The 121896-nt window shown below is 35.8% G+C and overlaps 3 protein-coding genes and 2 long non-coding RNA genes across 13 annotated transcripts; 1 reads left to right on the forward strand and 4 right to left on the reverse strand.

Annotated features, from left to right (window-relative positions):
* Positions 1-5923: 5923 nt before the first annotated feature.
* On the reverse strand, positions 5924-28978 carry LOC121415339 (protein FAM219A-like). Its single transcript, XM_041608517.1, has 3 exons — positions 28843-28978; positions 22781-22889; positions 5924-6906 (listed from the first exon to the last, which is right to left on the reverse strand). Exons 1-3 carry the CDS (start codon positions 28897-28899, stop codon positions 6722-6724), a joined length of 351 nt encoding a protein of 116 aa, XP_041464451.1. The 5' UTR covers positions 28900-28978; the 3' UTR covers positions 5924-6721.
* An 8981-nt stretch (positions 28979-37959) lies between these two features.
* LOC121415340 (phosphatidylinositol 3-kinase catalytic subunit type 3-like) lies at positions 37960-77214 on the forward strand. Its single transcript, XM_041608518.1, has 19 exons — positions 37960-38128; positions 59557-59745; positions 60359-60416; positions 60993-61078; positions 61629-61839; positions 62399-62494; positions 63119-63190; positions 63539-63643; positions 64073-64351; positions 65673-65815; positions 67278-67386; positions 69063-69236; positions 69872-69988; positions 71404-71667; positions 72677-72811; positions 73318-73646; positions 74119-74209; positions 75739-75864; positions 76292-77214. The coding sequence occupies exons 1-19, from the start codon at positions 38058-38060 to the stop codon at positions 76304-76306; spliced, it is 2670 nt and encodes an 889-aa protein (XP_041464452.1). The 5' UTR covers positions 37960-38057; the 3' UTR covers positions 76307-77214.
* Positions 77215-79183: 1969 nt separating this feature from the next.
* On the reverse strand, positions 79184-81542 carry LOC121415341. Its single transcript, XR_005969991.1, has 2 exons — positions 80336-81542; positions 79184-80258 (listed from the first exon to the last, which is right to left on the reverse strand). It is a non-coding gene; the product is annotated as an uncharacterized LOC121415341 (long non-coding RNA).
* A 69-nt stretch (positions 81543-81611) lies between these two features.
* Positions 81612-114470, reverse strand: LOC121415342 (kinesin-like protein KIF24). Of its 9 annotated transcripts, none has more exons than XR_005969992.1 (16): positions 114330-114470; positions 103076-103311; positions 101898-102588; positions 101608-101705; positions 100797-101018; positions 99691-99778; positions 94751-94872; positions 94184-94289; positions 93569-93750; positions 90962-93241; positions 90224-90250; positions 89485-89526; positions 86291-86390; positions 84965-85029; positions 84557-84852; positions 81612-83699 (listed from the first exon to the last, which is right to left on the reverse strand). XR_005969992.1 is itself a non-coding variant. In XM_041608520.1 (15 exons), exons 2-15 carry the CDS (start codon positions 103246-103248, stop codon positions 83793-83795), a joined length of 4287 nt encoding a protein of 1428 aa, XP_041464454.1. In that variant the 5' UTR covers positions 103249-103311; positions 114330-114470; the 3' UTR covers positions 81612-83792. The 9 variants fall into 9 exon arrangements, 1 of the variants encoding a protein (XP_041464454.1); XR_005969993.1 differs by lacking the exon at positions 114330-114470 and adding an exon at positions 108705-109464; XR_005969999.1 differs by lacking the exon at positions 103076-103311.
* Positions 114471-116136: 1666 nt separating this feature from the next.
* LOC121414766 lies at positions 116137-120929 on the reverse strand. The gene is made up of 2 exons (XR_005969908.1): positions 120898-120929; positions 116137-117432 (listed from the first exon to the last, which is right to left on the reverse strand). It is a non-coding gene; the product is annotated as an uncharacterized LOC121414766 (long non-coding RNA).
* Positions 120930-121896: the final 967 nt, after the last annotated feature.

The following is a 121896-nucleotide window of genomic DNA, read 5'->3' on the forward strand; positions in this document are numbered from 1 at the left end:
GTCGTGCTTTTGCCTAGCAAGAATCACTTTTATGATATAAATTTATAATATGAAAGAATTTTTTAAATCAAAAGATTTTTTTTAAACATCCTTATTTCATGGAGTTATACATCATTGATTTAACCAACAGTTGGTAAGGTAGATTGTGTTTGTCAAAATTGTTTAGCCGACCTGACCTTTTTCTAAATTAATAACAAAATAATAATAATAATATGCATTTATATAGCACAAAAACTATTTCTATATATTCTATTGCGCTGCAAGAGCTCCATAGGTGCTGTACATACTACTGGAATAGATTGGTTTTTAATTTTAACTTGTAAATTTGTTGAATTCCTAATGTCGAGGGGAAGTTTGATATTTTTCCGAGAGTAATTGATTTGGATGGCACTATGACATCAAAGAAGTAAATAAAACCTATTTCAATGGACAATGGTAAATTACAAACCACATAACCACCCCCTCTGTAAATATATGAAATGCTAGCATTACTCACTCTGTAGTTCAATGATACTGGACGGCGGACATACAAATAAACACTACATCATGACTTGAATGGTAGGCACAAGTTCATCTAAATGCCAGGTCTCTGTGGATATTTATATTTGCCATTTAAACATAAGTTACCATGGTAACACAGAATTGATGAGGCATGAGCATGACAATTGTTGACTGACCACAGCAAGAACACGGCCAGACCATGCAGGGTGCTACATAACTTTTTAGATGAACTTGCCCTGTTGACCTTTCTTTCTCTCTTTTGACATGAACTGATGTACCTTGTTCTTGCATTTTTTTATACAAAGTGATTTTATCTTGTACAAAGTGATTTTATCTTGTACAAAGTGATTTTATCTTGCCCGCCATGACCAAATTTAGGGTCGGTATATTCATATCGACCCTGATTTTGGCAATTCTACTGTGAGAATTTTGCTTGCCAATTTCGGGCAAGTAGTTTTGGTTTTTACTTCAAAACTCTTGCCCGAACTATAATTTTTACTTGCCCCGGGCAATCGGGCAAGTGCTTATGTAGCACCCTGCCATGTATATAAAGTTACACGCCATGATTTAGCATCATGGTATAAACACTGCAATATTCAGAGATTATTCATGAACAATAACATGCAATTCTGATGGAGTATAATTACAGTGCTAATTAATTTTCTAATTGTCCCTTTATAATAAAAAACATAGGCCTAAATAATTAACCATGGGCAATCAATATCAATGCAAAGAGATGGCACAGAGAGCTCAAGTTCATTCAAACAGAATCAAATTTCAATTAAAAAAAGGGATAAAAGTTGATAAAAGTATTGAAGCTTTGAAGGATATCCCAAATCTAATTTGACAGCTAATAAACAAAAATTCCTGATTATAACCTCTACACAATGCATCATTGGGTATGGGTCCTTTTTCCATAAATCCATGTTATGCACAATATATAAGTTCACCCTCAGCCAATCAAACTGAATGATTTCCAGTAGCTTTAAACTTTTATTTCAAATTTTTTATTGTCTCAAGTATTGTGAAACAGGGCCCTAGTCTGACAATGTACATGTATGAATCCATCTAATAAGGAGTTATAACCAGTCAGAGTCCTGGAAGTCACATTCTCAAATATACCCCCCCCCCCCCCCCCCCGAAGATACCGAAAGAGAATGATGCACATTGGAGAGTGCAGTATAAGCATCAGATATCAAATGAGTGTTTATCCTTGATGCAAATATTTACTCATGTTGATCCCATCAACTGAAAGGCATCTCCCAAGGCAACGATAGACAGAGAAAACCCAAGTACTTTGCTCTATACTAATACTTGATAATTAATAAAAAAATCTATACTCTTGAGTATTCCATTGTCATCTAAAAATGACTTCTAGGAGACAAAGAGTAAACATTATACAACTCCCAAGAATGTTCTGGAATCTGATTGGTCCAAATCGGATCACATGATATTCAGTGAATTGCACTATTGCATCCAAAATGCACTATCATGCACTATCCTGCAATCTGACGTCATACCAAATGTACGATACTGCACTCTGACGTCAGAGTGCAGGATAGTGCGAGGTCTGGAATGATCTAGAATTATCTAGAATTTAGATCAAATATAGCATTCGGGGCAACTCAGTAACATGGGGGAAGGGGTTGTATAAAACAAACAATGCAATCAATGCACGCATTCTTGTGTATAGAGGACCTGAATAATGAACTCTGTGCTCGACTCGCAATATAGTTTATACAGCACTCGGTCCTGCGACGTCGGTGCGATAAATGTATATCCATTGGCTCTTCTCGCACATTGTTCATTATTCGGCCCTGCATGCACGCACTTACGTGCATTATTTGTATAATGGTAAAGTGAGGATATATCTGCATGTACCGACATGCAAATATACATGTATCACATCAATGATGTGAGCAAGCAATTTCATTCACAGCATTATGGTTTATCCCAGAGGAAGATTTAACATTATTATAAGAGCAAAACTAAAGGGGGTTTTATAATTCAATCCTATAGAATCCCCTGTCATACATGCAATGACAGGAATAAATACCATAATCATTCATTTAATGATGATAATACCATTTCATTTTTATACAGTACCTGGCCTACATGTAATCGTAATGAACTCTATAATTGCCTTGCAGAGATACTGCTGAAAACACAAAATTCCAAAGAGGAAATGCATGATTTGGTAGACACATGTTTGATTTAAAAGCATTTTCACTTTGTGTACTAAAAAAAGCAATAATAATAAATGACACATGCATGGAGAGACTTTACTATACAAATAATGCACATAAGCCCGTACATGCAGGGCCCAAAAATGAATAATGTGCGAAAAGAGCAAACGGATATACCGCACCGAGGTCTGCAGGACCAAGTGCGGTATATCCATATGGCGAGTCGAGCAGAGTTCATTATTTACAAGTCCTCTATGCACAAGAATTCTTGCATTGTTTGTTTTATACAACCCCCTCCTCTCCCATGTTACTGAGTTGTCCTGATTGTTATTATTTGATCTAAATTCTAGATAATTCTAGATCATTCCTGACCTTGAACTATCCTGCACTCTGACGTCAGAGTGCAGGATAGTACTTTTGGTATGACGTCAGAGTGCAGGATAGTGCATTTCAGATGCAACAGTGCAATTTGCTGAATGTCATGTGATCCTATTAGGACCAATTAGATTACAGAACATTCTTGGGAGTTGTATATTAAAAATAGGGATATTGAATAGGTATTCTTAGATTCACAGGGTCCCTCATGATTTTCATGGATGTCACTTCTGATGGTGGAAAGTGTAAACTGCGCACCTCCAGTACAAAAGTCCATCCCCAGATTCCAAATTAGAAAAATATGCTATACACTTTTCTTTATCGACTATCGCATCATTTCATTTTATACATTTTGCATTCCAAAATGAAATCAATATCATGATGTTTGATCTATGAATTTCTAGAAATAAAAGGAAATACTGTGAACTATACCGATGTTTGAGAACTCCACTTCATTTTTTTTTACTTCTTTTTTTTTACCTCCAGACATCAAATCAGTATGTGAGGAATGAGAGGAAGAGCATTTTTTTGTATGGTGTCTTGGAGCATGATTTTTCCTACGCAGCTTTCAGGTGAGGGTTTGAATGATGAGGCTTTACACGTCTCCAATGCTGTCAGAGGCATTCTCTGGTGGATCGTGTCACGTTGCTCAATCGATAATATGCCTTTATAATTGGTCACCTAGAAATATGATCAAGGAGCTCCCACACGCTTCTCATTCATTCGACCCTGTTCTATGGTGGTATGGAAGGGGAGTGGTTATTGAGAAATCTTTGATGGGGTGGTCAGCAGTTCAAGATGTGACTAATCACTGATTATAAAGGGGTCAAGTAACCTTTCATAGGAACCGATGAAATGATAAATTTCAAAGAGCAATAACATGTAGGCACTTTTAAGTTTCTTTTTTTCTTGAAAGATTTTCACGAAAAAAAGAGAAAACTCAATGAAACAGAGATCAAATCTCATTGCCATTCTGAATCACTGATGTTAACAATTTATTTTGAACATTCTAAAGTTATTAAGACAAAAATCAAATGAAATATGAAAATTGCAAATATTGTTCATAATTGATTTAATAATTAATATTTTATCAATGTAAATGTAGCTGAAGCAGGTATATAATTTAATTGTAGTATCAATGCAATGTAGTTATGAAAAACTGAATGAGCAAGCTATTCATCTTCCATGTAAGAAGGACATCCCAGAGTATCAAATTTGCAATAAAAATAAACACAAATACAATATCACATAACAGGTGAAAAGGGCAAAATAATTATGGTACATATGGATACAAAAGTATCCATATGTACCTTGATTTGAAATGGACATGGGCTTGGCATCTAGATGTACATGTATAAGGGCACAGAATGAAAAATATGTACCAAGTGATTGGAAAAGAGCCGAGAGCCACATACATTGATAGAAGGGTGATATCATACAAGACTGACCAAAAACAGTCAGAGACCTGGGGTTTTCTACAACAAAAACAAAACAAAAGTGTGACAAAAAAATCACACATATGACTTCTCTCTCAGTTGAGTTTCAGTTCCATATAATACAAAATGCATGACTCCAACAGTCAAATTAGACTCAGTGGAAGAATGAAAGTCATACCTAATACCTCGGTCATGCACATTTGCTCTACAGCGGCTGTATGGCGAGTTGGAAACACTTGTTTAAACTTTTTTTCGTACCAGCTTCATATAGGTGGTTTGAATTAAAATTAATAAAATGGCTGTTTTCAACTCACTGTATGGCCGCCGTATGACCGAGGTATAACTCTTTATGAAACAACACCCATCAAATACAAGTATCATCAAGAAAGCAACACATATTGGATCCATCCTTGGATGAATGGAGCTTAGTGAGGCTGATTGAGACATTGGGTGCATACACGATCCAAGTAGAAAATCAGCATCATAATGCGCATATTGACAAATACCCATCCATTCATTTCTATTTATAAGCCTGTTCACGGTTGTAAAAAAAGGGTTATTTGAGATAAACCATGAAGGTGGCTTTCAAATTCACTGACATAGGCATTTGTGATTTGATGACTATTCATGTATTCCTTTCAAAATATTAATTTTATCACATCTAAGCTGAAGAGTAATAGAGCCTTCACAATCACTGGTATTTGACAGTAGCCTAAACAATAGTCAAATGTGCCAAAGTCAGACAATAAAACAGATATTTTCAAACTTTATCCCCCAGCTTTATCCCTGATGTACTATTCTAGTCATCTGGTCTATACAATGCCTTTTGTTCTTAGATCTTAGAATTTGAATACTCAACTTGTAAAGCTTACGCAACATCTACATTTGAAAATGATAGTGCTTATCCTAATGAAAAATCACAAAGGTCATTTGAGAAAAGTTGATCATGAGCTAACCGTGAACTGGCTTATTCTCTTCATATGCTCTTTTTGATAAAATACTTATATTCCACCCACATTGCAGTAAATATCTTTCATTTAATCTATTCATCCATTCATAGCAAAAGATCAAATTATGAATTCAAATGCATTCAATTGATAGTCCATCAATTCTAGATCTGGAACTGCCACTCTCTCACCCACCACTCACCCACTAACTTGTTCGCTCCATCACTCACCCACTCATATACCCATTCATTCAATCAATCAATCCATCTACAAGACAATCTAGTCTTTAGACCCCAAGCACCTTAAGGCCTGGTCACACCGCCCAAGCGTTGTTGGAGCGGTCGTGGAGCGGTAGGGAGAGAGGGTCGAATTTCCCTCACAAAATTGGGAAAAAAATAAAAACAATCGAAATTGAAAATGGTGAACGGTAGCGAGGATTTTTTTTCTCCGCTCCACAACCGCTCCGACAACGCTCGGGCGGTGTGACCACGCCTTTAAAGAAGGCACCAAGTGATCTATTAAGCTATCACAGTGGCTCACAGAACCACCTTGTGCCCTAACTACAGCTGGTACATAAAAGGAATGAGATGAAACTCGGTCAAAATATGCATGGTATTATGCTAAAAAATCAAGAAGATAACTGAACTAGAAGTACATGTTGGTGTGACTCGATGGATTGCTCTAATTTTCCTTTAGAGTACAGATTGTCTCTGAAACATCTGGGTTCCTAAAACCTTATTGAGTCTAGTTATCACCTCATTGTGTACTGTGGCCTTTGTGATTAGGTGACAGAACTAGACTTATTCAGGTTAAAAAACACATCAAAAACTTTCAAGACATCTGCTATTAAAATGGCAATGAAATTATACATGTTTACCACACTGCATGTGACGACAATACCTCATTTTAAACATTACTCAGGATGCGATTGTGATGCCAAAAGCTTCAAAGCTTCTCTGAGCTACCATGATCATCAACTTCTCACATGTATATGTTTGGAGCTGGCAGAACTGTCTGGGTGGTCAGAGCATTGTTCACTGAAGAAAACTCTGGCCCGGTTCCACAATGGTATGTGATCAATGACAAAGTCCAAACAATGATTTTTCATTGGTTACTGCTCACTCTTGTGAACGAAGTGTGCATGTCTATCAATCGTCTTGTTTGGCTTTTTCAATTTGTGTGATTGATCTCATCGTTTGAGTGTAACAGTACGCACATCAAGACTTCAACAGGTTTGAAGACACCATAGTTCGATGAAACCAAATGGAAATGTGACTTACCTTTCGCTATCTATGGAGACTAAGGGTTGTTCACTTGGTTCTCTATCTAAGGCTGAAGCTTTCCATGGTACTGCCAATCTTTCTCTTGTTACTAGTATTGAACGCCTCGGCTGAGATTCCACCGGCGATGGTGAGTTGAGCGGTCTGTGGTGTGGGTTCCGAACAGCTTCTCGCTGTTTTTCTGTCAAATTTTCATAGTGAAAATAAAAAGATTTATAGTAAAAATTTGCAGCATTTTGCATCATTTCATATTACAATGATATACACTGTAAAAGGCACTGCCAAATAATTGTGTAAATTTAAAATTGATTTGTTTTGTGAGTGAAACAAAATATACTATGAACATACAAATTAAGAGTACTGTGTGTTTGTATCTTTATATTAAAGCAAGAAAATATCCTTTGAATGGTTCACAACAGTATGGCATATTTTATATAGAAGAAATATACATTTTTTAGTTCTTGAAACAAGTGGACAAAAACAAAATTAACAAAAAGTCCTATGGAACTTCACTGCTTTGAAAAAACATCAAGAAAGATTTGAGAAGAAAAGAGGCAGTGAGGGTGACAGGTGTACAATAAACAGGAGAGTAGGCCTACTGAATGTAATATGATATTGTGTAATACTGATCTTAATGTGTTCATATCTCTCTTAGATAAACATGACTGTGTACTACAATTTCAACCTCACAATGCTGGTTGCTACAATTACAGGCAGTTAATAATTATCTTCTGTGTTTGGGGATCTCTGCTTATCCACTCACTCATAAAGAGAGTAAATTAAGCAGTGTGAGTTCAGAATAAATTTAGGGTGAAAATAAGAACTTGCTGTCTCATCTTAAGAGTTTCGTTACCTGCAGGTGATCACCAAAGTCACTCCAAACTGAGTGAAAAACACTTTCACTCAAAATTCACTCTGCATTTGCAACAACAAAAAGTGACTATTTCCACTCCTCAAACCTTCACATCTCAGATCTTCCACAATATTACGGGGAAACCATCAAAGCCTGTGTTTTGAATAACTAAGAAATATACATTGTACTGTATATATGCTTGTATAAAAGAAATATGAGAAGTGATTAAAAAGATGCAAAATGACAGGTGTTGTGATTTGCGGTAACCTCTAGGACCAGCAAACCCTCATTGTCACTATTCAGAGAGTGATCAAAAGGCAAAAGCTGTCCAAAGATTGAAGTATTGCAGATTCATTATAAAATACTATACAATTCTACATGACATTCATAATCAAAAGGAAAAGGTGTTACCTTTAAAACTGAACCATACATGTAATTCTAAAAGTGCTATAATTTGATAATGAAATAAAAGAGAATATTCTGTTTCTTTCCACATCTTGAGTATTTCCTGCCAAACTGTTGACTCTTTGAACTTGCTTGCCGTCCTTAAAGAAATAACCTCTATCTACACCACCCACATAATACATCAACTAGTCAAAACACAACACAACATAAACACCTATCCATTCCATGTGTATCTTGAAGACATGTCTGTATAAAGAAAGAGGAAGTGAAATTCATGGCCTTGGGTGGATATTAGGGTAGGATTAAACCTTGATTGCTTGGCAACAAGAATAAAGGAGCAAGATCTCACTGGAAATATAGAAATGAAACTATATTTCTTAGCAAGCTATATCAAGTATCAAGCTGATTTTTAAAATCAATTTGATGCACAATTTGCTCATGAATGCTGCATCTTGTTTAAAACCATTGGTTTACTACTACTAGATAATGTTTTGATAATTTTTTCACATTACAAGTAAAATGTCACTTGTAAAGCATTTATTAACCACATTCCATAAATACTCAATCTTACTTCTCTGTGTTACTTCTATGGATGGGTTCTTTCATACCCATGTTATCACAAAAATACCTGGAAATTATTTTTAAAAAAACTATTCAGAATACAAAATACCCGATTATTTTGTGCATTCACAGCAACAGGAACCAGACTGAAGTTCCTGCGAGCCAGCTGAAACACTCTAATTTCTTTCCTTTTTTTGCCTCACATCATAAGTTCTTACATTTTGAGGTTTCACCTAAAAACAAAATCCATCCACCTTACCCTTGTGTAAGTCCCTACATGGTTAAAATACCCATGATTTTACACAAAAAAAAGAGATTTTGCAGAAAGCAATAACAGAATCATTCTGTAAATTCATAAAACAGGAATTTTTCTGCAATTTAACAGAACAGGTCTGTTTAAAAAGGGGAAAAGGGTGTTTTATTCAAGGAAATTTGTAAGATTTCGTACACCACATATCAATTTCCTGTAAGATTATGCAATCTGGTAAGATTACAGGTGTTCTCGAGACTCTGCTGCAGGAACTTCATTTGAAAACATCTAATGCTGCATTTTATAGCTCCTTTTCCTGACAAAACTGGTCAGAGGAATACAGTACCATGCTGGTTGATCACTTTACTGTGTTAATGGGCAGTTAGACTGGTCACTGTCTGCTTAATGATCTTTAGAGTTTCATTTACATTTCAGAAGACATAATTTCCACATAAAAATACAGCTACGTGTGGTAGTTACTGTGGCAATTTGTGTTTCTACACAGAGAATAATGAATGAGCATTTGTTCATACTGAACTTTCAGGAAAAAAATTGTCCCTCATGTTTACATCTACATTCCATTATCACAAATCATCTGCTTTAATACTTCCATAATAATTTTATTTTGAGGTATAGATCTTTTTTTCCAAATTTAGATTACCAATCCTACTTTTCTTGAAATGGGAGATAAGTGCCTAAGTTATTGCCCCAAATGTTAATAGTGCATGCCATTTTCAAAGAAAATCCTATAGAAAACAGATTATTTGCTTGTCATAATGTAAGAAAGTTATTGTGTCCTAACGATTCCATACGTTGTCTGTTATTTGACAATCATGTCTCTCTTGTGTGTGTCATTCGGGGGAGTAAAAACTTTTTTTTCCATTTTTTTTCTTGTCAGGGATATCATTTTTAAAAAAGTTATTTTCTTACCCCTAGGTTCTTGCCCCAAACCTATTTATGAAATCCTTGACTGGCCCCTGTCACTAATGCCACACAGACAATACCTTCGTTTCATAATTGAATTCATCTTTTCTGGGGACAGCTGGAACGGGATGAGAGGGGTTAAAGACCAATCGATGAAAGAGCAAATAATGCTCGGGGCAAGAAGATAGAATCCGGTAGATAAGATTTACTATTCATGAGACTCGCTCTCAAGGGATAGATTTGCACACACTTCTACTTTAGATATGAATCTATTATGAACGAACACAAGTGGCAAGGGTCACTTAGGTCGCCTGGTGATTATGCTAATGGGGGCCTTTTGCTCATCTCATTAAACTTTTCGGTCATTTTCTGATGGCCCGTTTCCAGCCACGTACGTCATTTTCTGGAGAACACTTGACCAAGTTGATGATGTGAGATGCTATATGTAATCTCTAATCTCTACCCCGGGTCTTTATCTAAAAACAGCATGAAGACAGAAAACAATGTTGAATCCATTTCGAATTTGTAGGACTGCTGCAAAATCATTACACAATTTCCATGTGAATTCTGCACAAATGACCGCATAACTCTGGACTAACAACTTCCTGCTTCCACTGAATCACTCCTTCTCTTTCTATACAAGTTTTTCAGAAGATTGTAGAGGCGTTGACACATAAGATCTCAAGGTAACGAGAGAATGGTATAATCATCAATCTTCAGATTTCACTATCATACTTGTGGATTATGCCACACAGAATCATCAAAAATTTCTTCACCCGTCTTCTTTAATTTCCATACATCACATCCTTTTGATATTTCTATTCCAATGCACAAGCCCCTTTTTCCTACCCACTCAATCTTTGCCTTGTGAATCTATATTCGTCACCCACCAAATCTACCATTCTGCCATATCTTCCACAATAATCCTGTCTTGGCACCTTTTCTAACAAACCCTTACCCACTCACAGTTCCTTCAAAGAAATGCAGATTTCTTTGATATACCATGAATGGCTCTGATCCTGTTGATATTTCATCGGCTTCAACATCAGACAAGATAAATTTCGACACGAACCAGCCATGAGTGAGGCTCGTTGTAATCCCATCATCATCATCACGCCATGCAAAATTGATGCCTTCATTTTCAGCTCATGGCTTTGGCAGCATTATACACATGACAATGCAAGCCATTAAGTAAAGAGGTTTATGCCTCATGATGTATTGCTATGGAGCCAGGTACAGCATTGTGGTTTATAAGACCAAGACTAAATACTTCAACCAGTCATCTTCATTGTAAATTCAGCGAAGACTATAAAGGGTGATATCTCTTTTAAGTGAGAAGGGTATTTTCTCATATAACATACCACAAGACATTATTGCCTTTTACTCCCTAGTCAATATTACATGACAGGTGTTTAATATGAAAATTAATAACAATATTCAATATTTAATATTATTTTCATCATAAATAATAAGTATAATAATGAAAAAAAAAATTGTGATTCTATGCTGAGCAGCGGTGTTACAAGTGCATGTGCACATTTTTTTTTCAAATGCTCAGAATGACCTGAAATGTACTTAAGTTTAGTCATTGAGTAATTTTCAGAATTTAATTTCTTTATGCATGCCTATGAATGCAACATGACTTTGATAACATTACATGATCTGGGGCCCGTAACACAAAACTTAGCAATGATTGTAGACCATTTTTCTACGATTGATTCGATTGACTACACTGTACTATCAATCATGAAGATCAAGCATACGATCGATCTCTAACCTTTGTATTACGTAACCCAGATGACCCTTGAACTTAAGTTTATATATCAAATGCATTTAATGATTTGTTATATTGATGTGATCAACGATGTAATTATACAAAATGGTGCCTGGATTTATATTTATATTGATGAAACCACCCCCTCCCCCAATTTCAAAATCAGCAATATTTTATTCATGGATTTTTCCTTTAAAGAAACACACCCTTACACTCCAGCTTGCTAATGAGTTAGCAGTCAGTATGCAATATTGAAAGCCTCATTTTCATGATTACTGCTGCGTTCTTATTAAACAGGCATTGGAACCCATTAGGGGATGGCTTTTGTGGAAGAACAGTTCTTGAGATACCTAATGACTTCATGCCTTCCTTCTATATATGGAGTCTCATGCAAACTTGATTAGGTGATTGGAATATTAAGAACCATATTTTGAAAGTTTCTGTACAATGCATCTATATTCCACCTTGTATATGGCTTGTATGGACTCGAAGGCCCATTTCAATCCAGTCGTCTATGATTAGCCTGCAACCCGAATTGGGCAAATCATGTTGGCCAGTTATGGGCCTTTATAAATTATAGTACAAAGAATATCACACCAAAGATATACTAGTTGTACAATGTACAAGTAGGCCTACAATTTAATATGTGATTCTTGGATAAACCTATGTATATTAGTAGTAGTAAACGAAAAAACTGATTGCTGTCTAAATTTCTTGAAAAGATTCATGTGGGACATATTCCACTCAAATCTTAAATGAAATTTTTTATTCAATGAAGAGATTTTTCTCCCTTATCAAATCAAATTTGAAATTTAAAAAAATAGCACAATTGAATTCACAATTCATTGCAAAATTTGCATGTGCTTAGTACTGCTTACAACACTTCCTTATACAAATATCATGTATGTCATGTTATGTATCTTATTTCTGTTTTGTGTCACCAAAAGAAACTTGAAATTTTGAGAATGCAATATCACTGTTCATTTTCTAACAATTTTAAAGGTCAAGTCCACCTCAGAAAAATGTTGATTTGAATCAATAGAGAAAAATCAGACAAGCACAATGCTGAAGATTTCATCAAAATCGGATGTAAAATAAGAAAGTTATGACATTTCAAAGTTTCGCTTATTTTTAACAAAATAGTTATATGAACGAGCCAGTTACATCCAAATGAGAGAGTTGATGATGTCACTCACTCACTATTTCTTTTGTTTTTTATTGTTTGAATTATACAATATTTCAGTTTTTACGAATTTGACAATTAGGACCTCCTTGCCTGAAGCACAAAATGTTAAAATAATGGAATTCCACATGTTCAGGGAGGAATGAAACTTCATTTCACATGACAATCACAAGAAAATCAAAATATTTCATATTTCAAACAATAAAAAACAAAAGAAATAGTGAGTGGATGACATCATCGACTCTCTCGTTTGGATGTAGCTGGCTCGTTCATATAACTGTTTTTGTGAAATGAAGTGAAATTTTGAAATGTCATAACTTTATTTTACATCCAATTTTGATGAAATTTTCAGTGTTATGCTTGTTGAATTTTTCTCTTTCTATTCAAATCAAGTTTTTGTTGGGGTGGACTTGTCCTTTAACTAAATTTTTCTTGCTTTGGTATTTCTTCCTTCATCAAAATCAACTAGCTGTTTGGGTCGGACTTGGCCTTTAAATACATACTCCAAAGAAAGCATAAAAAGAGAAGGGTAGAGGCAATGGGTTAACAAAGTGCAGAAAGGAACTAGGAGACAAGGCAAGAGCGACAGAGAGATTAGAAAGAACAGTCCTTATCTTCTAGGTTACTGCTACAGCCCACGGCCGAAAACCCTTTTTTCTTCTGAGCCAAGCCAAGCCGCAGTACACGCAGACACCTACATCTCTTTTGCTTGAGAGAAAGTTCAATCAAACCCTGGGTGTGATTAGCAGCACAAAGTAAATTCATTATCTCCAGCAATCTGCACGATTGAGAGTGGATTGTTGCACCTCAGTTCACCCGGAAGGGTTTTATTTCATCAAATATCATTCAGGGGGCAAGTAATAATTCTCTCATTTGAACACAATCAGCCTTCGAAAAAAAGAAGGGAAAGAAAATCAGGGGGGTGTTTCACAAAGATTTAAGTATGACTTAAGTCGCACTTAAATACCGACGCGTACAAGATATGCAACGCGCGCTCTTGTTGATAGATACGCATTAGTGCGCGTCCTCTTGAGACGATCTGACCAATGCGGTCAAGCCTTTCATACCGTACGCAACCCGGTATTTAAGTGCGACTCTAAGTCATACTTAAATCTTTGTGAAACACCCCCCTGGAATGCATTTGATGATCTGGCGAGTAGTTTAACTGGCTTTTTTATTCTTGGGCATTGAATGAAGTAGGGGGGATGGCTATCTTTTTATTCATCATCCATGGGTGAAATAGAAAAATAAGCAATATTTTCAAACTTCGTATTTTTTATATACTTTTTTTCAAAATTGCAATATTTCAAAATTCATTGGAAATTACACATTTTTCTTTAATATTATGATATCAGCATGAATAGCTTTGTTAAGACTGAGATCAGTAGTCAATAATATGAAATATTTAGAAAAAACTCAATTGCTTTACGTAATGACATAGTTATCATAATTTGCAAAATCAAATATCCAAAAGCCTTTTTTACCAATTAGATCAAGTTCATGTTTACAAAGCCAATACACTCCTTATTTACAGAGCAAGTACATGAATTTGACCTTTTCAAACAACGTAAGTCCTTGGGAAAATTGATAAATAATTGAATATATATATTTAAAGAAAGCCCTCGATAATGTTTAATGAGATTATAAATGCAATAACCTTGATAATACAAAACTGATCCTTTTGGTCCTAAGAGTCTTTGCTAAAAAATTGCGGCTTCCGAGTTATTACATGTTGCCTCAGTGTAATGTAGCATGATGTATACCCAAGGAAATGATAATCATACTGGCTTACTGTTTGAACAAGCCCATAGACTGTTTGCAAATAGACTCTATTAGGGGAGGGGTAAACACACTTTCATTCAACCCTTCTATAAACTTTGAAATTGGTATTTTCAATATTTCTTATGCAAATAGATTTTTTTCTACATATGTGCAGGTAAGATTCATTCTTTCATTCAGAGATTAAAAAAAATGATATCTCATTTGCAGTGAATGATAATATACAAGTATAATGAAATGATCTTCAAATAAAATGGAAGATTTTCAATTTATTCAGAATACAATTAAGCCCATTTATAATTTTAAATACATTGATTTTGTTCTTTTACAAACTAACCTCATACCAAAAATTTATGGTAACTCACCTGCTATATAATTTTTTCTATTTTCATTATTCGGTATTGAAACTAATTTTGCTAATTTTGGCTAAACTAATATTTAGCCAAGCAAGATAAAACAAAATTAGGTGGGATGTCACAGCTAAGATACACACCTAAACTTTGCTTTAGGGTAATATTTAAATTCACTTGCTCACCCAAAGAACAACAACATGAATTAATGGATGTCCTCTCTGTGCGCTTATTTCCCCCCCCCCTCTCTCTCTCTCCCTCTTTTTCAATTCTTTCATTGTTTCCCTTTCTGTCCAGCCTCTTACTCTTAATTGTACAGCAGTAATTGAATACAGGGGAAAGTGAGCTAACGCATGCCTTCAAGACCCTTTTGGTCAGCCCGATACTTGCTAGCAAGCGTGGGAGGAATGACGTCATCGTGACACAACCACTCAGATGTTCTCATTGTTGATGTCTGAGAGCTGTTTGTTTCCATACCAAATATAACATATCCAAATAATATATTCATTTTTTCACCTCTCAGAGGATTTGCAGCTCAATTAAACCCACACAAAGTACATGCATCAGGAAAAATAGATGAGTACAGGTGAATGTGTAATCTTTCACTATAGGTTTTTTACAGAAAGTTAAAACAATGTGCTCTTTATCCTTGACAAGGAACTGTGTACCATTATAGCCCAAGGAAGCAAAACTGTAAAATAATTTGAAGTTAAAACCATTATTTTAAAAATCCACCCTGAAGTTCAAGGACAATTATCCCTGGCCACATATGGAACTTTAAATGAGGTTCATGGGTAGTAAATAAGGTTCAGCTTAAGTTCAATGGCTACTTTATATTTAGAATGTGATTGAGATGAGATCACGGATGAGTGAACATAATGAGATTATGATCACTTTCCGAGATAGAGGCATGAAAGTCAAATGAACTGAACTTGGAATTAGCATTGATTCATAAAAGAAAAACATACCTATATAAATTGTGATATTTTTTTTTCTTTACTACATGTAGTTAAATTTGCATAGCAATGGTTGTGATGATCCAGGGACCAAGATTCAAAACCAAGGTCAAGTCTCAAACTGGTAACTATGGCAAGACATAATTCCTCACTATGCATCTGGGGAACATTTCATCTGACAAGTACTGTTTTATCCGTCAGTTACCATAGCATCGATGCCTCTCAGCCAATCAGAATCAAGGAAAGATTGTCAGATCTGACAATTTGTTGGACAAAAATGTTGATGAAACGCTCCCCTGTTTTACCCCATAGTTACCATTGTAACAGTGCCTCTAAGCCAATCAAAAACAAGGAAAGTTGTCAGGTCTGACAACTTGTCTGGCAACAAATGTTGATCAAATGCTACCAAGATGTAGAGCCATCAGTTCTCTGGTATTACTTGAGCTACAGTCACAGCAATGAAACCCATTCCAAACTGACGGGTGGTATATTCCTATCACAATAGTGTAATTAGCTTTTGCTGATCAGAAATTGGTTGATTGTTGGTGTGACTAAAGCATTTAAAAATGAAAATCCATAATTTATTGTTCGAAATAGACATGAAATGAAATACTCCGAAAATTTGCTTTGCCCAAGTGATCGTGGGCCCGGCAGCCGCTGTGCAGCGCCAGATCGACGAGGCTCTATCCCTTTAATCGTTGAACGCCAAACAGGATAGCAGCAACTCCTAGCTTTTAACGTCTTTTGGTCTGACGCGGCTGGGGTTTGAACCCTGACCTCCCGGTTGTTAGATGGACGCTCTACCAACTGAGCCAACACACTGCAAGGTAGTCTCTCTTACCCCTTTCATAAACCTATCCTCCAATTAGCCGCCTGAGAGTAATGCGGATAATTCAACAAAATTGCGTTCATAAACTCTGAAAATAATCCACACTATTTTTACGAGCGCCCGTCCTGAAAAAGGAGGATAATCGTCATGGCAACCTCACACACCCCCACCGATGCGGTTGCGTTGGAAAAGGGTGACCTTGTGACCGCTCCATGGCAATTATCCGCAATACTTTCGAAATGCGTTCATAAGGTCAAAATCTGGTCCCGATGCTGCTATTATGCGGATAATAGCAGCATCAAAATAATGCGGATAACTCTGGTCCTCCTCCGATTTTACGACCAAATTATGCTGCTATTAGCCACATAATTGGGTTTATGAAAGGGGTATAAGTCATCTCCTTTTAATAGTGAGATGGCCTTTGCACTCACCATAATCCTTTTCCTCACATTATCAGTGGAATACCTTGCAGGAATTCCATATTTTTCCAAGCAATATTAACTGTCCCATGTATGCCTGTTTGTGTTACTTATCCTCAGAACTGTTGGTTTTCAGCTAATATTTCTTGATATTACAAAGATGAGTTGATTTCAATGTACCAGATCTAGATCTATGATAATATGGTGGTAATTAACCTTGATTTTAAAAGCTTTCTCATGAAATTAATTTTTTGCTGCGATTACTTACCTTTAACATTATGACTAAAATTTCAGAAATATGGTGAGAAAATTTGGCACAAGAGCAAACATTAATTAATCACAGGATGTGATGGTAGATCCTTCAAACAGAGTGTGTGTGATCTATAAGGCTATCCATGTACGATGCGATACACTTGTGACACAACCTCATATCTCAATAATTTTGTTTTTGTACAACATGTGCATGCACATTAATATACCAAGCAAAGCTTGCACTTAATTAATCTAGACGCTCTGAAAGAAAGATTTGAGCAAAACATAATGAATTGGTTTTTATGCTGCATCTTTTACACCTCTCACATGTTGTAGTCATTTCCCCGGGAGGGGCGGCACTTACACTGACGAGTGGATACCATGCGCGACCCAAAAAACACGTAAAACAGATGTCTTTTTCAGGATAGGGCATGTACGTAACGTGATAAGGTTGTCAAAAACACTAAAATAATGAAAAAGGAAAGGAATAATGAAAAAAGGAAAGCTACGTGTCTAGGGTCAAATTTGCTGGAATGATAAAACAAAATTAAAATGTATGTGTTTAGAGTCCGATTTGCACGAGGTGTGGAAGGTGGGCCGTACTAAACCAAATGGTGTGCAAAGGTAAAACCAACGGCCGACGGACCTGTGACATGACAATAAAATATCGCTGTACTTGTTTAGGGGTTCATTTCAGGGAATTCTTGCCAAGAGTATCATTTTGTTTCCAATCCTTGTTAAGGGTAGATTTTCACACGCCAATACTTTTTAAGAGGTGCATTTTCAGAATGTGGAAAATACGTGTTTAGGGTGCTTTTTGAGAGCCCATGGTCGCGCATGGTATCCATTCGTCAATGGAAGTGCCCCCCCCCCCCCGGGTCATTTTACAGGTTTTACTGCATCTAGCATCTATGGCCTAATGTTGAAAATACATTTTGTATTTTCTCATTCACACATCATGGCTTTAGGGAACAGGTCGAAAATATATAATGAACTCCCACTTTATCTTCGCAGACCCGACACACTCACTTTATTTAAAACTGGCCTTGATAAATGGATAGAAACCTTTGATCTGTAAACGTTTGATTGACAGGGGGGGGGGGAATTAAGGTTTAAAGTATCCTTAAGTACATGTTTAGGAATGGTTAGGATATATATATATATTTTTTTTTTTTTTTTTTTTTTGTAATTGTGTCTAATAATTATTTTGTTTACCACTCGCTTTTTTGTATTTTTTGTTTTTAATTAATAATATTTTAAATACGTGTTATCATTAATCTATTATCTTTTTTCATGTTACCTTGACTGGACCTCTAGGAAGAACAGAGCCATTATATCAATGGCTCTGAATAGAGTGATCCATCCGTATATTTTTATGTGCATGTTTATATATTTATATTTAATATCATATCTTGTGCAATGTATTTTATTGTGATTTTTATACGGTAAATAAAACCAAACCAAACCAAGGTCAACATACCAATTGTGCAATTTTTTATTCAACTTTCTGACCAATCAATCATCCCAATAAAAGTGAATTGAAACTAACATATAAAGCACCTATGACTGTTCAGCCCATGTTTTTAAACTTTGATTCAATACTCAACTATCACTATGTACGTATGGGTCTGTAAAAGGAGACTAACTGTGACAATGTACCCTTTTGCAATGATGAATCTGCTGCCCAATCTAGCTAAGCTTCCCAGTGTTTCCATGCCAACCGTATCACATTCAAAATTATCTATACATGAGACGGATAATATGCAATTATTGCGATATAGACCAGACAAAGTTGTGTGAAATAAAATTCAATTTGAATGAGATGCTGATTAGCTTCAAACAATAATTATTCTGATTTCTGTATGTGTCATGATAATTATCAAAATTCGGTGAGTCAAGCACATACTGTACACGTATGATCCCTTTGTAACTTATCTTTTTTATACTCTTTTTCTATCCCTTAAAGTCCTACAAGTATTTTTTTCTCTCTTATTCTCTCTCCTAGAGCTGTTCTCCTCTCCAGTACCTCCATCCTTCTCTCTCTCCCTCTCTTTGCTAATTTTCCCTAAAATGTTCAGGGGTAGATAAATAGCAAAGTGTAATTAGAATCGCATTAGTGCCCCAGACACAATGAATTGGCTTGGACATGCTGTACACACATATATCCTTTCCTACCACATGCATGCAAAGCACATCTAATCCTATTAATTTACAAACATGCTAATAAAGCAACAGGTACTGTATGCGTTGTCATTCCTCAGTGTGTAGTGATTAACAAGAATAATAAAAAAGAAATTGGATTCTTTAGTAGAAGCGTGGAATGCAAAAAAGAAAGATATTAAATACCATGAAATTCATTTATTTATTATTTATTGTAGAGGACCTAATATGAAATAAGATGACACTGACCCTCCACATCCATAAAAATCGACTGATAATGTGTATATTGAAATAATAAATGATAATTATATAGAAAAAAATCTAGAGTTTGGGTGTAAAACAAATATCAGATAGAGAAAGTAAATATCAAATTCAGGAGTAATCAAAGAGATTCTTAACTTAAATCTACATTTCAAGAACATGTACAGTATAAAGAATTAATTAATCTGCTCTAAAACACCAATCCAATATCACGTTTTGTACTAGTGTATAATCATTTCATTTCATTTATTTATTTATTTAAATACCACAGAGATTAAAAAAAAACATACGATCAGCTAACAAGCTGATTTTCAGCATGTCGGTATATAAATAAACAAACGAGTACACCACCAGTCAGCCCTCTGCAACCCACCACTGCACTATAAAAGCAGAGAACAACAGATCTAGTGGACCAAATTTATTGTTCCCCGCTTCCACAGCGCAGAAGTGAGCCAAAGACGGCGACTGGTAGTGTATTTACAAATCAAAGTATCATACAAATCAACAAACAATAAACATGAATAATATTTACAAAGTATGAGAATATTAAAAAAATCATGAATGACTATATTTCATGCATGGCATGCTGCAACGTACATTCCACATTTATTGACAAGAAACTGTCCAACCAAACATATGCGTTACACTGTACTTTGACTTTATCATCAGCGACCTGGCCATGAGCAGCATGCACCCATAAACAGGTGGCAATGAAGATTGAGTGTACTTCGTGATTTAATTATAAAAAAAACTGGATTGAAATCAAGTAGTATTCCTTGGAGCTAACAGTAATGGGAATTCATTAATTCAGCAGTAAGTCAAGAAATGAAATATGACTGGCGCTATGTAATTTGAGCCAGGTAGCCTTGACAGAGAAAAGTCTTGAAACTGCTACTGGAAATTGAATTGAATCTGGTACCAACAGCCCTTGAAACAAGAATTTAAAGTCCACTAGTTGTTTTGTCATCAGTATCTTCCTCTCTTCTACTCTCTCACTCCCTGTCTACCTCTTCTTTCCCCTCCTCCTCTTTTTCTTTCCTTCTTCCTTAATCTTTCTCCTTTTCCTCCTCCTTTTCTTCTATTCCTGATTCTCCATCTTTTCTCAAATTATGCACTTTTCTCAAATTCTCAAGATTTTCTTCATACTCTTTCCCTATCCAGCTATATAATTCTACTATTAGACATATTTCCATGTTTGGTCACTATCTATCTAACATGTACATGTACTATTACAGATATTTTTTACCAATATAAACTTCTTCTTGACCAGATCCACGACCCCCCTCCCCCCCGTTAAATAAATAAATCATTCGACATACATGTACATGCACTATGTAATACTAGTAGTGCTGTACAGGGAAATTGCCAAGTATATCCGACAATTCTTCAATTTTAACATGATCAAAGTAAAAGATTACTCCCCAAATCTGAGAATATGTAGTTGAAGGCTATATGATGCATATATTAAAGCTTAGATGATAAAATGAATATTAATTTAGAATTACTTGGTGCACTTTTGCAAGAAATAATATTCAAAATTTTGGATTTTGATATGTTACTCTGTTCATTCTTACAAACAGTTCTGAAATACATATTTTTTCTCGTTTAATTGTCATAGCTTTTCTTCATGCGCTGATTTGATAAGAGAGAAACAAATGATCTGTGTTTAATTTTATAAGCAATCATTACAAAAAATGTCCCTCTTTAGGTGAGCCTGAGGATATAAAAAAAATAGCTTGCACTTCGCGATCACATTAGCCAATGAAATATGTATTCTTTTCGTGAATTCCTACAAATAGTCCTTAAAATTTTCCCCTTTCAGGTAAAGTATATATCAAAAATTTCAGCTCACCCTTCGTACTTGCATTAAAAGCTTAGTTAGAATCGCATCGTGGGATTACTTCTCCCTAAAATGTCCCGATTTCATGTCTAAACATCAATCATTTTTAACTCGAGCCACAAGCTCGCATTGTTTATGCATTATGTTAATGGTTACAAAAAGTGCTTATAATATCAAGTCTTAAGATCTCAATAATGCTTTGTGCTCACATTCAATGTTTAGTTAGATACGCATCATGTTTGTGATTAAAAAAAAAATCAGAATATTCCATAATGTCTTAATATTCGCACTTGTATTGACGTTGTTTTATTTCGACTGGTTGTGTTTTTACTATAAAGTGTAGTACGTATAATACACTTTGAAAGGGGCGCGATTTTAGCACTTGCCCCCGGCGCCATTTGTCATCGATACACCACTGCAAATATAGCACTCATGCCTTATTTTTGATACTCTCCATTCATTGCAAAAAACCTTTGAGCCCGTCAAAACACATGCCACTATATGTCTATAATAAAATAATAGACTGGAGCATTTTAGTCTGGTGATGTGATCAGGTTTTCCGACTCTAGCCTTGGAAACAGTCTTCGCTTCTAAATCCAAGCCAAGGCATAGTTTCCTTCAGCAAGAAATTGATCCACATTGTGCTGCACTCAACCCAGGTGAGATGACTGGGTATCCAACAGAGAAATTCCTTAAATGCACCATGCACCTCAAACAGCAGCTAGAGCTAAAGCTGGGTAACATCTAATGCACCACTGAATATGAAACTACACGATCGGCACTTTATAAATGATTTTTTTTTGTGCTGCACTCAACTCAAGTGAAATGACTGGGTACCCGACAGAGAAATTCCTTAAATGCACCATGCACCTCAAACAGCAGCTAGAGCTAATGCTAGGGTAACATCTAATGCGCCACTGAATAGGAAACTAGAAAATCAGCACTTTATAAATGATTTTTTTGTATGTTTTGTAAATCACCTCTTTACTGATAAATCATGTATCATATTAAAACAAAGGCAATAACTCCAGGATATTGGTTCTTAATGAACAAGATACAGGGTTACATACAGTTTAGATGTGAACGTTAGAGTGTAACAAATAGATGCATGTAACCAAAATATTTAAATAACAAAAATAATGATAGTTGGTATGCACATTTTGAAAAGAAAATTGAGTAATATACTAATAATTCATTGCATAATGAATAAGTTAAACATTTATTTCAATATCAATATTTTCATTGTTAATGTTACTCACCAAGTTTAACTTGCAATGAAGATGGCTTCCTAAGGTTTTTAATGGAATGTCTACTAGAGGGTGAGCTGGTTATATCCACATGGGTTGTCATCCTTTCTGTCTCCAGCATCTAAAACAAACAAGAGATTTGAAATGATTTTACTGACTCCTCATGCCATGTCATGGATAACGGTTTCTTTACTACTTGATACAAGAGATACACTACCGTACTTAAATATCTATGAAAAATTAAATTTGCAACACTTCCCTCCATGTATGTCACTACATATACTTAAATTATTTAATTGTATTGATCTGATCCACTCATTTTAAGTATTGATACTACTGTACATTTTACACACTGTATTCTACTTTTCTTAATGCATAATGAAATTATTTCAACAAGACTGATCTCACATCCTGAATTACAAAAAGACTTCTTGTCAATAATAATTGATGACCTACAGTTTAATATGAAAGTGACTGGTTTAGTATAACCAGTGCATGAAAGTAGAGCTTCACTGCATTCTGTTTATACTACGCATATTTTATGTTGATCACTATAATCACAAGGTACATGTACATGCAGGTTCCAAATTAGTAAACACAATTAGAGAATTTCATAGCAATCCTTAGCAGTTCAGCTGGATGCAAAATCATGTAACACTTTCAGTAAATAACTAAAGTGTACATGCACTAGGGCTGATATCGATAACCTCTTTATCGCTAATCTTGTCGATAATTGCGTGTTTTTTGGGGGGTGGGGGCATGACAGTGATTATTCGCGAATGCAAAAAAGTGAAAAAACGGATGGAATTCATGGAAGTGGCCTTTTGAAAGTGGCTTTTCAAATGGAAAATGTATTTTTCCTCAAAAATGCACAGAACAGCAACAGAAATTACTCCAAAATCTCAACAAAATACAAATATTTACTGGCCAAAAAACAAGATCTCCTATAATCATGACAATCAAAACATCGAACTGCATTCGACTCCATTTTTAGCAAAGTACCAACACAGGAGGCAGAACATGGCCATGTGTTGCTGCCCTCTATGTTCGAAGATGTACATCACAATATCAAAATGGCGGATAGGCGAAAGACATTAACTGCTCAGAACGATGTCCAAAAGCCCCAAAATAATCGATAAAACTTCATCCAAACCTAAAATAATGCTAATTATGTGAAAGGTGAAGATAGATTTATGCTACATATCGTCGCACGCACCACGAACCGTCCTCTCTGCGCACTTCGACGCGAAAGTTAGTTTGGCAGAATACGCATTTAAAGAAAAGCTTTTTTTAAAACCAGCAATAAGTGCACCTACAAGGAGAGCAAATTATTTACCTGCATCCTCGTTCAATAGTTCAGGTTCCAAAGTTTCATCCCATATCTTTATATTTTCTTGAAGTTAATTATCTACGCCACAGTGGGCATCGTAACAAAGAGGACGGTTCGTGGAATAGATACAGTGCGCGATATGCACTGTATCTATTCCACGACCCGTCCTCTCTGCATCAAAGTGCACAGAGAGGACAGTTCGTGGTGCGTGCGACGATATGTTCAAGGATGTTATGTAATCATTTACATCCGATGAATGAGGTTTTTAAAGCATTCTTGGTACAGTGGCAGATACATGTTCGAATTCTGACCAACGCGAGTATTGTGTCATTGCTATACAATGCATAAAAAATGCCTAGGCCCTATTGATTATGTTGTTTTGTTGACAGATAAGTGATGTGATAGATAAGTCTAAGAACTACCGGTAAGTCAAAAAAATTTATACAAGTTTATACAGCCACGCCCTTTGAAGAACAAATTTACCAATCAAAATCTCTTAACAGTTACAATATCCCACCTGTTTGATCTGTACTGAATTATTCTTAAAGTCAAAACTGATAATATAAAAAAATAAACTGATAGTTGTAAAGGAGTTAGTTCGAACATTTTTGACAAAAATGGCTGTTAATTTAAAGTCCAAATCGATTTTATTCAAGAAACAAACATATATCTAAGGGCTACAAATGTACCCATAAAATTCTTTGACTCTATGATAGTTACTGAAAAATCCACCTTGAACAAGACCATCTCAAGTGTTCCAACTTACCCCATATACGTGGTAAGTTGGAACATATGGGGTAAGTAAAGTTGGAAAATGGTATGGGGTAAGTTGGAACACTGCATGGTCAATTAAAGAATTATATTAAAACTAGTACACGGTTTTAGCTTATTTGCTTATTTTTCTTTTTTTGAACTTTGAAAAATATTAAAGGTGAGTATTCTTATTTGTTGAACTTAATGATTTCTATTACACTTGATATACAGCCACTCACGGAAGCCCACAGTGTAGTAGAATTCTGCATATTATTTTGTGTGCATTTGATTTTACAAGCAATTAAGTGTATCAGCAAATTCCATGTACTTCTGCACTAAATTTACATATTGATCGAATGTATTTTTTTAACAGCAACTCAGTAACAAAATGGATATGGAAGCTGACACTGTATATGAAATATAAATAGTGGCTTTCATGAAAAATATATGATGCCAAAATCTTAGGTAGGGGCAAGGTTGGGGATGATTACAGCCTAGGAACACACACCTTTAACTGTACTTTGAACTATTCATCTATACCATACAATAACAGAACTGAAGAATGAAAAGGTAAATTATGCAAAGAACTATTAAATGAACATCGTTGTCAAACATGAGATACAAAGTGTGGTACCATACCCAATAAAATGCACCTAGCATGTAGAACAAAAATACCTTGGGTAATTATTTTGGCAACTTATCACTAAATATATTGCAGTTACATGTAAGATTTTAAACCAACACATTTGCTATTCCAAATATCCCCTTCAATTTTGTTCCAACTAACCCCAGAGGCCAGTGTGACATTTACAAGCTTACAGCACAAAAAAGTACTTCTCCATGGCATATCAAGGCATATCAATAATCTTATTTTGTAGCTTGGTACGAGTGTCTATCATACTCCCGATCTGGCCAACTTGATCTATAAACTTCTCTGAAATACTAAAACATTTCTGAAAGAAAAAATATTACTCAGCAGGTGAAAAAACAAACATTCCTTTCTAACTGCACCAGGCTTGTTGCACATGTGTTGTCTGTAAGCCTGAGTCATATCGATTATTTTGAAAACCGGTGTTCGACAGCTCTAATTCGATCGAACATCGATGCATCGAATATTGAAGGCGGGGAAAATTTAGTCTTGTTTTTGCGTCGATGCGATGCGCTTTGCATATTGCACTACGCACTGACGATATGCGCTGGCGTTGGCCGGGTGAGCGTTGCACAAGCAGATGACAGAGCAAAGTTCGTTTGTATTTTCCATGATCACAAAACACACAAAAAAGGCCGGGGACCAAAGCAGAATTCTTCCCAAAATATCTTCAACAATGATATTTGCAGATGACAACATATAAGTTTAAAATGAAACAATAATAAAGACATGAATCACGCAGAGTCGATCCGAATGATTTTCGGTCGACTAGCATTCGCAGTCCATTCACCAGCCCCGTCCGCAGCTCCGTACATTCACTCTCCCGAAACGACAGGCGTGCTTGACGTCAGCGCCAGCAAACAATTGCAATCAACGGAGAGCGCTGTAACTTGCCTGAGATTGTGTAGTTGGATCCAAAATGAGCTCCAAATAAATTTATTGGAATAAATACGTAATTTTCTCTGGATGGTCATTTGAATTGCTATTCAATGCTGATATAACGATTGTGAGGAAAGATTGTGGAGTATGAGTTATGACGATGTTCGAGAATTAATCCTGATAATGACAATCCAGTTTTTAGACGCAATTAAGCATGCGATCAAAATAAATACGAATGTTTCGAATCGAGCCCTAAATTCATCTAAATTATTACGATTTAACAAGATTTTATGGTCATACTAAGAATATTGACGATGTCAGCAAAGTATGTTATGTTCATATGGAAGAAATAATACTGGGATTATTTCTATTGTTATTCCATCTCTGGACGTCTCCTCCAAGCTCCGAGAAAATAAGCACAATGCGCATGCGTGTTTGATGACGTATGACATATTTTCCCATTCATGAAATCAGAGCCCAAAGTTGGGCACAAACTAGCTTCAAATTGATGGGAAAAAATATCAAACGCAATTTTCTCTGTTTTGTCATGTAAAATGTTATTATATGGTGATATTACGAACTTGAACAGAGTTTTTGCATGTAGACAATGTTCGAGAATCAATCCTGACGTGATGATTATATTTTTTAGACAAGTGCACTTGCTCGACTCAAGAAGTCAAGTCGATCGTCATGAGATGTCCGCCATTGAAAATTGAAACGAAATACAAACGTTTCACATCAAGCTCTAAATTCATATTAATGATTATCATATGCAAATTATTGTTAAATATTATGATGAAATAATGTTCTATGGTCATGATTTTAATATTGTTCATGAAAGCAAGATTTATTTTACGTTGATCGCGTCAATTTCCGGCCATTTTCTGGTTTGATTAAAGAACAGTACTGTGCATGCACGATCGATGGCCACGACTTCCATTCATGAATTCATCGTGCATAAATTATCTCGGCACGAGCAGACGAGTAAGACTCGAACTACGATTAAGTTAACTATGATCGAAATGAACTTCAAATCAATGGTGAATAGCATCATAATTACTTATTCGGTTTCATTTTGGGGGCAATAGAAATCAAGTAAGTAGTAGTAAAGTTGGACATTACTGATATTTTGATGATTGATTGTGTAAACCAAACGAATCGGCCGGCCGACGTATTTTTTTTTTTTTTCGATGCACCGATTTTGCAAAATCTGCACCGTGTTCGATGACATCGATCGAACACCGATTTTAAAATCGATTCGACTCAGGCTTAGTTGTCTGTAATATGGTGGATGGCTGTTGCTAGTGGCAATAATCGAGGGCAGAATCGCATACATTTATTTATAGGTATTAAAGAAAATCATAATTCAACTTACCCCGCGTTCCAACTAACCCCAACCTCCCCTATTTTGTAATTTAAAGAGAAAGAGTTTCAAGATGTGTATTCATAAATCATATTGGACAGTTTTTTGTGTTAACAATTTGTACTGTTTCCACTGATCCCCCTCCTACTCACTTTTCTTCAATCTTATGAAATTTAAAAGAATATAATATCATTTACGCCCACAACAAGGTATGTTATAAGGTATTATCATAATAGTGACAATTGTAATATTCATAATTCTATTTTCATCAACTTTCAGGTTTTGTAATGATCATTACCCTTTGATTGTCTTGTACTTGTAGGTTTGAACAAGAATTACTCTCAATTTTTTTTTAATGGTGAGGACATAAACCTTCAAGACAATTCTTTGATGTCTCAAAATATACACCTATGGAGAACCAGGAAAGTATGTCTTCAATGGTTTAAAGTACAATGTGAGTGAACATTTGAAAGAGATCTCTTGATGTGAGAAAATATATTTCTATTAACCTATCAAAAAATCAACTTCTCCAAACTCTTTCACTAAATTTCTTCAAGTTCAGGTTTAAAAGGAACTAAAAGCCATGATTTATTCATCTTGTTTCAAGTTCCCTTTAATCATAATTAATTATTACTTATCAGTTTGATTTTGTGTATTATTAAGAATGCACTATCTTTAGTATAATACACTAGTTGTGCTCGTTTCCACAGCCCACAGGTGCCACACCCTCCTTTTTTTTCTAGGTAAAAAAAATATTAAAAAATAAACACCTTATTTTTGCAACTGGACGTACATGATCAAGAAAAAAAAATACTTCTTGCAATTCATAATGGTTCATACTCATAGATAAGTAAACAATTGAGAGAACTGGCATTAAGACACTGCAACACACAAAATGCAATCCGGCGGCAGTAAATAAAACGAACAGCGATATCCGTGCCCCGGCATACATCACTTGAAATGGTATTCCAAAAACAATACACACAAATCTAGCAATGGGTCCAAGCTGGAAAATAAATGAAAATTACCATATGATTCCAAAGTGAAAGAATAATCGCGTGAATAAAAGCTAATGATCCCGTTCAAGAGAAACACCTTACCCGTGTGTGTTCGTTGACTGATGTTGCATACCCACTGTCTGTTTCGTCATCTTCCATGCTTGCTCCGTGGTGAGGGACAATTTTTTTCCAGTCCAAGATAAATTAGATGGAGATCACCATGAATTGGGAAATTGTCTGCATCAGCTGCTGGCGATTTGGTCATGCGCCATCTCGCGGTAAATGGCTATATAACTTTTCCGTTGTTTTATTTTCCACTTCAATTTCGATTTCATTTTTCAATTACATAGTGAGTATATAATCACATTTGAATTATACACAAAAATTGATAACATTAAATATTACATTAGACAATTATCATTTTGAAATAAAAAATAATTGAAACATCAGGAAATTAATTATTTTGATCGAGTTTGGAGTAGGACCATATTGCTTTGTTATTATTTTGTCCGATGTTGGAAATGATCATTCTTTATTTCCTGCAAGGGATTTTTTAAAGGCATGATAAGAGATAAGATAATGGGTTTGCACGGGCGAAAATCCAGGGAGTGGGGCGCCTGTCCCCCCCCCCCACTTTTTGGAGGGGTGGGGATGGCATGTACAATCATCCCCCTCCCACTTTTCAAGACGGCTTTTAATTGTTTTTTTTTTTTTCAATGAAAGGTTAATACTACTGCTAAGGGTGATTCATCTTTAAATGCAGTCAAAGTGCTTAAATTGGCCTATTTTTTTTCATTCTAAGTACGAAAATTTTTCCTACACATCACTTAAAAGAGGTTTTCGACACCATTCTTTCTCTCACCTACTGAAAATTTGCTCGTTCCCTATGCTCAATCGCCGCATTTAAATACACTCTGTAAAAAAGCGATTTTGGTCAACGTCTTCCAACTAGGGGCCTACTGATAATTTGCTTGCTCGCTTCGCTCGCATTTGGATATTAACTGCAGTTCAGAACCTTTATCACTACAATATAGCTATTGGAAAAACATTGTGAGAGGCCTTTAACTGAAAGATGAAAGTATCATGCACATGGTTATATACCCCCGTATACATAGCCCTTGGTGTGGGGGTGTCACCAAAGTTTTGAATTTTCAGGTGAATATCACCCCCCCCCCCCACTGCTTGGACTGGATTCATGCCAGTGTGGCCTTGACAATCTCGAGGGAGAGTTTGTTTGGCTTTATCATGTTTACTGGTTTTTAAGTGGAATAATAAACACAACGCATAGTGCACTCTTACATCCAAAATTATTTTCTTCTTCTCTAGATCGGTAAATCAATTAGCATTGTTTAAAATTGAATTATAAGACAATTCGTTTAAGTAGTTACACATTTCACATTTTATAAAATAATATATGAAGGCTAACATAATGACACGGGTTTCCGGTTTTCAGGTGTTACCAATTGCCTTTTCTCGTATAAGTGCCAATTTTTAACAAAAATGTCCCCCTCTGATCTCGGGGAGGGGGGGGTGACCTAATAGAGACATTAGGCATTCATGAAGAGCAGACATTCTCACCAATTCACTAATGCGAACGTTGACTGGAAATGTTTTATATTCAGACCTTAAAAGGGGTAGTCATGAAAAAGAAGCATATGTCACTTTATAAAATATAATCAAAGCTCGAAGTGCGAGGAAATATAATGGGTGTACTTGTAAACGAAATGCTTCAGTAGTACCAATTCACTTGAGAGGATTATTTATCTCATTAAACACACAATGTGCGAGCAACCTGAGTGATGAACAAAATTTAATATAGGCCCTAAGGAAAATATGTTTCATTTAACTGGAAAAAAAGTCATTTCGGGATAATGAAACAGGTATGGAATTCAACAATTCAAGTGATGAAAATAATAAGCTGCAAGGGGAGATCGAAGAGAAGCCGCAAAGAAGAGAAAAGAAGCCGAAGAGAAGCCGCAAAGAAGAGAAGAGAAGAGGAGAGAAGTGAAGAGAAGAGAAGGAATAAAAAAGAAAGGTGATATTATTTTACGACTGTATTATGTTGCATGGCCACCATTTTGCCTAAACGCAATAAAATTTGAAACACTTCTGACTTGTGTGCGACTGCATACTTATATTCAGACTTTCTTTGACTTATCATGACCCCTTAGGTAGATGGGAATTAATTTAATATTACATCATACAATAACTGTAAAGTACTAGCATTATAATGTCATGAAACCTATAAAAACCTTAAATGATATTTTAAGTGTTTTTTTGTCGATGTATCCATTTTTAATTATGTTGGTGTAAAAATTTAATGCCCGGCAGAATGAAATTCGCCGACTGAGAAGTAATCGTTCATATGCTAGCAGCTTCTGCATACATCGTGAAGATTTTTTTTTTTACTAAAATGCCATTTTCTCTAAAAAAATAAAAATATTGTACCTTTAGTGTATCCAAATATTTGTGTATTTTATAAGGATTTTATACTCACATAAGATATGGGACAACCGCTCGTTTACGACGTCACAAATCTAAAACTTCAATTTACAATAACTTTTCTCAATTTTAATGAAGTTTTCTGAAACCTTCACCAATATTTATTATTAATATAATTTTTTATCATTATTTATTAATTTTTATTTATAATAAACATAATTATGTATTGCTTGTCTGGGTCACGGTGAACAGCATAATATTGTCCTCCAATTTCTAAACGGTAGCATTATTTTTAATTTACAAAATTTAGAAAAACTTACCAAATATCCTCTACAGTTAGGGGCAGGGGCGTCGATCCATTTTTCAGATTGGGGGGGCAAAATCATTAATGTTCCAAAGGCGCTCGATCGTACAAAACACCCACCCACACACCACACACACACACACACACACACACATATATATATATATATATATATATATATATATATATATATGTGTGTATACATATATATGACTCATGAGTCCCAGACACGTATCTCACGAACAAATTAATGCGAGCGCGAAGCGCGAGCTGATTTTTTTTTTTAGTACACTGACAGGAAAAGCGTGCCTGTTTAGGACTGTTTGTAGTAACTCATGAGGAGGATACATATCTCACTACACAGATAGCACGAGTGCCGAGAGTGAGAGAGTGAAATTTCCTTATATTCTGACCTGAAAACTTGATATTCTGAGCATTTTTGGTACCAATGATAAGATTTGTATCTAAAAGAACAATAGATGCGAAGCGCGAGCTGAAAATTTTGATATTTCGATCTGAAAAAATGACAGTTTAGTGGACGTTTTTGATGAAGAACAAGATATATATCCAAGAAAAGATGATTGCAAATCGAAGCAGGAGTTCTTTTGAGGCTTAGAACTGAAAGTGGGACATTTACATTCACCTATTTAATCATGAAAAGTATGGGTTTTTGCTACAGAAATGATGCGAGCGCGAAGCGCGAGCTGAAAATTTGTATAATCCAATCTGAAAAGCGGACATTTTGAGCATGATTTTAAATAAAGAACGAGTTGTGTATCACCATCTTGCTTGCTGAACATTACAATCTTGTTTTTTTTAATGCATATCCGGAATTATTGGGGGGGGGGCAAAATAATATGTTTGCCCCCAAATATTTTCATTGGTGGGGCGATCGCCCCCCCCCCCTGCCCCCCCCCCCCCAGGATCGACGCCTCTGGTTAGAGGGTGAATGAGATTATACATCCTTACAGTGTTGGAATTAATTGTCCGGAAACGATATCTTTCATTTTCAAAAACTGGTTTTTATTACAAATCATGATTTTCTCTCATATTTTGTTCCAGACACTGGCAAATCACACAGAGATACGATCTTACGTATACGTAAGCTCCCGAAGGGAGCTAGAGAGGTAACTCTTTTCGCGCGTTTTTATTTCCCATAGGTTTTGTACACAGCCAATATGGCTGCCGGCGGACAATTTGAAGGGTGATTTTGGAGGGTCAATGTTTTATTCATAAAATGACGTCAAATTACGCAAAATGCACTTCTATGATTGGCTAAGACGCTAATGTTTTATTCATATATTATGAATTAAACACGTTTTTTCCTTCCCACAATTCCCAACGAGATCTGTGCGAAGTGTTGTTCTTTCGGACTCTGCGAATTTCCAGTTTCTACAACGAAATAGCTCGACTAATCATCTGTTTATAGAATTGATGTTCGAAATCGTGATTTCTGAGTGAACTTCATTGGAGCAGAAAATCTTGGAGGGAACATCAATATTAATTTAATGACATTCCATAAGAATAAAACTAATTAAAAGTAAGTTAAGATCATTTTCATATTTTGATCTCACTTGCAATGGTGATGTGTTTGCCGGGGTTCGGGGCCCATCCCGTATTTCTTTACTACGTAAACCTCCATTTCCATACACTCCCATTTCTTTTGCCTGACTTCCAAATAAATCATCTGTCAGTTAGTTTCTCAAAAAAATAGGCCTAACTTACCATTTGTCGTAGACCTTCATCGGAATATGCTTCATGTAGGCAAAAAGTAAAACCTGTATTTCAGTTTTCAATTATCAGGGGTAGATGTGGACTTGTTTCCGACCTCCTGTTTTAGTAACGACAAACTGTCGATTTTGGTCAGAGCGAGATCCGGCCTTGATATCGCCGGCGCTAGCCGGCTAGCAAGATTGTCGATGTAGTCATGGGGTATGAAAATAGCGGGGACGGACTAGGCCCAAACTTCAAGCTTGAAAGTTGAAGTTTAGGCCTAGTCCGTCCACGCTATTTCATCTTCATATGAATCCCGATATGAATAAGTATAATTCTCAGCAGCTTCTTTTATTCAGAAACTTTTTACTTCAGAGTAATCATGAATGAAATCCAATTGATTTAGTGTTAGGATTTGAATGAAATGACTTAGACGTAAATCAAGTTTCTATTTGAACAGGATGCCCTGGGCCTGGCCTGGGGTGGTATTCTGAAAACGTTTTTAGTACATAGTTATTACTTCATTCAAATGTGATGTGATTCTTCAGTTATATACAGGACCAGCATAGACCAGGTCCTGATTCAGCTATACAGCTGAAGCAATATGTGGTTAGAATCATTTTACTTTAATAAACAGTCGGGTACCTGGTATGCGTATGCCTCTGTGAAACTTCATGATAGAGAGAGAATGAAGTTTTTGGACCAGATAATTTAGTTTGGAATATTCATACTTCAATGATATGGGCAGCTGGATTTTTTTTAAAATATTGTTTAAGAAGAGTAGTTTTATTTATCTCTAATACTCTCAAACTAAAAAAAAATGTTTATTGCAGATCCAATAGGACCAAGATCTTAGCAGTTCACACCCGGTCAGAGGGACAAAATTGAGAACCATGCAGATCAGCAAGTGTGAGTTACACTCTAATGAGGAACAGGACATCTGAATTGGAAAATTGCAAGGTATGCTTGTTGTTTTAATAATAATACAGCCTGTATCTAAGCTCATCCCCCCCCAAAAAAAAAACAAATAGTCTAAATAAATAAATATTCCCTCTTTTGGGGGGGGGGGTATGGCCAATTGAGCTGAATAAAGATGAGATGTCATGTAAAATTAAAGCTCCATTGATAGTTAATATTTGCTTGAATTCAGATTCACCAGTATTTCCATTTTCACCGACCATACCTTATGTCTATGTGCATGTACATGTACATAAAAAACCATGATATTAACAGTTATCATCTGATAAATATTTGAAATAATTTGCACTCTTTATTATCAAAACATACTGTAAATAGTTTTATTGATATATCAATTTATTTGGATGTAGAACAAAAGTTTAAATCTTAATAAAACTGGACTACATGTAGATGAGTAAGAATAATTTACATCAGCAGCTCATTTTGTTCTTTCTCTATTTTTTACAATGCAGGTTTCCCACTGCCCAAGCTGTTTAAGTACCGGTATCACAACAAGTACCAAGATGGAAGAAGTATGTAGGCCAAGTTAATAAGTAGTTACTTCAAATTAATTTGAATAGATATATCAACAAAGCATTGAATGTTCTTTAAACTGCATATCTGTAGAAAAGAGTGTAGTACAAGTTCAGGTTCATCAGCGGGCAATGACATTAAAGTATACAAAATTTCACACAAAATACAAGTAAGAAATATTTTTTTCCAATGGGCAAATGTATTACCTTTTATTAATATTTAATACTTCTACTAATTCTTAGAAATTTTTGTGAAATTAAATATAATTTCCAGTTTAAAGGCCTATTGTATACAAGACAAAAATTTATATTTTGAAATAAAAATCATGCGTAGATAAATGTTAATAAAGGTGATCAGAGGATTAAGAAATAATTTTAGTATCATTCCTGGACCTCCATTATAAACAAGTTATTACTATTATAATCTCGTCACTATGACAATTACCATGGTAACAGGACTGAACAAGAAATCAAGGTCTTTATGGTAGCTGCAATGGGCTTGGACAAAGTTACCATAATTGCAAGTCTTCATAGAATGGCTGAATAATTATGTAGGAATATTAAATTGCATTTATTGTTATCTTACTTTTTAAAAAGTTTTGACATGGATAACCTCAGCAAAAATATATAAATAGACTATATTTTTAAAAATAGATTGAATTCTAGCCACAGTGACAGTAGACAATATCAAATTTTGTGAATGATTCACTAATGTATTGACTGGGAAAGGCACTCTTTAGGGAGATTCTGGAATTATCCCCCCCCCCCCTTTTTTTTATGTGGAGTGCTCTCACATTAGTAGAATATTTCTTGTCAGCAAATTTGGAAGGAATTTACCTCCTTTTATTGAGTGACAAACTTTTGTGGAAAAATAAACAGAATATCACAGATTTTATGCTCTTTATGAAATCCTGGATGCATCCCTCATATTAACTATTAGGCTCATCGACATTTTTTTAATGAAATTTTAATAAACATTGTATATTTTGACTGAAGTGTAGAAAAATGTACTCAATCCTTTATTTTTTAAATCTAAGTTAATGCTTGTAGACTCTAATTATTATTGTTATGTTATTTTCAATGTTTTAGAAAATGGATTTCTTAATAAACATGTTAATTTTGAATTAAATTATCTGATCTTGGTCATTTTCATTTATTAATCACCAATTTGTGATATATTGCTTCCAAAATTTTTTATGCACAAATGGCACAAGATGTTGCACTTTGTACTAAAATGTGATGATACTACTGTGACATGAGAGCAAACAGCAGTTAAAATATTCTTCAAGAGAAATAAGGATGAGAGTGGGAAAGTAATAAAATGAGAGGAGAATGTTTTGCCTTTATGCATATATTTGTGTGTGTCATTTTCTGAGAGAGAGAGAGAGAAGAGGCAGGAAATTGGGGTGGGGCAGTTAGAGAAAGTTGTTTGTTTTGGAAGAAGCAATCATAAGACCTTACTGTTCATGATGGGTATACGGGGAGGGGAATTATTTCTACAAAATATGGAATCTGTATATAAAATGTATTTTTCTTTCCATACCAAAATTTACCAGATTAATTTCCAGTTGAAAATAAAAAATAAATATCCTATAGCCTACGATCGGCTTGCTCTCTTGCCTAGATAATTTTGAGAATCCCCCTAAAATATTGTACCTAGGTCATGGTTATTGATATATGATGGTGACATAGAAGTCGCCATTTAAAATTAAGTGCTCCCGACTGCTATTCATAATAGGACCTATATTGGAGACTGTGCAATAATTATATAAAATAATTTGATTTGTTCTTATTTTTGTTCAAATAATGAAATAAAGGTTCGTTTAGTTTTCTGCAATTAAAAATGAACAGAAAAGATAAAAATATAAATGAAGAATTTAGTTGCAAAAGGTGTTAGGTCCATTCTCATTCTCACTTATACTGCATTACTCTTATGAGAAACTAATTTGTTATGATGTACTACCCTATCATGTGAACATAAAATTGGGTATAAAAGGAATCTACCTGTCTTCAATTTTTTTCTATATATTCTTTAAAAAAATATCATTGTGGACCACTGGACCTAACCCCTTTTGCAACTAAACTGAAATGAATCCAATCAATTTTGATTAAAAAGGTGATTTTTCTTTCTCATGTGAATTTCAAATTTTTGTTGTTTTCATTAGAACGACTAAAAATATAGAGGTTTTGAGACAGAAAACAATAAAAATTTATGAACTATGGACCTAACCACTTTTGACAAATGAGCTCTTCAGAATAGTTTGTTTGCAAAAGGAGTTAGGTCCACTCTCCCATATTGCGATATTTTTATGCGAAACTAAATTGCAATATTGCAATATTCTTATGCAAAATTAAATTTTCATGATGCCCTACTATGCGAACATAAAATTGGCTATGAAAGAAATCTACCTGTCTTCATATTTTGTAAAATATTCATTTCCAAAAAAAAAATGTGTGGACCTAACCCCTTTTGAAAAAAAAGTAATTTTTCTTGTCCATTCTGGATCACTTTTTAGTGGGAATTTCAACTTTTCTTTGGTATCATCTTATAGAGCTACTAAAAATGTATACATTGAGACAAAAAAAATCAAATTTGATGAAAAATGGACCTAACCCCATTTGCAAGTGAGCTCTTCAAATAAGGGCTTCAGAAACATAAAGAGATCAACCGAGGAACACTTACACGATTTAAGGAAAAAAATTATTATGGCACCATTTTTTTTTTTTGGGGGGGGAACCTCTTCTGTAATATAAATAGTGAATGTAATTAATAGAATGAAAATTGTAAGAAAAGAGGGCAAGTCAAGCTCAATTAAAATCCCTCCCATAAAGTTTCCAGTTATTGCCTTAGAAAAAATCCAGGCAACTTGCAGCTGAAATAATGCAGTAATAATCGTGACAGGCAAGAACAAATAGATCAATAAAAATACGATTACTTATGAAGAATGAATGAGTGGCCGTGGCATGATGTATTTTATTTAGACACGTACACCATTAACGGGTCGCGCATTATGCTAATTAAAGACCAAATGCTAATTTACATATTTTTACGCTATGCGCGAAGGACGTTCCATAACCACGCCTCCATTTCGCTGGTGTACCAAAACAGTGGCGGCGTCCATATGCTTGTAAATGTAATATGGGAGCAGTGTGCACTTTTGACCCTCCAAAATTTTCTTCAATTCTGACCGGATGCAGAAGCGGAGTTTCCACCCCCTGGGCAAATCCAAGGTATAGCGCCATCTTAAGTCTGGTGCAATACAGTTATTTTGGGTTCGTCGACGTCCTAGGCCTATGAATTCCCTTCTCGATGCTGCCACAGATCGAGTGATGTTTTGAGCTGGGATTCCCATACATCTGGTCCAAAAATGGCTGAAAGCGAGGATAAGTTCTATTATGTGTACAGCTGCGATTTAAGTGCAAATGTTCAGATTAAAATGTAAGTATTATTGTCAAACTTAGGCAAACACACCGTGACATACGTCGACAGGCGCAGGCTGGGGCCTTGGGCCTGACCGCTGAGCTACTCCCAGCTAGCCCGGGGCCCTCGGCCTGGGAGCGGCGCGGCGCGCGCTGGAGTGGAAAGAAATTGCGGTAACGGTACCGTACTGAAACTAACTTGTACTCGTCTTTCCGTTAATCATGCCCACAATCAATATATTGATTATTATGGCATTGAACGTCAAGATTGACTTGACAACTTGTTCTTTAGGTTAGATTTGAATGAAGTTGAATGTTGGGCACTAACTGACTAAGTAGTCATAGAGGCGCTGGTCAGAAAATTGGGATCGTCCCAGTTTACAGGGACTGTCTCAGTTTATAAGGATTTCTTCACACAAGAAATCTAGGAATGTTCATTCACCTGTCAAGTGCCGACACCAATCAAGTGTGCTAGTCAATGTAAACATATCAGGTTTCATAACAAGATTATTGGAAGACGGTAAGTCATGAAAAATAGACGGTGAACTGGGGGGAATTGAGGTCACTGAATCTATTTTTAGCACTCTCAATTTCCGTAATTGCTGTCTTTGTCCCGTAGGGGAAGTGAAAAAAAAACGTCCCCATAAACAAGGACAGTCTCAATTTATCAAGACATGATTTGTCTTGGTTTATGAGGATATCCTTGTTTTCTGGGACAATCCCAATTTTTGGACCAGCGCCTCTACTGGTAATGTAGCACTATACCGGTACCTCGGGCCACTCGATCATTCGGTTCCGGGACAGCCCGACCACCGGACAGCCCGACCCTGGACAGCCCGACCCGCTGCCCTGGACAACTCGAAAAAAAATTTCATGAAATAAGATTTCAAACTTTACTTCAAAAGTATTTTCCCGCATAATCCATGTTTCTTCAATACATTCTCGACAGAAAAATTGACATTTCAGTGCATTTTGAGCTATTTTGAAAGAAAATAAAGCGAGTTCCCTTGCAACGAGAAAAATCCGATACCGCTGGCGAGCTGTGTTCGTGCAACCTGCAAGGTCTGCAAATTGAGTTGATTTTTCCGTCACTTGAGATATTTTAATGGTGAGTGTGTGCTATTTTGTATTTTCATATATCATTTTCACATTTCCTCTACTTATTTAAAGTTATCGCATTTCACAAAACTGATACTTAATGCAAACTTTTTGAGATAGTTCACCTGGAAAGGACACCGATACGGTGCTTCGCCTCGCCGGCCGGCCAGCTAGGCGAGCGGCTGTGCTGTGATGGTGACTGTGACTGAGTGAGGCAGTCGGCTCAACTAGCTATGCGAGGTCAACTTACTTATTTTAGTTAATTTTCCGTCTCTTGATATATTTCCCATTTTCCAGTGGCGAGAGTGTGCTATTTTTGTATTTTCATGCTTCTTTCACTTATTAAAAGGTTTTTTCAATGTCACTACTAGTAACTAAAAAGGAAATAGATTTGAAAATGTCTCAGTAGCTGGCATATTTAACTAGTTATGAAGTTTACAATTTTTGTAGGAAAGTGTCATTGTTTATTTTTGTTCTTAAATTACTATCACAATTTTTTATTGTTTTCTAAGGTTTGAAGAGCAGTGGGGGGGGGTTTAACAACTGACAATAGATTGGGTATTTATAATTATCAAAATTGAATAGTTTATTGAAAAATGAAATGTATTCTACCGAAATTGAAAAACTTAACTTTTTATCAAAGTCTAAAAATTTGTTTTTCGTTATCGATTACTGTGCCAGCTTTTTTTAATGCAACTTCCATTGGTAACAACGGGTCTTCTGGATGATACAAGCACTTGGGCTGTACCAGGGATGAGGAGAAGAGGTTTCATACTCGAAAAGCGATGGCCATTCCATTTCTTTCACGAGCAGTAATATTACCGAGTTCCAATGACTTGGGCATCAGAGCGGCAGTCCCCTGATCGATGAGGTAAATACAGCTTTATAGATACAGTAAATCAATTTTTGTGCACTTCATGCAGGCATATCAAAGTGAAATTTATTTTTTGGGGGTATTTTGAAATTCTTTAAAAGAAAGAAAGGACAATTGAATTAAATAATGAATTTACTTTTTTTCTTTATACATTGTTTGAATGGAACAAAAATTTTACTTATAGGTTTCGTATAAAGTTGTAACATTTCAAATTAATTTTTGGGTATGTATGTGGATCCTTTATGTTATGTAAATCTTCCAGAAGATACCAGGTATGGTTCTAGTGTGTTTAGCAAATTAACTTAACTTTGATTATATTTGCTTCTAAATTGTTCAAGACAAGGTGAAGATTGAAAATGGTCGAATTTGTTTTATTATCAAGAGGTGCAGACTGCAGATCTTCAAATATTTGAAATTACAATAATTTTGTCAATAATTCATTTCATACCGTACTTAGCTTGTTTTTATTTATAAAACAAAATTTTAAGGGAGTGCTGAAAGGACAAGTCCACTCCAACAAAAAGTTGATTTGAATAAAAAGAGAGAAATCCAACAAGCATAACACTGAAAATTTCATCAAAGTCGGATGTAAAATTAGAAAGTTTTGACATTTTAAAGTTTCGCTTAATTTCACAAAACAGTTATCTGCAAATCCTGGCTGGTATGCAAATGAGGAGACTATGACGTTATCCACTCACTATTTTTTTGTATTTTACTATATGAAATATTCTAATTTTCTCCTCATTGTCGAGTGATACAACGATTACTTCCTCCCTGAACATGTGGAATTATCATTGTTTAATGCTAATATGGTTCAGTCAAGTTGGTCCTTATTGTCAAATCAAATCTATTTAAAAAGTGAAATATTTATTATTAAAAAAAAAGAAATAGTGAGTGATGGGCATCATCGACTTACCTATTTGTGCATATCACTGTTTTGTGAAAAATAAACGAAAATTTAAAATTTCATAACTTTCTTATTTTACATCCGATTTTGATGAAAGTTTTAACACTATGCTAGTTTGATTTTTCTCTATGTATTCAAGTTAGCATTTTCCTGGGGTGGACTTAACCTTGAAAGAGCCCTCTACGTAAGTTAGGGTTAAGTTAGTTGTCATGGTAATCAAATATATATGCAATAAATTTTGAAATGTATATTCTTAAACCAAAAGGGGCAAGTAATACATGTTAATTTGTATGGTTACTATTGTAGTTTTAAGATTGTCTATATTGTTACATTCGCACCCAAAGCAGAGGATTCTCAATCGGAGTTACAAATCAACAAATATAGTATGGGCACACATGAATATGTGAATATGTACAAATAGTATACAAATATAGCAGGCTTTAAGTAAGTATAGCAGGAATTATTTGTCTGAAGTTGGACTGGCAATTGCTTTTTATACTAAGAGGCAAAAGTATGACTTGGCACACATGAATTTGTGAATATGTAAAAAGTAAACAAATATACCAGGAATGGTGCACTATTTGATTTTCTTTATGTATGTTTTTTTCAACAGCATAACAAGACCATGTTTTTGTTATGCTAGGCTGCTATACTGTTTGTAAAATATAACAGAAAATTATGTGTTACTTCATAATTTTAGTTGTGATCAAGTTTATCACATTGTTACATAGAAAATAAAGAGTCTACCCCCAAAAAAGTATTGTGAATATTGGGTTCTATTACTCTCATGTATTTTTTTCTCCTGAACATTTCACTATTAAGTGCTGTGGTGATCAAGACAGTGGACATTTTGGGAGAGATGAAGTTGAAATTGGAGGGATGGAGACGGTGATGTGAAAAGGATGGTAATGAAAAGTGGTTTGGAGATGAGAAGAAGGATGGAGATGATGAGAGGAGGGATGGAGATGAGAGGGATAGAGATGATGAGAGGAGGCATGGAGATGAAAGGAAGGATTGAGATGAGAGGAATATAGATGATGAGAGGAGGGATTGAAATTATGAGGGAAACGATGGAGGGGATGACGATGAGAGAGAGAGAGATGAAGCTGAGAGGAGCAGAGATGAGGAGGGGATGTAGAGGAGGAATGGAACATCATCACCAGTTCACCACCAACATCATCTCTATCATCGCCACCATCACGATCGTCACAATCATTGCCATCACCACCACCATCATCATCATCGCCATCATTATCATCACCACCATTATCTTAATTATCGTCATCATCACCACAATCGTTATCGCTATATCGCCATCATTATCATCACTTATCATCATCACCATAATCACTATCGCTATCATCATCGCCATCATGATCTTAATCACCATCATCATATTATCATTCAACATCATCACCAACATCTCCGCCATCAATATCACAATCATTGCCATCACCACCATCATCATCACACCAACATCATCATCATCACCACCAACATCATTCTCATCCATCATAATCATCGCCATCACCACTATCATCATCGCCATCATTATTATCACCATAATCTTCATCATCACATCACCATCATCGCCATGCACCATCACCACCATCATCACATCATCATTATTGTCATCGTATCACCAGTATAATCACCATCATAATCAGCATCATCATGATCACCAATATCATCATCACCACCATCGTCACCGTCATCACCAATGTTCATCATCATCAGCATAAACATCATTATCATCATGATCACCATCGCCACCAACATCCTTTTCATCATCTCAGGAATATTATTGAGAACCTCTTGGAAATGATGCAATCCATTGACTCGATCTCATCAGTGCATGAAGTAGCTGGGTTTATTTAGCTTTGGGTGCACTGGGGGCCTTGAACTTTTGTAGGGGGCACCAAGATAAATATGTTGTGGGGATAGTCCTGCAGAAAAAGGTTTAAGAAAATCATAATTTCATTCTCAAAAACACGATTAGCTTATCTCAAAAGGCCTAAAGTAGGACCGTCACTCTTTTCCCCTCTTCTCCTTTCTCTCGCTTTTTCTGTCTTATATCCTTTTCCCTTCTTTTTCCTTTCTCCCCCATTCCACTGTTTCATTCGCTCTGTCTTTCCACTTTTTCTCTTCTTCTTTCCCTCCTTTTTTCTCTTCTTCAGGCGCGTTTTTTTTTTTGGGGGGGGGGTGATTAAAGCCCTCCCCCCCAAAAAAAAATCGCTCAAGCCCTACCAAGATTTTTCGACCACAAAGAAAAATAATCGCTATATATATGGGCCATATTATGTATTAATGTACTATTCCATTCATGTCATCAAGTGCTCTAAAATCAATTAAGTTTTTACTATTCAAATTCTTCAAAGATTTTCTCCCCGGTCACCACATTCCCTCATAACATTTTTAAAGGTGTCATTGATATTAAAACCTTATCCCCTTTCATGTTCTATCCATGTAGGAGTGCAAAATTGATGTTTGAAATAAGGGGGGGGGGAGGGATTGATGTTTGAACTAGGGGGTGCCAAATGATTACCATGAAATTGACTGATTAGGCCGATGATGATTTATTAAATAATTTATTAAAAAATGAATGTTTGATCAAGCATATTGCACATTGATTGAGTTGATTTATTGATAAATTTTTGACAAAAGGATTGATAGGTAAAAGTTTATGCCCCAATTTTCGGAACTTATCATTAAATTCCGAAAATTCTGCTCTGGAATTCATACGTACATGTAATAGCAATCAGTCTCTCAACAGAAGGGGAGGGCGGGTGAGAGGGAGGTTGGGGGGGGGGCTAAATTTTCTGTTGAACCTTATTCCATCAACCTACTTTTCCCACTTAATTTCCATCTCACCCCCTATTCTCCCGACTCCTATGAACACATTGCTGAGATCCACATAATAAAGTTAAAATGCTGCCCCCAAAAATACAATGTGTGTTGAACTTCACTCGTGCATTAAAATAAATTCAATTTAATAATTCATGAAATTTGCTTTAACAATCAAAACTGGCCATGGTTGATCATTAATTTATCACAACACCCTTAACTTTGCAGGTTCTAACGGATTTGCCTTTCAAAAACTGACTTAAATTGGAAGGCTATTTCCTGCCCAGCCTAATTTTCATACCCTTTGTTTAAATGGGAAGTGCTCGCTCAACACATTTTGGTGTCATTTGAAAGTTGGCTTTATTGAATTCCATATATAATGTAGGTCCCCCCCCAAAAAAAAAAGTGATATATTTTTAATTCGGCAGCCATGTCAAAAGTTGATATTTTGGGGGGGATCTATATGGTAGATAAAACTAGTATTGTACCCAGGTCAGTCAGGGTCGTATCTAAGGGGCACATTCAGGGGGCGCAAATAAAGAAATGAAAAAAAAGGAAAAATAATGCAAAGGAATAAAAGTGCAGAAAAGGGATACCACTGAACTGAAGGAAATTAATACCCCGTCTTTTGTTATTCCCATGGTAATGCCGTTTCCAACACATTTAGAAAATGAATCTTGCATGTCTTTATCCAAGGATGAATATTCGTGCCACTTTTTGATTAAAGGGGTGGTCCAGGCTGAAAGTATTTATAGCTTAATAAATAGAGTAGAATTCACTGAGCAAAATACCGTCAATTTCATCAAAATCGGACAACAGATAGCAAAGTAATTGAATTTTAAAGTTTAGTAATATTTTGTAAAAATAGTCGTCATGAATAGGTGGGCTGATTATGTCACATCTCCATTTGTTCTTTTGTATTTTATTGTATGAAATTAGGTTTATTCAAATTTTTCCCTCCAAGAACTAGAAAAACTGGATTGACAACTGATTTAGTACATTAGATATTTATTGCTGCAACTTATTTCATGATAAGGGAGACATATTATTCTCACAAGTATGAAATAATGGAAAAAACATGATTTTATGTAATAATGTAAGAAAACAGAAAGTGGAGATGTGACATCATCGGCTCATGACGACTGTTTTCACAAAATATTGCTAAACGTTAAACTTCAATAACTTTATTGTTATCCAATTTTGATGAAATTTTCAGCGTTTTGCTCAGTGAATTCTACTCTGTGTATTAAGATATAAATATTTTCAGCCTGGACCACCCCTTTAAAGATAATCATACCAACTCTCTACAAGAATTCCAACAAACAGCTTTAGCTTGAAATATTCCTTTTGTCAAACGCAAATATGACTTCTTTAGCTGCGAGTTTGAATCTTGATTTTTTACTTTTCATCAATTCTCATTAATAGTTATGACATACATTATTATCTGGTTCCATTTTCAAAGCGTTTTCAACACGCGCTGATTTGATAACGGAGATATAAATCCTATTCATTGATTATTACTAACAATGATTGAAATGTCATTTTTGGGTGAGAATATGTAAAGTCCATCTTAGGCAGGGTAAGAGATGAATGTGACATTAGTACTAGTATCTGTGTATAAAATCACAGATGAAATAATCATGATGATGATCAAGATGTTGTGGTAATGAGGATAATGATGTGATGAAGATAATTATGGACTGGTGATTGTGACGAGATGGGAGGTGGTGATGATAGTGATGGTAATGATGTCGATGATGGTGGTGGTGATGATGTTAGTGATGACGATGATGGTAATGAAGCTAGTGGTGTTGATGATGATGATTATGACGATAGTAGATGGTGTTGGTAATGAACAGTGGAATACAGGTGGTGGGGGATCATGATCTTGGGGCAAGAGCACCCCCACCCTCAAAAAAAGAAGATAAAATACCCAACAAAAAAAAGAATGAAAGAGAAACGAAAAGAGAGAAGAGTTTTAGTATGATGTCATAATCTATCAAAAAATGAGTTTGTCTAATAAGAATGTCAAAAATTTTACCCGTTCACAATTAAAAAAAAATAACTTTGGCATGATGGGCCATATCTTACCCCTCAAAATCTTTCACTCATTACGCCAATAATGATGAAGTTTGTGGTGATGATGTCATAATGACGATGATGGTAATGATATTGATGATGAAGTTGGTGGAGGCAATGTTTGTGATGATGATCACCCCCCCCCTGCCCTTTCATCTTTATTCCCCCATTATCAACACGCCTCCTGACATCTCCGTCCACATTATCTCCATTCCCGTCTTCTCCAACCATTTTCGCATCTCCATCCCTATTTCATTTCAATCTCTCCTCTCATCTCCACCCCTTACTCCTGTCAACCCTTCCACGTCATTTCCATTCACCTCATCATCTCTACTCCTCTCATCATCTCCACCACTCCTCACCTTCTCCATCCTCATCTCTAAACCTTATCTCAATCCCTCCCTGCATCATCTCCATCCATCCTTGCATCATCCCCATCCCTCCTCTCATCTCCATCCACTCATCATCCACACCCATCTCAACTCCATCACTCCTCATCATGGCCATCCCACCTTTCACCATCTCCATCCTCCCCCCCCATCTTCATCCAATCATCTCCATCTGATTACCATGTGACACAACATTTGCTCCTGTGACAATTGCCCCAGGCTTAATTTTGTCTAAAGCCCCTTTCACAATTGGTTGCGCAACTACTTACGACCCTTCACCGTTGCAATTCTGTGCAAAATATATTGTGACCAAGTGATCGCAAACAATCGCACGAGCAATTGTGAAAGCCCCTTAAGATAGAGGTTCAGGGTTGCAATATGGTTTTAAGTTTAGATTTAGACCTTACTGGTTGAAGCTTCATAAGATTATGGTGTGGAATTTGCCAGAGCAAATGTCATGGAACCCGTCACCACAGCTCTCAATAAAAGGTAAATATTCAGCGAGAAAAGGGATACACAATAGTGCAAGAACCAAATATTCAAACTACTTCTTTGGAGTTAAGTGGGTTTTATTAAGTTACATTAAGGTAAACTTGATCAGATCTAAAATAACAAGTATTACATATTGAACTTCAGTGTATATAAAACATATTATATCCCACATAAAATAAATACTGGTTCAAAATTTCAAATAGGATTACATTACCAAAATTATGATAATACTATTATGATAATAAATATGACACAATTCCAACTGGGAACAATATCCTCTGCTTTTGGTTTTTATGTAAAGCTAACTGCAATAAGGACAATCTTAAAATTACATTAGTGGAAATATAAATTAACATTTATCCAACAATTGCACTTTCATGACTATACAACCTGTTATACATTACTATATTTGGTTTCCATGGCAATTACATGATCCCTAACTTAGCTGGAGGGATTTTCAACCCTTCCTCATCTTTTATTTGGTCTCAAAGAGCTGGAAAGTTAGAAATAAAATAAAGGAATTTAAACTATTTGAAGCTCTGCACCTCTTTTGCTACTGAAACAAATCAAACCATTTCAACCTTCAGTTTAGAAGCAAATACATTTTTTAATAATATTAAAGTTAAATTAATTGCAACTAATTCAATCTTAAAAAGGGAAACTTCACTCTGAAAAAAAGTTTGTCATAAAAATAGCAGAAAATAATAAAAAATATTGGTTAATGTATGAGGAAAAGATTAAAATCGTTATTCGAATATTAGGTTTCGGATTTGTGGGTCCATAAACGAGCAGCTGCCCCATATGTTATGTAATATAAAATGTATGAATTTAATTTCTTCAATGGTTCCTTATGACTTACTTTCATGTTTGGTGTGAAATGTTTTGTTTTTTGATATACAATAGGTAGAATAAAACCATTTTCAATTTTCTGAGAAAATGACAATTTCTCGATTTTTACCTTTTATTTATATGTAGAAATGCTGCTCGCATATGACACCACAAATCAAATAATTTAAATTCTATTACTTTTCAATTCTTTGATGGATTTTCCTCAACCTTTGGCAATATTTTTTTATTATTTTTTCTGCTGTTTTTACAATAAACTTTTTGTCAGGGTGAACTTCCCTTTCAAGCTCACTTGAACGATACTTGGTATCATCTAGAAGATGTGTATGACATAAATGTTCCACATGAATTAAGCGTAACCTCTACATACCCAAAATTAATTTAGAATGTTACAACTAATAACCTAAAAATGTAGTGGTTACTCACATTTTTAAGAAGAAGCAATTTTGATTTTTTATGAATACAATGTATGTAAGAAAAAATAAGTTAAATTTTTGTTCAATTCAAACAATGTATAAAAGAAAAAAAAATTATTGTTTAATTCAATTGTTCTTTCTTTAAAAGAATTTGAAAATACCCCCCAAAACCCCCAGAAATTTAACTTTGACATGCCTGCATGAAGTGCACAAAAATTGATTTATTGTATCTAAGAAGCTGTATTTACCTCATCCATCAAGGGACTGCCGCTCTGATGCCTAAGTCATTGGAACTTGGTATTATTTCTGCTCATTAAGGAAATGGAAAGGCCATCGCTTGTTGAGTCTGAAACCTCTTCTCCTCATCCCTGGTGTAGGTAAAGGCGCTGTCACACCTTGGCGTTTTAGACAGCGTATGCCCGACGTATCAAAATTTCTCTAAAACGTCGGCATACGCTGAACTTTGTTGGGTTTTTTTTCAACTCTGGGCGTATACTTAGCGTATTCATAACGAGTTGGACGTACACATAACGTATTAGTAACTTATATCGAACGCTTCGTTAACTTATAAGTAACGTATTCCAACGAATGCTTAGCGTATTGCTGGCGTACACAACTTATGCCCTACGATAGCCTAACTTAAGGCGCTGTCACACCTTGGCGTTTTAAACAGCGTATGCCCGACGTATGAGGAATTTGGCGAATACGCTGGCGTACGTCGAATACGTTACGGGTAAGTTTTGCATACGTTAAGAGTACGCTAAAACACGCTGGTATACGTCGTCATACGGCGAGGTCGTCGAAAAATTTTGTGCAAGCACAAAATTTTTCGACGTATGCCAGCGTATGGCTCATACGTCCCGCATACGCGGGCCATAAGTTGTAGGCAAGTTACGCGATCGTTGATACACGTTGACACACGTTACTCGTAAGTTACTCATAAGTCGATGTACGTCGAGATAATATCCAGCGTACCCCAAAACTTACTTCTAACCTATGAGTAACGTGCTTTGAACGTTTGTGTAACTTAACTCCAACGTATATTGACGTATGAAGACGTGCTCCGGATGACCACAAAACTTACTGAACGTGTTTATAACTTACAGGTACCGTATAATGGCGTATTGACAACGTTTATAGGAATTGGTATACAAAGGTGGGGTTCACAGGAGTTTTCTTTGGCATGGCGGTGGTGTTGATACGGTGATGTATCGTGCGGTTATGATTTGAATAGTCGAGGGCAGCCTTTTTATAGGCTATGACACGTGTTCGTCAGCGATACGCTGCCTCGCGCTATGCGTAAGTTAGGCTATCGTGGGGCATAAGTTGTGTACGCCAGCAATACGCTAAGCATTCGTTGGAATACGTTACTTATAAGTTAACGAAGCGTTCGATATAAGTTACTAATACGTTATGTATACGTCCAACTCGTTATGAATACGCTAAGTATACGCCCAGAGTTAAAAAAAAATCAAAGTTCAGCGTATGCTGACGTTTTAGAGAAATTTTGATACGTCGGGCATACGCTGTCTAAAACGCCAAGGTGTGACACCACCTTTACGCATAGCGCGCGGCAGCTGACGAACACGTGTCGTAGCCTAAAAAAATGCTGCCGCTCGACTAACGCTTGTCAACGTGTATCAACGATCGCGTAACTTGCCTACAACTTATGACCAGCGTATGCGGGACGTATGAGCCATACGCTGGCATACGTCGAAAAATTTTGTGCTTGCACAAAACTTTTCGACGACCTCGCCGCATGACGACGCATACCAGCGTGTTTTAGCGTACTCTCAACGTATGCAAAACTTACCCGTAACGTATTCGACGTACGCCAGCGTATTCGCCAAATTCCTCATACGTCGGGCATACGCTGTCTAAAACGCCAAGGTGTGACAGCGCCTTTAGGTACCAACCCAAGTGCTTGTATCCTCCAGAAGACCCGTTGTTTCCAATGGAAGTTGCATTAAAAAAAGCTGGGACAGTAACCGACAGGTAAAACATGAGAGACAAGTTTTTCGCTAACGAAAAGCAAGTTTTTAGATTTTGATAAAAAAGGTAAGTTTTTCATTTTCGGCAGAATACATTTCATTTTTCAATAAACTATTCAAGTTTGATAACTATACTTACCCGATCTATTGTCAGTTGTGCACCCCACCCTGCTCTTCTAAACTTAGAAAACAATAAAACAAATTGTAATAGTTAGGCCTATTTCAGAACAAAAATAAAGACATTTTCAGAGGCCGGCTACTGAGACATAATTTCAAATCTATTTTATTTCCTTTTGTTAGTGACATAAAAAAAACTTTTTAATAAGTGAAAGAAGCATGAAAATACAAAAGTAGCACACTCTCGCCACTGGAAAATGGGAAATATGTCAAGAGACGGAAAATTAACTAAAATAAGTAAGTTGACCTTGCATATAGCTAGTTGAGCTGACTGCCTCACTCAGTCACAATCACAGCGCAGCCGGTCGCCCAGCTGGCAGGCGAGGCGAAGCACCGCATCGGTGTCCTTTCCAGGTGAACTATCTAAAAAAAGATTGCATTAAGTATCAGTTTTGTGCAATGCAATAACTTTAAATAAGTACAGTGCGTCCCAAAAAAAACTATACACTTTTGAAATGGCTGCCAAATAAAAAACGTAGCACTTTGGGGGAAAAGACTTATAGATATGGAAAGCCAATAAAGTCAACTTTTAAATGACACCAAAAAGTTGGAAAACTATTAATGCTTGAGCGAGCACTGCCCACTGAAACAAAGGGTATGAAAATTAGGGTGGGCTGGAATTAGCCTTCCAATTTCTTTCAGATTTTTTCTTTGGTACTTGCAAAGTTGAAGGTTATTTGGTGAATTAACGATCAGATGTGATCAGTTTGTTGTTTGTGAAAATTTCATACGTTATTAAATTGAAATTTAATGCATGAGTGATCATGAATTGCAATTTTTAGTGCAGCTTTATCATGTGGATCATGTGGATCTCAACAATATGTTCATGACAGTCAGGAGAAGAGGGGGTAATATGACTTAGGTAGGTGAAGTAAGTTGATGGGCTAAAGGTCAACAGAACATTTAGCAACCCCTCCCTCCATCTCTACCCCCTCCCCCCACTTCTCTCCTCCTGAGAGACTAAGCTTGGCTAGGCTGGGCACGAATTAGCCATACAGTTTTTTGAGAGGTTAGTCCTTTGGAACTTACAAAGCTAAGGGTGTTCTGCTATTCATGAGTGAGATAAGTTTTGGTTTTTAACAATAGGCAAATTTCATGAATTACTAAATTGAAATGTACTGCATGAGAGAACAGGAATTGTAATTTAGTGTAGCATATTCATCTTGTGGACATCAGAAGTGTGTTCATGAGAGTCAGAGTAATGTGATAGTACATGTACCTGTTACAAGCAAGAGGGCGAGGTATGCTAAGACTTGGTTAAAAGGGCATTCCTCTTCTTGTTGTCCTTTTACAAATTAAAAGTCATAGGTACCCTCCCCTCTTCATCTCCATTTTCCAGCCCCCCCCCCCTCTCTCCCTCTCTCTGTCTCATCTCCTGGATTGTAGCCTTTTCAAAACTTAACTGCCAAGTGACCGGTGGCTGATGGTCAGTTTGAATGATTACCAAAAAATTTAATGATTATGATGATTAATGAAATAATTCATTGGAAAAAATGAATGTTTTATTGATCACATTGCACATTGAATGAGTTGATTTACTGATAAATTGTTGATTGAATGATTGATAGGAAAAGTTGATGCCCTAATTCAGAATTAATCATTAAACCAACATTCTGCTCTGGACTTCACGCGTACATGAGAATAGCCATCAGTCTCTCAACAGGAGGGAAGGGTGGGAAAGAGGGCGGGGGGGGGGGCAGGGGCTGAATGTTCTGTTGACCCTTATTTCATCAACCTACTTCTCCCACTTAAGCCCTATCTCACGATTCTCACCCCCTATTCTCCCGACTGGCCGACTCACATGAACACATTGCTGAGATCCCCATGATAAAGTTGAAATGCTGCCCCAAAAGAGATCCAAATGATAAAGTTAAAATGCTGCTCCAAAAGTGTAATTGTGTTCACTCATGCATAAAGGTTCAATTTAATAACTTACAAAATTTGCTTAAGCTATCAAAACTGATCAAGGTTGATCATTAATTTATCACAACACCCTTAACTTTGCAAGTTCAAAATGATTTGCCTCTCAACAAGTGAAATAAATTGGAAGGCTAATTCCAGCCCACCCTAATTTTCATACCCTTTGTTTCAGTGGGCAGTGCTCGCTCAAGCATTAATAGTTTTCCAACTTTTTGGTGTCATTTGAAAGTTGACTTCATTGGCTTTCCATATATGTGAGTCTTTTTCCCCAAAATGCTAGATTTTTTATTTGGCAGCCATTTCAAAAGTGTATAGTTTTTTTTGGGACGCGCTGTAGAGGAAATGTGAATATGATATATGAAAATACAAAATAGCACACACTCACCATTAAAATATCTCAAGTGACGGAAAAATCAACTCAATTTGCAGACCTTGCCAAGGTGCACGAACACAGCTCGCCGGCGGTATCGGATTTTTCTCGTTGCAAGGGAACTCGCTTTATTTTCTTTCAAAATAGCTCAAAATGCACTGAAATGTCAATTTTTCTGTCGAGAATGTATTGAAGAAACATGGATTATGCGGGAAAATACTTTTGAAGTAAAGTTTGAAATTTTATTTCATGAAATTTTGAAGAAGAATTCAAGTGGTCGAGTTGTCCGATTCAGAGCCAACCCTGGACAACTCGACCGGGACGAGTTGTCCAGGGCAGCGGGTCGGGCTGTCCAGGGTCGGGCTGTCCAGTGGTCGGGCTGTCCGGACCCCGATCATTCAACTTGTTCTCAGTTATATCTCCATGTGTGGCAAAATAAGGCCAGGGTGGCAATGTTTGGCATATTTTTCTCATTTTCTTTGGGACAAATGGGCATTATCGTGATCCAAGTCCCCGGTGACTCGGATCCACAGACAATTTTTCACAACGTAAAACATGTCCTACCTGTTTCTACCAACCTCCATCGTAGGTGTGTGGTGTGACTTGTCTCTTTTCAGTCTCCACCAAAGATTGTAGAGCGCCGCGTACGCGAGCTCTACAATCTTTGGTCTATCTTCACTTTATTGGCGTTATGAATCAGATCGAATTGCATCTATATACTTCTTTTCAATCTCTATTGCTTTAGTTAGTAAATAAGTACTTTTCATATAAATAAATCATGATTATATTCATCTTTTTATGTTTCCCACACTATGAAATTTGCTTTATTTCGTTTACATTTTTACTAAATGAATCGGCCCCTATATCCCTCGAACAGTCTCAATTGCTTTATTTCGTTGATTCCTAATTTACTAAATAAATCAGGATTGAATCATCTTTTCAATCTCCATTGCTTTATTTCGTAAATTAGTACTTTTCATATACATAAATCAAGATTATATTCATCTTCTTATGTTTCCCACACTATGAAATTTGCTTTATTTCGTTTACATTTTTACTAAATAAATCGGCCCCGAGTATGTCTCTTCTGCAGACATTGCTTTATTTCGTTTATCCCTAATTTACTAAATAAATCAAAATTGCATCTACTTCTTTTCAGTATATATAGGCTTTATTTCGTCGTACTTTTTAATTATGCTATGAATAAATCTCATGATATGGTTGTCAAGATTATGCTTTATTTCGTCTATCACGTTTTTACTAAATAAATCAAAACGCATATCTCTCTCTTAACTGTCTCCATTGCTTTATTTCGTAAGGTACGTAAAAAAAATGTCGGTCTATAATTACTCCTCGTGATTCAAGTCCCCCTTCATCCGAATTAAACCACTGTGTTACTTGTTTCCTATTTTCGATGATGAATTATTAAGATCAATAGAATTGAATTAAAACAGTATACTACTCCTCGTGATCCAAGTCCCCTCTCCTAAAAATACAAAACGGCAATTAACCCGTTGATATTCATCTACCCCTCATTTCCCTCCTCTTCAAAACCACTCTGCCACTTTTAGACAGTTTCCTAGAGATGATTAATAAATATTTTTGATAATAAGAATCATTAAAATCAATGAAAATCACATTAAAGACACTATTTAACTGTCTAAAGAAGTTTGAATTAAAACAGTATACTACTCCTCGTGATCCAAGTCCCCTCTCCTCAAAATACAAAACGGCAATTAACCCATTGATATTCATCTACCCCTCATTTCCCTCCTCTTCAAAACCACTCTGCCACTTTTAGACAGTTTCCTAGAGATGATTAATAAATATTTTCGATAATAAGAATCATTAAAATCAATGAAAATCACATTAAAGACACTATTTAACTGTCTAAAAAGTTTGAATTAAAACAGTATACTACTCCTCGTGATCCAAGTCCCCTCTCCTCAAAATACAAAACGGCAATTAACCCGTTGATATTCATCTACCCCTCATTTCCCTCTTCAAAACCACTCTGCCACTTTTAGACAGTTTCCTAGAGATGATTAATAAATATTTTTGATAAGAATCATTAAAATCAATGAAAATCACATTAAAGACACTATTTAACTGTCTAAAAAGTTTGAATTAAAACAGTATATACTACTCGTGATCCAAGTCCCCTCTCCTAAAAATACAAAACGGCAATTAACCCGTTGATATTCATCTACCCCTCATTTCCCTCCTCTTCAAAACCACTCTGCCACTTTTAGACAGTTTCCTAGAGATGATTAATAAATATTTTCGATAATAAGAATCATTAAAATCAATGAAAATCACATTGCAGAGTGGTTTTGAAGAGGGAAATGAGGGGTAGATGAATATCAACGGGTTAATTGCCGTTTTGTATTTTTAGGAGAGGGGACTTGGATCACAAGTAGTATATACTGTTTTAATTCAAACTTTTTAGACAGTTAAATAGTGTCTTTAATGTGATTTTCATTGATTTTAATGATTCTTATCAAAAATATTTATTAATCATCTCTAGGAAACTGTCTAAAAGTGGCAGAGTGGTTTTGAAGAGGGAAATGAGGGGTAGATGAATATCAACGGGTTAATTGCCGTTTTGTATTTTGAGGAGAGGGGACTTGGATCACGAGGAGTAGTATACTGTTTTAATTCAAACTTTTTAGACAGTTAAATAGTGTCTTTAATGTGATTTTCATTGATTTTAATGATTCTTATTATCGAAAATATTTATTAATCATGTCTAGGAAACTGTCTAAAAGTGGCAGAGTGGTTTTGAAGAGGAGGGAAATGAGGGGTAGATGAATATCAATGGGTTAATTGCCGTTTTGTATTTTGAGGAGAGGGGACTTGGATCACGAGGAGTAGTATACTGTTTTAATTCAAACTTCTTTAGACAGTTAAATAGTGTCTTTAATGTGATTTTCATTGATTTTAATGATTCTTATTATCAAAAATATTTATTAATCATCTCTAGGAAACTGTCTAAAAGTGGCAGAGTGGTTTTGAAGAGGAGGGAAATGAGGGGTAGATGAATATCAACGGGTTAATTGCCGTTTTGTATTTTTAGGAGAGGGGACTTGGATAACGAGGAGTACTATTACTCGTGATCCAAGTCCCCTCTCCTAAAAATACAAAACGGCAATTAACCCGTTGATATTCATCTACCCCTCATTTCCCTCTTCAAAACCACTCTGCCACTTTTAGACAGTTTAATAGACATGATTAATGAATATTTTCGATAATAAGAATCATTAAAATCAATGAAAATCACATTAAAAACACTATTTAACTGTCTAAATACTCCTCGTGATCCAAGTCCCCTTCCCGTGTTAAGTTCGTCCAATTTCCCATAGGAGGGGACTTGGATAACGAGGAGTACTATTACTCGTGATCCAAGTCCCCTCTCCTAAAAATACAAAACGGCAATTAACCCGTTGATATTCATCTACCCCTCATTTCCCTCCTCTTCAAAACCACTCTGCCACTTTTAGACAGTTTAATAGACATGATTAATGAATATTTTCGATAATAAGAATCATTAAAATCAATGAAAATCACATTAAAAACACTATTTAACTGTCTAAATACTCCTCGTGATCCAAGTCCCCTTCCCGTGTTAAGTTCGTCCAATTTCCAATAGGAGGGGACTTGGATAACGAGGAGTACTATTACTCGTGATCCAAGTCCCCTCTCCTAAAAATACAAAACGGCAATTAACCCGTTGATATTCATCTACCCCTCATTTCCCTCCTCTTCAAAACCACTCTGCCACTTTTAGACAGTTTAATAGACATGATTAATGAATATTTTCGATTATGAAAATCATTAAAATCAATGAAAATCACATTAAAAACACTATTTAACTGTCTAAATACTCCTCGTGATCCAAGTCCCCTTCCCGTGTTAAGTTCGTCCAATTTCCCATAGGAGGGGACTTGGATAACGAGGAGTAGTATTACTCGTGATCCAAGTCCCCTATCCTAAAAATACAAAACGGCAATTAACCCGTTGATATTCATCTACCCCTCATTTCCCTCCTCTTCAAAACCACTCTGCCACTTTTAGACAATTTAATAGACATGATTAATGAATATTTTCGATAATACGAATCATTAAAATCAATGAAAATCACATTAAAAACACTATTTAACTGTCTAAATACTCCTCGTGATCGGAGTCCCCTTCCCGTGTTGAGTTCGTCTAATTTCCCATAGGAGGGGACTTGGATAACGACTAATAATACTCCTCGTTATCCAAGTCCCCTCCTATGGGAGATTGGACGAACTTGACACGGGAAGGGGACTCGGATCACGAGGAGTATTTAGACAGTTAAATAGTGTTTTTGTGTGATTAATTTTGTCTTATTGTTTTGATCATTGCTTCATCAACTAGGAAGAATATACTGCGCCACAGGAGAGAAAAGAAAAAGACTATTTTTGTCGTTTGAAAAAGTGTCCGAGTCAGCTGTTTTTGTGTCAATGAGAAAACGTGTGGTGGAAGGAAGTCCCCGCTCAGTGAGAAGCTTCGCACAGTTTCGCATCGCGAACAATGAATTTCTTTTGAAAATCTTCCAACCGTGGATTCTATTGAAAGATTGCTGATATTTGAGGTGTATCTCAAGTTTGTCCCCAGTGACTTGGATGACGATAAGGCCGACAAATGCTTGATTTTTTTTTTACACTAACAGTTTCCATTACACCTATATTTCATACAACTTGGCTCTTATTTAAATTTGATTCTTTAAATCATTTTTTTCTTAATTGAAAATAGAGATAAAAAAAATTAGAATTTTCTTGCCATATTATTACTTTACACCAACAGAGGGCATACACAAAAATATGCAACAAATTCTAGTTTTTGAGCGCTCTGGTGAATACAAAAATTATTCCAAAGTTACTAATGAAAAATAAATTGCAACTGTCAGACTGTATGGAAATTAGTCATTTTAGTCACAAAAGTGATATTGGATGTTGTTTGAAGGTTTGCATGGTGGCATGTACAATTGCTGATGTGGTTTATGGTACACCATGTGGAGTGTTATAGAAACAGTGGATAGAAGAAGTGGATAGGCGAGAAAGTGGAGATTTGAGAGTAGAGTATTCTTTCTTGAAAATAGTCCTGAAAAGGACTGTAAACCAGAAGGAATGTTGAGTGAGAACAGCTTGAGTAGTGGAGCTGATGAGGAGATGCTGGCTTGAGTCGGCGAGTAGAGATGATGAGTAGTAGAGAGACTCGACGTTTCGGACAGGTTGACTGTCCGTCTTCAGGACACATCCACATGGTGTACTGTAAACCACATCAGCAAAAGTGATATTTTAATGATTTTTTAAAGTGTGTGTGTGCTCTATACAACATTGGCATACCATAGTCCTACCTGTAGATTCCCGACAGGTAGGGTGGTAGCAGTGAAAAAGTGCCTCGGGCGAAGTTTGTTCATGCAAGCAGGCTCCACTCCACTTCACTACCGTTACACTATGCTCCACCTACCCGAACTTCAGGATGGTGAACTCGATCAGATATTCCGAGTCGCAAATGTGGGATGGAAATCATGTTTATTGTAAAAATTAAAGATAAAAATATAACGAGATAGATGAATGACTTAATATCTTCACTCTGTGTCCATCCTCCGGTTACCCTCAAAATTGGTGATTTTGGGCCAGTATCAAGTTCCTCACACGTATTGCATGCATGCGATCGGCGCAACCAATCGCATGCGATGTTTTGAAATTGGCTGTGAGTATGCATAGTTCAATAGAAAATTTAAGGATAGGGATTTTAGGACGGGTTTTCAGCACTCATTCAATGAACAAGTTTATGATATAACCTTGTTCTCAGATACATCTCCATGTGTGGCAAAATAAGGGTGGCAATTTTTGGCTTTTTTCTGTTTTCCTATGGGACAAATGCTTGATTTTCTTACACTGTCAGATTCCATTACAGCTATTCATCTTTTAACTTGGCTCTTATTTAAATTTAATTCTTCAAATTATTTTTCTTAATTAAAAAAAGAGTTTGAAAAATGAAAATTTTCTTGCCATATTACTTTCCACCAATAGAGGGCATACACAATAATATGCCCAAAATTCAAGCTTTGGGAGGCTTTGGTAAATACAAAAATTATTCCCAAGTTACTAATGAAAAATAGATTGCAACTGTATGAAAATTAGTAATTTTAGTCACAAAAGGAATATTTTAATGATTTTTCAAAGTGTGTGGTATGTACAGCATTGGCATACCATACTCCTACCTGTAGATTCCCCACAGGCAAGTTGGCTGCATAAAACAAGTGGTTTTCAGCTTGTTTTCATTTTCAGAAAGTGCTGCATGTGCCTGGGTGTATATGATAAATACAGGAGTTTCCCCACCAGTTCCATTAGAAACTACCAAATCCATATTAAGGGGTGTTTTTTTTTCATCAAGTAAAAAACCTATTTAGGGGGAATTTCAAATGTTACATGAAGATGTAGCCTCGGCTGGAGATATTCGGAGTAAAGATCATTTTGCTATTCATAAGCTAACATTTTAAGTGTCTGTCACATTCACAGTTCACACACAGAGACCATGTTTACCTGCCAAATGCAGTTTGCCTGATGCCTGATGGCTCCATAAATTGTGCTACATTGTAAAATGAAAAAAAAGATGTATTTGATACCTTTTTGTTATGATTTGACACAAATTAGGGCAAAACTGAATACCCTCCTGTACAAATAATGATAGCAGGAGAAAACTCACCAGCAGTTTTGTTGACATCATGATCATTTTGTGCAGATAATAGACTTTTAGGTGGTTGTTGTTGGTCATTGCATGTCGTCACAAAAAAATTATTAGTCTATTTTTTTAGATATTTTTTTCCTGTAAAATTTGGTGAAATGTTCTGTGTGTTTGCTCCATATAAGATAAAGAACCACGGTAAAAAAAATGGAGAGACTCTGACTTCATAACCTCCAGCGTTGAAAACTTGATGCAAGAACATATGATTTTAATATTCTGACAATAATTGGTATTGTCCTCTCTGTGTACATGATTGTAATACAGTGGAACACTAGAGGGAAAGAGAGAGAGGCCAAGTTACAGGGATTTACTGGCAGATCCTCAGTTGAGATTCTCTGGTCTCTATGAAGAAAAGTGTGCTGACCTTTATGTGACCTGTCGAGTCTTTGCCGATGGGAAACCTTTGACCTTGCCCAGAAGAACATCATACAGGGCATTTACTACCAGATGGAAGTAAGTATCGGGGTAATATTGGGTTTTTATTAGTGTTGTTTTTACACAGTTTGTTGTGTCTTTTTATACTTTGAAAATAATGAAAGTCTGTTTGTGATTGTTTACAAAAGTGAATAAAAAATATCATTTTTTGAGAGATGAATGAGTGCTTACCATTATCGATTTGCATCTCTTACATACATGTATGCACATACTGTACATGTATACTTACATCTGGGGTAATGAAAAAGCCAAATATTATCAAAGGAAGAGAGTCTTTATGATTATGACTATTCATTAGACTACTATAGATGCATCATTTTTTTTCCTGTAGTTCATAATTCTGTAATTTTATGACAATCAGGGCTCTGGAACACAAAAGTTAGCGGTTAATCGTACGCTTGATTCTCATGATTGATTATACATTGTGATCAATGGAATCAGGGTTCCGTAACACAAAAGTTAGCAGTTTATCGTACGCTTGATTCTCAAGATCGATTATACATTGTGGTCAGTGGAATAAATCGTAATGATATTCTTCTACGATGATTGCTAAACTTTGTGTTAACAGGCCCCTGCTCTTCTTTCTATGATAGTGATGGATTGAAATATTTTCTTTGTTGTTGATTTATAGCTGGAATGAATGGCTGATCCTTCCACTAAAGTTCAGTGACCTCCCAAGAAATGCCCAGGTATGAATTCATTGTGACTATCAATTTAAAAAGTATTACCATTGCTATGTTATTTATTGTAAGAACCATTATCAGACTTTGAGTGTGCTATTTCTTTTTTTTAATATATGAATGTAACCCATTGACACAATAAATTTTGATTATTGATTCTTCGTATAATAACATTTATTGTCCTTGAAAATACTGCACAGAGAGGGTTTTCTATTATGGACAGTCAATTATAGATCATTGCTGAATGTAATTATGAAATTGTAATAGTTTTGAATTTTAGATCTGATTTTGTTGAAACTTTCAGTGTTATGCTTGTTTGAATTTTCTCTACTTATTTAAGTCAGCTTGATGTTTAGTTGGACTTGTCTCTTCAGTAGTTAGAGAATCCAATAAATAGTATTTTATTAAGATTTCAGCACGTTATCTCAAAGGAAAGATAATCGCATTGAATATTCTAGTGTTATGTGAACCATGATCTTTTAATCTTCTGAACATTAACTTTTTTTAGATCTATGAATGATTCTTGAAAAAAATTAGTACTTTAGATATTGAAACTTTCTTAGACAAATATTCACTTCTATATAGGCTGCTTTCACCATCTGGGATGTGTATGGACCAGATGATGCACGGCCGGTAGGAGGGACCACTGTCAGTCTCTTTGGCAAACATGGGTAAGTCCAAGAAACAGAGCTTGAATCTGTGATGGTTTTCTTGAAAGTGAAACCTGTTTGAATAATACTAGTAGATGGTTCTGAGTAACAGTAAAATATTGCCCTCAAATGATCACACAAAAATCTTTGAGATGAAATTGTATTTAGGGTATGATTCAGTTTCAGGGCAATTGCAATTGGGTTTGATTTGGATGGCCATGTATTAAAAAAAAGGGAGGGATATGTTCATCATAAATGGTGGCCATAATACAAGTGGATTATTGTATTTCCAGGGGGAGGGGGGGGGTGTAGTAAAGGGATTAGAAACACTGAAGTTGGAGAGGTTGTTATCTTGTATTAATTTTTCTTCTTCAAAAGGCAATGTCACATTTATTTATAGCGTAAAGGAAAGGGTGGTTAAGTTGTATTAATTGTCCTTCTTTTAAAGGCAATGTCACATGTACCTATAGCATAAAGGAAAACTGTTATCTCCTGTTGATGTGATATTGTTATGATCAGTATGTGTTGGGACGTGACAATCAAATAATATTTCTTGAATGTTTTGTGGCAGCACATTCCGCAATGGCATGCAGGACCTGAAGGTATGGCCGGGGGTCGAGGGCGATGGTCGGGGTCAAAGCAAGACACCCGGTAAGCTGGCCGATAGCAATGACACCATGGCACGGCTGGCCAAACTGACCAAGAAACATCGTAAAGGTCACATGCTGAAGGTGGATTGGTTGGATAGACTGACCTTCAGGGAGATTGAAATGATCAATGAAGTGAGTACATAAGGATCGGGTTTCACCTGAAGTGATTTGGCAGTGGTTTTCAATTTTAAAAGCCACTGAAAATCCTTGCATCTGATTGGCTTAGAGCATTTTTGTTGGTGAAAAAAATCACTGACATGTTGCTTGTGAAAGATATGCATTGTTTGGAGATTCCAGCAGTTTAATTTGTAAATTTCATCATGAAATACTGAATTTTTGATAAAAGGATGGTTATACATATCAAATAAAAAGCAGTTGTGATTCTTTTTAAATTATGTCATCACTTTTATTGAAAGATGACAAGAATTGAGCTTCATTTCTCTCGCAAATTAAGTATATATTGAAATTTCATGCAGGAATTTGGGAGATTATCTTGAAAATAGATAAAGATGAATAAAATGTAAAGACTGATAAAATAATATCAGTTAGCATTAATTGAAGACAGAAATTTTTACAGTCTGAACTCACAATGAAAGATTAATAATTTTCAAGGGATTGAAATGTAGCAGATAATATAATTTACAAGGAATATTATTTGAATGATTTTTTTTCTTCATTTGTTATTGTATAGAAAGAGAAGAGAGACTCAAACTTCATGTATCTAATGGTGGAATTTCCTAGGATTCATTACAATGATATTGAGTTTGCTGTTGTGTATTATGAGAAGGTAAGATACCGTACCAAGGTATATTGTGATAATTAAAAGCTAGATATACAGTGTGTCCCAGAAAAGATGGAACCGGGAATTATTTATGATTTATGATAACAAATACAATAGACAAGTAACATATCATTGTAAAGCTTAGAATCTTTTCTTTTACATGGAATAACTTAGAAGATTTCTCATTAATATGTGAGTGAGTACAAACAATTTGAAGGAAGGATATCAAAAAGTCACTTGTTGGGGTATCTGAATTTCAAAAGAAAAATCATGTGTCTAAAAGTGTTTAATATCTGCTCTTTAATTTGATACCTGAAGCTCAGAAATTGTCTTTTTTGTAGGATGCATTGTAGTTTATCAGTGATTCAGTTGTATAGCTAATATAAAGGTATTTTGTTTAAAGCAGCCTGATTATGTGGTTGATTTGTAATTCAAATGCAAAAAAGGGACCCCAATATGTCCAGTTAGTGAAATTTTCTTATTTTTGTATATTATAGCCATATTAAACATAATGCAGGTTTTGTTTTGTGAATATAGCATAAGAAAGAGCAGCTAATATGAATGAGTCTATAGAATTAATTATGTAGCAGATGTTTATCTCAGCTTGAATCTTATTTTTCCTTTCACTAGGACGCAGAGGAGACGATATGCACTAGAAACTATGCAGAGATAGTCTCTGTTCCAGATCCTGAGATGTTAATGGTGAGTCACGCACATGGGGTATAGTAGGGATTCCTCCCTTGGTGGTAATATAAATAGAAAGATTTGTATTAATATTCATATCCAGATTTATATCTAGATAAAATCATTGGCAATAATTACATTATAAATGGTCTCCTGTTGCTTTGAATAATGGCTTTGATCAATTATTTCTGATTAGATCGAGTTGTGTTCAGATATCATTGTCTTTTTCAGGGAAGCATTAATGATAATTTGATTTTGAAATTTGCTTACTAAGGTTATAATAATCAGTATCTTTACCCCATTACTCTAATATTAAAATCGTCTATAAATTAGGTTTGATTTTATTTTGTGTTTATTTGTTCCCAGGAAAACCTTGTTGAGAGTAAGCACCATACCTTGGCTAGAAGTGAAAGGAGTGGATTATCAGACAGAGATCTCAAACCAAATGCTTCCACCAGAGACCAGCTCAATGTGAGAAATCTGTTCTACATTTAGATATTTTTTCTTGTTACAATGAATTGCATCAATCATTACATTTTTTATTAAATTTGTACTGTTTGCTGATGATTTGAATATTTCATTCTTATTTTTCTTAGTCAGACTTTAGCCAACCTATGTAGTGTACTCATCAGTGGATCAAGATTTTTTTAAGGGGCTAATAGATTTCAAGAGGGGGGGGGTGGAGGTTTGCCAACTGACCAGTATGCACCCCACCCCATTCCCTAATGTTCTACTGCACTTAGAAATGATAAGAAATTTGTCTTCATGCCTATTTTATACTCAATAATCATCAAATGAAAAATGCTTACGTATTATGCAATGTATAACATGAAACCATGACCCTACATGCTTTGTTGATTTTTTTTAAGGTTACTTTCATCTTCATTCGTTTTCCTGCAGAACATAGTCGGCTATGGTCCCACCAAGCCGTTAACCTACGAGGAGCAGGATGTGGTGTGGAGGTTCAGATACTATCTCAACAGCCAGGGGAACGCCCTTACCAAGTTCCTTCGCTGTGTCAAGTGGGACGTTCCCCATGAGGAGAAGCAAGCCTTGGAGTTGCTTCAGAGCTGGGCTCCTATCGATGTTGCCGACGCGCTGGAGCTTCTCTCGCCTCAATTCAGACATAGAGCTGTCAGGAGATTTGCAGTGTCAAGGCTAAGACAGGCAAATGATGAGGTATCTACTATTTATGATGTGAAGTTAACTTTCAATATTCTGCGCTACTTTGACTGAAAGAAGCAAGTAACATAAGTGTATTTCCCTTGAAAAAAGGATAATCGCTGTTACTGTAATGACATAAAATATAATTTCCTAACACAGGAAACAACAAGTAGGACCACACTATAAATCAATGGGCATTTTCACTAACTTCTCTGGTTTTCATTTGCTCATTGCTCTGTAATTATTCATTTTACTGAAAAATTGCTTAGTAAATATCATTTATTCAGAGTTTTCAAAAGTCTGTATAAGATTTGTTTAATTTTGTAAACATTGTATTTTTTGTTTTTACCAATTACCAGAGTTTATCTTTAACCCATGCATTCTGAGCTAGGACATTTCAAATTCTTTGGTAATTCAGGTAAAGGATTGCAAATGGATAACCGACAATTTATTTATTTATTTATTGTTTTATGTGTGTTCACATCATCCACAATCTCATATATGAAAATACAGTGATACATGATTATTACATAAAGACAATATTAAGTAAAGAAAATATTACATAATCTCTCATTAACAGAGCACACAAAGGTCTTGCAACATAAGCTTGAAGCTTGAGTCATTACAAAACCATTATTTTACACTAACCAAAAAAAAAAAAAAAAAACTGATGAAAGGGTATATATGCATACAGGTACATGTATAATATTTACATAGAAGTATACAGAGAAGATGAAACAAGAATAGAAAGGAGGGTACCCCAATTTATATAAGAATATATGTATAATTTGTCAAGCAAATACAACAACATGAACTATCTTTGAAGAAAACATTATATGCCTACATTTTCATCATAGTTTCGAGATGAGCATGCTCTTAACTGCCTTCTTAAAGGAATATGTGATGCAGTGGAGAGAGAAAAAAACCTATGCCTGAATACCAACCAACAGCCCAAGTGGCAGCTGTCTTTGTTGATGTTATCTCTTCATGTTATTAGAGTCTTATGCTTTGAGACTTGGATATTTTGTAATGTGCGTAAAAACGGATAATTTTGAAATATTCAAGAATATGAATTAAACCTTGCTCTCTGCCTCCTCATGTGTGAAACACTAAAAAATACATGTGAGTGTTACTAATAATATGCATATTAAATGTATATCAAATATTCAGTAATGATCTACGCAGTGATCTTTTACATGGCATATAGGTCAAACCCTCTCCAGGGAAAGATAGTCCTGTGATTTTTTAATTCATTTTTCCTTGGTAGAGTTGACATTATCAGTATTCTCCTTGAATGATTGCATGTAACAAACATGTCTACCAATCCGTCTTGCAGGAGTTGATGTTGTACCTCCTTCAGCTGGTCCAGGCCTTACGTTACGAAGACTTTGATGAGATCAAAGCTGGACTAGAAGCTGCATCAGCTAGACCAAGAACCGAGTCTCATGTGTCCCAGGAATATCACGTGGATAGGGACAGGTATTTCTATTCTTTATCTGTGATGCAGCACCACAAAAGAATATGTGCATATACATGGAGTTACTATTGTTGTAGTTTTGTTGGATCTTATTGCTCTTTCAACCAGACTTAAATGAGACGAATCGAAGCAGGATGTACAGTTCATATATACATTTATTAATTAAAGATGATTACTTGATGATAATGACAAATACATGAGTAAGTCTGATGGAGACTATTCTCTGAAGATAAAGATAATATAAATGCTGCAAACTTAAGAAGTATACTTTTCTGTAGCTCTAAACTCCAATCTCTATTCTCTATTCTGTAACCAATCTGCAATCTTTATTCTGCAATCTCAAACAAAATCTCAGTTCTTAATCTAGACTCCCATAGCCTTCATGTAAGGACCAATCTGTTCATTTGTGCAACACCTACTTAACTTGTTGTATGCAAGCAAATGGGAGGCTGAATGTCAAAAATTTGTACAGGTGCACATGTACAGTCCAAAATGTACTATTACACGGTCTTCACGTCATAGCATACAAATAGCGAATAGGCATGAGTGCAATGGTGCGAGATTTTGCATGAGATGAAAGAAGATGCTCTATTCAATGAGGCGTTAGCTGAGTTGAAATAGAGTGTCTCTTTCAATGAATGCGAAATCTCGCACCATTGCACGAATAAGAATATTCGCTATTTGTGTGCCTTGGAGTTTAGCAAAAATATGAAAAAACACAGAGTTTTTCCCTGCAGTAATCTATGAAAAGGGAGCACAAATATTGAAAGCGAAAAGCAAAATCTCATAAGTGCACATGACCTCAGGCAGCATTGCGCTTTTAGCCAGAAGGCTTTACGCGTATTTCACCTTAATTTTTTACTGATAATTGTGCAATAATCGAATCGTATTGTGATGTCAACTCCTAAAGCCGTGCAATGTACATATTGGATGGTACGTCGTGTGTGCAATGGTACAAATGTTCGACATTCAGCCACCCAATTTGCTCGCTTACAACAAGCTATAAAGTAAGGTTGTACATTACAATTCAATTTATTGCACTCAGTAAATAATGAATGAAGGTGCAATGCGCATTGGGCTTACTGGCTAAACGTGCACTGCTGCTGCAGATCAGATGCATCCTTTAGGGATCTTGCTTTTTGTTTTCAATAATTTTTTCCCATTTTCATAGATAAACACAGGAAAAAAATACATTATTCATATTTTGGCTAACTTCCAAGGCATGGTAAATAGAAAATATTCTTATTCATGCATTCGCATGACATTTCGCATTTGGTGAAAAAAGAGATACTCTATTCAATTCGACTACCCCTTGTTGAATAGAGCATCTTTTTTTTTACCTCATGCGAAATCTTGTACCATCACACTCATACTCCTTCGACTTTTTGCATAACAGCCATCAGGTTGAAAATAGCCAACAGGTTAAAACATTTTAATTTTATATTTCTACAATATACCTTTTAGGAGTTCAAGTCACAACACTATTCCCCATCCCCTCGCTGAGACACCAGAGTCACCAACCCCTCCTGCCACACCCAGGGATCAGGAACAAGGGAAGAAAGACATTGAAGAGGTAACCTCTTCTCTTTATCGGTTTAAAGTACAATGTAAAAGATATCTCTTTGATAATCTGGGTTAAATCTAGTATAGAAAATGTTCTATACAACTAAGAGTTATCACGTAGCAGGCCAGCCTAGTCGTGTGTGAGCGTGTGTGTTTGTGTGTGAGGGTTTGTATGTGTTGCATTTTTGTTTTGCTTATCTCTTTTGTCTGTACATATCTGTATTTTATTCGTATTATGTGCAGTATGTTCCTTCCCTGTTTACATCTCATTTATTGTAGGGCCCCACTCACAAGCTCTGCTTTTTAGGGGTCCTCGAAAACCTCTCATATATGTTATTTATCCTTTTGTATTATCTGTTCGATGATTTGTACTCATACATGTATGTCTGGTTATTGAATAAATTAAACTTGATTTTGAACCTCAAGTATATCAAGTTTATACTCTCACTCACTAATGCTCATATGGCTTGAACTTGATCTGTATCCACTTTGTCTTCTTTCCATGTGGTCTCATTCCAGATGGCCTAATCCCTAAAGTGTTTTCAATTGCCATTCAGCTCATTTACCGTTTTGGCTCATTTCCAGTTTTAGGCTCTACCCATTTTGTCTAATGTCCACCTGCTCAACACTACTTACTCTCTATGATCGCTGATGTGGTTTACCGTACACCATGTGGAGTATTATAGAAAAGAAGAAAAAGAGAAAAAGAAATGGATAGGCGAGAAAGTGGAAATTTGATAGTAGAGTAATCTTTCTTGAAAGTAGTCCTGAAAAGGACTTTAAACCAGAAGAGATTGATGAGTTGAAAACAGCTTGAGTAATAGGATGGATGAGGAAGTGCTGGCTTGAGTCGGCGAGTAGAGATGATGAGCAGAAGCAGTAGAGAGACTCTACGTTTCGGGCAGGTTGACTATTTTCAAGAAAGATTACTCTCAAATTTCCACTTTCTCGCCAATTCATTTCTTTTTCTTTTCTATAACACTCCACATAGTTTACCGTAAACCACATCATTGTACATGCCATCATGCAAACCTTCAAACAACATCTTACTCTCTATGATTACGTGAACTGCTTTTTAACTAGGTTTTCATTGACGAAGTGTGAAATAATAAGCAGAAAAAGTGAAGATTAGACCATATGGGCATTAGAATGAATAAATTTTGAATTTCGGACTGGAATTCTCTGTTGAAAATAGAGGTGATATTGAAAGTGGAAACACTTTTGACTAACCATTGTATTTCAAGATATTTATAGCAGGTAATGATTTTGTCTTTCTAAATTCCAGTGATAAATAGACACCTTTCACTTTCTGTTTGCTTTGATATACATCATTTGCTGGGCCCCGTCTTACAAAGAGTTACGATTGATCCAATCAATCGCAACTATGGACGGCCAGCAACGTCAACATCTATTATGCATGTTTGTTCAAAATATTTTCTATCTATGATGTATATTCATGTATTCATTTTTTTCTTGAAAATTCACTGCGCTTCTCTTTGCATACAAAGGACGTTGTGCAAATTTTTCGTAGAAAAAATTATGACACTGATGGATTTCCATAGAGTTACGATTGATCGAATCAATCGTAACTCTTTGTAAGACAGGGCCCTGGTATCTATATAAACATGTTGCCACTCTTCAAGAAACATTCATCGCAATAAATATCGTGTTATTCTCCCATTACAGTGTAATCTAGCCACATTCCTGATAGAGAGAGCATGCTGTAACTACACCTTAGCTAACTATCTCTACTGGTATCTACTGGTAGAGAGTGATGAACAAGATACAATCTCCAAGGATACGCGTATCATCGACATGTACAAGACTGTTCTTAAATGCTTTAGTCAATCTCTCAGCAAGGTGAGTTTTCACAAAAAATAATTTTCAGATAATGAAGGCTGTAAATGGATAATTGAAAATAGCTTAAATGTATAAAAGAAATCCATGAAATTTATGAAAAATTCTATGAGATCTAAAAATTTGTAAAAAAACCCCATCTCACTAGAAAGAATAAAAATCAGTAAAGGTATTTCATACCTAGATTACAAAATCTTCCCACATCATTATACTAAAAGAATACAAATAAGTTTTTGGCATAATGAAAATTGATTTGATAAATGTAGTGAAAATCTTTGACATTGATGAAATGATTGGTGTTATTCAAGATCTATGTTCAGTGCTTGTAATCGAATACTTTCCTTAAGGAAGAAAAATAAACTAATTGATATATGTATGGAAGACCAAGATTTCAAACAGGTCAGTGGTGCATTCATGAGTAATTTTGTGAGTCATATATCTTCCTTTGTATCTATCTAATGACATACATTGACTCTTTCTTATGTTTTTTTTTCTACCAGTATTTGGGTAATTCAGTATTTGTGAAAGAAAAATGGATAAAGAGGGACAAAATTATGTTTTAGTAGATTTTAAGTCGAATACATGTGATAATTATTGCTTATTTTCCTCCTTTATTATTTTTTTTCTTTGCTGATTAGGGAGGAAAGGATTGTGTTCACTATCGGTCACTACTGGTCAGACAGCACACATTGACCAATCATATCCTTAATATCATGAGATTAGTAGCTAAAGAGAATGGGAACAGAAAGAAAAAGGTATGTATATTTTCACTTCTTACCATTTTGTAAGCACGTATGATTCTAGGGGCTTCATTAATATTTGCGCAAAACCTTGAATAATAATAATAAATAGCGGCATATTTACCCAGGGTAGCCACTTCAGTTCCGAAAACTGTTCTCCCAGCGGGCCCTGCTATTATCACCCCGGCTTTAGCACGGCTACCTTGATCGGGCGCTCGAGCATTCGAGGATTTTCTTCCTACCGGGTACCCATTCACCTCACCTGGGTCGAGTGCAGCACAATGTGGATAAGTTTCTTGCTGAAGGAAATTACACCATGGCTGGGATTCGAACCCACGACCCTCTGTTTCAAAGTCCGAAGACTAATCCACTGGGCCACAACGCTCCAATATGTGTAGAATATGTATTCAAATAGAAACATATTTATGTATGTATTGCATACAAACCCATACAAATAAATCGTATTTTGGAGCATTTGTTATGACTTTTTAGGTTAAAAAGTGGGAAAATTTTAGCAATACAATTTTTAACATTGGAGGATAAAAAAAAATCACATTTATGTATGTACTATTGTTAGGTATTGGGATGACAAGTCTTTCTACCTCATGTTGTTTTTAAGATGACTCTCTTCATTTTTGATACATGATGATATATCAAATCTTGGTAATCTAGCTACAATTAGAACCCACCATGTGATGACATCACAGTCCTGTTTCACGAAGACTTGTTATAATAGCAAATGCAGAATTCTATAAGTAGTTTACTTTCAGCCAATCAAAGTGAATGATTTCAGTAGCTATAATCCGTTACTGGAATTTTTGAAAATCAGTTTTTATCAATTCAAGTTTTATTAAATAGGCGCCAGATAAGACCAATATAGCTCACGTCAGAGGGAAGACTATCCCTTTGAATACAGCATCAGGGGCCATCTTACAAATAGTTACGATTGATCCAATCAATTGTATCTCTATGGAAATCCATCAGTGTCATAATTTTTTCAAAAGGAAATTTGCATAATATCCCTTGAAAACAAAGAAGAACACATTAAATTGTCAAGAAATCAATGAATTTATGAACATGCGTCATATCTAGAAAGCGATTTGAATAAACATGCATTTTATATGTTGACTTTGCTGGCTTTCTAAAGTAACTCTTTGTAAGACGGGCCCCAGCTCAGTCATGTATTTTCATTCTCGTGGTCATTTATTTCATTTGGCTACAAAAATGTTTTGTCACTAATACATGAAAAGTCTTGTCAGAAGTTTAATAGTACTTAGCAGAGCCTCTCTCCCAATCAAAATCGAAAGTTGTTAGTTCTGAAAACTTGTCAGACAACAAATGTTTAATGAAACACTTCCCAAATGTCGGATGGGGAGTTGGAGTAAGTATCCTAACTAAAGTTTTTTCTATGACGTGCGTCTTTATTCTAGATCGAGAGGTTACAGGCATTACTCGGTGACAATGAGCAGTCGGTCAACTTCACAAACTTTGACCCTCTACCCCTGCCCCTTCACCCGGAAGTCAAGGTTGTGGGTGTGGTCGCGGAGAAGGCGTCCATGTTTAAAAGCTCCCTCATGCCCATCAAGCTCACATTCAAGACGACCGATCACGATGAGTATGTAGCTATATGTAAGAATGGAGATGATTTAAGACAGGACCAACTCATTCTTCAGATCATCACACTTATGGATCAGGTGAAAAAAAACAACAAAAAACAAGGCAGAGTTTCACTAAGGCCCGTATTCTGAAGTCGGGTTTAAAGTTGTGGTTTAAATATGGGAAGTCAAAAGTATCAACATTTTTATTAAGTTGTATGTTTCTTATGTTTACTGTGCTCTTTCCTGATTCATCGATGGCGAAGACAATCACCTATTTATACTTCTTAGACAATTATGAATGATTTGAGAGCCAGATGAGCTGAAATATGATATCTCTACTGTTAGTGATTTATGTAAAAAATGGCTATCCATACTTAAACCGCAACTTTAAACCTGAGTTTAAGTTAAACCCGACTTCAGAATACGGGCCTAAGAGTTTAAGTGTGATTCAAAGTCATGCTTGGTATTGATGTGCTCATGTAATGCACAATCTTATTTAATAATACGCAGTAGTACGCGTCCTCTTGTCACGATCTGACCAATTCGGTCATGCCTTTTATACCGCACACAAGTCAGCGTTTAAGTCATATGTAAATCTTTGTGAAACACCCCCTCGGAATTCTAAATCAGTTGACTCCAACATCAAAACCTCTTTGTTGATTCTTAGATAGCTAGTTTAGTTTGAAAATGATGGCGTGTGAGAAGATGCCATAGTTTGTTTAGTTTGGCGAATTAAAGATATTTGATTGGCTATGGCATGATTAAATATGACATAATTACATTTTAATGTGGGGTAAACTTCAATGATCATAGATCTCATTGTGAGAGTATATTTAATATATAGCTTACCTTTTGGTATCTTGAGAACCTTCTGGAATATAAGTTCTTTGCGACAGTTCGGATAGTCAGTTCCCAGGATCAGTTCAGACAAGGCCAAATATAAATGTGCTATGTATTTCATGATTGGTGGGGTCAGTGGCATCAAATTTTTTTTGTCTGCCATCAAGAACCTCTGTGTGTGATCATTCTTATTATTCAGAATTTTCTTGTAATATGACTTTGTATCAGTGCACTTTACTGATGATAAGACATTTTTCCTCTGCAGTTGTTGCGACAAGAGAACCTAGATCTGAAGCTGACTCCATACAGAGTACTGGCTACAAGCAGCAAGAATGGCTTTGCTCAATTCATTGATTCATCAGCAGTAGCTGATGTACTTTCGCAAGAAGGAAACATTCAGGTAACTTTCGGAATTCCATGCAAGTTATTCCTGGGACCTAATATTGGGGGATTTATCTTGAGTCAAGGCCGTGTAAGAGCTGCCAGTAATTGCCTGATTCGGTGCTTTTTGAAGGGAATTAATCAGGGGTTGAGAATGAGTACTTTGGATAATTTCTCAGATGCAATGTTGAAATAAATTTTAAATGATGCTCCCATCAAATTCATAATGAAAGAGGGTTTTCCCATGAATATGAGGATAAATGTCCTGCCATCCTCTTTTTTAATAAATGAAAGTGCTGATTCTTATATCCCTAGAAGCAACCTCAAGGCTCAATTCAGTGAACTATTATTAATCTGATTGTATAGAATTATTATGGAATCATGAAGATAGAGATTCAATTTGATTGACAGAATTATAAACAGAACATGGAGAAACTACATTAAATGATAGAAGTGTTCCATTAAATTGCTTGCCATCTTAGCGCAAAACATTATGACTGAAATAATAACTATTTGATTCTGCAGAACTTCTTCAGAAAGCACGCACCAAGCGAGGGAGCCCCGTACGGCATCAGCCCTGATGTGATGGATACCTACGTGAAGAGCTGCGCCGGCTACTGCGTCATTACCTACCTACTGGGGGTCGGAGATCGTCACCTGGACAACCTCCTCCTGACCAAGTGTGGCAAGCTCTTCCATGTGGACTTTGGGTACATCTTGGGGCGGGACCCCAAGCCCCTCCCACCGCCCATGAAGATGAGTAAAGAGATGGTGGAGGGGATGGGAGGGGCGCAAGGGGAGCAGTACCAAGACTTCCGGAAGATCTGTTATACATCATTCCTTCATCTCAGAAGGTGAGTGTCGATTATAATTTATTATTATTTAGATGTACTGTTTTAGAGGTGCAGGTATTTTTTGACGTCTTGTGAGGTTGTTTCAAGGAGACAAAATATTGATATTGATTTTTAACGTGCATGCCTATGCAAACCGTCCAATATTTTCAAAATGAATATTTTGCCCCGCCCACAAGATAATCATTGGTTAATAAATGATTTATGTTTATGATGTCAATGTGGATTTTACTTTCAATTGAATTATGAATATTTTATTGGTGTGGTTATGTAAATAACGTACTACATAGGCTTATGAATGTTATTTTGGGCCATCCAAACAAGCCTGATGAGCTTTCATTTGGTCCACCACTATTTTAAAATGTATTTGTATATTGCTTTGTATATATTTTAATTTTGTGGAATTAAATGAAATGAAATAAGATATTGATGTTTTGGAAAATGATGATTGAGTATTGATATTCTATTTTCTCAGACATTCCAATCTAATCTTGAACCTGTTTTCCCTGATGGTTGATGCCAGTGTGCCTGACATAGCGTTAGAACCAGACAAGACAGTTAAAAAGGTCAGTCTAATCAAACTGATCATCCATTGATTGGATTGAAAATTGGACATTGTAGAAGCTAACAGAAATTATTTTCCATTTTTTTTGGCACACTTTTGAATTTTGCATTCTTCTAAGAAGCTGTTAGTTTTCTACTTGTAATTACCCGATGTGAAACAATTATTGTACTCATGATATTACAATTTCTTACTAAGAATATGTGATTGTTGGTCAGACCAAATGTTTTATGCTGTAGAAGTTGAATTTGCTTGATTTTGAAATGGGTATTTGAGAGAAGTTCACTTTTAGGATTTGGTAATTTCCTGGCAATTCAGAATCGCATTAATGTGATGTATAGAATTTATAAGATTGTCATTTACATAATTCTCTGTATTCTTCTTTTGATTTTTGCGAAGCAAAGTGAGACTATAGGCGCCGCTTTTCCGACGGCGGCGGCGACGTCAACATCAAATCTTAACCTGAGGTTAAGTTTTTGAAATGATGTCATAACTTAGAAAATATATGGACCTAGTTAATAAAACTTGGCCATAAGGTTAATCAAGTATTACTGAACATCCTATTAGAGTTTCATGTCACATGACCAAGGTCAAAGGTCATTTAGGGTCAATGAACTTAGACCATGTTGGAGGATTCAACATCGAAATCTTAACCTGAGGTTAAGTTTTTGAAATGTCATCATAACTTAGAGAAAATATATGGACCTAGTTCATGAAACTTGGACATAAGGTAAATCAAGTATCACTGAACATCCTGCATGAGTTTCACGTCACATGACCAAGGTCAAAGGTCATTTAGGGTCAATGAACTTTGGCCGAATTGGGGATATCTGTTGAATTCCCATCTTAACTTTGAAAGTTTATGGATCTGATTCATGAAACTTGGACATAATAGTAATCAAGCATCACTGAAAATTTTGTGCAAGTTTCAGGTCTCATGATTAAGGTCAAAGGTCATTTAGGGTCAATGAACTTTGGTTGAATCGGGGGTATCTGTTGAATTACCATCATAACTTTGAAAGTTTATTGGTCTAGTTCATTAAACTTGGACATTAGAGTAATCAAGTATCACTGAACATCCTGTGCGCGTTTCAGGTCACATGACCAAGGTCAAAGGTCAATGAACTTTGGCCGAATTGGGTGTATCTGTTGAATTACCATCATAACTTTAAAAGTTTATGGATCTGATTCATGAAACTTGTACATAAGAGTAATCAAGTATCACTGAACATCCTGTTCGAGTTTCAGGTCACATGATCAAGGTCAAAGGTCATGTAAGGTCAATGAACTTTGGCCATGTTGGGGTTTTTTGTTGAATAACCATCATATCTCTGTAATTTTATTGGTCTAGTTCATAAAAAGTGGACATAAGAGTAACCATGTATCACTGAACATCTTGTGCGAGTTAGAGTAGTATTCAAAGTCAGCACTGCTGCTATATTGAACCGCGTGATGCAGGTGAGACGGCCAGAGGCATTCCACTTGTTTTTGTATAATAGCCTCTAAATGAATAATTGTGTTTGTTGATTATAGCTCCAGGATAAGTTTCGTCTAGACCTTACTGATGAAGAAGCAGTTCATTACATGCAGACTTTGATCGATGAGAGCGTGGGGGCAGTCTTTGCAGCTGTTGTTGAACAAATTCACAAATTTGCCCAGGTAAGGATAATCCCAATTACATTAGTTGCATTATTTGGCGTGTAGGATGAAACAGTAAAATTCTACATGTAGTTCATCAGGACAGGATTTCATGAAAGACTTGCCAGATGTTTTATCCGTACAATTACCATAAGAAGTATGTTACTCAGTCAATCAGAATCAAAGAAAGTTATCAGATTTGTCGGATAAAAATGCTAATGAAATGCTCACCCAGGTGTTGTAACACCCTTAATTAGATGCGATTGAAATCAAATATGGAGTTTCCTGATCTCAATATTCACATTAACCAAATAAAGCAATTATAAAGGGGAATCTGGTGGTTTACATCATAGATGTGCTTGTGCAGGGAGATATTGCATATACTCATTCTTTATTTTATCCTTTCTCTCCCACCCTATACATCTTCTCTCATTGTCCTACCATGTAGTACTGGAGAAAATGAACAACTCTGAACGGTGATGAACAACCAAAGAAGGAATCAAGATGAACCCTAGGTCTCTATCAGTATACATCATTGCTAACAGTGGTGCCTATTCAAACCATGCCTGATTCGCAATATTGTCACATCTCAAAGAGGCTCCTTAAAACAAGTCTCATGAAGTGCCGTACATAGGGGAGAAATATAAGGAAGGTTTTGGAGCGGGAATTTACTGGATGAATTTGCTGCTACAAGTTGATGACTTCAAGGGAAGCACTATCATTCCATATTTGTTCTGTGTTTATACTTCTCGTGCCATAGAAATGGCAGCTCTGTAGTGATCATGTGGATTATGTGGGAACAATGAGCGACTGTGGCATGATAACGAAAGAAGGCCTCTAAGTGTGATTGTCAATGTCAATTTCCTGGAAAATTCATCAAAATCCTCTAATTCTGGATTATACATATATTTGTCCTGACTTGGATCCACAGCACCAAGCTTTAACTATTGATCATAGTTGAATTGTATGCTTGATAGCGCAGTAGGCCCGAGTCATTACATTTATTTTCAATTTTTTTTGGTAATAAATAGGCATTTCGGGTTGACTGGTGGTGGTTTAACAACCCCAAAATTGCTGAAATTTCATTTCATTCTAATCCTACATGTAGACATTCATGTTGGGGTCTACTTGATCTAGTTTGACAGAAAACTGAAAATAATCTGAGTCAAGAAAGAAAGGAATATTCTTCATTTTCTAAATAGATCAAAATTTCAAGAAAATATGGGAAATAAATGACAATTTTTTTTAATGTAAAGATTTAAAATCGTGAAATCTCAGCAACTTTTAGGGAGGTTCCCCTGCCCCTTATGATTGTCAAAATAGAAAATGTGTATGCTTTAAAAAAGTTGTTTGAATGGCGTTTAAGTGTGACTCAGCCCTAGTGCAAATAATGATCAATGTAATCAATCCTTAAAATTATTCCTATAATCAATCTCTAAGCTTTGTATTACAAGGCTCAATGATGTTAACATAAATGCAATGTTCCTGAAATATCAGCTAAAGAACATTTCTTCATGATGTATATTATTCAAATTGAAATGTAATTTTAAGATACTACTACTGGTATTATATTTGTGATCATCAACAGTGATTAATACCCGTCAATCATGTCCATTGTATATTTTGAGCCATCAAAATTCTTGGGGGGGGGGGGTGATGGGCTCCTCTTTACATGTAAATGACAGTAAAAGTTTCACATTTTGATATAAAAGAGCTTGAAATTAGAATTGAAAGTAACAGGTAAACACTGTTGATTGATAAAAGTTGGCATTACAACTCATTCAACAGAATTTCATTCAAATGTACATCAACAGACCCCCAAAATAAATAACATATTTGTCATGAAACGTATTGATAGAACATAACCAGTGACCCGAGGGGGTCTTTCATAAAGCTGTCAAACAGGTTGTGCATGACTTTAAAATTATCTTGTATAATGGGATGCCCAAAGTTCAAAAAAAGATATTGAAGTAAAATGTCAAATTATATGGCGATTGCAATTTACATTGAAAATCATTTATAGTAAAACTGATCTTTTCATGTGAAGTTTATCTTGTGCAGTTAATTCATGATTTAGAATCCCCATTCGACTTGCCATTCAAGTTGATCCTGAAGTCATAAATTTACAAACATCTCTGTAATACATCCCCTCAAAACAGACTACAGTAACAGCATGAGAATTATTAAAGAGACTGAAACATTTTGAAACATCACACACTTTTATTCACTAGTCAAACACATCACAAGTGGTAGTCAATGGGAAGTATATTATAATACACCAATGAATCACCATATATATATATATGTATCAAAACTGACAATTAGTGGGCTATTCTGACCTGGTATATCTGGTGAATTCTGTTAATTTCCCAAGGATTAATAAATAAATCATCAATCTCCTGTGGTCATTGACCTGTATTAACAACAGTGGAGGTTTAAACATTAGTTCAAATTTGTAGTTCCAACTATGGATAGCGGATGGTTGGACGTCATCATTCTTTTATTTCCCTGTTTGCATGACCTTGGGCCTTATTTTTTAATAGTCAAGAAAACCATTGTACTCCCACATTAGAATTAACAATAATAAACTGTTGGCTAATGTGACATATTTGACCATCCATAGTTTTTACCACTAAAGGCCTCCGCACACCTTATGACTGTTCGCGATCTGATTTTGGAACAAATTGCATTTTCCTAATTTTCTGAAAATGTGAATGGAACATATTTTGTTTGAGGTTAAAATTGATTGAATGAGTACTAATAAAACCATTTTGAAAGATTGCAAGCCTTTATTGTGGAGTAAAGGCCAAATTAGTTTCAAATCGTAGCCAATCGTACAACTGATATGACATTATTACGACTAGATATTAAATTTGCTTTTATTCTAAGGATGATAGCATAGTCACATATTTGAACATATGTATTCGTACAATGATTTAGAACATTCAACATTACACAGTAAGATATTCCAAGTCTCAATATTAGCATCAAATTCTACTACATATTATTCTGAAATCGGTTGCAGACTAATCGTAAAGTGTGCGGTCGCCTTAATTCTAACAACGATTTTACTCAGTATGCTGTTGTCAATATGAGTAAATGGGCTGATTGTTGATGGAATCCATATGTGTGGATTATTCAAGGAAATCTGAAATAAATAAATTCATGCTTTTCATTTTGAATTTTCTGATTACTTAAATCCATTATCTCATTTAAAATGAAAATATTTGGTCATGTACATATATTTATTTTATTTGAAAATCATTTAGCTTTTAGTCACAAGTCACAAAGGTGCATGATCATGGACATATGTATTTATATTTTCTTCCCTTTTTATAGATTTTGTTATCAAAATTATAAATCTTAGTGGTGGAATGGATTTCTCTCTCCATTATACATGTATTAAATCATATTTAAACTTTAATTTTGATGATTCTGCCGACATATTACGACTTTGAGTCATTGAAAGTGGCTGCATGTTAATGTGTGTCTATAAGTATACTAAGTATATAAACTAAGAATTTTGAGTCCCAACTATATATATTAACAAAATATTTGCACTGGGGTAAAAAAGCTGCATACCGATAAATATATTTCACAACTACTCTTAACACACTAAAACATAAAGTGTACATATTAACAAATGGCAAGAACGTAAAGTACAAAGCGTAGAAATCAATTTCACAAACGGTGGCAAGCACTCACAAATTTTGGTCAGATATTGAAATGGCATTATAATGTATTATACTAGGAAGCTATACATATTAACAAGGTTGGTTACAGAATAGGTGCTATATTTTCCTTAATCTTAGATCAACTTGGCATTGCAAGCCTGTAAACATGGAAGTATTGGTTGAAAATACTTTCTTCCCCATTTGCAAAATGGAAAGCACTGGTAGTCATTGTTTAAGACAAGTTTATTTCAAAACTATACTTAATGATAGTGTCGAAAAGCTCGAACCTCATGTAGACTATTAAGTTGACATGTTGAGCTTTCAAAATGGAGTTTTTTTTATCAGACATTTAACCTTTTAAAGCAGGGACTAAACAATGATTCAAATTTAAAACAGATTTTTTATAGCAGGAAAAATCCTTATGAATGTAAGTTTTTCAGTTCAGGGGAGCATTTCATCAACATTTTTGTCTGACAAGTTGTCAGGTCCTTTCATGAAATGCTCCCCAAACTACCATGTTATGTAGAGTATAACCAAAGATCAAATACATGTAGGTGATGGGTGGACTAACAAGTGCTTTCAAAATCAATCCCTGGGTTAAGAATGCATTTACCAATTTCTAACTTCAATAACGAATCATTTACACAATACATCTCTAATGCCATCTTATGTCTCCTTACATCACATCTGGGGCCCGTTTCATAGAGAGTTACAACTGTTGTAACTTTGCCATTATGGCAACTACCATGGCAACAGGGCTCAGCAGCCAATCACAATCAAGGTTACCATGGTAGTTGCCATAATGGCAAAGTTACAACAGTTGCAAGTCCTTTACGAAACAGGCCCCTGGAAGCAGGTTTTGAAGCTGTTCATATTTAAATACATGTAAAATACACTTCTCCTTTACACATTAATGGAGGACTGTTCAAACATTTTACACAATTTTGTTACAAGGTTATACAAAGTATATTACAAGCATTTTAAATGAGGTATAAAGAAAGACCATAATCATGATAAAAAATGGTGTAGGCAGTTATAAGTGAAAGCACATTATGACCTGAATTTAACATCATAAGAGGAATTTAGCAGCTTTTCAGCATTTATGAAGGAATTTTCAATTCAATTAATTTGAAATCACCTTGTCCACCAAGTTACAATGGGTGCTTTGTGTTGATAGCAAACTAAGTAGATTAAGCAACATAGATTCGTTTCAGAATCATTTTCATTCAATGAAAATTGCAGCATTTATGAATGAAATAATCAGTTATAACTTCACTCTGCTCTATGTACAAGCCACCACTTTAAGTCGGTAAGACATCTTTCATGAAGGATCCCACAAGCATCTAATCATCACCAACGCTCATATTCATTATAATAATGTAGGTATATTTACCCAGGGTAGCCACTTCAGTTTCGAAAACTGTTCTACCAGCGGGCCCTGCTATTATTATTACCCCGGCTTTAGCTTGGATAAAACAATGGGAACTGTTGGAACTGCTAATTGTCTTTCACGATGAGTCTTCCTGCATTCCCCCGTTGTTTTTGCCGATGTATGCAAGGATAAGCAATAAGATGCTTGTCAAATTCCTGCGTGAAAGATGCGACTATATCAAGTTATAAGAACAGGAGGAAGTGATTTCCCCCAAATCTTTTATGGTTCTTGAGACTTGTCATTTCAGTGACATGTCGCAGTTTGTGCATTTCATAATACATGCTTGCCAAATATTCCCTTATTTTGACACCACTCATATGCTTTGATCCTGGGAGTGTACTTGCCTCCTTCATTATTCAGTGTTTTTTTTTTCTTTTTCTAAAATGGTAACAAATCCCATTCAAACACTACATTTTTACTGAGTAATCCTTATTCTTCCCCTTCGCTTAGGATTCATGGTTCTAAATATTTTTAATTTTTTTCAATTCTAACTCATAGCCAATGCTATTTTGTATGTCTTAGGGGGTGTTGCAAGAAAATATTTGCGATCAATTGCGGCAATTTTACAACTGATAGATCAACATTAGCTGTAGCAAATCAGATTAAACTGTTTGTTTCAAGGAGCAAATTAGCAATCAATCGATAATTTGCAATTAACTGCAAGACGTATGATTGATTTAGGGACGGGAAATTGACTTGCAATTGATCGCGAGTTTCTTGCAACACTCCATTAGAAAAAAAGTTGTTGACAACAAGCTTCTCATGATAATGAAAATTGTTGGTGCATATATGATGAAACAAACTAACTGTTTCAGATGCATGGATTAGTTATAACAAGTTTTGTTGTACATTACATTTAGTAAGTTTTAATAATTTGTCAATTCTGTATATGTACCTAAATGAAGTTCTTCCATTTCATTGCACATAATTCCATTATAAAAAGGATCAGCCATTTTATTGTGTATCAAAGAACTAACTACATGTATTTAATAATGATGAATGTAGCACATGAATGTTATGTTAAGAAATTTATCATATTTCAAAAATGTACAAACAGTGCAATTATTTAAATACAAAAGAATTATTTACAACATTCATCTTCACTTGTACTTCTTTGTGTGTTAATGAAGGAGAAAGACTGAGAAAAAAATACTGCTTATGACACCAAAGGAGAGAAATATCACATTGCTGGAATGAAAAGTACTTAACTAGTAAATTTTCATTAATAAGACAAGCTGCAAGTATGGAAAATGTCAAATCTGAAATTTCCAGTTTTTTTTTCCTACTTTAACCCTACTTGCGAGTTACACCTATCTTTGAATATATGCAATCACAAGTTCACAATGTGTATTATATAATAATGTAATAAATAACAATCATATTATTCAACTAAAATACAGTGGAATCTCGGCATAAAAACCTGATAAAAGGATGTTGATGTAAAAGACCAGATTTCTTGCCCCAGCTATAAGCGTGCTACTTATTGAAATCCAAGAAATATATAAAAAATACAAGTTTCAGCTTTTTCAGGGTGATATTGATCGTCCTTATAATTTTGATTTTACTGAGTTTCCACTGTATTTTACATTTAGAATGTAGCATTCACATAGATAATAATGCCACCTAAAACCTCAAGTTCACATCTAAATTAAATGCATAATTTTCACAATCAAGGGTGTTCCCAACACCATGAGAGATTGACTGACAGTGAAATTAATGAATCTATGTTCATTAATGGGTAACATGTTACTCCTAAATCAAAAAACATATTCCACCGTTGGTTTTACTCTAAAGCAGGTCTATAGCCAATATCTCAAACACTATTCTGAACGGAATAAGCTCTTTCTTTTGCATTTTTCATATTTTTTAAGATTCCCTGATCAATTTCTGTGTGATTAAGAGCACTTCGAGAATAAATTCAGCGGGACCCCGACTATAATCAGATTCCTGAATCAATTTACTGCATTTTTATTAAAGATTTGAATAATTTCTTGACCTATTTGGTGAAGAACACCTTGAGAATGAATTCAGTTGGTCTCTGAATGTACTCAGATTCCAAATTCTACTATGTATTGCCATCAAAGCTTGTGTGATTCCTTGGCTGATTTGGGTTTGGTGAAGAGCACCTTGAGAATGAATTCAGCTGATCTCTGAATGTACTCATATTCCAGATTCTACTATGTATTGCCATCAAAGCTTTAGTGATTCCTTGGCCTATTTGGGTTTGGTGAACAGCACCTTGAGAATGAATTCAGTTGGTCTCTGAATGTGTTCAGAATTCAGATTCTACTATGTATTGCCATCAAAGCTTGAGTGATTCCTTGGCCTATTTGGGTTTGGTGAAGAGCACCTTGAGAATGAATTCAGCTGACCTCTGAATGTACTCATATTCCAGATTCTACTATGTATTGCCATCAAAGCTTGAGTGATTTCTTGGCTGATTTGGTGAAGAGCACCTTGAGAATGAATTCAGTTGGTCTCTGGATGTGTTCAGAATTCAGATTCTACTATGTATTGCCATCAAAGCTTTAGTGATTCCTTGACCGATTTGGGTTTGGTGAAGAGCACCTTAAGAATGAATTCAGTTGGTTTCTGAATGTGTTCAGAATTCAGATTCTACTATGTATTCCCATCAAGGTTTGAGTGATTCCTTGACCAATTTGGGTTTGGTGAAGAGTACCTTGAGAATGAATTCAGCTGATCTCTGGATGTACTCAGATTCCAGATTCTACTATGTATTGCCATCAAAGCTTGAGTGATTCCTTGGCCTATTTGGGTTTGGTGAACAGCACCTTGAGAATGAATTCAGCTGATCTCTGAATGTACTCAGATTCCAGATTCTACTATGTATTAGTTTAGTTTAGTTTACTCCAACGATGTTGTAGGACGAAGCCTGTTCATCGATCAAAGTAGAAATGTCTATTGTTGCTCTCCTTCAGACAAAATTAGATGCGCTACTTATGTTGGCATGGAGGGGTGGCAGGGGTATCGTAGACAGTGAAAAATCCCATGGAAACACACAAGAAACGAAAATTACTCAAAGTCATAGGCAATCTTCTCCCAATGCTTATCCAGTCTATTCTTAAAAGCAATCACTGAACAAGCAGTAACTACATCTTCTGGGAGACTGTTCCACACATCTATCACTCGGTTAGCAAAGAAAAACTTTCGCACATCAAGACGCGAATATCTTTTCTCTAGCTTTAAGGAATGACCTCGCGTTTTACCACCTTGTCTCAGATAGAAAAGTTCAGAACTTGAATCATAGTAACCATGCAGATATTTGTACACATCAATCATGTCACCTCTTTTACGTCGATGACTGAGTGATGGCAATTTCAGGAGGCGAAGACGTTCAGAGTATGATAAGTGCTTAATACCTGGGATCAATTTAGTAGCTCTACGTTGGACACTTTCTAACCGCCTCTGCTCACCCAGCTTATACGGTGACCACGCAGCCTGGCCATACTCTAAGATAGGGCGAATAATACCCTTAAACAAAAGCTTAATAGAGGTCTTATCCAAATGTACAAAAGTTCTTCTAATAATACCAAGCAGTCTATTAGACTTTGACACCACTTTAGAAATGTGCTCCTTGCCATCAAACCTTGAGTGATTCCTTGGCCGATTTGGGTTTGGTGAAGAGCACCTTGAGAATGAATTCAGCTGATCTCTGAAAGTACTCAGATTCCAGATTCTACTATGTATTGCCATCAAAGCTTGAGTGATTCCTTGGCCTATTTGGGTTTGGTGAAGAGCACCTTGAGAACGAATTCAGCTGATCTCTGAATGTACTCAGATTCCAGATTCTACTTTGTATTGCCATCAAAGCTTGAGTGATTCCTTGGCCTATTTGGGTTTGGTGAAGAGCACCTTGAGAATGAATTCAGCTGATCTCTGAATGTACTCAGATTCCAGATTCTACTATGTATTGCCATCAAAGCTTGAGTGATTCCTTGGCCTATTTGGGTTTGGTGAAGAGCACCTTGAGAATGAATTCAGCTGATCTCTGAATGTATCGAGGCACCATACATGGCTGTCCAGTAAATCTTCAGCCTGAGACATGTAGGTTGGTACATCCTAATGAAAAAGATAAAAACATAATGAAAGCATATAATTGACAGCCAACAGTTATTAATTACATTGGAATGCATTCAAGGTTAGATAACATCTGATTGCTTAAATTGATTTTGTTTTGCATAAAATCTGAGTCAGCATTTATCATAACATGTGGGAAAATGGGTAATTTGGAATTTCTTGAAAGTCAGGTAATTTGTTTATATTATTCACCTGTCTAATAACAAATAATGCAGATTAACTAAATGAATACAGAGGTAATGCAGGTATCTTGGGTATTTAAAATGTTGCACAAAAGTATTTGAGTAGTACCTAATGATTGCTGCACCATGTAAATACCCTTGAACACCCTGCATCACCACTAACACACTTATACCTGTGCATTATTTGTAAACTAGTTATCAGAAAAATATATATACAGTGAATCCCAGAATAAAACTAAACCGAGATATAGTGATGATTTATCATAACTTAATCCTAAATACAATAGACAAATGACCTACCAATGTAAAGCTTAGAATCTCCTCTTTCATCTGAAATTACTTGGAATATTCCTCATTCATGTATGAGTGAGCAAAAACAATTTTAAGAAAAGAAACCAAAAACTCATTTGGCAGGGGGTATCTGAATTTCAAAAAGAAAATCACATGCCTATAAAGTTCAATATCTGCTCTTTTATTTGATACCTTAATCACAGAAAATGGTCAAGAAATAAAAAAGTTCTGTTCCCATAAAACAATGCTTGTGAATTTCCATAATTTTATTAAATAAACATGTTATCACCGGTTTCCCACAAAAGCTATCGCACGGTTAATAAAAGACTGAATGCATGACTGATCGTCGACAAAACGGAGTGTCGAGTGAGTCTGGACGCTAGCCTGTAAATCCTTTTCATTTTATGAAATTATTGAAATTCAAGGCTTATTTCAAATATCCAGAACTTTGTAATTTCTTGACCATTTTTTGTAATTGATGTTCAAATTAAAGAGCAGATATAGAACTTTTTAAAAATGTGGGTTTCTATTTGTAACCCAGATACAGGCCGCCAAGTGACTTTTTGGTATCCCCTGTTCAAATTGTTTTTGCTCACTCATGCGTGAATGAGAAATGATCAGGGAATTCCAGATGAAAGAAGAGATTTTAAGCTTTAAGTGGTAGGTCATTTGTCTATTGTATTTGTGATGAAGTTTTAATAAATAATTGCTAAATCTCGGTTTCATTTTTTGTGGGACGCACAGTACATATTTGAGGGTTATTTCCTCACCATTTGGTTACTTCTAAGCTGTGCAATTAGACTCCAGCCTGTCTCACATAACCTGAGAGTTTCCTCAAGCTGATCTGCATGTGCTGCCAGCAACAAATCCCTATGAAAAAAAGAAAAGAAAAATTATCAGAAACCATGCTAACTTATCTCAAATGAATCTCACATTGTTGAGTTAACACCGACTGATATGATCTTTCGAAAGGTGCTTTAAGGACACATAATGCCATTTTGAAAGAGTTATATTAACTCTTAGCTTCAAGAACATATGAAGTGGTGCAGTAAATAAAGTGTGCTGCTATAATAGTTTTTAATGTGATTCATCTAATTAGGTCATATTGAACAGGCTACATTTGACTTTAGTTCTTACATAGACATTTCTAACAAAAAATAATATATTTCTAGCCAAGACAGGGAGGGGATACAGGTTTTAAAACACAAAGGATGCAGGTAATATTCTGTAAATACATACCTTTTCATATATTAAAGTTCATGGAAATGCTCCTTTATTTTTTTTTTTTTTATAAAATACCTATCTAACACATCACACAGACTTGCACGACTTTTATACTGCAACCACCAAATGACGAAATGAGATGTAAATACAGAAAGTCCAACACATGAAGCAGTTACCATATTGAATTTGTTATATTTCTTTTGAAATCTCATGCTCTATAAATGATGATCTGAATAACCTTGCATGGGCCCAAGGCTCGGATGTCTCCGTTCTATTCAATTCTGAAATTTTCAAACTATTTTTTTCCATCAAAATATCCATCAATAAAAACCTTTTATGAGGTACTTTACATTTTTTGTGGGATGTATTGCCGAAAAAAATGATTATTAGGAATGTGTCCTATGTTATAAAGGATAAATTTGACACCAATTAACATTGCTATCTTTGATTTGCATGATACATACTGTGCAATATTATGCATATATCATTATCAAATTCAAAATTTCAACAATGTATCAAAATTTCATGAATGATAATGACCTCATAAGTTTTTTGGGGAAAGGAAATGACATGCACATACACTGAACAACAGGTGATATTGAATTAAATACAAATACATGTAGCTTTTTGTGCTATTCATTTTCATAGTTTGCTCCAGTGTTAAAATCTTGTATCCCAATTAAACAAATTTGAGGGCAGCTCAAAGCATAATACATGAATAGACCAGTTTGTAGTTACTTCATGGACAATTTTTGGTCAAATGACCTTTCATTTCTTTCATTATGATAGGCAGATTTCAAAGCAAGATATTACATAAGCATGCCTTACATAGCAGGATGAAGAAATTGAATAGACCAGGTGACTAGAATAGCACACAAATGAACAATTTATGAAGGTATTTGTTGAATTCCTACTTTGAATGCATATCATAGCATGTTGCACAATGTACTTGACAAACTGTGAAATATCAGTCGTTCATGGATGCATTGTTGTTTTTGGATGTATTGTAAATGAAAAAAAAACAATTCAAAAGAATATATGAATAATTAAGACATCAAAGTTGGTGCTTATCTCATTAGATTTTAAACCACCATGGAAATGACCTTCCTCTGATCATGCGCAGAAAGGAACTAAGAACTGGCTTATTGTGGCAATCTCATACAGTCTAAAAACAGTCTCCTTAATACTAGACAATAGAAGGTTGCTACTTATGTCATAAATGCTAAAATGAGCTGTCCTAAATTTTTTAAAATTTTGAGATACAAATTCAACACCCCTGTGACAACATTTTGCATGCTTTACAAACACATTTTGCTTTAGTTTACCTGAAAATCAAACACAGAAATAAACAAACTATCAAAATAACCTCAAATAAATTTACAGAAGCAAAACTAACATGACCGGAACACAAACCAGCAAACAATACATTGGAAATGTCAAAGACAAAATACATGTACACCCAGAATCAGTCAAGCTGATTCAAAAGAATCGATTCAATAGAAAACAAAGTAAAGACATCAAACAAACCAAACTATTTCTTGTATATTTTATCATATGAAATATGATATATTTTCCCTCTAACTTGAAATAAGGTATGATTCCTCTCCAAACAAGGCAAAAAAAAAAAAAATTCTTTTATACTTCTGAGGGCTTATTTTTTTTTTTTAACGATATACCGGCTAAATCTAGACCTTAAACATAGAAGTGAATGGATGTTTTCCAGACCCTTTTTTTCAAATTTCCAAGAGATCTTTTGATCATTTGGGGGCAAAACCACCTTGAGCCCCCATGTAATATATTCCCTGTTCTGAACATTTGGAATTGCACAGGCACGGATCCAGGGGGAGGGGGGCACAGGGGGCCCTTCCCCCTTTTGAGGAGAAAAATTAAAACTTGTAATGTAAAAATGCCATTGAAACCAAGATGTGCCCCCCCCCTTTGAAATTGAAGACTTTTTTTTTGCTTGTAAATTTTTTTGTGGGTACGAAGTAACAATATTTTTTGTTGTCAAATTTTTTTGGTATGAAATATCCTTAATTTGTGGTTGAAAACCCTTTTTTTTTGGGGGGGGGCTTGTCAAAATTTTCCTCAGAAAAATTTGCCCCCCCTTTGGAAAATCCTGGATACGCCCTTGGAATTGCCATTGTGTAAAGTTATTATTTTGTGACAATAATGGAGCATTGCATGAAGCTTGCAATCAATTGCGAGTCAATTTTAGGTATTAAAATAAATCACAAGTCTTTTGATTGCAAATTTGCAATTGATTTCTGGTCTCCATCTTGCATCAATAAAAAATAAATTGATTTGCTTTGACGAAAACTGATCTATCACTTACTGATTTCCAATTGAAATTGGCAATCAATTGCAAATATTTTCTTGTAACACCCCCTACCTCACTTTTTGTTGAGATGGAATTGAAGAATGAAGAGAGCGAAGAACATAGTACATTACATAACAATCAAAACAACAACCCCAAAACCCTGAAACTCATGATGATCAAATAATATGATAGGACACATATTCTGTTGCTTCATTCTATAGGTAAAAAAAAAAAACAGCAAGCAAACTACACATGAGAGAAAACGAAATAAAAAAAATATTCTACATTTACATGTATAAGAAGCGATAATTGCAAAAATAAAAATACATATAAAAAAGGAAGATACATGCAAAAAATCCCATGAATCAAGAAAACATGCACAAATGAACTGAACAGAAGACTTGAAAGTTGGAAAATTACCTTGTGCTGCTTTGATTGTTAGGATGTGCAAATGAAGTATGACTGGAAGATTACAAGTGCATTGTGGGTTAAAATAGAGAAACAAATCAGAGGATAGAACAAGGGTTTGTAAAATAAAGATGGCAAGAGTATAAGAAAGAGTAAATGAATGAGAAGGATAGAGAATAGGGAAAGACAAACAGGGAGAGAGACACCGATGAAGAATGAGTACATTAAAGGTCTAGATAATATATATTCTAAAAGAAAAGCAACTGTCGAAATAAGAATAGATGGATTTTCAACGCAAGATTTTTCAATATTTAGCTACAAAGAATAATCTCCCAACAAGAAAGTCTGCATAATATCTAGTAGAATGAATAACACAATCAATATAATCTTGAACAAATATTCCTTAAGACTAACATCATTGATAAATTGTCTTGTCAAAAAGGTAAAGAAAGGCCTGTGCATGGTTTGAACATATTTTTCTCAGCTATATCTTTGCAGTTTTGCTCCGATATTTCCAACACGAATTTCATCCTCCCCATGCTGAAATAATGATGCCACATTTGTTTATTCACATTTCAAAACAATAAACATTAGAATCTCATATAAATTGAGAAAAGAATTTCAATTTGACCCATCAATATGATAAACATGATGAAAAGATGATGAATATAAAGAAAATAGCATGCGAATGCCACTTCAAACTTTACAATCAAATCAAACCTATCAATGCGTAGAACTTCATTTCGCATACCAATTTGCTTTAGAAACATGTTCATTTCTGAAAGAAAAAACATTTTTTTTTTCAACTAACATTCGTTAACAAAATTCAGTCATCTCTAACACGAATTATTATCCTTATGTAGAGTGCTTACGGAAGACAGTGCAATAACAAAGTATAATTATTACAATTGTAATTGTTACAATATAAGAACTGGACATGATCCAGCATCAGTTACATGCGATTCTATTTTCCTGGAAAATATGGTACTCATAAGATGATAATATATATCTAATAGTATAAAGTGTTATGTCAAATAATTTGTTTTTTGTCTGAATCTTTATTCACAAATACAGCACTATTGTAATAGTTCTCTTTATTGATCTTTTATAATGAGCATTGATCCAAAAACGGTATAAGTAACATGTGGGTCAGACCTAGGTCATATCACATGTATGTCTTCATTGTCTTGTCAAAATTCACACATGTTATAAAAGAATCCCATGTGTTTTCACAGATTGCAAATGCAAATATGAATTTACATTATAACCTTGGGTGCATCTTGGCAAACATGGATTTTCTTTTTTTTTTAAAGTTTCTACTAAGAAAATAATATAAAAGCTAAAGGTAGTAACTATATTTCAATGAATGCAGAGCAGCATATTAATTTGTCAGTAGTGATGAATTCTAATCTAGTAAACTACGACCCCAGTATTGTAAAGGTGGAGGTTAAATGAACTGAATTGATATATTAATATGAGTTATGTTTACCTTGCTCTTTCTGCGGCTGAGTTTTGCCTCTGGTATACTGGTCTCTGAGGAGGTTGAAGTGTAGGGCTGGTGCCAACTGGTTCATCATTGCAGCTTTGGCCAATCCCTGATGTCCTCATCAGACTACCCTCACTCTTGGACTTGGTCAAGGTCACACGAGGCGAGATTGGAAGTGTCGTCTCCTCACATTCATCCCTTTGGTTTTCTTGTCCACTGACCACTCCACGTGCTGATACGAAAGACTGGTTTTTCGTCTCAGAGTTTGGATTCTGAGACCCCTTGGCAGGTGATTGAATGGTTGATAATGATAAGTGTGAGAGAGACACGTCCATTCCCAAGGATTCATGCTTGAATGCCTTCGGAGTTGAGGACACCGCTATTCGTTGCTGTTCCAGACTGCTCTCTTCTGGGGTTACATAGTTTGTACTCTGGGAACCATATGGAGAAACTGGAAGGTGACTTTGTGCAGAATAGAACACCTCCTGAGAAGATGTCCCCTTACCCTTTTTGACAATTGGTCTAGAACCATTAGAGGACCTGTCTGCCTGTGGATATCCAGTTTGTAAAGATTGCACCCTGTCATCTTTCCCGTCACCCTTGCTTCTGTTGTGCAACTGTAAATTCTCAGAAAATGTCTCCTTTGCCACTTGAGGAGATCCAGCATCTCCAAGAAGCTGTCTCTGAGAGAGTCCAGAATGGTGCAATTTTTCCCTAAGTACATGAGAAGATCTCTGATTATCAGGACTTTCCTTTGAAATAGTTCCTATCCTGGTGCCAGTATCATCGCTGTTATTCCTCATACCCAATGTTTGCTTCATCTTCCTTTTCATTGGTGATTCTCCCCCGGACTCCTCTAAGTTTCCAATCCTATCCATGAGCACATCCTTATCAGTATCGAACTGTTTTTCAGCACCAAAAAGTTGTTTCTTAGCACCAACAGAAGACTTTTCTGTTGCTTGTCCCCTTGGTGAATCAGCTGGAGAGATATTTTCATGAAACTTGTCTTCTGAAATGACTCTCATCCATGGCTCTGACCCTGGTCTGGGTGTGACAGGTACAGGCGACCTTTGGAGCGATCTCTCTATCTCTGCGAGAAGTTCACCAGTGTCACTGGATCTACTCAATGGTCGAGATTCAGAGCTTGATGTCCTGGACCTCCCATCAATCTCTTTGGAGTGGGTAACCCCTGAACTAACCCTGACTTCTTGAACTTCCTCTAAATGTATTTCATTATGGCTATTGAATACATCTCCATCAACAGAAGACTTCTTGCCAGACTTACGTTCTTGCTCTTGGCCAACTCTTGCAATATCATCATCAATTTGATCTGTAGGATCACTCCTAGGTGTTTCGATCTCTGTATCCATATCAGGCAGGTAACCACTCTCGATGTCCTCAGGATGCTCTTGTTGCCGACTATACCTAGGATTGGGTACATCGAATCTGTACGGGATATTAACCTTGCCCTCATCAGCCACTTTCTGGGCCCATGTCCTTTGATCATCAGTCTTTTGTCGCTCTCTGGAGGGACTCTCAATATACCTTGGATTCTCAAATTCAAGCTTCTGAGGTGGAGGAGGAGTTGGCAAAGAAGGCGAAGGTGTCCCTGTATCCTGCTGGTTTAAATCCCAGATAGGGAGACTGCTGTTCAGGAATGCCTTTTTCATTCTTGCCCTGACCTCTGGGGTTCTCTTGGAAGGTGTCTCATTGCCAAGAGAGAGATTCATATCTTCAAACCTGCTCCTGTTTGCAATGGCTCTCATCCTCCTCTCCTCCAAGGTTCTGTTCTCTCTCATCTTTATCCCGGACTGAATCACCCTCGTCTTCTCTACCGACTTGTTCCCAGCGGCCTTGGAAACCTGCTCATGCTTCAACATCGACAACTCACCTTTGTTCCTCTTCTCAGCTTTACCCTGCTTATTTGTCACTTTCTGAAGATTCTGATGTGATGTAGATTTCTTCCCCGCAGCAAACTTGTTACTGGATTCACCACCTGTTGGAGTCTTGGTTGGAGAGGTATCGGGTGCACTCTTTCGCCTTGTTTCCATTCTGCTCTTACCGGTTTTCTTGGTGGGAGAGACTGCACTGGCCCTCCTGTGGCTCAAATCACTATCAAGAATAGAAGAAGAGTTATCTTGCTTAGATTTCTTGAACTTTTGGGGAGTAGATGTACTACCAGGACTAAAGTTGGATGGTGTCGGAGGATGTTTGGTTGCTATGGTAATTGAAGAATCAGGAGCAGGACTGTTTCCTAACCCTCCTTGTCTCAGCTCTTTCACTCTATAAACAAAGGCAAAAGAAAAAAAATGGTAATCATAAACTTCTGACAAAGATACTTTACAAGCAAATGAAGTTCTATACTAAATGCATATCCTTTAAATTCCAAGGCATGCTATGTCATGCATATTGGCCAATATCATTTCTCTACATAAAGTCTTAATACCTTTATCATGATTTTACTAATTCAAGGCTTGTTCATTTTTTACCAGATTCATCCAGAAATTAAAACTATTTCCAAATCATGTTTAGTGAAAGTGTAAAGGGATCCTTTATTCATCAAACAGACTTGCAACTGCATCACGTAATACTTCTTGAACAATATCTCACCTATCTGCATATCTGAGAGTATTTAGGGTGTGGTCTACTGCACTGGTATTAGGTGCCACACACGCAATCATGCAGGTCCGAGACTGCCCCAGGAATGAATCTCTTAGGACCTGGGTCAGTTTGCTCTGTCTGAATGGGGTGTGGCGTTTCTCCTGGTCAAGGGCGCGGATACACTCCTTGAGCTGGAAAGTAGCAAAACAATCATCGACTTCCAACAATCAAATAATTCGCTCTCATGTTTTATTTTATCTTTTAGCAGGCATCGTAAGTATTTACAACATTAAATGCATTGTATTTATTTTTTAACCATACATCTGAAAATCTCACTTAAATAATTTGTCTATGCATCAATGTGATGTCATTATATGTTTATTTTCTTTGTTTTTCTGTTGTAGGAAATTTAATGAAATGAACAAAAACAGAGAAAAAAGACATAAAAAATGCATGAATAGATGAAAATGAATGAAAAAATATATATAAATATAAACACAAAAAATAAAAAAAATGATTAAAGGTAATGCTAATACATTGAAACAAGTTATAAATCTAATCTTAGGTAAGGTTGTTACAATCATGTACTTGTATTCTTTATGAAAATAAAAAAAATCATCTCACTGCAAGTAGACTAGTGTTGATTTCAGCTCCTTCTTGTCTATTAGTCTTATCAGTATCATTGGTATCACATGCTCTCTCACTACCTGCTAGGTCAATGAATGATAATCTGGGATAAGGAGAAAGAGAAAAAGTGGACAAATAAATACATGAAGTCAATCAAATGAAGCTAGTCAATAAATGCTGTAGTGGTACTATTTTTATCAATTTACTGTAGTGGTACTATTTTTTTATCAATTTGCTGTAGTGGTATTATTTTTATAAAAAAAATAATAAAGAATACATGATGTGCCGTGAACCACTACACTTTTTTTTTCTTCACCATGGAACATTCAGAAGTTAATTGATTTCGTGTTTAACCAACTTTTTCACTTTCCAGTATTCCTATACAAACTTAATCACAACACAAGAAAATTGCAAAAACAAAAATACACTTCTAAATTTCTAACCCTGAAGCAAATATTGATAAAGAAGAACAAACTTATGCAGAAATTGTGATATTCATATACGGTTTACATAAAGTAAAATATTAGGAAATGTAGAAAACACACTAATATCAGAGGTGCTTACTTTCCAATGTTGTTGCCTGCCTTGTCTTTTAATTGTATCTGTAGTATAGCATGTGATCTTGATGATTCGGCATTGACACCTGATACTCCCACCATTCGATAGCTATTACCAGCCTCAACAACCTTTTGAAGAAATGGTACAAAAAGCATGAAAATTTGGGAATTCGCAACATCATTTGACACAACATCGGTCCTATTTCCACTTTAATTCATGAAGTCTTCCTTTGTGATAATCCAACCATTCGATAGCTATTACCAGCCTCAACAACCTTGTGAAGAAATGGTACAAAAAGCATGAAAATGTGGGAATTTGCAACATCATTTGAAGCCTCATTTACACTGCAAAAGCCGCGGTTTTACAAAATTCATGCTTTACCAGTTTCTAGCCTGCCGAAGGGCACGGAGTTGCTTCCTGGTCGCAGGCCCTAGCGCGCGCAAGAGCTAAGAACGAAAGAGGCGCTGCTGGTTTATATCGGTTGAGCGGTGATTGGGCCGCTGATTGCGCCGGGCTGGCCGCTGAGCTAGCTCGGTGAGCTCCTGAAGAAATCGAGAGCGAACGAGCGACGTTGAATAGCGCGCGCCGCTGCAATGCGCATGCGGTGCCCTTCCGGAAGTCACGTGTCAAAAATCGCGACTTTTCATGCCTACCATTTACACTGGCAAAAACCGCGTTTTTTTACGAGAAGTTTAAAAAAAAACCACTACGGAAGAGTGATTTTTCTGGAGAGGTTTTTTGGTTTGTTGTGGGTATGTTGCCTAGCAACTTCCACCCTAAAGCCGCGGTTTTAGAAAAACCGCGGTTTTTGCTCTGCAGTGTAAATGCCCCTTGACACAACATCGATCCTATTTGCACTTTAATTCATGAAGTCTTTCTTTGTGGCTTGCATCAATGCACAAATAAGATGGACATACAGTTCAATTGGCATAATAGCCACAGCTGGACACTGTATTCTTCCTTTTCCAAATAGCCTTCCTCTAATGATGGTTCATCGTAGTGTTTTGTCCAATTCTTGTTTCACAGCAAATGAATAATTCAAATAAAAACAATTTCTGACTGTTTCACCCTGGCTTATTGGCAGACACGACAGACATCTTTGATATTGGAAGAAGCATGGAAACTATCACCATGGAAAGAAAACAATTTGTAGTACTAAACGCATTGTGATTTTTATTTGGATTTACTAAATACTAAATGGTAGGAATATAGTTTGTATAAAACACCTGTTCTTGATGAAAGAAAGAAGCGAATCAATACTCTCCTTGGCACAACTTCCGGCTTTGGCATTCATAGAATCTAGCAGTATTTCTGACCTAGTTTAATAGCATTGAGGGATTTTTGTTTTATGAATGCAGCTGTGCTCTTACATACTGTTATTGAGCATTATTGGAAGCAAAAAATAATAATTGACAAAATTATAAACCAATTAAAAGCTCATAAGCTCCAAAATACAACAATGCAAGTTGCACAACAGCAAAGTGATAAAAATATCATCTAGTACTGTATACTGTAGGTTATCAATTTGAGCAATCCATTCATCATCATTAACAAAATCAAAATGTCAAAATTTGTTTTGTACAAAGGAATGCAAATAAAACGATGGCATGTTAAAAGAAGATTGAAGTATAACACATAAATCCCATTGATAGAGTTCAGATTTATAATGTAAACGCAACAAAGCCATTTTGAATGCATGCATAGAAATGTGACTGTTTCTATAATTTATAAAGGAAAATACTCTGCTTGTAAAACTTGAAAATTAAGGAAATTGCATTCTGGTTCTCTTTCACACTTTTATTCTCTTTCACTTTTATTTTGTAGTGATTTCAGTTTCTGATTTTGTCTAGCTTAAGAAGCAGATGTGACAGCTTGTTGGTAAGGTGGTGGTCTCAAAATCCATACTCGTGTTTGATTCCCAGACAGAGCCCTAGTGCCCTTTGTTAAGGCATTACTGGGTCCTTTGAGTAGGACTTTAAGCCATTGGTAATGCTTTCATAGTTAGTAGATACATTTATTATATCAATCATTATTCAAAATTTATAAACTGTGGTAATGATATGAAAATGGACTGTTTTTTATGCATAATGCAGCACACCACAATATCAACATTTTGAGAACATGGAAGAACAAATGGTAAAAAAACTTTGGTAGAAATGCAAAATATTGGAAAACCTATCAAATGCCGAGTAATACACCCATTATTTAAAGCCAGCACACAGTTAATCCAACATATGATTTTTATCACTCTTATCCAATATCAAGTACATAATGACCTCTGACCCCATGAGCACTAAACCCTATCAGACTGCAGGCTGACCATATTGATCCTAAGATACAAACTGTCATGAAAATCAGTCTGTTGGTTCTTGAGATCATGTTCCTAAACCATTTCAATATTAACTTGCAAGCTTGAACTTTTGAACCTATGACCATCACATTTGACCTCCAGGACTCTGTAACACAAGGATTTTAAACAGTGTACGTGCAATGACGATCTTGATTGGTCATTGGTATTTAGCAATTGCAAGCTTTGTGTTACAGAGCCCAGGTAGTTCTGTTGAACAAAGTGTCCTGAAAATTGGACCACAGGCATTTTTATAGAGCTAACATCTTCATACAGACAACACTTTATCACCACCTCTTATTTAATATCTACCGCTTCCAGTGAACTTCAACATTTGACCTTATGATTCCCAAATCTGACCAGATCACTGCAGGTAGAAGCCACACCTTTTGTTTTGAGATTTGTTCATGATTTCATATGGATTAAGGGAAGTACAAATTTCCTCCTAACAAGGTTCTGGCATCCTTCTGGGTGAAGACATACATGTAAGCAACTCATACAAAACAGAATTCAATAACTGACACCTCTCAAAATAAAAGTCAAACAGACAATACTTACTATCTAACACTGAATAAATATGTGTACTTCACCAACTCAACACCTACACAATATGTTATTGTGATCTTGAAAGAAAGTTATCTTGTCAATCGATCCTCCGATTATTCCCCAAAGTTCAATTACATTTCAAGCAACATGTAACTCAACAAGTGGTCCATTTGCACAAATGATGACTAATTTTCAAATCTCAATTGTGAACTTTGATGACAGAGTCACTCAGCTGAGACCACAATTTTCAAGATAGTTTCGTGTGATGAGGGAACAGTCTTTTCTTTGAGTTGGATATTGTGCTTTCATCAATCATAAAAAGTAAACAATGGGTCGTGGTCTGGTCCCTCAGCCAGAGTCTGGGACTATGAATGGTTGTGTCAACATTTGATCAAGGTTGGGTATTGTTTAAACTGTCACTTTTGCACTTCAATAAATTTGGAAGAAAGGACTGAAGAATAGGGGTGTTGATCTAGTTGCTTCATTCATACAATATATTTCCCGAAGTTAAAACTCTGTCTATTCATGTACAGAGAAAAGGTACTTCATACATTATCAACTATTGTTTATACATACAAATGAGAGAAAGCTGGTAATTAACCCTATCAAGGCTGGGGAAATTACAAAAACAATATAATACATAAGAAATTGATTTGATATCACAAAGTAAACTTGCTAAAGAGCACCACAAAGAGTTTCTATGCCAAAAATTAGAACATTTCGAGCTTTATTTATGGAGTGAGAGGAAAAAGTAGACAACCTGCATGCCAATTTTCCATGCGATTGCGCATTTGACAGCCGAGATCTCGGGGGGGGGGGGGGGAATATAGCAAGTTTTGAGATGTTTCCAACAACATTTCAAGACATAAAGCACCATATTCATTATTAAAAGAGAATAAATGTCTATGCCCCCCCCCCGGCCATATGAACTCCCAAAATGTCCCGGCCTAGATAGGGTTAAGGAAATGGCAACTTGGCGTGTCCTCCAGTGACCACCCCACAAGAAAATGCTACCTCTCACATACACATCGGACTTCACAAGCATGCATATACCAATTGTGTATTGATCTTTTAATGTATTGAATGTTCCACAATATGACAGCATTTAAAATCACAACTACACAACTCTATTGTTGGCTTGTTGCAATTTCAATTGTCTACTTTCTAGTTAAAAAGAGAATGCTATATCATGTTGGTACATCAGGGCAAGAAGACAACATTAATTAGATAATCGATTAAAAAAATCAATATTGAGTATTTCGACCCCCCCTTAAAAAAGAAAAGAATGATAAATATAATAAATTTTCAAAGAAAGAAAATCTTATTGGATATGACACTATTGCAGCCCTTTTTTCACTCTCCAGTAAGATTTATATGCAGTTACATATCATGTGGACGTCAGCACTAAGCATGACTTAAAATACCGTAATATTTAATTCTCTCTGAAACAGCCCTAAATATTTTAGTAGTAGTGCTATCTGGGACCTGTTGCATAATAGAAAAGCTCTGGCAATATTTTGCCAGCGTTTTTCAATGTATTAATTGTCAATGGCAAAGTTTTGTTTGAAAAAGTTTGTGATTATTTACCAGAGATTTTTTTTTAAATATAAAATTATAGCAAATGTTTTATGCAACAGGCCCCTGCTTTATTTGACTGAGAATGCATTGACACATCAGTCTTTTATAGACTTACATGTATAGAATGAGATTCACTTTCTTTCAATTCAAATAGGTTAATTTCCATAATTTTATCAAAGATGTTTTTTGGGGCTTATTGAACACTCTGTATTGTTGATGCCATGCATGAAATATTTCAACCATGTCATTGCTATGACAGGCAATCAGTGAATTACATTTGTTTGATAAATTGTGGAAATGCAATCATCTTTATCAGAAAAAATTATTATTCCATGTCGGTTTTTATTATTATTTTTTTAATAAGGAATCAAATTAAAAAATATATATGCCAATTTTGAGACATGTGAATTTCTTTTTGAAAGAAATTTTTTGAGTTTAGAAGTGGAATTCATGGATAAAAGAGAAGGTTTTTTACCTGCATGAGAGCTTGAGGTCCATTAACTCTGATTTCATTCAAGCCTGAGATACATACTTTATGATGAGCATTCTCTCTAGCATGTAATCTGTATTGATAAAGACAATGTAAGTATAATAGATTATAATAGATCATAAAAAAAAGGAAAAAAACCTTTTATTTTTGAGTATTAGATTTTTTTTGTAATATTCATGAAAAGCAAAAACGTATTCTCCATTCTTCTAGCAATGTTTTCTTTCTGTATTCAGATGATAAGTCATATAGATTGCAAAATCATATCAAATCCAAAGGTCTGGAAATAGAAGATGAGTCTTAACTTCCAACTGCACTTTTCTTTAGGCCTGGTCACACTGCACGAACGTTGTTGGAGCGGTCGTGGAGTGGTAGGGACAGAGGGTTGAATTTCGCTCACAAAATTTGGGGAAAAAAAATCGAAAAAAAAAACAACAATCGAAAATGGTGAACTGTAGCGAGCGGTGCTGATTTTTTTTCTCTCCGCTCCATGACCGCTCCAACAACGCTCGGGCGGTGTGACCAGGCCTTTTGACACTGATATTCTTGTACATTTGGTAATTTATTTTGACCCATCAGCCACAATTATCATCTTAATAGAATGGAAACTCTACAAAAAAAGTATAAAGATATTGAACATCTGAATAAAGATTTTATCATTGTATTGCAATGTGATGATCATGATGCTTTCTTTAATTTTGCAAGCAAATCATCGAAAAATAAGTCAAAATCGGGACAGATTCAGTCGGGCCCATTGGGCCTGCCTCACTGCCTTTTTTGCTTGGCATTTTTCTGTTTTACAGTTGTCTTTTATCATGGTATGATGGTAAATGAGCCCTTTGACCTTTTATTTTTTCTACTTAATTTAAATTTGGTCAAATTTACATGTATTTCTATGGTGGTGAGTTACTGCTTGGCAAATGGTTTTAAGACCACTGCCCCCCCCCATGGATCCTCCTCTGGGTTAAACAACACAAGTTATGTTCTACATGTAAGATGTATATATACATATGATGATAGTTAATAACAATGAATTCTTCTATAGCCCCAATATGCATGAACTTAATTCCAAAACATATTTTAATCAAACATACCTCTCCCTATTATTGAGTAGATCACAAAGCTGACCACAGTAGATCTCAAAGTAGCTCACGTACACAGAGACACCATGACCATCCGGGGAAGACATGATGATAGTAAAGATGTCTTCAGCGGCAAGTAAATAGAGACCTTTGACCTTTCCCCCTTGCCCTCCAAGTAATGTGTGAGTTTTTCCAGCTCCAGTCTGCCCATAGGCAAAGCAAGTGGCTTTGCCTCTGTGATATTATGGATAAAAATATTGTCATATTATCAATAATTTTCTAAGAAATTATGTACTCAGTAAGAGTGTATGTTGTGTTACTTCTCATATTTCAAACCTATTTCTTTATATTTTTTTCACAGCATCATTTTTTTTAATGTTTCAGAAATGGTCAATAAAAGAAAAAAAAAAGATTTTATAAATTTACATACAGAATAATAACCAATCAAGTTTAAAATTCAATGTTGCTGAAATATCCTACATGTACTTAACCATTTCATACATTAGAAGCAAAAGATAAAAATTTGTTAAATGTGGAATAATAACAATAATAATAATACAACACAGCATTTATTATGTGCAATCTATCTAGTAAATACAAGGTACCAAGCAATAGCAATATTAGTTCATTGGGGGGGCAAATGAGTTCAAAATCAGCCAAATCATTTCTATCAGCTATAAAAATTGTATGGTGCAACAATTCTTAGTTGTAAAGCTTAATTGATAATGTACTATAATATACATTTACTATAAAAATCACTTTTGGGAACAAACAACTTCAAAACTTTGTTTGTTTTGCTGTAATATAGCAGTATTGAACTTACCCTTTGAATATCTTCTGTATTAGTGGCATAGCTGTCCTCTCATAGACTTCTTCATTGCTGCATTTTTCATGAAAAACTTCATCAAAGATATACTTATGCTGTTGGTAAAATGGGGATGAAAATGAATTTATAAACAAGTGACTTAAAAAAAAACCCTGTTAAAATTTGTTGAACTTTAGGGGTCCTTCTTATTGTTCATAGGGCCTAATAAGAGTTCCTTAGACCCCCTTCCCCCACAAAATATATCTTGAATGCAGTAATAATAAAAATAGGGAAAATAAGTTTATTACCATTTGAACAACCTTGGTTAGATCCACAGTCAGCTTCCTCTCTTTCACGAGTGCTGTGTTGGCGCCTTCTATCGCAACAGCATCTCCCTCTCCTGCCCTTCTCTCCTTCTGGTTCATTGGTCTTTTCCGTACACAAACCTTTATCTTCTCGTCTACCATAACACCATTTCTCAAATGAGGGGTGGAAGTATGTGCTGGCTTCATCCCTGAAGTCTGTCTAGATTGGGTGGTCGGTGTAAGTGAAGGTACCCCATAATTATACCCAGCATTGCCCTGCTCCAAGATCAAGACTTGGCTATCATCAACTCCAATATCACAATTTTTACTAGGGTCTTTTATATTTTCTGTTGTGGGAGAATCATGACTTCTATCTTTATCCGATCCATCATCTTTATCAAAAGTTCTATTCAATACACTGTTCTTTGGTGTATCACCCAGTTTTGGTATGTGGTGCTCGTTTTCATTCTGCTTCCTGTCTGATTGCACCATTTCAGTATTCCTGCCAGACTCATGAGCCATGTTGTCATGGTGTTTCCTGGCTCCCTTTCTACCAGTACTCCCATGGTGATTATTTTTATCTTTATTGGGCATGTTGTTGGGTGTGTTGCTTTCAATAGACTTGACTTGTTGGTCCGATCCATTTAGATCAGAGAGCTTGTTTAGATCCAAGGTGCGCAGTGTGTGGATTAATCTGAAAAAAAAATGGATTTAGAACCAATTCAAATAGGGTGTATTTGAGTTAGGATCAATAATCAATACTATTCATGTTTTAACAACCAAAATTCATGTTAACGTTTTATCTCTTTTTAATTGTCTAAGTAGTATGTAAATTTCAAATTATCATTGATCTTGACAGTAAAGGCATTATCAATCATACACGATGTTAAAATTGTCATGGTTATTTTCATTTAGAAAACATTAAAAATGTGGTATGTAATTTTCACATTCATCAAAATTCATGCAAATAGACAATATTCTAAATAAAAAAAAATTAAGTGAAAAAATGATTGTGAAAATATTTTATAGAAAAGATGTAATCTTCAAAAATTGATTTGGATAAGCAATTCGGCAGAATACCTTTTTGTTGAATAAGTGGCCGGTACATGCTCGCTTCTTATTTTGCCTTTTATTGAAAAAACATGGTTTAGCTAATACAAGGCTATATGCCTTAAACAGACCTAAAAAGTTTTTTCTTGTCCTGGGGTGAAGTTACGCCATAGTTATTGTACTCATGCATGGACAGGGTTGCCAACCTCTCCAGATCACTAATGCCCCTGTCCTGAAATGATGAAGAATAGTGGCCCAAATGAGCCTCCTTGAGGCACAGCCAAAAGAGAGATCCACTATCCATGGCAGGGCTACAGACTATAATCAATCACAGGCATGCTACAATGTGCGGTGCATTCACCTACATCTACAAAGACAAGAACATACAAAGTTGATACAAACAGATATGACAGGGGGAAATAAATCACAGAACTGTAGCTAGAGGATATTCATGCAAATATGAGTCTACAAAATGATTTCCAAAACCCAAAATATAAGAGTTCCTCTCTGGATCATTAATCTAAGGATTCTGAGCATCAGATCAATATGAAATTTAAGTAAAAACACATCACAGGCCTAGCCCAAGCCAGCTGTAAACTTAAGAGATTTTAATATTTTATTTTATTTTTCTCCTCCTACACGTGGTGTTGTAGTGAAGCAAGCTCAACTGAGCAATAGAAAATAAAATTTGCATGCAACACAAAAGGGATCAAATATTGAAAGGCTTTCAAGTTTCAACAAATCAAATGACAAGAATTTTTGTATGAGTTGTATAAAATAGTTCATTGGTATGTCAAAACTTTGTGAACAATCATGTCATTTAATATCTTTGAATTCTGACTTCGACAACATGAAAAGCAACCTAAAACTACCGTTAATTTCTTTAGGATGAGATCAGTATCATCAGTATTCATCAAATTATTGGCATATTTGTAACCTTTAGCGCCCGTTAAGGAAGCAATCTGAAATTCCCAGTAAGCATCAGGAAATCACCATTTCGCAAGCATATTCAAAAATGTAAAATGTGCAATGATACTAAAACCAATTATTTCTGTTATATTTTGACCTATCTTCATAAACATTTGCATGCGAAATAATTAAATAAAATCAAACTTTTTTACAATTATCCAGCACAACGTGCAATCTTTACATCAACAGCGCGCTCGAAAAATTGAATTTCGGGCATATTTTTGTGTACGCCCTCTATTGGTGGAAAGTAATATGGCACGACAATTGTCATTATTCAATCTCTATATCTAATTAAGAAAAGATATTTAAAGAATCAAATTTACTTATCAGCCAAGTTATATGAAGAATAGCTGTAATGGAAACCATTACGAAAATGTCCCGTTTGATTCTCGACCTCACTTCGGACTGCAAACTGCGGTTTTATACCCCGATTCGCGTTTGGAAACTTTTCCAACCCCGATAAACCCATCTTGGCCAGGTAATCCCCTTGTCTCGATTTCACCACCACGGGCCAGCTAAATGAGCGTTGAGCCAAGGACGAAATGATAAACAACGCTGTGCTATTACGTAAGACTTGTCTGCCTGTAGAAGGATCTTCGGAATGAAATTATTGTATTCGATATTAATCACGTTTTCAAAGGCATATTACATTCAGACATCCAATACTAGTCCATTTTCAATTTCGAACGAAGAAAATCGACCTTGAAATAAGGAAAGTAAGCGAATAAAAATTACGGTATGCTTAGCATGCAAGGACCGCGATGCATGCATAGTTTCTGTCCGTCCAGCAAGAAAATGGGTTCACTCGCGCAATGATACAGTCTTAACGTTCGAAAAATAGAAGTAATGGCATACCAACATACAAAGTATAATAATCATGCTGCTGATATGCACAAAAATATGAAATCATTATTTTTTTTTACCCCAAAGTCTTATTCATAATTTAAATACAAACTATGCCTGTAACTATTTTTTAATCGCAAACGTATTATTGCACCATACGTGGTTCTCCGGTAAACTGCCCATGTGCGCTGCATCCATTCCACCGTTTGTTTTGGGTCGTTTATACTTTTAGTTTCCACCATTAAATGTCTAACTTAGATATGTTGTGCTAATTTTTTTGTAAGTCAAAATGTTCATCGTTGGAGAGCGAGTTCAGGCGATTGATGAGTTGGGAAGATGGAGTGTTGGAAAGATCGATCACGTGTCTTAGTTTACAAAACCGCGTGCCCGTTGAACCCCGATCCCTTCAGTGCCCATTTTTAATATGTTCCCCTTCCTCAAGTACATCTTGTTCAATAATCACTTTAAAAAAAGTTGTTTTTTGCCCCCCCCCCTTAGCCCCCTTTTCATAGTGAAAGTTCCTTTGCAGTGTCCTTTTTTATCTTTGATCAAGCGACCCATTTGAACATGCCCATATTTGATTGTGATAAATGTCTGTTTTATTTTCTAGTTCAAAATTTATCATTCTGCTAATATGAGGTGATTAAAATTAGCGCCCTGTCCTTTTTGTCGGGAGAAAGAGAGAGAAATAGAGATGGGGTGGAATTTCCACCCCATCTCTATTCCTCTCTATATATCTTTAACAAGGGCGCCGGAAGCGAGGGGGGCAGGGGGCACTTGCCCCCCCCCCAAATAAATTTTTTGGGGGGCAAAACGAGATTTTGCCCCCCCCCCCCAATGTGCCCCCCTGAAAGTAGAAAAATGATAAATTTTTAAATAATTAAAGGACAAAAGTATACGATGAAGGCACTTTTATGCCCCAAAATTGTCATTTCTATTGTCAAAAATGAACAATTTTGCCCCTGACGGAGCAATGACATTATCATAGTAAGCCTGGCGTCTTTTGACGAACAGTTCCTCTGTGAAACATACCTTTGAAAAGCCCCTTTTCCATCTTATTACAGTGTGATAACGTTTAACCTTTTAATGAATACATTTCAGACTAAAACCGAATGGCAAGCTAATTTTCTTTAATATCTAAACCTACAAATTATGAAAAAGATGGATATCTTCTTAGATAAATGATTTGATTTTATATATTTCGATCCAAAAAAGTGAAAAAAAATCAAGCACGTTTTGAAATAAAAAGATGGCTGTGTATTTATGCAAAGCGCAAGCGATTTTATTATTTTTATAACATGTCCTGAAAGTTTTCTTTTTTCCCAATTATTCACCTCCCTTCCATCATTCAACTTTCTTCCCGGTCCTATCTTTCTTATTTTTCGCCTCACCTTCCGCCGCTTCGCCCCTTGATCTACCTATGATGACCCCTCCCACGGCAGGAATTTTGTGTAAAAATGGAGTATAAGTCTCGTTAATAGAGTGTTTAAAAACAAATTTGGGGGATAAAGCATAGTTAAAGTTCATTGTGAAGGATTAATCATAACTCATGAAAACTATTCTTTATACTGAGTACGCAAACAATGAAAATATTCTCAGTATATTCCAAGTAAATTTGGAATAAAGGGAAAGTGAATTGGATTAACAAAGGTATGATTTTACTGGGTATGGAACATTCTCGTCTAACCGTCTATGCACTAAATTCAGAGGCGATTTTCTTTTTTCATCATTTTTATTAGTTATGAAATTGACAATGGCCATCGATGTCATCAATGTCATCACTCTTTGGCTGGTATAAAGGGCTAGATGAGAGTTGGAGAATAGTTGGGCCGGTATGCCTTTTCTTTTCCTAACGAAGTTCTTAACAAAAACTATCTGTTTATATATATTTCGAAATTCGAGGATATAATTTCGATTTGAAATTATGTATTTTTTCCATAATAAAAGAGCACAAATAGTAGGGGGACATTTGATATTATGTACCCCTTTCCAAAATGGTAGGGGGACGCGTCCCCCCTGTCCCCCTGGGATTTCCGCCCATGGTGATGGGGAGCTTTTGCATTTTCTAGAATAAAATTGAAAGATTTCGTGCACACTTTGGGTGAATTTTGCCCTCTCGATCGGTGGCCCCCGGATGCATACGGTCATGCATGTTTGTCATCTTAAAGTCTTTAAAAGGCCTATATTACATTGGTTTAAAACAATAGAGTTTGCAATAAGGCTCGTAATTTGCTGGAACTGCGACCCTGATCATGAAGAAACACCAGTCTGGGTCAGAAGGGAGGAAACAGGATCAAAAAGAACCCCAAGACTGTTTAATTCTCAAGAAATTTATTTTTGAATGCTCTTAGAAACGCAACTTTTACACTCAATTTTTACACCCTCAACCACACCCTCTCCCGCTCGATCGCTTCCGTATCTCACGCTTTCAAAAATATTGTGCCCCCTTCGGGATTTTGCCCCCCCCCCAAAAAAAACAAAAAAAAAACTGAAAGTGTTCCGGCACGCCTTGGTGGAAACAAATCTGAAAGAAAACATGAAACCAAGAAAGGTATTTCAGAGGGAGGTTTACCGTATACACAGGCTATAGGCCTACAAAATAAGAACAATAATGGGAGATAAAGAAGATCACCTGCTAATAACGCATGTGAATTAGAAAACGTTCTGAATAGATATGAATAGCTAGAACATTGAAATGCTATCCAAACATTGTGATTCATAATGCTGGTCTTTGTATTTTAATGTTCTATGTATAGGCCTACACCTCAGCTTTGAGAAAAGGACATTCATAGGCCTTACTACAGATATGATTGGCAAATGCACGTTCTTTAGAGGTGTAGATCAAAAGGGGGTGGATGAAGAAAATAAGTCTAGAAAGAAAAGAATTAGACAGCCAGACAGAGAGAAAGAAGGAAAGAAAGGAAGGAAGAAAATAAGTCTAGAAAGAAAAGAATTAGACAGCCAGACAGAGAGAAAGAAGGAAAGAAAGGAAGGAAGAAAGAAAGAAAGAAAGGAAGGAAGAGAGAGAGAAAGAAAGAAAGAAAAAAAGAAAGGAAGGAAGGGAGAGAGAGAAAGAAAGAAAGAAAGAAAGAAGGAAAGAAAGAAAGAAAAAACTTTCTATCAACGCGTGTATACATCCATGGCCATGCGCTCGCCGGAACTACACACATTGCAATCCATCGTGTGTGGCCCCCTGCTGTGACCGTAGATGCTGGGGTGAATTATCTTCGCGGACCGAGGTCAAGAAACAGGTGTTTCTATACTTAAATTTAATCTCTTGAGGGCAATAGGATTTGTATTACTGGGAGAAGATATTTGTTGATAAGGAAAAATGGGGTATACAGCCCTCAAACGAGAGATTTTCGTCATGCTGACAGTGTAAAAAAGTCAAGCATTTGTCCAAAAGGAAAAGAGAAAATATGCCAAACATTGCCAACGGCCAACCTTATTTCACCACACAGGGAGTAGTAACTAACAGAGAACAAGGTTATATTATAGAATGAGTGGCCTGAGGTAGGTTTCGTGAGGCACACCCCCATCAAAATATAATCTGAGTGCCCCCCTCCTCCGTGCAGTGATGACCCCCCTGCCCCTGGGGGGGGCACTCAGTATATATGCATAGTGGGTATGTGCCGCGGAGGGGACCCCCATTTTTACACTCAAATTTCCGTTCCAAGGCATAGGCCTAGCATTTTTTGTCTTATTGAGAAAAAGAACAAAGAAATTCGCTTCAAAGCATAGCATTTTCTTTTTATCGAGAAAAAAGAAGAAATCCGCGCCAAAGCTTTGCATATTTTTTGTTACGCCGTTCTGCTCACATTGATCTGCTACAATGAGCTGCAATTTTGATGAAAAGCGGCCGCAGAGCGCTGTCCGACCATTGTCCGAGTGCACCCGGCCCGGCGGCCGTGCTAGCTGCATCATGCATGCTAAGCTTCAGTCTCTTACCTAGGGATACCTAGGGAAGTTTCTGAATGTAGGCACGTTATGCCTCTGTATTCAGTTCTAGGTTTTTCCTCCTCAAGATGGCTGGCTCACTTCCGGGAACAGGGCTTTCGTAGTCATATTTTATTGGCTCATTTTTCCAGCATCTATCCAGGGCAGCTTCAAAACTGTGCACACTTGGGGCAGTGACAACATCATTATTTAGGCTGTTCCATGTCTTACGTATTCTAACATAAAAAGAATTCCTATATTTTTGGGTCTTTGTCCTTGGTATGAACAATTTTTTACTGTGACCCCTGGTATGTTCACTATATTTTTCTTCTAGATTAAGTTTTGTACATTGATCATAATTATTAAAGTGTTTATATGTTTCAATCATATCACCCCTAACTCTTCGATAAGCCAGAGTTGGGATTTTTAACTGTTTAAGTCGTTGTGGATAGGAAAGCTTCCTTAATTCAGGGACTAATTTTGTTGCCCTTCTTTGTACGTTCTCTAATGCATGTATATGTTTCTTCAGTATAGGGTTCCACACAGCATGGGCATACTCAACTTGTGGTCGGACAAGCGACTTATATAACAGAGCAAAGTTATTTTTGTCAAGATAAACAAAAGTTCGTCTGATCAAGCCCATAAGCCTGTTGGCCTTGTTTATCTTTGATTGCATGTGTTCTTCAAAGCTGAGTTTATCATCAATTACAACACCCAAGTCCCTTTCGGAGGTGACATGTTCAAGCGCATTATTCATTAAAGTGTATGGAAAAGATTCCTGCTGGTCTTGCATGTTGCCAATAGAGAGTACACTACATTTCTTGGGGTTGAATTTCAGCAGCCATTTATCTGACCAGCATTTCAGATGGTCAAGATCTCTCTGGAGTGAATTGCAATCATTCTGATCTCTTATAAACTTGAATAGCTTGGTATCATCAGCAAAAAGATAAACATTACTTTCAGTAACAACATCTGGAAGATCATTATTTTGGTTGTTGCGCTGAACTGCGTTGGCTCCACTAACCCATACATATGGTAAATGGGTATTATAGTAAAATGTCAGAAATCGTTGAAATAAATCCCAAGAAACGACGGTTATTCCTGTCTAAGTACATGCACGCATGCCCGTTCCAAGCAAAAAAGGGATGCAATCATACATACGCACTCGCGATCCGTTCCAGGGACCCACGTTTTCACAAACATTTGTAGTTCCAAGGACCCTCCTTTTTACAATAAACCCGCTCCAAGGTCCCCGTTTTTGTCTCGCCCGCGGCACACCCCTACCCCACTCCTAGTACCAATGAGGTCCAAACATTAACATGTATGGACCTCATAGGCGACATTACCCAAAAATATGGGTTAGACAATGCTGTTCTGATTTCCAACCCAAGACTTTGGTAAATGTACGCCTTAATACAAATTGGAGTTAAGTGATATGACTTTCATTTGGTGGGGAGACATTAAAAGTATTAATTAAGTAGTTCAAATTAAAATAGATTATCATTAAACTTACATTTCAGGCCCTTTTTGTTGATTTTCGGTGAGCGTTCCACACAGCTGCGACGAGTGATCAACTCCGAAGTGATACGCGAACTGGTCAGCTGATCGGTCAGGTGATCGGTAGATTATCTTTTTGTCAGACGTTCATAATTTATGTAAAGCGTATCAATCTTCAGTATCTTGATTCCAAAGTATCAGTATTGCAGATAAATGTCATTATTGATTGGAATCAGTGGCGGATCGGGGGGGTGGGGGTGAGCATTTCTGGCGGATCGGGGGGGTGGGGGTGAGCATTTCTGCCCGATCCCCCTATTGAGATTTGTAGTAAATATTTTGGAATTAAATACGTTGTTCATACTAGTTATGCGACCCCTCCCTTATGATGATCACAGCATTATTTGTAATGGGGATATTTCGTTCATAATTATTCTTGTCTCTTCTTTCTCTTTTTTAGCCTTTTTTTGCTTGTTAAAACCTTTTTTCCTTTTTTTTTGGGGGGGGGGGGCTCGCCAAATTTTACGTGGGTCAAAATTACCTTCATTTTTTTAGTGACAATCTTTTTTTCATTTGTCCAGTTCTACGCGAGACAAAATTACCTTCGATCATTATTATAGTTAAAAACTTTTTTTTATTTTTTATTTATTTATTTATTTTTTTTTGGGGGGAGGTTGCCAAATATCACGCGAACGTTTTTCAGCTTTTACTGTTTTATTCGACTTATAATCAAATATTAAATGGGGCTTACCACAGTTTTTTTTTAAGTCAATTCATAAGAATATTCCTCCTCAGGATTTGAGCTTTCTTTCATGAAATATCAATTTTTTTCATGATTACCAAAAATACTTAAAATTTTTTATCAGTGTATGCCTATAAAGCTTTAGCTCATGCGTTGCGCCTGCCATATTTTAATGCTGATCAACTTTATGCTTTTAATGAATTCCTAAAAACAATAAATTCTCAGATCATCAATTTTGTCGCAATCGAATAATTCGATTGCGTCTCTCTATCAGTTTTGAATATTCATAAAAAATATCAGCTCGTGCTTTTTGCTCATAATATTTTGATTAGTAAATTCTTCTCTTATATAATCGAGTCGGATAGATAGATAACTAGAGAGTTGGGGGGGGGGGGGTCCCTCAGCTACTTGTCCTCGCTTATTTGTTATTATTTGTTATTATGCTCATGTTGTGAGAGCTTTGTGTTTTCACCTTTTTTTCTTTTTCAACCTTTTTATTGTCTCGGAGCTTCCCTCTATTTCTTTACACTATATAATGTAGTCCTTTTTACCTCATTGTTTCAATCATTGGCGGCGGAAGCCCCAAATTTTAGGAGGGGACAACCTAAAAAAATTTGACAAGCAAAAAAAAAAGGCTCTCAACCCAAACATTTTAGGGGGGACGTAGGAAAATAAATTGACAAGCAAAAAAAAAAAAAAAGGTCAACAACAAATTTAGGGGGGAACGTCCCCGCTTCCGCCGCCTATGGTTTCAATTCTTTTTTTGTTCTCATTTCAATGAAAACATCATTATTAAACTGACGTAGAAGACTTTATTACGAAATTTTGACATTGTTTTGTTTCATTTGTTTGGCTTTCTTTTTTTCTTCTCATCTTCTTTTTCTTCTTACTTTTTCCCTTTCCTTATTTTCTCTTCAGTATTTCATTCAGGTATCCGCCAATTTATACAACACCAAGCATATAGAGGCGGATAATCAGTGAGGGAGCATGACGGTGTGCCGCTCTAAAAAAAGGAGGAATATTGGAAGAAAAAAAAAAGAAGAAGGGATGGGGAAAAAATAAAGAAAAAAAAAGATGATGATGGCAATGACGATGATGAAAATTATCTTGGTGATGATGATGGTTGTGGTGACGGTTGTGGTGATGATGATGGTGATGCTAATGATAGTGGTGATGATGATGATGACGAGATGTAATTTTGTTATTTTGTCTTTGAAAAAATTAAGTAGTGCAAAGTTGAATTCATTTAAAGTTTATTATGAAAATAGCAGAAAAAAATTGGTATGCGTTCGAGGAAAATCCATCCCCCACCAATCTTTTTCAAAGGTAAGATTTTTTTTTCCCGGGGGGGGGCCACTTCCATTCACGAGTGGATACCATGCGCGACCATGGGGTCTCGAAAAGCACCCTAAACACGTAATTTCCATATTCTGAAAATGCACCCCTTAACAAGTATTGGCGTGTGAAACCCTACCCTTAACAAGTATTGGAAACAAAACGATACTCTTGGCAAATATTCCCTGAAATGAACCCCTAAACAAGTACAGGAATGTTTTATTGTTACGGGTCCTTCGGTCGTCGGCTTTACCTTATTTGGTTTAGTACGACCCCACCTTCTACACCTCGCGCAAATCGGACTCTAAACACGAAGTGTTGGAGCAAAAAGGACATCCTTTATAAAACATTTTGATTTTGTTTTATCATCCCCGCAAATTAGACCCTAAACACGACGGTTTTCCTAGCGAATTAATAGATACCCTTTTTTCGTTATTTTTGTGTTTTTGACACCCTTATCACGTTACGTAGGTAACGTGCCCTATCGTGAAAAGGACATCCTTTTTACGTTTTTTTTTGGTCGCGCATGGTATCCACTCGTCAATGTAAGTGGCCCCCCCCCCCCGGGTTTTTTTTGTGACGGCGTAGGCCTTTGCAAGCAGCTATTATTATGGTAAAAAAGTAAATGAAATGTCAAGAAATAGCCTACATGATAATGATTTTTATGGTACATTTTAGTAGGCCTATATTTATATCAATTCATACTTGTTATCAAAAAGAAAAAAGTGGGTCGTTACGGACCATTAAAAATGGGAAATTTGGGCATTTTATATTTAGGATAGAGCAACTGCTCGTTATAGACGTCACAATAAATCAAGCATTCTAAATTCTATCAACTCCATTTTTTGTCAAATAACACCTTCATCGATATTTTGAAATGATTTTTCTCATATTTTCATCATCTTTTTATCAGGGTGAAATTCCCTTTAATTTACAAAACAGATTCGCAAACAATATCAAGAGTAGTGGGAGGCAAGGGTGGAAATCTAAGGTAGGGGACCAGGGGCTGGAAAACAGGCAAAAAAAAAACAAAAACAAACTAACAAAAAAAAAAAAAGGAAGGTTTATCACCCCCAAAAGAAGGTCGTCTCGTCCAAAGTACATGTTTTACTTCGATTTAAATGATGTAGGCCTATTTCTTTCCATCATATATAAAAGAACAAAAATAGTAGGGGGACATTTGATAATGTGCCCCTACTATTTTGGGTTAGGGGGAAGTGTCCCCCTGGGATTTGCGCCCATGTGGGTGGGGGGTGTTGCACCTCCTTTCGGAATCATTATGGAACAGTGTGAATAGTCGCTGTGATTTCGATCTCATACCTATAAAAAAAAATAGAACAGAAGAACGCCTTGACCACAGGCCAAATGCCTAACAATTTTTCCGCGGCATTAGCGACTCTCGTAAGGGGCGCTCCATTTATAAATAAAGTTGCATGTGTAGCTGTCTATGGCAACAGAATCTATCGCAGAATTGAAGCCAGAAGCGTGGGAATTTTCAAGAAAATTCAAGAAAAGAACCGGTGAGTACCGATTTAACAGTACTAATCTAATTAGTTACATGTATTGAATTATAAGAATATTCAATTTTTCGTGAAACAAAGCTTAGTTCTAAGCTAGGGTGGCCCAAATGCGCGTGAGTGGAGTCCCAGTTTCTTAACACGGGTAAGTATTGCGTTGTCGCCTAGAGTGCCCTACCCCCCCCCCCCCCCCCCCCCCCCCCCCCGCCGCAGCCCAGGCTGAGTCTGAGACAGTCTGAGTTTGTTTCATCTAGCTGGGCCTAACATTAAACTTTAAAGCAAAAATACTTGAATCACGGGCACTGCACATCAAACATGAAATCAACATTATGAAAAATGTCAACAACTTGCTCAATTAAAACACTTACAGACCTCCGTTGCATTGTTTACATCTAGCAGAAAGCCTCCACAAGCAACACAAATTTCAATATATGGGGCAATGAAAGAGAGGATAGCATTGACACGTCTTTCAAGTGTAAAAAATGAAAATAAAATTGCGAATAAAATTATCGAAAAGTTAAAGAGGGCATTCTTAAAGTATTATCATACCTGTTAAGTCAAATATCATCGAAAAGTTTTAGTTTGATAACATGATAAATGAGAGCAAAGAGATCGAGATGGAAGACAACAGTCAAAACACTGGCCTACTCCCCAACATACGCTAGATTGGCCGGCCGTCCCGGTATACCGGTACGGTACGTAGGGTACGTTACCCCGCCGCCGCGCCGCCCATGCCATGCGCCAGGCTAGGCCGCGCTAGCGCAAGTGAACTGAGCCAATTCAAAAAAGAGTGAGCGATCTAGCTAGCATTCTGACACGACCTTGGAAGAAGATACGGCCTCGATCTGCTGAAGAAGTTAGGCTAGGTCTTTGAATTCTTTCATATCAATAACTGAATCCTGGAACTGAAAAAATGGCTGAAGGAGTGAATACCCCTCATTCAGCTGAGAAGAAAGAAGAAGGAGAAAATGGAGAAATCCCGAATGAAGCAGGAGAAAACATGGAAGTTGGGCTTCCAAATGGTGCTGATGCCACTGTCACTGAGGAAGAGCCACAAGCGCAGCCAGAGAGAGAACTCACTCAGACTGATCATATAAATAAGTCACTTCTTACATCATTTCTCAACAGATTGAATGATCCAGCTACTTCATCTCAGTTTCCTAGCACACAGATTATTGACACAGAGCCAGAAGAATTAGAAAATTAACAAGAGTGACGTCAGAAAACGATCGTTGAAGATCGGTCAATCATGTCATGAAGATCGAAATGTGCACCATGCAACCAGGGAAGTGTTACACTTACCTGATTCACCAATTTAAAATGGAACCAGGAACAAGGAAATTACTACTACAACAAGGTCTCAGTTATGTTTGATATTGTGATATGATTTTAAGAGATTTTGACAACCCAAATGCCATCTTTGATCAGAAAAATAGAACTCCTGTGCCAAAAGCCTTCAGTCTTTGTATGATGAAATCCGGCATTGTTGCTTACTAAAGCTGAACTTAGTAACATTAGACTACCTTGGCTTCGTCTGTTATCTGTTGAAAAAATGTCTGAAAATTATTAAATCTCCAGAAAAGACAAAATATTCTGCCTAAGGCTACGACATTAACTATCCTGGCCGGGAGCTTGAGATTATTCTGTGTTTTAAAGAGGGATCTACATCTACTCATATGCCTTTCAGATGATGATCAAATCCAAATTGAATATGTTCTTCTCACTCTGTCAGATTAGGCGTAGGCCTATATGCTGCAATTTTTCCAACAACGAGGAAAGTTCGAGACTGCTTATGAAATTAAGCAATGTTCTGGTGACTTCTGGCCTGTGATGTGCAAAGTCTGCACTCTGCAAGATCACGAGGCTGCATTTTATGACTCAAGAAGTGTGTACTGTAATTGGATGCAAAGAAATCGTTTTGAAAATTATGTTTTTTATAATAATTACCGGTACTTTAGTAGTTATTGTGTGATCAAATTGAGTGTGTTTAAAGAGAAATTCCAGTAGTTGCAACACTGATTTCATGAAAAAGCCTGTAAAACAAGGCTTGATTGTCAGTATATCATCGAGGATCTAGATCTGGTACAGTTACATTAACTGAACTTTGTGAAATCTTGAATTCTACGCTGAAAAATGTTCACACCGAAAATCCCCTACACAGATAAGCGCACGTGGGACAATGTATAATTATTTAGGGCGTCGGGCACGACGCTCTACCCGAATCCTGTGCTTATTTGCTGATTTCTCAGCAATTACACAATTTCTTCCAGAATCCTTTGGCACATGCTGCTTTTTATTTATACAGACACTTTGGTGGTCATTTCATTGGATTCTGTACAAACTCATTTTGACATCGTTACCAAAACTAGCATTTACCTTTAACAGCAAATAAAAACAAATACACTGAAATGCAGTTTCAAGAAGCAAGGAGAATACTATAGACCAAAAGCTTCAGTCTCTGTAATTGGTTGTTCCGCTGAACTGTGTTGGCTCCACTCACCAATAATAAAATGTCAGAAATTGTTTATACATTGTAAATCCCCAGAAACAACGGTTATTCCTGTCTAGAAGAACACCTATGTATAAGAAAAAATATTGTACACTCACTTATTGCATGTGAAGCTTTCAGTTCCAGACATATGCCCGTTATTTTATTTGTGTGACAAAAATACATGTACCAAACGGTCTTATGTACACTTTCACAGCTAGAGCACAAGTGCTCATATTTGTGATTTTCTTTGATATTTGAATTTTATTTTGTGAAATCTAAAGCAGGAGAGTGCCTACTCACTCTACGTATGTCTAAGATACACTTTTAACAGTCAACATGCTATGAAAAAAAATGATATTTTTTTACCATTTATTAGGCGTTTAATAGTTTTACATTTGAAGAAAAAGAAATCAACTTCTATGATCTAAGAGGTACTTCGTGCCCTTTAATCTATTTAATAAAGTTTACATTTGTGGTGGGCTTGTGGCTAACTTTAAAGTTTTATCACTGATATGTGATTAATACTTAATAGGATGTGTCTTGACTGAAATTTGCTCGACTAATTATGAATACAGACCTTGTTACAGGATATACGATAAGGAGTCTCTTAATTCAGAATCTTGACTAAAAATTACCACTATTACGGTACTCTTAAATCATGTTGAATATTTAAGTAAAATATATTTGTCACAATGTTGTCCTTTCCTAATATTCAGTAGTTGTCATTAATTATGTAAGGTAATGAGAAAAATTACATTTATTTATTTCCAAATTCAAATATTTGAGGACAAAATCAAGCAATGTTTATCATTGATTTACTTTGTGTACTTGTATGTTTTTACTGAAGTCACACTATTGGTGAATTTTGTATGTTAAATGACTTTGAAAGCATAACTTCTGCAGATTTGTAATTTGTCTTGGTTATTGTTTAAAAATGTCTAAATTCTAGGTCAGTTACATACAGTAAAAACGTGCTAAATTAATTAAAGAAATGAAACCTTTTTTCTATGAAATTGTATTGAGTTGATGCCTTTATTTTTGTGATTTGTCTACATCCTGTAGGGTTGACAAAATCAACAAAAGCAGTAGAGACACACACTTAACCACAGAATAAGAGTTATGAATTTCAAAGTTTGATGTTGTGATGTCACATGCAAGCAGCTCCTTGATACGCATACATTCGTAATTCCGAAGCTTCGTAATTCCGAAGGTTCGGTTATTCCGAAGGTTCGTATTTCCGAAGGTTCGTAATTCCGAAGGTTTGTAATTCCGAAGGTTCGTCAATCCGAAAACGAAATAAGGTTCGTAATTCCGAAGGTTCGTTAATCCGAAAACGAAATAAGGTTCGTAATTCCGAAGGTTCGTTAATCCGAAAACAAAATAAGGTTCGTAATTCCGAAGGTTCGTTAATCCGAAAACGAAATAAGGTTCGTAATTCCGAAGGTTCGTTAATCCGAAAACGAAATAAGGTTCGTTAATCCGAAAACGAAATAAGGTTCGTTAATCCGAAAACGAAATAAGGTTCGTTAATCCGAAAACGAAATAAGGTTTGTTAATCCGAAAATTAAATAAGGTTCGTATTTCCGAAAATGAAAATAATTCATTTTGGTAACAAAAACGATGTTGTCATTACAAGATTACACGATATTATGCAATGATAGTAATAACGATCGATGATACATGCGTGTGTTGGGGCCAAAGCATGTATTTCATTAAGAATATAGGCGCCCTGATCAAGCATAGGCTAATTTCGATTTTATCTGAGCAATTGCTGCCTATAAGCAAATAGTTTAAAGATGCAGGGGATCAAGTGTGTTGGAAGCGTGCGAGCAACCTCTAGATAATAGGATTTGTATTGGAGGGGATGTCATTTTTAATAACAGCTTCTGCTGGTAATAAAAATAAAAATAATACTAATAATGATCGTTGTGAGATGTTGAAAGCGCGAATCGCAAGCTCAAACTAGTAGACATTTCATGTAACAAGACGTAAAGTGAGCATTCGGAGCATTTTTTGTAATCGTGAGAAAGATGTGTATCTTTCTAAAGAATTAATGCGAGGGCGAGCTGTAATTTGTTTATATACTGACCTGGGGCCCGTTGCATAAAACTTTTTACCTGAGAAAACTCAGGTTGTTTTTACAAGAGTTTTGCCCTGTGCTAAAGTCAATGGCGGAAATCAGACTAACCTTAGTTTTCAGTTTTTACCAAAGTTTTCTCAGGTAAAAAAGTTTTATGCAACAGGCTTCAGAAAGTAATCTTTTAAGGACTGCATTTAGTGACTCATGAATAGAATATATATCTCACAAACTGAATAATGAGAGCCCGAACCGCAAGCTTAAAATTTGTGATATTCCAACCTGAAAACTGGACATTTCATACTTCTTTTTTGTAACCATGAATAGAATGAGTCCCTTAATAAACAATACTTGATCGAGCGAGAAACGTGAGCCAAATTTTTCTGATTTTCCAACATGAAAACTGGACATTCTAAGCATTCTTGTTAAAAAAAAATAATAGCTGGGAGAATAGTTTTCAGAACTGAAGTGGCTTCCCTGGGTAAATAATATCTATATCAATATTATCATTCTAGGCCCACATGAAATTTCCAAAAGTTTGAGCACGTGATTCGCTCGCAACATCTCACAAGGATGCCCTTTTAACAGTAATTGACCAAAAAGGTGAATTTTACATCTTCAGATTTGACTTTTTCCCCAAACCGCTTGCTCTCTACGCTCGCAGAAATGAAACGTTAATATATAACTTTAGTGATCACTTAAAAAATTGTGCTCAATTTAGTTACTACAAAACACACAACCTCTTTACACAGATGATAATCTAATGGTGAAAATATCCGTTTCCACCAAATTGCCCCTATTGGCCCCTTTTTTTGCTTTGCCCCCCCCAAAAAAAAGTTCCGCCGCCATTGGTTAAAACACGCATCGTCTTTATGGCTAACTGCAAAAAGTTCTTAAAATGTCCCTTTAGATCAAGTCGGAGCATATATATTTCAGAATTCTCTTCGCGCTTCTTGCTAGCAGTTATCTAAATTTAGTTACATAGGCATCTCGCTTTGAAGATCACACTATTGCCCATCATATTAACAAAAATATATAGCTCGCGCTCGCATTATTTAAAAAGGGTTTATCATGTTATTACATATTTACTTTATTTTATAAGGATAAATCTGATTATTGACTGTTAGGACTACCCTTTCAAAGAAACAAACAAAAATCAACTTTAAACTGCCGATCAAGGAATATATGGCTAAAAAAAATTGCCCCCCTCTATTTGACGAAAGTTGGATCCGCCGGGAGGGAGGCAGGGGGCATCAAAATGAAATAAAAAACAGGGGAATTAATATTTTCCAAAATGGGAAAGTTCCTTTTTCAAAAATAAATATGCCGTCTTTCATGCTTTTTTTTCGAAATATAATACTCTTTTTAAAGTATACAAGTTAAGTTAAGTTTTCAGGCTGGAATATTGAAAATTTTCAGCTTGCGCTTCGCACTCTCACTCGATTGGTGAAATATGCATCCTAAAAAGGTCACTAAATTCTTTCTTTAACAGGTTCCTTTTCTGGTCAGTATGTTTAAGCTCGCGTTTTGCGCTCGTGTTAATTCTTTAGTTAGATGCAAATCTTTTTAATGACAGCAGAAATCTGCTCGGATTTTTAAAAACTAATTTTCATTTTTTATTGAAATAACCTAAAGTTTTAGCTTGTGATTCACGCTCGCAACACCTCGCAATAATGCCATTTTAAGAATAATTGACCACAAAAAAAACGTTATACAACTTCACCTTTGAATTTGTTTTACCAAGCCGCTCGCTCATATACTCTCTCCCGAAAAATAAAGCCTAAATATACATTTTGCCATAATAAGAAGTCACTTCAAAAAAGTTTTTCTCTACTTAATCACTATCAAACACACAATGACTTCAAGCAGATGATAATCTTAAGGTGAAAATATCACCAAAGTGCCCATTTTGACGTATGAGTTTCAATTTGGCTTTACCCCCAACGAAAATTCGTTCGGCCGCCCTTGCCTTCCCATCCTCATAATAATTGAACGGCAAAAGTGTCCCCCGCCCCCCTCCCCTTGCCTCTGCTTTCCCGGTTTTCATTTTTCGGATTAACGAACCTTATTTTGTTTTCGGATTAACGAACCTTATTTTGTTTTCGGATTAACGAACCTTATTTCGTTTTCGGATTAACGAACCTTCGGAAAAACGAACCTTATTTCGTTTTCGGATTAACGAACCTTCGGAAAAACGAACCTTATTTCGTTTTCGGATTAACGAACCTTCGGAAAAAACGAACCTTATTTCGTTTTCGGATCAACGAACCTTCGGAACAACGAACCTTTTTTCGTTTTCGGATTAACGAACCTTCGGAACAACGAACCTTATTTCGTTTTCGGATTAACGAACCTTCGGAACGAACCTTATTTCGTTTTCGGATTATCGAACCTTCGGAATAACGAATCGTCGGAATTACGCCACAAATGTTCGGATTAACGAACCCTTTTTCGTTTTCGGATTAACGAACATCGATTTATAGGCAATTTACGTGTTTCGGAATTACGAACCTTCGTAATAAAGAACCTTCGGAATTACGAAGTGTAACCTCCTTGATATGTCATGCAGAGCTACCAAGTCTCACGCATTATGCGTGAGACTCGAGCAGTTTGGACTCTTGTTCATCCCCTCAAATCTCTGTCTCACGCAACTATCACAGCCTATCCCCATATACATTGTACACAACGTCTGTGATCTCACTCAGATTCATAGAAAATCTCACGCATAGCTGGTCTTTGAACTTGGCATCTCTGGAGGTACTTCGTGCCCTTTAAACTATGTAATAAAGTTTACATTTGTGGTGGGCTGGTGGCTAACTTTTTATCACTGGTATGTGATAGGATGTGTCTTGACTGAAATTTGCTTGACTGATTATGAATTCAGGTATGTTACAGAATATCTTAATTCAGAATCTTGACTAAAAATTACCACTATTACGGTACTCTTAAATCATGTTGCACACCGTATTCATGTAAAATATGTATGTCGCAATGTGGCCCTTTCCTAATGTTCTAATTTACAGTAGTTGTCATTAATTATGTAAGGTAATGAGAAAAAATTACATTTATTTATTTCCTAATTCAAATATTTGTGGACAAAATCAAGCAATGTTTATCACTGATTTACTTTGTGTACATGTACTTGTATGTTTTTACTGAAGTCACACTATTGGTGAATTTTGTATGTTAAATGACTGTGAAAGCATACATGTAACTTCTGCAGATTTGTAATTTGTCTTGGTTATTGTTTAAAAATGTCTAAATTCTAGAAGGTCAGTTAAATACAGTAAAAACGTGTTAAATTAATTAAAGAAATGAAACCTTTTTTCTATGAAATTGTATTGAGTTGATGCCTTTATTTGTGTGATTTGTCTACATCCTGAAGGGTTGATAAAACCAACAAAAGCAGTAGAGACACACACTTAACCACAGAATAAGAGTTATGAATTTCAAAGTTTGATGTTGTGATGTCACATGCAAGCAGCTCCTTGATGTGTCATGTGAATGATATACATGTAGATTCCATAAATTATTTTTTAATAATAATA

Source organism: Lytechinus variegatus, chromosome 5 (genome assembly GCF_018143015.1).
Source record: "Lytechinus variegatus isolate NC3 chromosome 5, Lvar_3.0, whole genome shotgun sequence".
NCBI classification, from domain to species: Eukaryota; Metazoa; Echinodermata; class Echinoidea; order Temnopleuroida; family Toxopneustidae; genus Lytechinus; species Lytechinus variegatus.

What these genes read in the sequence shown, in the direction of transcription:
- LOC121415339 (XM_041608517.1), bottom strand. Translation starts at nt 28,899, where the DNA reads ATGGAAGATGACGAAACAGACAGTGGGTATGCAACATCAGTCAACGAA. An exon ending in CAGTCAACGAACACACACGG is followed by an intron (nt 22,890 to 28,842) that starts GTAAGGTGTTTC and finishes TGTTTGTTTTAG; the next exon opens with ATGCTGGAGACAGAAAGGAT. An exon ending in TTCATTGCAAGTTAAACTTG is followed by an intron (nt 6,907 to 22,780) that starts GTGAGTAACATT and finishes AAAATTTGACAG; the next exon opens with AAAAACAGCGAGAAGCTGTT.
- LOC121415340 (XM_041608518.1), top strand. Translation starts at nt 38,058, where the DNA reads ATGGCTGAAAGCGAGGATAAGTTCTATTATGTGTACAGCTGCGATTTA. An exon ending in CTGTTGTGTATTATGAGAAG is followed by an intron (nt 62,495 to 63,118) that starts GTAAGATACCGT and finishes TCCTTTCACTAG; the next exon opens with GACGCAGAGGAGACGATATG. An exon ending in ATGGGAACAGAAAGAAAAAG is followed by an intron (nt 69,989 to 71,403) that starts GTATGTATATTT and finishes TCTTTATTCTAG; the next exon opens with ATCGAGAGGTTACAGGCATT.
- LOC121415342 (XM_041608520.1), bottom strand. Translation starts at nt 103,248, where the DNA reads ATGGATAGTGGATCTCTCTTTTGGCTGTGCCTCAAGGAGGCTCATTTG. An exon ending in ACTCTCAGATATGCAGATAG is followed by an intron (nt 93,242 to 93,568) that starts GTGAGATATTGT and finishes CTTTGTTTATAG; the next exon opens with AGTGAAAGAGCTGAGACAAG. An exon ending in AGCTTAGAAGTAACCAAATG is followed by an intron (nt 85,030 to 86,290) that starts GTGAGGAAATAA and finishes CTTTTTCATTAG; the next exon opens with GATGTACCAACCTACATGTC.